Source organism: Camponotus vicinus, unplaced genomic scaffold (genome assembly GCF_025532165.1).
Source record: "Camponotus vicinus isolate PSW18456_S1 unplaced genomic scaffold, iyCamVici1.0 SCAF_7, whole genome shotgun sequence".
Taxonomy (NCBI): Eukaryota; Metazoa; Arthropoda; class Insecta; order Hymenoptera; family Formicidae; genus Camponotus; species Camponotus vicinus.
In genome coordinates, this window is record NW_028141979.1 from 12,639,292 (window position 1) to 12,783,470 (window position 144,179).

At 36.5% G+C, this 144,179-nt stretch overlaps 13 protein-coding genes, 2 long non-coding RNA genes and 2 pseudogenes across 15 annotated transcripts in view; 6 read left to right on the top strand and 11 right to left on the bottom strand.

Annotated features, from left to right (window-relative positions):
• The window catches only part of LOC145974178 (uncharacterized), a 7,981-nt gene extending 6,105 nt beyond the window's left edge, over nt 1-1,876 (bottom strand). The window contains exon 1 of the mRNA XM_083104000.1: nt 1,690-1,876. Within this exon, the coding sequence (XP_082960126.1) occupies nt 1,690-1,876 (187 nt within the window). The remainder of the gene's footprint in view (nt 1-1,689) is intronic.
• Nucleotides 1,877-37,148: 35,272 nt separating this feature from the next.
• On the bottom strand, nt 37,149-40,030 carry LOC145974179 (uncharacterized). The gene is made up of 2 exons (XM_083104001.1): nt 39,878-40,030; nt 37,149-38,528 (listed from the first exon to the last, which is right to left on the bottom strand). The coding sequence occupies exons 1-2, from the start codon at nt 40,028-40,030 to the stop codon at nt 37,149-37,151; spliced, it is 1,533 nt and encodes a 510-aa protein (XP_082960127.1).
• A 2,591-nt stretch (nt 40,031-42,621) lies between these two features.
• On the bottom strand, nt 42,622-45,929 carry LOC145974894 (uncharacterized; annotated as a pseudogene).
• Nucleotides 45,930-51,704: 5,775 nt separating this feature from the next.
• Nucleotides 51,705-53,198, top strand: LOC145974180 (uncharacterized). The gene is made up of 3 exons (XM_083104003.1): nt 51,705-51,829; nt 52,323-52,510; nt 52,953-53,198. Exons 1-3 carry the CDS (start codon nt 51,817-51,819, stop codon nt 53,196-53,198), a joined length of 447 nt encoding a protein of 148 aa, XP_082960129.1. The 5' UTR covers nt 51,705-51,816.
• A 9,837-nt stretch (nt 53,199-63,035) lies between these two features.
• Nucleotides 63,036-65,906, bottom strand: LOC145974650 (uncharacterized). The gene is made up of 2 exons (XM_083104628.1): nt 64,039-65,906; nt 63,036-63,957 (listed from the first exon to the last, which is right to left on the bottom strand). The coding sequence occupies exon 1, from the start codon at nt 65,883-65,885 to the stop codon at nt 65,052-65,054; it is 834 nt and encodes a 277-aa protein (XP_082960754.1). The 5' UTR covers nt 65,886-65,906; the 3' UTR covers nt 63,036-63,957; nt 64,039-65,051.
• A 1,710-nt stretch (nt 65,907-67,616) lies between these two features.
• LOC145974651 (uncharacterized) lies at nt 67,617-68,243 on the bottom strand. Its single transcript, XM_083104630.1, has one exon. It carries the CDS (start codon nt 68,241-68,243, stop codon nt 67,617-67,619), a length of 627 nt encoding a protein of 208 aa, XP_082960756.1.
• Nucleotides 68,244-68,955: 712 nt separating this feature from the next.
• On the top strand, nt 68,956-70,404 carry LOC145974776 (uncharacterized). Its single transcript, XM_083104787.1, has one exon. The coding sequence runs from the start codon at nt 69,303-69,305 to the stop codon at nt 70,401-70,403; it is 1,101 nt and encodes a 366-aa protein (XP_082960913.1). The 5' UTR covers nt 68,956-69,302; the 3' UTR covers nt 70,404.
• A 1,599-nt stretch (nt 70,405-72,003) lies between these two features.
• Nucleotides 72,004-73,039, bottom strand: LOC145974742 (uncharacterized). The gene has a single exon (XM_083104762.1). The coding sequence runs from the start codon at nt 73,018-73,020 to the stop codon at nt 72,337-72,339; it is 684 nt and encodes a 227-aa protein (XP_082960888.1). The 5' UTR covers nt 73,021-73,039; the 3' UTR covers nt 72,004-72,336.
• A 1,246-nt stretch (nt 73,040-74,285) lies between these two features.
• Nucleotides 74,286-76,413, bottom strand: LOC145974181 (uncharacterized). The gene is made up of 3 exons (XM_083104004.1): nt 74,980-76,413; nt 74,524-74,899; nt 74,286-74,336 (listed from the first exon to the last, which is right to left on the bottom strand). The coding sequence occupies exons 1-3, from the start codon at nt 76,101-76,103 to the stop codon at nt 74,286-74,288; spliced, it is 1,551 nt and encodes a 516-aa protein (XP_082960130.1). The 5' UTR covers nt 76,104-76,413.
• Nucleotides 76,414-88,586: 12,173 nt separating this feature from the next.
• LOC145974612 (uncharacterized) lies at nt 88,587-91,381 on the top strand. Its single transcript, XM_083104564.1, has 4 exons — nt 88,587-89,091; nt 89,888-89,938; nt 90,707-90,742; nt 91,012-91,381. The coding sequence occupies exons 1-4, from the start codon at nt 89,075-89,077 to the stop codon at nt 91,301-91,303; spliced, it is 396 nt and encodes a 131-aa protein (XP_082960690.1). The 5' UTR covers nt 88,587-89,074; the 3' UTR covers nt 91,304-91,381.
• Nucleotides 90,694-94,322, bottom strand: LOC145974613 (SNAPIN protein homolog). Its single transcript, XM_083104565.1, has 3 exons — nt 94,089-94,322; nt 93,780-94,009; nt 90,694-93,407 (listed from the first exon to the last, which is right to left on the bottom strand). The coding sequence occupies exons 2-3, from the start codon at nt 93,929-93,931 to the stop codon at nt 93,365-93,367; spliced, it is 195 nt and encodes a 64-aa protein (XP_082960691.1). The 5' UTR covers nt 93,932-94,009; nt 94,089-94,322; the 3' UTR covers nt 90,694-93,364.
• A 22,523-nt stretch (nt 94,323-116,845) lies between these two features.
• On the top strand, nt 116,846-121,130 carry LOC145974837 (uncharacterized). The gene is made up of 8 exons (XR_014439818.1): nt 116,846-116,970; nt 117,549-117,608; nt 117,705-117,938; nt 119,400-119,536; nt 120,200-120,248; nt 120,345-120,592; nt 120,676-120,838; nt 120,949-121,130. It is a non-coding gene; the product is annotated as an uncharacterized LOC145974837 (long non-coding RNA).
• A 12,405-nt stretch (nt 121,131-133,535) lies between these two features.
• On the bottom strand, nt 133,536-134,389 carry LOC145974806 (uncharacterized). Its single transcript, XR_014439805.1, has 3 exons — nt 134,336-134,389; nt 133,983-134,233; nt 133,536-133,652 (listed from the first exon to the last, which is right to left on the bottom strand). It is a non-coding gene; the product is annotated as an uncharacterized LOC145974806 (long non-coding RNA).
• A 20-nt stretch (nt 134,390-134,409) lies between these two features.
• Nucleotides 134,410-135,598, bottom strand: LOC145974182 (uncharacterized; the record flags this gene model as incomplete). Its single annotated transcript, XM_083104005.1, has 5 exons — nt 135,485-135,598; nt 135,036-135,154; nt 134,889-134,927; nt 134,662-134,806; nt 134,410-134,496 (listed from the first exon to the last, which is right to left on the bottom strand). Coding segments are annotated over exons 1-5 (504 nt in total), but the record flags the coding sequence as incomplete, so codon positions are not given.
• Nucleotides 135,095-137,918, bottom strand: LOC145974183 (uncharacterized; annotated as a pseudogene).
• A 1,854-nt stretch (nt 137,919-139,772) lies between these two features.
• LOC145974561 (uncharacterized) lies at nt 139,773-141,866 on the top strand. The gene is made up of 6 exons (XM_083104459.1): nt 139,773-139,936; nt 140,048-140,086; nt 140,169-140,313; nt 140,481-140,643; nt 140,738-140,988; nt 141,320-141,866. The coding sequence occupies exons 2-5, from the start codon at nt 140,061-140,063 to the stop codon at nt 140,836-140,838; spliced, it is 435 nt and encodes a 144-aa protein (XP_082960585.1). The 5' UTR covers nt 139,773-139,936; nt 140,048-140,060; the 3' UTR covers nt 140,839-140,988; nt 141,320-141,866.
• A 1,318-nt stretch (nt 141,867-143,184) lies between these two features.
• The window catches only part of LOC145974184 (uncharacterized), a 2,006-nt gene continuing 1,011 nt past the window's right edge, over nt 143,185-144,179 (top strand). The window contains exons 1-4 of the mRNA XM_083104006.1: nt 143,185-143,200; nt 143,317-143,550; nt 143,673-143,834; nt 143,941-144,093. Of these exons, the coding sequence (XP_082960132.1) occupies nt 143,185-143,200; nt 143,317-143,550; nt 143,673-143,834; nt 143,941-144,093 (565 nt within the window). The remainder of the gene's footprint in view (nt 143,201-143,316; nt 143,551-143,672; nt 143,835-143,940; nt 144,094-144,179) is intronic.

The following is a 144,179-nucleotide window of genomic DNA, read 5'->3' on the forward strand; positions in this document are numbered from 1 at the left end:
ACATATATATATATATATATATATATATATATATATATATAATTTATATATTATATTAATATTATTTATATTTATAATATTTACTTATAATACTATATTATATCATCTTATATATTAATAATATTATTATAATTTATTATATTGGGTGTCTCTTAAAAGTGAGCCGCTATTTTAGGAATTGCATTCTACTCATCGAAATGAGCAAAAAAGTTCATATAAACAAAAATCCAAAATTCATTTTTGCAGTCATATTTAACTTGAAACTTAAGTAAGATAATTACAAAGCGTGTTTTAATATATATATATATATATATATATATATATATATATATATATATATATACACATAGAGAGAGAAAGAGAGAGAGAGAGAGAGAGAGAGAGAGAGAGAGAGAGAGAGAGAGATTGATCATAATTTATGTACATACATCTTACGTACAGCAAAGTATATATGTATTATGTATGTGCAATGTATGTATTTAGAGATTGCATAATGTATGTACGTATAATGTACAGCAATGTATATACATCTTACGTACAGCAAAGCATATACATATTATGTATATGCAATGTATGTATTTAGAGATTGCATAATGTATGTACGTATAATGTACAGCAATGCATATACATCTTACGTACAGCAAAGCATATACATATTATGTATATGCAATGTATATATTTAGAGATTGCATAATGTATGTACGTGTAATGTACAGCAATGTATATATATCTGACGTACAACGAAATATATACATATTATGTATAGACATTTGACATACATTTAACATACATTTATTATATATACATATAAAATACATCAATGTATATACATATTATATATTGTTATGTATATCCAAATCATGTATATGAAATGTATAAACATTTTACATACAAGATATTATTTTCATATCATGGAGAAAATATGCATATTCATAGAATGTCCGATGTTATATGGGTTACTTCTGATAATAAGCATATTGGCCGAACCTTAAGGCGCTCGGGATCTATTACATCTTTCGGAATAAGAATCAACTGTGACTTCTTCCATTGTGTCGGAAAAATTCCATTTTTTAGGCATATAGTGAATCCTTTAGCCAGGTGTTCCATCATATCACCATTTATATACTTTAAATACACGGCTTTAACTCCATCGACACCTGGAGCTATATGTCGTAAGCCTTTTCTTCACTATGCGAAATATTTCCTGAGTCGTAATGTCATATTCGTTTCTCCATTGGTCTGCCATATCTATCCTTTCTTTTTCCTTCTTCTTTTTCGGGAATAGCGAGTCCATTGTATCTTCGAGAACTGTCGTGTCTAAGGACTCCGTCAATGTAGGTGAGTTACGTCGTAGCTTATCTAGTACAAGTCTGTAGGGGAGTCCCCAAGGGTCCTCCTCTATGGACTTTATAAGATCTTGTCAAGCTTCCGATTTCGCTTTGTTTATTAAATTTTTCAACTCTTTCTTGACTTTCCTAAATTCTTTTTCTTTTTCTTTTTCCAAGTCTTGTACTCTATCCCTCTTTCTTCTATATCTTTTCCATATTCTTCTTAGTCTGATACACTCTTTTCTTTTGTCACTGATTTCTTGACTCCACCAGTACATTGCTTCCGTCTTTCTGAATTTTGTTGACTGTCTCGGCATCGTAGAACCGCATGTTCTTCCAAGTATTTCGTCTATTCTCTCACTGGCTTCCTGAGGAGTATGTTGGTATTTCTCCTCAAAGTCCTCTGTAGAGCACTCCCAGACGAGAATTGATTGGAATAAATCCGGATCGAATTTGGAGAACGTCCATGCGATTCTCGTATTTCTTTTGTTTACATCTAATAATCTGCCTATTTTAATAGCGAATGTAATGTACAAATGATCTGACATTGATAACTCTTCTTTCTCTACTTTCCAATTCTGTAGTGATCAAGTCTGCTGAACACCATGTGAGATCGACAATCGATGTTCCTTGTGGTCTTATTGGACTATTACTTATGGACTATTGTTCACTAATCTCAGATCTAGGAGATTTGTTCTAGAGAATTCTATCAGTTCCTTTCCTCTTCGGTCTTCAATTGAGGCGAACCATACAGGGGATTTAGCGTTATAGTTCCCGCATACAATTACTTTATAAACTTCCTTTTTAACTATTGTTTTAATTTCATCTAGCATTTCTATGTATTCTACTTTTGAGCTATTGGGGGACGAGTAGCATGAGATGAATACGTGATCTTTATATTTGACTGCAAGTGTATGTTGACCTCTTTGGACAAGTTTACATGGAATATTGGTAATTCTCCTGTTCCAAAAGACAGCTGCTAGACCATTCTGACTTGAGAACCAATAGTCTTTATTAGAGCAGTTATATGGTTCTTGTACTGCAGCCAGTTCAATCTCCTTTTCTAATGTTCATTGATTTAACAGATCTTGGGCCACTTTTGCATGATTAAGATTTACTTGCATCATTTTAATTTCTCTAGTCTTAATCCCATTTGCATCTCTAGTCTTAGATCTAGTCCTAACTTTAATTTTAGCCTTCGTTGACTTTCCAGTCATCATCATTGTTTATCTCCATTCTTTCATTTACATTTCTAATCTTAGATATTTGTCCGTCTTCTTCTCCTTTTTTATCTTTTCTTTGATCTGTTTGAGTCCTTGAACCATTCCTATTGCTAATACATATAGCAGAGCCGACGCGATGCTTCGGCTCGTGGCCTTCTTCTTTGCATATTATATAATATGCCTCTTTATTGCACCACTTAACTTGATGTCCTGCGGCTCCGCATTTATAGCATAAGTTCGATCTATCTATTTTTGCTTTACACATATGCTTTAGGTGCCCTAGTTGCCAGCATCGGAAACACTGTGCAGGCCTAGCCTTTAGTAGTTCTATTTGGATCCTAGACCATCCTATACGTATCGTTTTAAGGTAAGCCAATTGGATGGCCAGCGTGAGTGGACATTGGGCCCACACTATGCGGAGGCCGTTCCTCATAGCCTTTATTTCACCTATCTTGATGACTTCCGTGACACATTTATCTATATCCGCCATTAGCGTCTTAACCTCTTCCTTTGTTATGAAATCATCCAGGCCAAACATTCTTAACTCTCCCTTAATTACAGGTCTGGAAATTTTTGCATCCTGGTGAAGTACATCCTGTAGCGCTTTAGCTAATTTGTCTGCTTTTTCATCCCTCTTTCCTCTCTCTCCTGTTACTTCTATGAGGATATTTCCCATTGCTGTCTTCCTCAGTCTAGTATTCTCAACACTAATTTCTTTGATCATAGGATCATCCCTCGCTCTCCTGAGGGCTTCAGCATAGGAGAAGTTCTCTTTAACTCCTTTTATCGTAATCGCTGCCGATCTTGGAAATCTTCTTCGAGTCTTCGGTGCTGTAATCCTCTCTCTTCTTTCTTGTTCCTGAATTTTCTTTACCTTCCTATCCTTTTTAATATCCTTCCTATTCCTCACCGTTTTCCGTTCTTCCTGGTTGTTTCCGACTTGTTCCTTATTCGTTTCTCCTCGTGGTGGGACTACTTGGATGTTACTAACAACTTTAATGTCCTTCCTATTAGTTCTCTGCGGCAGAGGGGGCCAAAGTAATTCCCCTTCTCCGCTATATCCTTCCTTACTTTTTCCCTGTTGTACTTCTCCCATCGTACCACGCTCCTTAATTCTTTCCCTGTTTTCTTGCATTTCTTTGATTAATGCTTCTTTCTTTTGTTTCAGGCGCTGATCATCCGTCTTGGGGGCTCTTGGACCGCGCGGACGTCGGGCATCGGCTTCTTCGGGACAACGGAACTTCGTCTCCGCAGGACGACGGAGCTCTTCAAGACGACGAAATTCGGCTTCTTCAGGTAAGTTCTTTCCAGGTACCTCTTCGGATGGGTGTATGGTAGCATCCGATTCTTCCCATGTAGTAGTAGTAGTATCCTCTTTGTTGTACACTCTTTTCCAAATCGCGTCCAAATACGCATCCCATTTCCTCTTAATCCTCTTTCTTTTTGGACTCTCTTCTTTATCCTCTTCTTCCTTATGTTTCTGTTCCAATCCTTTGATTTTCTCTTTTAAGCTTTCTATCTCCTTCTTCATGTCGTTTACTATTTGTGTAGCTGCTCGACTTCTTTTTCTCGTTTTTGCGTTTCCTTCTTTTTCTTTTTCTTTCAGTCTCATTTCCAGCTCTTTATTTGTCATTTTTAATATTTTAACTTCCCAATCTCTGTCTTTATCTGTCTCTTTTTCTTTTCCTTTTTCTTTTTTTTTTTCTTGTCTGCTTTTCTCATTAGAGCTCGTACCATCACCTTAGAGTCCTTTAGTCTCTTTTTAATGATACCGGACATGTCTCCTTTAATATTCTTACTCTTTTTTCTGATTTCTTCTATATTTTCCAGATATTCCAACACTCTAGCCCTGCCTCAGCCGGTGTCGTTGCGTTGAAGCCTTCGCTGTCACTGGAGTCCGACAACTCGTGAACATCGAGATCTGTACGCCTACTACCTTTTTTTCAATCTTTTTGGGACGGCCTCTTCCTCTCTTTACTTCTTTTCTTTTAACTCCGTCCTCCTCTTCTCCTGAATCCGCTCTTTGCCGCTCCTGAGGAAGGCCTCGTACAAGGATACAACCGACCTATAGTCTGTTGCATTCCCCCTGGAGACTGAGATGATGAGGGTATCTTGCGATCCTCCAATCGATTCTTCGGGCCCTTCTACTCTCTCTAGAGGAATGTCATCGTCTTCCATTATCCTCTGCTTACGGGTAAAGAGGTTTACCGACTGGACGTTACATTCATCTTTTTCGTCCGAATCTAAGAGCCTCTTTCGTTTTAAGTCTTCTTTTCCGACCTCCTTTTGCTCATCTGTTTTTTCTGAGCCTTCTATAAATGTGAAGCTCTTAATCTCTCTATCTTCTCTCTCCATCGTTTCGCCTCGTTCCATGTATTGGTCGCCGGTAGTCAATTCTTCAGAGGCGCCCGACGCTAACATCTCCGATAGCCCTTTGTCCGATGACGATGATAACCCAACAGGGACGATATTGGATCGATCACCGATACCTGGCGCATCCGAAGTACCTGGCATGGTACGGTTATTTTCTTTTTCGGTTGTGCTCATCATAGTGGTTAGAGATGCGTTTTTGATGTCCGGAATGACGCCTCTCCGGGGTGGTTCAGGATACCACCAACCGCCACACTTTCCCATTCACTCTCACACACATACATTGACTATAGTATAGCGAATAGCCGCTCCGGAAGAAAGAGAGGGGGAGAATTAATGATAAAGGGTAGAAAGAAGGACAGAAGATTAAGGATGGGTGGGATGCGCCAGAAGCATACATACTCACACACATTCACACACCAGGATTAGGATACGGTGGGACAAAGGGAAGGATAAACAGGAAGGGTAAGCAGGTGAGGAAGGTAAGAGATATAGAGAAGGATAAAGGAGGATAGGAGGAAGAATTGGAGGAAAAGAAGGTTCGGGTGTTTCACCATCCTTCAATGGCCCCAGATAGCCGGGTTTGAAATCAGAGTTTTCCTTCTCCTATCCGCATTAGGCCAAAGTGCTCGAAAGGAGCGGAATCCCCTCTTCCTCCCCTTCCGGGGAAGGAAGTGCAATGGGCGCGCTTAGTCAGTCCCGACACCCCTCGGCCCATCCCCACACCGAAGCGTAGAAGTGACGGGCCCGAGGTCCCATCGAGCCTCCCCCGGAGCACGCTCCAAGGGAGGCCCGATGGGACAGAGGGTGCCCGGGACCTAAGCTTCCCCACCACGACAAGGTGGCGCCCGTCGGGAAAGTTCCCGTTTAATTCTATTGATAAGACTAACGAACGACCGGCTGCAAAAAATGCAAAAATTTCGCGACGGCAAGTTTTAACGATGTACCACGGAGAATGCATGCGAATTTATGAATAAACCGTAGATATTTTGACAACGCAAACATATGTATGCTAAATGTAATTCTCTTGGCTATATTATACGTCAGTATTCGTATAATGAGATACAATACGTCTTTTTCAAAGATTTGATTTGTAAGTATACGATAAGTGTATTGTGATATAAAATAATCTCACATGTATTGATCGATTTTATACAGACTAGAAAAATGATCATAAAAATTCATACATTAGTACACGAAGATATATGTGTGTTTGTCGTACATACACATAAGGAAAAACTCGATCTAAGTATTACTGAAACCTGTTTGAAGTAAGGAAAAGATTTTTTTATATAAAGAAGATTCAACGTGTCAATCTCGACTGAAAGAGGAACTTTGACGCTTGTATTTTAGTTGGCCAAAAGGTACCGATTCTGCCAAGTGACTTTTACGTCGCAGAATGTAATAAAAATGACTTTTTTAAGGGAGAGATACTTTACGTCAGGTCGTATTTCTTTCGCTCCGAACGCGAGAGTTTTAATCGCAAACGAGAAATTCGAAAAGCTCCACGGTGCGTTATTGACGGCTCTTTACCGTATCGATCACGTCTCGATCGTCCTACTTTTCTCGTATGCCCGCCGGTCTAGACGGATAAATTGCGTTGTCGACATGCGTTTAATTGCACGTTCATCGGATCAGCGTTGGTCAAATGTAAAATCGAATCAGTGCGATGCGATTGATGAAATAACAGATTGCTTATTTTGGATGTCGTTTAATAGAATGTAAAACTAAATAGCGGATATTGGAGAAATCAATTATATCTACATTTTATTTTAGAAAATGTGATAAACTTTTTATTTTTTAGTATTTCGTCCATTTCTCAATCATATTCTTTCGCGAAAATATGCTGTCGATTTCTTTCACGTATTTGATTGTGTTTTATACAATTATTATGAATTAATGATACTGAATAGAAGGCTGGCGACAATGGATCATAAAGTAAGTTGCACTGAATAAATATAAAACAACAAAATCTTAATATATGACAATTTGTCTAAAATAAATAATGTATAATAAAAAACAAATTAAAATTGTATTTGCACGAATCATTTATTATTTTCTATTTATGCAAGAAAACGTGCAACCATTTTTTTGGCTTTTCGTATATTAGCCAATTTATCAATGATAAGTAGACGAGATAAGTAGGTGAAGTGACAATTTATGCGGCTGTCATACTCATGGAGGAAATTATTACAGAGTGTCTCTATAGTGGCACACAGGTGCATGTCTCTCGTTTCGTGTGTCATGGTGTTTCAAGAATCTTGTCGTGAGATTTTATACCTTTCCCACGTGTGTCGAGTAGTGTTTTTTAAAGAGAACAAGCTAGAGAAAAATAAACAATCATAGAATCCACGGCCGACGTTATCGATCAATTTCATGATCGCGTCTTTAATGATCTCTAAAAATCCGACTGCTAAATAAATATTGTAAGATGTCAGCACCTATCAGTATTATAGCAGACGATATTTGCGAGGGCGCAAACCGCCGATCCTGCGAACGCAGCGCTACGCGATGGCGCTGTTATACCGGATATGATGAAACATTCCTGATCCTTCGAGATCCTTCGATTTGAGGATCTTTATCCGGGAAGAAACCGGAGCTACGCACTTTTGCTCCGAACTGCGAATAAAGCACACGCATTATTTCGGTCGAGTCAAAACTATTGTATCTTGTGCTTTAAATAAAGAGTGAATAGTGTCTTGCAAATTTAATAAGACTGTCATACTGTTACTTTCCTTTATTCATTCGAAAAAACATTATAGACCATTTACAATATCAAAGAATAAAATAAGATGACTAACCAGAAGTGAATATTTACTTTCTTCGGTGTGGATCATGACCGAGACATCTTTTGACGTTTTGCTCTTTTTACTTACTTGTCGAAGCGAGGATCAAAAGGATTATTACATCTTTTTTTACGTTGTATGACGGAAGCCTTACAATATTTTATTCACAAACGCGATAAATTACTGGCGGATTCTTACACGAATTTTGAGTTATGTATTTATGGAATTGATAAATTTTTATGACACACATGTGGAATCGCAAACTTGCCAAAACTTAAGCGAAGAGGATCTAGAAATAAAAAATTCAGTAAAATCGATTCTCTGAAAATATTAACAGAAAGTAAAAATTAATATGCGATATTTGCTCTCATCGGAAACATGATCGATTATTTTCACGCCATTTCCTATGATTATCGCGTTTTTTTCCAATCACGAAATTAATCCGCAGTGCAACAGGATATACCGCTTAACAAACGTCGACGATTGCGATTCCATCCGACATACAACGGTAAATCTCTCGAATCGTCCGTACGCGCACTCCATTACAGTCTGACATCGTGGACACCGGATAAGCTCGTCAGTAGGTATATATAGGGAATTCTAATCCAGGTCCTCTCAGGGGGGGTAAGGCGCGAGGGGTACCGCAGCGCGGGGGAATGACGTCACGCGGGACGGAGGGGATTTCGGTGGCGCGGAGGCTGCGGGGCGGGGGTACGCTTGTTTCGGCGCGTGTTGGATGTTTTATCGCAAGTATAAGCAATATTATATAACATACCCGGTTGATAAACGATATAAACAGTATTACATATGCCGATGTCCGGTTTATAAACAATATAAACAGCTGCATTCCTTTGAAAGACAACGCGTGCGAGAGAGAGGGAACGATAGCACGAAGACAACGCGTGCGAGAGAGGGAACGATAGCGCGAAGAGAACGCGTGCGAGAGAGAGGGAACGATAGCGCGAGGAGAACGCGTGCGAGAGGGAGGGAACGATAGCGCGAGGAGAACGCGTGCGAGAGAGAGGGAACAATAGCGCGAGGAGAATGCGTGCGAGAGAGAGGGAACGATAGCGCGAGGAGAACGCGTGCGAGAGAGAGGGAACGATAAAGACTTATAACTTGCGCGAGAGAGATAGCGCAAAGGATGGAAATATGTGCGAAGGAATTACACCATGATTTAGTAAACTTAAAACTTTATTCTTGTTTTACATATTTTTTACGTACTATGTGGACTAAAAACTAAAGCTGCCAGCTCGCAATCGATGAGTTGATGCTTGTTGAAAGCGTCACTCGCGCGTATTACAATCGATACTTCTTTCGGATTTATTACAGTGGACGCGATATTGGAGAATTGCGTAAACTTGACGTCAACTGTTTCGATAATTTTATCCAGTCGATCAAAAGTTACATCTATGTATTGATCGAGATCGAACATACGATGTAACGTCGATTCGATCATCATCATGCATACGTTTGAAGATTCGAGACTTATGAATTTAACGTCGTTAATCGTACGAACTCTCACTGTTAGCGGTCCAACGCTTATGAAATTGTAGTCATCTTTAGAGTCGTTCCGAAGGAAATTTTGAATATTGCGACGTTGCTCGTAGAGTCCCTTCCACGTTTCGAGAGATAATATCAGTTCCTTTCCCCGATGATCTATGGCAATCTCTACGTAACTCGGTGGACCCACGTTGATACCAATTTCGAGGAATTTGAATTCCGTAGCTGTCAATGCGTATCGTCTACCTAGTATACGAACCGCACGACACTCCAACGAAATACTAGGGAAAAAATTAAAATTAAATAATAGTAATAATACAATTTGTAAAAATAGAAAAATAGAAAGAAGTTAAACGAAACTTACTCGTCACATTTGTTCTCAAACGATGGAGTTTTATCACGACTCGGTACATAATTATTCACGCGTCTTCCGACGCCGCTGCTGCTGCTGCTGCTTCTTTCGACGTAGTACATTTCTTTGGTGTTATGAAAAGTGAACCACGAGCAGTTAACGCGACACTGATCGTACAGGAATTAACTGAGTATACGTGACGCTCATCTTCCAAAAATATAATGTAGTGGGGAGATCAATGCTTCTAACGCTCTGAAATTTAGGAGAAGGGGGAGACGGCGCTCGGACAAAAAAATTCTTAGAAACGCAAGGAAAGGATTAGGGAGGGGAAATAAGAGATAACACATATTAATGTTTACATATTTTATTTTTCTTGCAATTCTTTCTGGCGTTGCGACCACCAGTTAAATATTTTGAATACATTTTGTAATGCGCAATTCTTAACATGTTTTCCACATCGCATACTATAGGTAATATCTAATTTATTTAGAGAATCAATATCTTCGTAATCTGCATCCAAGGTTTCAATAATATAGCCGTTTCCCGCATCGTCTAGTATATCGGTCAGCCATTTTCGCTTTTCAAGTCCTTTAACGTACACGACAGACGATTCTTCTTCTTCTTCTTCGTGTATCGTACCAACAACAGCTATTGTAATTACACGCTGAGCCAAGCCATACGGAAGGTTTCCGTCTTCCCATTGTAATCCATGATGATTTCTAATCACCCATGAGACTTGACATCGCTCAGATTTTGTAAGCACGGTACGGGACTTGCGAAAAAGTAATGCCAGAGAACATATCCCTTTCTCAGAACCGCAACTTCCTTCACGACAAAATTTCTCCCGACAATAAATCCTTGTAGATCCACAAACGTTGGTACGGACATGATGAGATCTCTCGTCGAGAGGAATGACGAAACTCTAAAACCAACGCCTCGCAACACTGATTTATATCCTGCACCTCTTCCCCTCTCTCTTGTGTCGATATTGTCGCGAACACTTAGGTGATTTTGCGTACAACGTTGGTCAACGGATTGTACTGGATCACGCGATCGTGTATGATGAGACAGTACGCAGTGGTATTCGTCGGCACGTTCTCCTTACACTCGAATTCCAATCTCACATCCACGGTTGCGCTCTTGACTGATTCGTTTTGTCGAGAACAATCGATAATCACGAACGGACCGTTACGTAGAAACATCGAGATGGTGAGACTCGGCTCGAGATACTCGTATCCGTATTAATTCTTGCAGAAGCGCGTGTACGTGTCGTACAGAATGGACCATCTGTTTTTATCGAAATCCAAATTCATATCGTCGTACGGATAACATTCCAAGTTCAGATAGAGTTTCACGTTGATCAATTTGCAGTCGTCGAATCGACTCGTATCCTCAGACATAACATTCTTCTGGCCTGTTTGCAGAGCGAAGACAACGTAGCGTGGTTTCTCCAGCTGAGTCATGGTCTTAATGGCCCACGAATGCTTGATTGTACGCTGCAATAGCGGATACTCGTACAGATCCCACGAGCGAAAACCCATGCTGAGATATCGTGCGCTTTCCAGAGCACGCAGCATCGACAGTTTTTTAATCTTTCTCAACAGCACGTGTGGCATTCGCCATTGTATCTTGAATATGTTGATCGCAGGCTCCAGCGTCGAATCTCCAAGCAGACAATTGTTGTCGTTGCGCGATCGTATTAAGATCAATTCGTGACGAGTGTTAATCACCACGCGTTTGTAATCCTCGCAAAATCCCAATAACATGTAGAGCGGTACGCAAAAATTGAAGTGTCTATTCGCATTGGTCGACGCATCCCAGCCGGCGTTCCTCATAATCACGCTTCTATCGGATGATACCGTTACATAGTTTTTGAGCGTAGTAGTTATTCCTACGTTTCTATTGCGATCAATCTCAACGCTATCGAGTTCGTATCGAATCTCATCGAACATGAATGCGACGCAATTATTTCCCAGTGCCACATCACCTCCTTCAGGTGGTGGTCTATTTTTCGTTAGTTCTCCCTCGATGTATAGGAAACTCTCATACGGTAACGTATACAGATCCTGTTGTTGTATGGGTATTCTTATCTCGTCACTGTATCCGAACGTTGTATTGGCGAACGGGTTGTACGTGTGAGTCTCGATCTTGACGATACGATTGTCGAAGATCGGTTCGTCGACCGATGTTGAGGATGTCGATCATCGTTCAGTTGTTTCGCATCGCGAATCCCAAAGATTGTAAAAACGCAACGTTCGATGCGCTGAGTTTCTTTTTCTTGGATGATTGGATATTAGTGAACGTCGACGTTGTTGTCGCTGGCCTCGTAAAGATTGCGTTATCTCTCACGTCTTTCGATCCGTTCAACACGAGCATCTCATACGTCGCATACGTACGTTATCGTCGTAGCCGTCGTACGTGCAATCTTACGGTAATCTCTTCTCCTCGAAAATCGAGCAATCGTTCGTTCTGGTCGACAACGCGTAACGTTAAATCCGTAATGCTCCGCGCGATGATCGGCAGGTAAATGATCTGCGCCGGTGTTTCCGATATCTTATATCCCGGTGGTACCCTCGGTGAAAATTCATGTATCGTATGAACGAGTTTGCCGTTGTTGTACGCGCCCGCGGTTACGTTACATTCTACGCGGATAATATTCACGTTGATAATGTTAATCGGCATGTTCGATTCGTACCATTTTCGCGGCTCGAGAATACGATTCGAGAATCCTAGCAGCGATCCAATGTTGTTGGGCTTGCTAAAGTTTATTCTGTATGCGCATTTGATCTCGCTCCTCATCGTATTGTAATTAGCGCGGAGCACTATCGGATATTCTCCATCTTCATAGTCACCGGCGTCAATGTGTTTCTTATCGCGATGTTTCCGTGAAATTGCATGTTTCAAAAATGCATGTATATCTCGCAACTCGTAGGATCCCTCGGGAATCGTAATTTCCGCGTCGTCTTTGCCAAAGTAAAATTTATTATTCGAGGAATTCACATTCGGTATCGTGTGATAAGTCTCAAAATCCGTTAGACCGAGCTCGTATGCATCGTCGCCCAAATCTACGGCGGGAAAGAAGTTTGCCGCGAGAACGCTACTCTTCCCAGTCAACGTGAATGTCATAGACATGTTGGCAAAACTGTTTAACGAATACTGAGTTAAATAGCGCAATATCCGTCTTTAAATTCGCATGAATCGACCGTTCGAAGAAACTGCAAGCACAATTGTCCGCAGATGCTCTGATCGTAAGTTTGAACAGGTGTGTAATTGTACTGTATCTTCGTTACGTTTCGTCCGAAATATCGCACCAATTCATTCGGTGGTCGAAGATAACCGAAACTGTCAAAATATATAACGCGATTCCCCCTCTTTGCGTACGCTACCCAATGAGTACCTGGTCCTTCGACGTTATCCAAATTTACGATGCCGCTCTCGTTTTGATATATACCACCGATCGGTAAAGAGTCGCGCATGAAAACACCTCTAAAATATGGAATGCGCATACATTTCGCCAGTTGTAGCAATTGTACGTTGGTAGTTGCGCCTTGCGGCATTTTTGGCGTCTCTTTGACGTTTTTTTTTCTCGTTGAGGCTCCTCGTCCGTATTCGTAAGGAGCGAGATATAATCCGCGACCTTCCATGGCGTGATTGTGACGTAGCATCTCTTGCAACTGACGTTGCGCGGCTTTTCCGTCGTTCACCGCCTTCGCTACACTCGCCGCTCCACCGATCAGGGAGCGCACCCAACATTGGTAGAATCGGCAATGCACCGCCGTATTTCGCTACCGGAAGTTCGCCGTTTTTTTCTTCGTCTTCGTCCTCTTCAGACCCATACCGAGCTTCGTCTTGGCTTTCATCGCTGCCCAGACAGCTGTGGCGGCGGCTCTCTCACCGAGAGTCGAATCTCTCGCACCGATGCGATTTCGCGCTTTCTCGGCAAGTATCCTATCCGCCGCGTGTCTCTCGGTGAGATCGTTGCTCCGAGAGTATGCTATATCGTGTTCACGACACGCCGCGTCCAATGGATTGATACCTCGATCGCCTCTGGCTAATCGCTTCTGCAACCGCGTGCCTGGACCGCAAAACTGATAGCCGGGAGTATGGAATTCGATCGGAAGCGCGTTAATCGCACGATATAAGAGACCGCCACCTCTTACAATTCTCGCTGACATTCGTCGCAATCTTTTATTAACGGTGGCGGACCGTCGATGTGTGTTCGCTGCCACGGCTGATTGTAATGCATGCACGAACGATATTGTTGAACCTCCGAATCAGCCTTTATATATTCTGGAAACTTGTCCCACAATCGTTCCACGTAATCACCAAAATTTTGCAGTAAAACAATCTTTGGGATATACTGCAGTTGTTCAGCGGTAAGCCGGAAAATGTCTCTTTTATCCGACAGAAGGAGAAACATTTTTGATATTGAGCGGTTTCGAGTCGAAACACCTCTATAAATAGGTCTCACTCGAATACCTCCACCGGCACTTATTTGGTCAGCGAGCGACCTTTTCAAGGATCCTCCATGGCAATCGGCATTGCATCCATCGAGCAAGATACCAACATCGCTCTGGAGTCGCATATCACTGTGTTAAAAAGCAGCATTAGGTGTGAGGTCTGGATAGCTCAGTGGTCTAGAGCAGTTGCCCGGAAAGCGAAAGACTCGGGTTCGATTCCCGATCCAGCCACTTGCGCCTCACATATTTTTTTAGTCTGCGAATATTGTTTTCTAGCAATTATTCGTTAGGCTGAAAAATGTGTGAATGCTCTCTCCACAGGATATGCGTCAATGCCGTTGCCACGGATGGATTCTGTGGCTCGTTGATCAAATGGGCGTAAAGACACGTCCGACCTCCTCCCACATACATCCCTATCTTTACTGGACCTATAAATAGGTCGTCACTCGAACGTCGACTGCTTCTATCTCTGTCAGACGTACGCGAGAATACCAAAACATCTTATACGCGACAACGCGAACCTGCTGATCTTGTTTAAACAGGACGGTACCAACTTGAAACACGTGTACAATGATCACGTGAATACCGACATGTCGTACGAGGATTTCAGTGAATTATGTCGTACTTGTTGGCAGCAAAAGTATTGATTCCTAGTGATAGACAAGGACAGCTCGCTTGCGAACGGGCGATACAGAAAAGAATTTAACGTGTTCGTGATACCGCAAAACGATTAGTCGCTGCCGACATTCTGTCGAGAGGAGTGAAACGCTCGACACTCTGTTGACATGGCTGGAAGCGATAATATTCGCGAGCGTGAAAAGATTGCGAGGGAGATTGAGAAAACGAGCGAATCGAACCGCAAGAAACATCGCGCTTTGAAGACCGGTAAGATCGACGAAGATATCGCGGTCAAGACCCATTTTGAGCCTATTATCGAGACACTACAAAAGATCGCCGACAACTCTAGCTCAATCGCGGTTAAAAACGAGCCGGAGAGTAACGCTTTACTAGATGAACCGCCGATAACCTCTACACCGTCAGCGACAACGAGAATCATACAATCCACGATACCCGAATCACTCGCAATCGAAAATGTTTTCGAAACCACGGGCAACCCGCTCGAAACATCTGTTCGAAACATGTTACAAACGTCGGAAGGTCAAGAAGTGTTACGATAGCACTTGGGGCCACTGGGACAAAAGTACAGCGCTCTCCTTAGTGGCGACGAAAAAAATGAGACCGATCACGTGTACGGTGTCTATTTCAACGAGAATGAAATGCGTCTCGGTAACAAACGATTCGACATTGATAAAGATGACTCTATAATCATAGACAAACTGAGTGCATTGGTACACCTGGATTATACGAGTTAATCTTCAAGAGAATTCCCGATGACGTCATATACACTGAGGACGATATGCAAAAATATAAGAGCATATTAATGGCGACGAGTGCGCATAAACGCAAATATGATGCGCAAGGTCGATTAAATAGCAACAAGGGATACAAGTATAAACAAATAATCGCACCGCTGATGTCGATCGAATCGAAAAAGAATAAATCCGGAACGGAAGTATTCATGCCTCTCGCGATGACGCTAACCGACAATAAGATCGATTACGTGCACTGAGACGACCCCAACGAGCTAGTGGATCGCCTACGATTGCTCGACGCTTCGCGCCAAGCTGGCCACAACGCTCACGACAACGAGATCCTGTCGATTATAGAGGAACTTCGCGAAGTCGGCCTTATTATAAATTAAACGGTGTCTCGACAAAACTAATCAGTCGATCGATGTCACTCGCATCGAAAAAAATGCCTACCAACAAATTTGGATTATTCGAACGGAGAAATGGAGAAATCAGCACAAGCGATCATTGGGGTAAATTGGTGACGAGTTACTTGCGTCAAAACGCTCTGTGTCGCGTCGCTACGGACTATGACACGAGATCGCGCAAGATTCGCCGTGTAACGCAACCTGAGGCTGATACCGATGCAGTCAACAAACTGTACGTGGAACAATGCGTTAAAACGTTGAAGAATCAACAGAAAGAATCAGACGAGAAGCTGACTGCGTTTGAGAAGGATATGCGAGCTTTGCAGACTGCGATAAATGAGCTTCGGCGTGCGATTAACACTAATTCAGAAATGGCTATCAACCTGTAATGAGCTTTAGTGAACGGCTTAGGAGCGGCTATTGTACAATTATTGAACATCTACAAAGGCTTATAGAACATCTACGAAGGGTTATCGAACGGCTATGAATAATTATCGAACGACTACAAACGGTTATCGAACGGCTATCAAACTACAATGAGTGGCAGTGATTGAAGAGGAAACGGCCGCGAACGAGGCTACGAACAATTCAAGAACAGCTGCGAACGAGGCTACCGATACCTCAGGAACGGCTGCGAACAAGGCTATGAACACGTCAGGAGCGGCTACATACGAGGCGGCATACAACTCTGGAACGGCTACGAACGGGTCAGAAACGATTGCCAACGTGGTTACGAACGGGTCAGAAACGACTGTGAACGAGGCTACGGACTACTTAGAAGCGACTACCAACAGGGTCAATCACGGCAACAAACGGGTCAAGAACGGCAACAAACGGGTGAAAAACGGCAGTGAACGGCTCAGAAACGACTATCGAACGTCAACGAACGGGCCAGGAACGTCTATCGAACGTCTATCGAACGTCAACGAACGGGCTAGGAACGTCTATCGAACGTCTATCGAACGCCAACGAACGCCAACGAACGGACCAGGAACGTTTATCGAACGTCTATTGAACGCCAACGAACGGCTACGAACGGGCCTGGAATGTCTATCGAACGCCAACGAACGGCTACGAACGGGATAGGAACGTCTATCGAACGACTATCGAACGTCAACGAACGCCGATGAATGATAAAACGTACGGTGATACTCGGGGCATATATCATTTGATCGACGAATCGAAACAACGATGGATCGGCGATCGGGAATAACCGAGGAAACGAAGAAACAACATAGTTTAGAGAAACGGCAGCTGGTGAACGAACTGTACGCACCGGCGAGAAAAAATTTTCCCCGAAGACACGTCATAGTGTGGGGATACGATGACCTGTGGCAAACTGACATCGTCGAGATGCGTCCGTACTCTCGTTTCAACAGAGGTTACCACTACATACTCACTGTCATCGATGTGTTGAGCAAGCACGTGTTGGCCGTACCATTCAAGAGTAAAGGCGGAAGCGAGACAGCTGACACTATCGCCGAGATAATTCGAGATAGCAAGAGGTGTCCGAGAAACATACAGAGTGATAAGAGGAAGGAATTTTACAACGCCGACGTGCAACGACTCATGCGGAAACATAACATCAATCACTATTCTACATATTCGGTATTGAAGGCATCGATCGTTGAGCGATTCAATCGCACGCTGAAAAACGACATGTGGAAGATGTTTACGCTAAACGGATCTTACAAGTGGATCAACGCGTTGCCGCGACTCGTATCGGATTACAACGCGCGCAAGCATCGAACGATCGGTATGCGACCCGTCGACGTTACCCCCGCGATCGCTGAAAGACTCTTGACTACGGTGTACAACCGTGTAAATATCGCGGGTCCGGCGAAATTCAAAGTAGGTGACTCGATACGCGTTAGCAAGTACAAGGCACTTTTCGAGAAAGGTTACACGCCAAATTGGACAACCGAGGTGTTTAAAATTGTAAAGGTGCAGCATACTAATCCCATAATCTATCTACTTGAGGATTATCGTAAAAAATCTATCGCCGAAGCGTTCTACGAGCACGAGTTGCATCGCGCGAATTATCCGGACGTATATCTCGTGGAGAAAGTACTGCGCAGAAGGGGTGACGAGGTTTACGTGAAATGGCTGGGATTTGACAATTCACACAACTCTTGGATACATAAGGACAATGTGATTTAATTCATAGTGTTTATTTTTCATTTTCAAAAAGAAATATATGTGTACAACATAATATTTGATAAGTGAAAATATACATAAAATCTTTATTAATATTTCTTTCAATAGTATATGTATTTATTCTTAATATAAATGTGTAAGATATGCATTACATAAAAAAATATATGAAATATAAATGTGTAAGATATGCATTACATAAAAATATATGAAATATAAATGTGTAAGGTATGCATTACATAAAAATATATGAAATATAAAAATACAAAAATCTTTATTAATATTTCTTTTAATAGTATAATACACACACACACACATTTTACATTTTATAAAGTTATCCTATAATGTCCCCATGGCAGTGTATCGGTGGTTTCGGGTACGATATATCGCTTGTCATCGTACGGACTCAGAGCAGTTTTCGTCTCGCGGACGGTATATACTTCGTGCAATTTAGATCTTATACAGGACTGCTGTCGCGTCATTTCAATTTCATCGTGCAAACACCGCGAGTAATCATCGAACGTTATATTACGCGCTACGACATTACTTTGACGCCATTTGCCTTCTTCGTGTCCTTCCTACCGTACACTTTCACCGCGTACATTTTTGCTCTAAGCCCGACGAATTCGGTCATTATCGCGCCATTGTTTTCATCCTTCATCAAGCCCGGTACTTTTTTGTTCGCGAGCAGTATACCATACGCATTGCCTACAGCATAATCGCTCGTATCGAATCTAGCGATATCGCGCTTCATGTTTTCATACACATCGACGCACTCGACGTGATATATTAGACTATCTGTGTCGGTGTACATTACCCGGCATTTGTCGCGATACAGAGGAAACATGTACTCGTGGTGAAATTCGTACAGACACTCTTTCGATATGTCGAGTACATACTGACGTGTGTAGATTGGTTTATAAAATTTTACTTCCAGTTTGCGCAATTTTACGGCGATTAAATTTTCCGAAAAGACGCTTCGACTATGGAAATTTGGTTTGGCGATCATCGCTTCTGCGCCGTATCGTCCGTCCCACTTTGTCAATAATTTTACATCGACACGATTACGCACATTTTCCATCCTTTTGCCAAATACCGCATTGTTCATTAATTTGTATAAATTTTTTTTAAAATCATTTTTCGCGAGTGTTCTAAACTGTGTATTTAATTCGATATAACTGCGAAGCCACGGAGATTGTGTAAATTGTAATACGCGATATATTTTTGTTACACGAAGACCGTGTCGCGTACATTGCTGTAGGTTACGGTAGTGTATCACGTAACGCTTCTTATCGTATAACGGCTTGTCGCGTGTCGGGCAAAACGGTAGGTCAGTGTGCGTATCGTGAAGATGTTGCGGGATCGACTTCGAGGATATAACCCGTAGGCGAATCTAACGCGATAGATGCTACGTCAAAATTCGACACGTCATCGACCCATCGAAAATCGGCGTAAGGCAACACAACAGGCCGGTTGACACATTGCTCATCCGTATAAATTATTAACGTCAAAATACATCAAGTATGATGGTTTCGATGGATCGTACGATTGCATGTACTTGTTATTAGCGCGAGCGTATCTGTTGGAACATTCTCAGACCACCGCGTATACCGCGTTCGATAAACATAACCATATCGATGTCGGTAAGCAATTCGAACGTAATCTTGGTATGCTTCAACATGGCATCCCACGTGTATCCGGGAAGAGTATAATAATACGCGGGGTCGAGTCCGTAACTTTCGATGCAACTATCGCGAAAGTTTTCAAAAATATCGGCTAATAACAAGACGTCGATTTTCAGGTACAAATCGTTATATTCGCCTAGCGTTCGAATGAGAATCGCGTCCAGATATTCTCGGCGTGCGCGTAATCGCTCTCGGATATAGTTTCACCGGTCAAAGAACTGTAAAACGATTCGCGCGGTTGTAAACACGTATCTTGCAACCTATCTACAGAGTCGACGTATTCGTACGGAAAGACGCCTTTCCATGTTAATAAATTGAAATTTTCTGCAAATAAATTTTGAAATTTAGAATGTAAAATTTTGAGTTTATCTTTCTCTAAAAAAGATGTCAATTTGTCGAGACTTGCCGTAAGAAATTTGTATGAATCGATGAAGCGTAATTTTACATGATTTTTCCAATTGTCTTCCTTAAGGTTAACATTTTTCGTAAACGAAATATATTTTTCCTTGGTTATCGGAAGTAAATCGATTTTCTCTTCGAACGCTGTGGCTATATCCTTGATAATGAAATGCTCATCATAACCGGATAAATTGTGAAAGGCTATGGGAATGCAAAAAGATTCTTTGTAATTTAGATTGCAATTTGAGTGCGCGGGACCTCTGTACCGTCCGGTTAAATGACAATGATCGCGCACGCGTGTATCATCTTTTTGCGTAAACGGTTTTTCACATATATGACAATGCGTTGCGCTGTGAAATTTTTCCCACTCGTCCGATGTTAAATTTACCATGGGGACATTTGTCGTTAAAATAGTCTTAACGCGAATTGCTAAATTTTGAAGTTCTTCGACGAACCACGAAAACGCAATCGGTACTGCAACGAAAATGGTACGCGGATAACGATTCGTCGTACGAGCAATGTACATAATACGCTATACTAAATACCCGATGGTGTTGGTACAAATTTTGCTGTTCTTCCTCCATCTTGGCCAAAACGCATTCCAAGTCGGCGTATACGATGAATGGAAGCCGCTCTTTCCTGTTGTAGTTGTTGAACTCGAGCCACTTGTCTTTATCGCTCGGTAACCGGATAGCGCAGTCGTTCATCTTTCCACAGTCGACCGTATGTGACTGCAGCTTGTCGTTCGAACTAAAATAGTGCAAGCATCTGTAAATTACAATTTTATTATAAGATTTTTTATTTTATATAAATTATTTGATATAATTAGATTACGGGAAAGAATAGAAAGACTAGAAATAGGAGAAGATATTGACTCGGATCATCACCCAGTAATTTGTTGGATAAGGGAAGAAGGTAAATGGGAAAAGGGAAAGAGTACGAGACAAGGGGGCAAAAGGGGGATATGGGACGAGGAAGTGAGAGAGAAATTTAGGAGGGAAATAGGAGGGATAGATATAGGAGGGAACGAAAGAGAGGTGGGAGAAGAGATAGAGAAAATGAATGAAAGAATAAAGAAAGCTTTAGAAGAGTGTGGGAAAGGAGATAATAGGAGGGAGAGAAGAAGACAGGGGTGGTGAGATAAGGAATGTGTAAGGGAAAAGAAAAAAGTGAGACAGGAGTTGAGAAGATGGAGGAAAGTGGAAGAAGGGGGAGAAAGATATAGAGAAGAAAAGAGAAAGTATAGGGAGATGTGTAAAAGGAAAAAGAAGGAGGAGGGAGAAAGATTAATAAGGGAGGCAGGAGAAGCGAGAATAGAAAGCAAGGTATGGGAGATAGTAAATAGGGAGAGGAGGAAAACGAAAGGAGTAGATGAAGGGATGAAGATGAAGGAATGGAAGGAACATTTTATGGAACTGTTAGGAGGGGTGGAAGAGAGAGTTCTTAAAGGAAAAGAGAAAGGAAATAGAAGAGTGCAGGAGAGAGACATAAAATGGGAGGAAGTCAACAAAGTTATGAATAAATTAAGGTTAAATAAGGCAGTAGGTTTAGACGGCATACCAAATGAGGTATGGAGATATGGAGGAGAAGAAATAAGAAAATGGGTTTCGAAGATTTGTAATAGAGTATGGAGGGGAGAGGGGTGGCCGGAGGGATGGAAGGAAGGGATAATCGCGCCGATAGTGAAAAAAGGGGAAGGAGATAAGGTTACGGATTACAGGGCAGTTACACTCATGCCGACGCTGTATAAGATTTACACGTCGATTCTGATGGAAAGGTTAAGGGAAGAAATAGAAGAAAAGGGTATAATACCGGAAAATCAGAGGATTTAGAAAGGGAAAGGGGGTAACGCATATGTAATGAATTATTTAGCGCAAAGGCAGATTCACAGGGAGAAAAAGAAGCTGATAAGCGTGTTTATAGATCTAAGAGCGGCCTTCGACTCGGTAGACAGGGAGGTGTTGACAAGAGCTCTAAGGGAGAGAGGGGTTAGAGAGGGGTTGGTAGAGAGAATAGAGGAGATATTAAGGGAGACAAAGAGTAGAGTGAGGATAGAAGAAGAGATAAGTGAGGAATTTTGGACGGGGAGAGGTGTAAGACAGGGATGTCCGCTAAGTCCGCTGTTATTTAATATTGTGATTGCAGACTTGGAAGAGGATATGGCTAGGGGGAGATGGGGAGGGATTAAGCTGGGAGAGGGGAAGATATACTCGATGGCATATGCGGACGATATGGTACTGGTGGCGGAAGAGAAAGATGAGATGAAGGCAATGCTAGCAAGAATGGAAAGATATATTGATAAAAAGAGGTGAATGTGATGAAAACTAAGATAATGATATTTAGAAAGGGAGGAGGTAGGAGAAAAAGAGTTAAGTGGATGTGGAAGGGGAAGGAGATAGAGGAGGTTAAAGAGATAAAATACTTAGGATATGTCTTTCAATCGAATGGCAGACAAGAGGGACACATAAAAGTCAGAGTAAGAAAGGCAATGGGAATTATGGGACAAGTGTGGAGCATAGGGAAAAGGAAATTTGGGAAGGACGTAAGAAAAAGAATATGGCTGTTTGATGCGTTGGTCTGGACGGTGTTAAGCTACGGAGCCGAGATTTAGGGATGGAAGGAAAGGGAAAAAATGGAAAGAGTGGAAGAAAGATTTTTAAAATGGATACTAGGAGTAGATAGGAGGACACCAACATATATGGTAAGGAAAGAACTAGAAAGAGAAACTTAGAGGTAGAGCAGCAAGAAGGGTGTGGAACTTCGAGAAAAGATTAGAGGAAGGAAAAGGAGGTAAATTAGCGAAAGATTGCTTGGAAGAAATTAAGAAAAGGTTAGAGAAGGGTAGAAGGGTATCAAACTGGGAAAAGGAGAGAGAGGAATTTTTCAAAGGAAAAGGTTTAGAAGAATTAGCGTGGAAAAGGGAAGGAGAGGAAGGAATGATAGGGTATGAAGCAGTAGAAAGGAAAGAGAAGGAGGAGCAGAGAGAGGAAAGGATGGAAAAAATAGAAGTGTCGAGATTTAATAAATGGTATAAGAGAATAAGGAGTGAGGGAATACCAGAGTACCTAAAGAAGGGTTGGTCGGAGGTGAGATAGGAAAGGGTGGCAAGATTCAGGTTAGGCAATGAAATAAGAGAAAGTAGGTATTGGGAAAGTGAAGAGAAAAAGGAATGTAGAATGTGTGGCAGAGAGAGAGAGAGAGACATGGGAACATGTATGGGAAGAATGCGGGAGAGGAGAGGGGGGAAGAGGCAAGTTGGCAAGAGGCAGTGGAAAGAGTATTAGGAGAGGAGGGGAAAGGTGAGGATTAGATGAAAGAAGTGTTAAGGAGAAGGGGGAGGAATAGAGGAGAGAGGGAGAGGGGGAGAGAGAGAGAGAGGAAGAGAGAGGAGTGGAAGAGCAGAGAAAAGAAGAGAAACGGAAAGAGCTCGAGCAAAAACCGGAAGCGGAGGTCCAAACTAGGCTAAGTAGAGCAGGGTTTTAGCGTGTGTGTGTGTGTATATGCAGGATTAAGAAAGGAGTAGAATAAGTTAATATAAGTTAGAATGTAAGTTAGAATAAGTAGAATAAGTAAGAAATGTAGGATAAGAAAGAAATAAATGTACGCTAAGGGATGTATTTAATTGTAACCCCTTTGGGGAATCAATAAAGACATATCTAAAAAATCTAAAAAAAAATCTAAATCTATTTGATATAATTATTTTATATTAAATATATTTACATACCGATCGCAGATATATCTTTGACCATTGTGTTTGCTCAGTTGCGAGCTCACGAGTCGGGATAAATTTTTGATCCAAGCGAAATACCCGACGTTGTTGCCGTCTTTCACGTACAACAAGTTGACGTGTTTATCCCGTTTCTGCTCCGTAAGACGTATCGGGACAATGTTGTTCTCTTTCTCGATGCTGTACACGTTGATTGAGATATTGTTTGCAAGTTCAAATTTTTTAATCTGATTTACAGTCACTGGAAACTCAATGTCCCGGAGATTCAACACTGTTGCGTAATGTGGGTACGATGATTCCCATTCCGTATGATTTTCAGCGGGATATAGAGCGGCGACCACTGCCCACGCGAAACACGCATTGTCTTTAGATTGCACGTTAATCACCGCTCTCTTCGCCGTAATCTCTCGCGACAATTTAATGTGACATCCCGCGCGCATAAGATTATATTTATTTACATTAACAGTCAAATTGAGTATTCGCGACAGTGTCCACCCGCTATCACGTTCCTGAAATTCTTCCAACGATGCTAGGGTGGGTTCGATAACGCGCCGTTCGTACCACTCGCGTAAATCAGACGTGCGAAAGAGTTCACAGTTTCTCGTTGATACTTTTATTCGCACGCTTATCACCCGACACAAATTCACCGTTGAATATAGTATTCACTTTTATACAATTGTGTCTTTTTATAACGTCTTGCACTTGCTCGAGCACGATGTCTGTGGCATCCTCGAGAAATTGACGAGGTTCGATATAGTTTGTGTTAATCACAGCACCGGTCAGAATACGGCTATCGAACGCGGTATCGATCTCTCGCCAAACGAGTCTTTCCGCGTTATTGTCGCCACTGTAATCACCATCACTGGGTATAAACCGTCTCTGCAATCGAGTCTTTGCACCTTCGAGTCGCGCGATTTTAGCTACTAGAGATTGTCTATTTTCGATCGAGAGTCGCGGACGCTTGACACGACTGCGTTCTTCGAGCTCTTTAATAAATTCCTCGCAACGCTGCAGCCATGCAAAATACTCGCCCAAGGTTGCAATTTGGTGAGATCGCTCCACCAAATCGTGTTCAGTCTGCTCGTTGTTTTCCATTTTTCCTGTCTTTTTCACACTACGTCACAGTTTTCTACGGAGCACTTACACGTGACTTTTGCACACGATAAGCAATACCGTTCGCTATCTTGAACGTGATAGAGCTTACTAAATAATTATAACGTTTATAGACACTTGGATGCATACATCGCCAAATTTTCATATCATTATCGTCACAATTTTTTTGGATCATCGCTACGTGTCTAGGATCTTTCCAACTCTTATACTGCGAAGTACGCAAATTGTTTATCATCACCAATTCTACGCACTTCTTAATATCTATATAAATATTAATGCACAGAGCTTTGCCTAAACGATAGACCTTCCGCATAATTCTCCACGTCTAGTATAAGTTCTCCACGTCTATACGTTCTCCACGTATAGTCGTAATAGTCCTTTTTATAGCCAAATTCTTCTTCTTCTTCTTCTTTCTTACAATCATCGAACATTCGTCTATTTTCCCTCTTGCAGAGTAAGGCTAATCAAAAGGAGGTTCAAGGTGGACACAGACCCTTTGTCCTATGACATGTTTACTAGTTCGTGATACGCGTAAACCGAGTTCGCGATCGCGTAGAAAATGCACCGATGATATTCGTTGCACATTCATAAAATTTTTTTTACCCTCCAGAGCATCGACGATATCATCTTTATAATAATCAAAATATTCAGAATCAAAATGTTTATCATCGTCCACAGTATAATTATAATCACAATTATAACGGTACATATTGAAATTAATTTTTTCTCATGTTGCTCGTACACTTTATACAGTCTTATTCAATGTTTTTTCACAATGTGCAAATTGGGCACATATTGCACGGAAATGTTAGATACAACGGATTCCTACAATTTGAACAGTATCGGCCATCCATCGCATCAAGTGTCTCAATTATATGTTTTCTAATAGCATACATGTTTTGACTATCCACGCCTTGCAATGCAATCATACACGAAGGACATACAGCTAAAGCACCACCCGTGGAATAATAAAAGTATATGGTACAAAATTTTGTACGTCCGTTTAGAGCATTAATTTCCGCAACAGACACTATTTTGTTGATATATTCCGTGGAATTCTCACTGCAGTCACTAATGCAATCACTGTCAGCCGACAACGCGTGATCTTCGTTTACTTCCATTTTTATACATTAATCGCGCAAAATCTTTCTAACAGAACACCGCTATACTTTTACAACCGACGTGTCGATGGGCGTTCAAATCACGTACTATGATTTGATGCGCTTCAATCCTCCTTATATATTTCGTCTAAACCTTTCTTATCTTTGTGTTTAATACATAAGTATGATGTATCAATCATTTATTTACATCTCAGAAAGAATTCGTGCGTATCACCTTTGCTTATATGAACGGAGGAAGCAAGGGCGCAAAGCAGCCGAACATCGGCGCTGATACGTTGCAATTCTTCCTACAAAAAATGTGTAAGATGATTCTGGAACGCCATTTGTTTATATTGTTTATAAATTCACGCGACGCGTAATTCAATGAGAGAGATAAGGTTACGTCGAACGAAAAAAATCTAGAATTACTTATATTTGGGAGAGGGAGTGTACCGCGAGAGCACAAAGCAGCCGAACATTGGCGCTGATATATGAGCGGGGGAAGCAAGGGTACAAAGCAGCCGAACATCGGCGCTGATACGTTGCAATTTTTCCTAGAAAAAGTGTGTAAGATGATTCTGGAACGCCATTTGTTTATATTGTTTATAAATTCACGCGACGCGTAATTCAATGAGAGAGATAAGGATACGTCGAACGGAAAAAATCTAGAATTACTTATATTTGGGAGAGGGAGTGTACCGCGAGAGCACAAAGCAGCCGAACATCGGCGCTGATATATGAGCGGGGGAAGCAAGGGTACAAAACAGCCGAACATCGGCGCTGATACGTTGCAATTCTTCCTAGAAAAAATGTGTAAGATGATTCTGGAACGCCATTTGTTTATATTGTTTATAAATTCACGCGACGCGTAATTCAATGAGAGAGATAAGAATACGTCGAACGGAAAAAATCTAGAATTACTTATATTGGGGAGAGGGGGTGTACCGCGAGAGCACAAAGCAACCGAACATCGGCGCTGATATATGAGCGGGGGAAGCAAGGGTACAAAGCAGCTATCTTTGTGTTTAATACATAAGCATGATGTATCAATCATTTATTTACATCTCAGAAAGAATTCGTGCGTATCACCTTTGCTTATATGAACGGAGAAAAACAAAGGCGCAAAGCAGCCGAACATCGGCGTTGATTCGTTGCAATTCTTCCTAGGAAAGAATGTGGAAGATGATTCTGGGGTGTTTATATATTGTCAAGTACCGGAGTACCATAAACACTCGAGTGGTCCATTTGTCTATACCGAGCATAGAGAAAGACCTAGAAGGGATCAAGAATGGTTAACGTATGTCGTTGTGCAAGCGCTGTGGCAACTAGTGTGGCCCTTCGATGCACAGAGAAAAACCAAGGATCACTGAGTCGTCTCCGAGTTTTGTCTGAGAGAAGAACTACGCGAGTTAAATCGCATTTCTTCTTTTTCAAGTGTGTGTGTACGGTGATTATATTGCTAATTTTCATTGGATTATCATGGATCGTATTATTGAATATTATTCGCTATGGAAGAGGAGTTTCATAGACCTCTTATTTTTTGTAATATTAAAAGTGGCATTCGTATGGAAGGTAGGTAGTGTTTTTGTGAAAAATTGTTCGTATGTGTATGTGTATGTGTATTTTTTAATACATTATTTTATAGTTCCAGGACGAAGTTCAAATTCCAGGATTTATAAATATAGAACATCGCCAGTGGGTGCGCATGGTGCGGCGGCAAGCGCGGGAGGACTTTTTAGATATGTGGGGCGACATCCCGGAGAGTCGTCAAGATAACGAGGTAAACGGATGGAGATATCTTGACATTTTTGACCTGCGGCTGTTCTTCGGGATGGAGCCCCTATATGATGAAATATGTGATATATCGATTGCACGATATGAAGAGAGAAGAATACTGGAAGAGGATAGAGGACGGTTAGAGGTCTGGCAGAACTTAGTAGCCCCAGGGAGCTAAGGTACATATCTCTTTTTTTATTATTATTATTAATTATTAACATAAAATAAGTCTTTTCTGTTTCTGTTTCAGGTGCGGTTTATTTGATATCTATATTTCATATTTTTATATTTCATATTTTTATATTTTTATATTTTTATATTAATTTTCTATATTTTTATATTTTTATATTAATTTTTATATTTTTATATTTTTAAAAAATTTTTTAAATTTTAATTAAACACACAAATGTATAATAACATACACACACTTTAATAAATTTTATATATTATATCTTAAAAATTGCAATTATTTACGCGCCTTTCCCTTGCGTTCCCATCCTTCGTGCTATCTCTCTCGCGCTAGTTATAAGTCTTTATCGTTCTCTCTTTCGTACGCGTTGTCTTCGCGCTATCGTTCCCTCTCTCTCGCACGCGATCATCTCGACCTATTGTTCCCTCTCTCTCGCACGCGTTCTCCTCGCGCTATCGTTCCCTCTCTCTCGCACACGTTCTCCTCGCGCTATCGTTCCCTCTCTCTCGCACGCATTCTCCTCGCGCTATCGTTCCCTCCCTCTCGCACGCGTTCTCCTCGCGCTATCGTTTCCTCTCTCTCGCACGCGTTCTCCTCGCGCTATCGTTCCCTCTCTCTCGCACGCGTTCTCCTCGCGCTATCGTTTCCTCTCTCTCGCACGCGTTCTCCTCGCGCTATCGTTCCCTCTCTCTCACACCCGTTGTCTTTCAAAGGAATGCAGCTGTTTATATTGTTTATAAACCGGATATCGGCATATGTAATACTGTTTATATCGTTTATCAACCGGGTATGTAATATAATATTGCTTATACTTGCGATAAAACATCCAACATGCGCCGAAACAAGCGTACCCCCGCCCCGCAGCCCCCGCGCCTCCGAAATCCCCTCCGTCCCGCGTGACGTCATTCCCCCGCGCCGCGGTTCCCCTCGCGCCTCACCCCCCCTGAGAGGACCAGTATTAGAACTCCCTATATATACCTACTCTCGTCGATCCTCGCCTAGACAGCAAACACGAGCCGCATTGACGGATGCATTTAGGTAGCTCGCGAGTTCGCCCGATTTTTCGGACGCATCGTAGAACGATATGAGAACGAGCCGACCGCGCGTCGTATCACGATGGAGAATGGTGGTCAATAAAATAACACTGCAGTCCATACCACGTAACAATATCCAAATATATATACGTATGTATATCTATAGGATACCCCGTATAATTTTCTTTTATTTACGGATTTCTCGACCAATTTAGAGTTGATCTCTTCAAGAATGTCAAAATATCGTTAATGAAGTTTCAGTTATCGAAAATGTATTATCATGCATCGTGCAAATAAATAAGAAAGCACTTATTCTTCGTTCACTCTTGAGAATTTCAGTTTGAAATTTAAAAGCTAAAAGAAAAATATTAAAAGAAAATAGATCGACTTCGAAAATTGGCAAAGAAATCCAATGAGACAGGGAAGTGCGAAGTATCCGGCGTACCCTGTATACATGCGTAGAAATAGACGGATGAATATATAATATAAATATATGTAAATATATAATATCACGTGACCAATCCCGAATAGTAGACCGTTGCCTTGGTCATCAGCGTCACCTCGTAGTTCCCATCGGCGCTGGAATCACCGAAGAAACGAGCCGAGTGTGATCACGATGGGCTCGGAGAGGTCTCCGGATGCTGCCTCTTTTTCAAATTTCTCTCTCTCTCTCTTCCTCTCCACTCTCTCTTTCTCACTCTTCTGTATCTTTTGATATTTACGAATCATGTATATCGGACGCATTCACACGATTATCATGGTACATTTACCGCTTCGACCAAAACGACTTTCCGATCGGAGATTTCGAAATGGAAAACCGATACCTCGATCAACTCGCGAAGACCCGATAGTTTTAAAAATTTATACAGATTTCAGTTTTTTTCTCATCTTCAGAGTTATATAATATAATAATGGAACGGTTATGCTTTTACTAAAGTTAGAGAATCACTTGATGTTTCTTTCGAGGCAAGATTTTGATCAGAATGATTATTTATAATAACGTTGATTTCTCTATTATTTTAAAAGAATATTCGATTATACATGTAGAAACCGACACTTTCTCTCAATTTACAATGACTCATTGTCCATGACAGCGTTATGTTGGGGGCTATATGGCAGCATCCCGAGTAGAAAAATTTCTGGGAAAAACTTGTCACTATCCAGAAATTGACCAGTTTTTACTGGCTAAGATTAATTAGATAGTAACTGTTCAAAAACTAGCCAGAAATATCTGACTATTGTTTTATAGCCAGTTACTGTCCTAAAACTAGGCAAGAAATAATGGTAGGTAAATACTGGATAGTTTCTGTTCAGCGAAATCTCCGAAAATACTGACTATAATTTTTTAACTCATTCTTGGTCAGTAACTGGGCAAGAAAAAATCGCAAGTAAATGCTGAACAATCTTTGTTCAGCGAAAACTCTGAAAATACTGGCTATGGTTTCTTGACTCATTCTTGGTCAGAAACTAGTAAAAAAAATGGTAAGTAAATATTGGGCAGTTTCTGTTCATCGAAAACTCTGAAAATACTGGCTATGGTTTCTTAATTCATTCTTGGTTAAAAACTAATAAAAAAATGGTAAGTAAATACTGGGCAGTTTTTGTTCAGCGTAAATTTTGGAAATATTGGCTATGGTTTCCTGACTCATTCTTGGTCAGAAACTGGGCAAGAAAAAATGATAAGTAAATACTGGGCAGTTTCCATTCAATGAAAATCCTGAAAATACTAGCTATAGTTTCTTGACTCACTTTTGGTTAGAAACTGGGCAAGAAAAAATAATAAGTAAATACTGAGTAGTTTCTATTCAACGAAAACTATGAAAATATTGGCTAGTTTCTTAACTCATTCTTGATCAGAAAATAAGCAAGAAAAAATAATAAGTAAATACTGCATAGTTTCTGTTCAGCGAAAATTCTGAAAATACTGGCTATGGTTTTTTAACTCAATCTTTGTCAGAAAAACTTGGAATATAAAAGTTGAATAGAGGAAATAGAGTCTATAGAGGAAATGTAAAATAAAAACATTAAATATAAAATTAATAATGTTTTTTAATTATAGATGACATTAATTTTGAAAAAAAAAATTATACAACTTAGAATATTGCATTATAGAAATATAATAAGGAAATAAATAACAAATTAATGCAATATTAACAGCAATACCAATACTCTAAATAAAAATGTACTTGATAATGATTTTAAATTATTTAATTTTTTTAATTTTTATTTTTAGATTATTTAATTTTTTAAATTTTTATTTTTTAAACATTACATAACTTAACAAAAATATTTTTTTTTTAGTATTTTTTTTATTTCTTAATTTTGATTAAGTCTCCACTTTCCATTATTTCTTCTATGTGATCCGTATTCTATGTGATCGATTATCATTTCCTTCATTACTTTCTTTATCGTTTTCTTCATGTACCATATCAGGTACTTTTAATTTTGCTTTTCTTCCTAAATTCCAATCTTTAGCATTGCTAATAACATTTCCGAGAACTTTGTGAAAAAAGTTTTCTGTTATATTGATGTTTGCGCGGTTAAATATATCTAAAAATAAAATTGAATGAAATTGAAAATGCAATATATATATTTACGAATTAAATATTAATCAATAAAATCATTAATGTTGATTATTTACCAAATAATTCTTTGCAGAAATATATTTTAATAAAAATATGTTTGTCTTTGGTCTTTTTCACAGTAAATTGCATTATTACATCCTTTGTGAAATATTTTCGTAATATAATTACGACATTCCTCGATATGCTTAAATTATTGTTGATTAAGATATTAATTGATTTTGCCTGAAGATAAATATATAACAAAATATTTATATTGATATATTATTATATATTATATATATATATATATATATATATATATAATATATAATATATATAATAATATATATATATACAGGGTGATCCAGAGCAAACGTTTGTCTTTAAAAAAATAAATTGTCGAGTCTATTTTAAGACGATTTTCCCTTTACCAAAATTGTCTACGAGGCTTAGTTTTTAAATTATTAAATAAAATAGTTTGCGAATTACGGAACGAGTACAAGAGGTAGACAGGGACGGCGCAACTCACCGTCCGATACAGGCGATCATGTGGGGCGCTCGACGCGATCAGCTGATTGCTGCACACGATGAGTGTAACAATCAGTGTGTGTGTGTGTGTGTGTGTGTGTGTGTGTGTGTGGTGTATTTATGCACGCGTATCCACACATGCACCGTACTCTCTCTCTTTCTCTCTCTCTCTCCCTCTTTCTCTCTCACTCTCTCACTCACTCACTCACTCACTTATTCTTACCTTAATAATGAGATTCTTCATACTGCTGATAAATAGCAGTGCCCAGTGTGTTGCACGATAATAATCGTCGTCGACGAGACGTCGTTTCTTCAACACGCAGTCTGACACATCGTCAAATAAGCGAAGTCTTTTCTTTCATCACTTTCGACACTTTTACAAATTTACTCGCGCACTTAATCACTCACGATTGATAAAAGGAGGAATTTACCAACGGTTACAGTACGAATTTAATAAGCGATTAACGCATTTAATTATTAATTACACACTCGATTAAAGAAATGCGTTAACAGAACGCGATACTCGATGCAAAGCGCGCGACGCGACGACCGACGACAAGCAGGTCAGGTTAGTACTAGCGCGTAATGCTACACGATTATGTTTGGCAGCGCTAGAGGCAATTTTCAAAAAAGATATGCATATCTTATACAGTGCATGTAAGCATATTTTAACATTTAATTTTTAATTTGTAACATTTATATGAAAAGATCAATCAAAGATAAGAAAAAAAAATAGAACAGAAATTCTACGATTAAGTAAGGTTAAGTAATTCTACAGTATAGTAAGTGTTTTTGTAATATTTATATTGAAAATTACTTTGAATAAAATCAAAAATTAAAAAACGTTTAATAAACAAAATGGTTGCATTAACAATTAATAATGTTTTATATATAAGTTATCATACTAAACTATAATTAAAATATTTCTATACATTATAATTCATTATGATATTTCTTTCTTTTCTAGTACAAAGCAAACATTCAAAGTATAATGGAAAGCTATAAAGAATATAGAAAAAAAGGACCAAATAGAGAACAGGACCGTCATCAATTATTAATACACAATGAGGATTGCAATATTATCTCTCAGCCCCAAGAAATTTATGAACGCAATTATTATGTTCCACTAGACAACAATACTAATTTAAATGAAGAACTTGGCAAAATAGATATAGATATTTCTGATTCGAACATTGACATAAATTATCTGCATGTACAACAAAAAGACGAAAGTGAATATCATAAAGCGGAACAAGTAAAAAATAATGAAGACTATAACGTAAAAGATATTAACGACATACGTAAGCTGTAAAATGTAACATAAATCAAAATAATTTAGAAGAACTTTTAAATATTTTACGTCGTAATAGTTACCCTAATTTGTCCGTCGTAATAGTTACCCTAAATGTGCAGACATTTTTATTTACTAATGAAGTTTCTTACAACATACGACCCTGGTAGAAATTAAATGCAGTTTTTGATTGGTTATTGAGCAGTTATGCTGACTTTTCTCCAATAATTGAACAGCAAAACTGTTTAGTATCCCAATCAAAATGTAACGCTTTTCGTGCAATTACTACATAGAAAAAGTGTACAAAATCTGATTTCAGTTATTTCACAGTAAATGAACAGTAAATAGAGAAGAATCTATATAATTTAAATGACATAGCCAGTGATAAATTTACTTAAATTTAATGTATTATTTAAAATTTTGATATATGTAACAAAAACTTTAATTATATATAAATTTATTTTTATTTTATCTTCATATTATTATAAGAATACATATGATATAATATGTTTATACTATTTGTTATCGTATCGCTGAGTTTTTTCTCGAAAGAGAAACGGTTTTCGGACCAAATGATCTCACATGAATTGAACGTAGTTTCATAAATTGTATTTTTAGCAATTTATTAACTCGAAAAAGAAAGAGTTTCACAATAGTTTTGTCGTATACTGAGTAATATCAGTCTAATCGTTAATCGTGGTTATGAACGTACGGCGCTCCGGAATGTGCTCCGAAATCCGTGACACTTTTGTACCAGCTTGAAGGACTCTATTTTACAACTTGATTCATTGACTGTTGTATCAGCCGATAATTGATTCAAATAAGTAATTAGTATGACCACTATCACGAGATATACTGCTCGGCACGACCGTACTCTTCGAACCTCAGAACACTCTGCTATCCCTTCCTTCCCTTCCTTGCTACTCGGAGCACATTCCTTACGGGCCTTTATATCTTCCTGATTGATGGAGCCATCGATCGGTTTCTGGTTCCGTTTCAAATTAATCCGCGGATTTCAAATGTCGAAACATACCGCCCGCCTCGGATATTTTATCCGAATTAAAACGGCTTGCCGCCCGCCATGGCTTGGAAATTTATCTTACATTTTAAATGACGCTTAAAGTAATACAAGTAACGCACAATAATACATAATGGCACTGGCTATAGAATTATATTATATAAATTCTATTGTGCTCGTAAACGCAAACAAATAATGTCACATTGCGGAAACATATAATTGAGAAATTAGTATGCTGGCATTACTGGTGCGAGTATGTTATAACTTTTCCTTCGGTGCGGATTGAGTTTGATCATTATTTATGTCGACTGGTAAAAAACACAGCTTTCGGATCGATCGTTTATATGTTGACCCCGCTGTTTTAACGGTAACGACGCGGATCAATCCGTCGCGGCCGGGGTGACAATCTGTGATTCTACCTAATTCCCAATGACTTGGAGGAGTTATCGGGTTTTGCAAAAGAACAATACGCCCTTTTTTGCTAGTCCTTGTATGTTTCGCCATTTCGGACGCTGTTGTAGGGTATGTAAATAGTCGTTTGACCAGGCCTTCCAGAATCCATCGCGTATTTGATTTAATAATTGCCATCGAGTTAAACGATTTTCTTTCTCTTCGAGAAGCGAAGGTTGTGGGATTGATTCAATCGCGGATCCAATCAGGAAATGCCCGGGCGTTAATGCGGAGTAGTCATCATAATTGTCAGATTGCTGTATAAGGGGGCGTGAATTTAAACAAGCCTCGATTTTGCAAAGGAGCGTGTTTAATTCTTCGAACGTTAGCGTGTGAGTCCCGATTACTCGTTGCATGTGATATTTGACCCTTTTCACATTTGCTTCCCAGAGCCCTCCGAAATGAGGAGAGGCAGGAGGAATAAAATTCCACGTAATTCCTTGGCTAGCTAATCGATTTTTAATATTTGGATCGTGAATAGCGATGTGCCAAGCGATTGACAATTCGCTTTGCGCTCCTCGAAAATTAGTAGCATTATCTGAGTAGAGTTGAGTCAGAAGGCCGCGTCGCGCACAAAAACGATCGAAAGCGGCAAGGAACGCGTGTGTCGTTAGATCGCTACGAGTTCGAGATGCAACGCTTTCACGGTCATACATACAAAGAGCGCTATATACGCCTTTTTTGTTTTATAACCGCGCCCTGGGTTCGCTTTGATTTGAATGGGTCCCGCATAATCGAGCCCACAATGGATGAAAGCGCGGCTTGATGGCCGAACTCGGAAATCCGGAAGATCTCCCATTAATCCGGTGTTCATTTTAGCTCGCTCGCGAGTGCACACAACACATCGATAAAGAGTAGCTCGGATCGTTTGTCGAGCTCGCAATATCCAACATTCTTGACGCAAGATCGATAAGGTGAGCTGAGGCCCAGCATGTAACGCTTGCAAGTGTGTGGATTGGATAAGTAACGACACGATAGGATGTGCTCCTAAGACTACCGGATGTTTTGAGTTGTCAGGGAGATCCGCGTTTCTTAGTCGTCCACGGATCCGTATTAGTCCGGATTCATCTAAATAAGGATTCAACGTGTTGAGGTTGCTAGTCCTTGGGACATTTGGTTGACTTTGTAGTAAGTGATATTCTTTCGGGAATAATTGTTGTTGTATAAATTTTAACCAGAAATCGCGTGCTGCTCTGATTTCGGTGGAAAGCAAGAAGGGAATCGTATTTTCCATTCCTTTATGGATTTCTTTTCTAGGTTGAGATAACGTACGTGATTTAAAAGACCGAATGAATTTTAGGATATATGCTGTTACTCGAATTAATTTAATCCAGAACGAAAATTTGGTTGATAGTTCCCAGTCGGTTTTGTATTGAACTATTTGTACCGAGACGTCCTTGCGTTCTTCTAGGAGCTGTTCGGATTGCGATTTGGTCGTGTGCGGCCACTGATCGGGATGTAACTTGAGCCATGTAGGGCCATTCCACCATAAGGAATTATTAGTTAGATTAGGAGGGCTGACTCCTCGGGAAACTAAATCGGCTGGATTTTCTTTAGAAGGCACGTGATGCCATGTTGCTTCTGGCACGTGCGTTTGTATCGAATGAACACGGTTCGCAACGAAGATTTTCCATCTTGAGGATGGGTTTTTCAACCACGTTAATGTCACCGTGGAATCTGTCCAGCCATGGTAGACAACGTTTTTTAGATCTAGATTGTTTTTGATAAAGGAAATGACGCGAGCTAGCAGAACGGCTGCACACAATTCCAGTTCGCGGTATGCTCATAGGTTTGAGGGGCGCGACTTTCGATTTTGCGATTAGTAGCGTGACGTCCACTGATCCATCAACCTTAATTGTTTTTAAATATACAACTGCTCCGTAGGCCGAATTAGACGCGTCCGCGAAGCCATGTAACTCGATGGACATTGTGTCGGAACCGTATCCTGTCCATCTCGGGAAAGAAATTTCGCGTAAGCTTTCTAATTGGTGATAATATTGTTGCCATTTTGTGAATAATTCATCACAGAGGATATCATCCCATGCATAACTTTTCAGCCAGAGTTTTTGTAAGAGAATTTTTGTTGACACAATGACAACCACCCCAGCAGGTCAAAAAATTTTGCAATTGTGGAAAGGATCGACCGTTTGGTATTCGGAACGGAATCAGAAAGAATTACTTCAAATTGAAAGATATCAGTGTGAGGGTTCCATTTAATGCCCAATATCTTTACATTCTCGTCACTTTGAAGAGACTTTGAATGAGCTAAACCGTGGTCAGAAGGATCAATGCCGTTTAAAAGTTTTGGCGAATTACTTGCCTATTTTTTAAATTGGAAACCGGCTTTACTGAGTAAAGCAATTAAGTGTTCTTTGGTGCGCAAAGCTAATGGAATGTCGTCAGTTCCAAATACGCAGTCATCAACGTACGTATTTTGACGTAGAACTGGAACTGCCAACAGAAACTCGGAACCTTCGTCAGTGGCGAGTTGTTGTAGGACTCGAAGGGCTAAATATGGAGCACTGACCGTGCCATATGTGACAGTCGTTAATCTATAATCTTGTACCGTGGTTTTATTTGGCGGACGCCACAGAATTCTTTGATAATCTGTGTCTTGTTTGTCGACCAAAATCTGTCTATACATTTTAGCTATATCGGCAATATAAACGTAGCGAAATAGACGCCATCGTAACAATATTGCCGAAAGATCTATTTGCAATTTGGGACCTGTCATAAGATGGTCATTTAACGATAGACCGTTTGAAGTGGGATACGATCCATTAAAGACTACTCTTAGATGGGTGGTGATACTCCCTTCCCGAATTACCGCGTGATGGGGAAGATAGATTGTTTGACTTTCGGAATTTTCTGATGTGCAAACCTTAGACATGTGGCCTAAGCATTCGTATTCCTCAAGGAAGTCGTTATACTCCTTTTTCATTGTGAGTTGCGAGTCTAAGCGAGCTTCTAATTTTTGATGCAAAGTGAGAACTAAGGGCCTCGATTTTCCTATACTCAAAGGGGGGTTGGTTTTAAAAGGCAAATGAACCACATATTGACCGTTAACATTTCGATAATGAGTCGATAAAAAGTGGTCTTCACATTGTTTTTCTTCCGGCGATAAGAACGAGTGCGTAGGGATTTCTTCAATCTCCCAGAAGCCTTTTAACAGTGAATCTAGATTCTCTTGAATATTACAGTGATAATTGTGAATCGACCTGATCAAATTGGATGATTGAGAAGGGGTTGGTCCTGATAAGAGCCAACCAAAAATGGATTGTTGAGCAAAGGGTTCATTTTTTGATGGTGGACGAACTCCAGGTAATAATATCGAACCGTATAAGTCCGCTCCGATAATAATATCAATTGGATCTGAACTTGTAGGATCCGGATCTGCTAATTCAATTTTGCGGAGAGATGTTAGATTGTGCAAAAGATTTGACCTGATTGGAGCATAATTTGTAAGCGAAGGTAGTATTAATGCGTTGACTGACAGAGTCGGACGGAAGGAGTCGGACTCTATTCGATTCGCGGCTATATGTATTTGCGCTGTGTGTCGAGCTTGCGATTGAGTATTACCGATTCCGACAATCGACACGGATACCTTTTTTCGCGAGAGTCGCAATTGCTGTGCTAATCGTTCGGTTATAATAGTAGTTACGGATCCTTGATCCAGCAACGCTCGCGCTATAGTATTTCGCTATAGTTTTTTTAAAGCTAGAATCGCGATTTTGGCCTTGTCGTTGAGAACTGTTAATGATCCAGCGGAATCAGAACTCGCTTGCGGAAGATTAATTAAGATATGTATATGTTCCTGTACTAATCTACGTTTATTATTGTACCGCGCATTGAGCAGACTCCACGCAATTTCAAAGTTCGCGTCGGTTAAAGCTAAGTTCTTAATGACGTTGCTCGCTTCGCTTTTCACGCAAGAATTTAAGTATTGTAAACGATTGACTCCTACTAAGTTGGAATTATTAATAATTAAAGATGTAAATTGATCCCGAAAGGATTCCCATTCGCATACGTCGCCGGAAAATTTTGGGAGGTTGATCCGGGGTAGTCGGAAGGTCGACCTTGTTATGAAGCTCTGATCCGTCGGATGCTCTACTGAAATCTTTGGATTGCTTCCTACTTGCGTGTCTAACTTATTCTGCTATTCAGCCATAAAATCCGTGGTCGTCAAGTATGCTTCTTCACACATCCGATAACGATCCTGGGTGAAGTACGTGTTTCGTGTACGTTAGTTTCGCGGACTTCCTTCGTTGCTAAGGCGAGAATTTTGCCATGAAGCATTTCGCAGCGAGAAAAAGCTTCTGTCACTTGGTGTAATCGATTGCGTACTATACTAGCCGTTAAATTATTTTTTCCTATTTTTTTGAAATTGTCCAGTGCCCTCTCGACAGAGTGCATAACAACACTCTGTTGAAATATTAATTCTTCCATGGTGTTGCTGTCTTAACTGCGATGGAAACAACTAGCAGATTTAATTTGAATTTTGTAAGAGAGTTTATGCAATTTTAGATTGTTAATTAAAGTGTTCAATTGTAGCTTGATACAGGCCTTAAATGTCGAAGAGTCGCTGTCGATATTTGTGTTTAAGTGAGCATTGCTTCGTTTTCCCTTTATTGACCGAAGACCAGGATGAGTGTCACTGCTTTAGGACGTCCTTTCGTATTTGCGTCTGAGTTGATCGGATCCTCGAGATGAGCGTCGCTGAGTTGGGGGATCCTTATGATAAGAATCAATGTCTTCCCAGCTTATCGATGTTTGTGTCCTTGAGATCACCGATCCGGCTCGAAGGACCAGAAAAAATGTTATCGTATCGCTGAGTTCTTTCTCGAAAGAGAAACGGTTTTCGGACCAAATGATCTCACATGAATTGAACGTAGTTTCATAAATTGTATTTTTAGCAATTTATTAACTCGAAAAAGAAAGAGTTTCACAATAGTTTTGTCGTATACTGAGTAGTATCAGTCTAATCGTTAATCGTGGCTATGAACGTACGGCGCTCCGGAATGTGCTCCGAAATCCGTGACACTTTTGTACCAGCTTGAAGGACTCTATTTTACAACTTGATTCACTGACTGTTGTATCAGCCGATAATTGATTCAAATAAGTAATTAGTATGACCACTATCACGAGAGAGATATACTGCTCGGCACGACCGTACTCTTCGAACCTCAGAACACTTTCTGCCATCCCTTCCTTCCCTTCCTTGCTACTCGGAGCACATTCCTTACGGGCCTTTATATCTTCCTGATTGATGGAGCCATCGATCGGTTTCTGGTTCCGTTTCAAATTAATCCGCGGATTTCAAATGTCGAAACACTATTTATAATATATAATATTTAAACAGGAACATATTATCTATTTAACTGTGAATAATATCGTTATAATATCGTTATAATTGTTCACATTAGTAAATTGTATTAATAGATTGTAAATTTTTAACCATTATTATTTTTGTCCATTTTTTATTTAAATTTATATTATTGTTAAAACATTTATATTATTATTGTTTGATATTATATAATGTCAAACAATAATGATATAATTATTTTAACCATAATATAAATTTAAACAAAAAATTTTCTTGAAATATAATGGCTTATTCTTCCGAATTATCAGATTCTGAATCATGCAATTCATTTAATTTCTCCACTTGACTTTTAGTCCTTACAAATTCTATTTGATCGTTTGTATTAACAAAGAAAAATGTATTCATTTCTTTTTGAGAATCAGATGTAGAAGGAGCAGATGATGTTGAAATACTTTTAATTTTTTTTCTTCCACCATGCCAATCCCGCATTTGATAACACTTTTCCTAAAGTGCTCAAGATTTCCTTTTCAGATAAACATTTATCCACAGTACTTTTATCTAGTAATATAATATCTATAATATTAAAAATTAAATGAAATACAATATATTTTATTTTAATACATAAAAAAATATGAAAGAAAAATATGAAAAATATATTAACTTTTCATGCAATGATAAAAAATCATATTGCACATAATAAACTTATCATTAACTTTTTTAGACCCAGTAAACTTCATTGCGATCTCTGCTGTCATAAACTTTTTTAACATATTTACTAATGATTTACTTACAACTTGATCTTTATCTATACATGTTTTAAGAATGTTATTCTAAAAATAATATTTGAAAATATAATTTTTCAATTACACTTATTATAATACAATTCAATTAAAATCAAAATTGCAAATTGAATCAATAAAAAATTACAAATAAATATATATTATAATTTAAGAGGATGCCGGAGTCGCAGCCGAACTCCGACGGGTAGGCGCCCTCATTTTAACATAACTAAAAGTGTCAGTACATTACCAACACTTATAGTTATGTTACCGACAGTATTGTCTAGAATAAGGCATGCGTATTTTAGAAAGAGCAAAATGAAAGCTTTTCTTTAAATTGTGTTTATTGGAATAAAAAATATGTTGCATTTTCACAGCTCTATCATCTTGCACAAGCAACGATTTTAGAGCATAGATCTATCTTTATTGCATACATATTGCACAATTCTACTATTGCTCTCATTAGTTATGTCTTTATATATATATTATAATAAAAATATAATTATATATATATATATGTATATATATATATATATATATATATGAAAATATATAAAATATGTAAAAATATATGAAAAATATAAAAAATATATATATATATATATATATATATATTGTCAAAATACTGATATATATAAAATTATATTGTGATATATTTATAAATATTATTTGTAAATTTTACAAATATACAATATTGCTTGAAATAACTTATACAATACATTTAATATTATTAGCTTTTGATTATATCGATTAGTAAACGAGTGCATAATTTGTAATTTGTTAAAAAGTTATACGCAAATATCCTTTTTATTGTATATACAGAATGTCATAGCGCATTATAAATAAGCGCTTGTAGAGCGCAGTAAATTGAACAACAGTCCCATATCATTTTGCCCGATTGTCGAAATAATAACAAAAATGTTGAATAAAATCGGACGAATGTGTGTGTGTGTGTGTGTGTGTATGAGAGAGAGAGAGAGAGAGAGAGAGAGAGAGAGAGAGAGAGAAACGTTCAGCCGCTCGTGCTACAATACGGGCCAGACATTTTGTCGGCACGCGGCAAGGGGAAAGTCAGCGCGGCGCGGCGATAGCGGTGTAAGCTCCCCCCTTCGCGCGTGCCGACAAAATGTCTGGCCCATGCTGTAGCACGAACGGCCGAACGTCTCTCTCTCTCTCTCTCTCTCTCTCTCTCTCTCTCTCTCTTTCTCTCTCTCTCATACACACACACACACACATTCGTCCGATTTTATTCAATATTTTTGTTATTATTGCGACAATCGCGCAAAATGATATGGGACTGTTGTTCAATTTACTGCGCTCTACAAGCGCTTATTTATAATGCGCTGCGACATTCTGTATATACAATAAAAAGGATATTTGCGTATAACTTTTTTAACAGATTACAAATTATGCACGGCTCGTTTACTAATCGATATAATCAAAAGCTAATAATAATGTATTGTGCAAGTTATTTGAAGTAATATATTGTATATTTGTAAAACTTACAAATATTATTTACAAATATTCACAATACATTTGTTGCCTCGAAATAATATATTCATATCGAGAATAGAATGGACCCCTCCATCGCCCATTCCCGTGAGACGCAACCATTAATATATGTATTTTTTTCGTCTCTCCGATATATGCAAACGAGATATTTGTATTGAGACGTCTTTTTCCAACGATATTCATTTTGGAAAAGGCGACAGTCTATTTTCTGCTACAATTTTAAAAAAATGTTGCCTCATATATTTCACATTAGTGGAATATTTCTCCTTACAAGGATTTCCTCCTAAGGCTATAGTTGTAGCGAAAGCTGCAGCATAAATTCCACAGGATATACTATCAGGTTGTGCTTGAACCTTTTCAAATATTATATTATTTTTATTTATTTGTGGATAACGGCGATGAATATAATTTTTTTCTTTAGGCACCAATTTATCGTATGTACAACCAGGTAAACTATCGTACACTCGAAGTTTGGTGCCGTCAAAAAAAATACATCGCCAATGATGACTACAATTTCCTCCAATAATTTGTAAGCTTTTGTCGCTACGACTTGCTACAATTATATGAGGATATTCCAAATATAGCACACTTTGTGTTTCAAAATGAGAATCATCTCTTATAACGCGTAAAAGTAGGTCTAATGATTCGTCATTTATTTTGCTATCTATAGGTAAAACATTATCCTTTACTATATATAAAGGAGCAACTGAATTATCTAAAAATTCTCGTTGCTTTTCTACATCGTTTTCAGTTAGTTCTCTGTTTTTGGAGTAACTAACAACGATGCAATCGTCATCTTGTTCTGCACTCGGAGCAGTAACAATAGTTGCTTCCATTGTTAAAATATTCGAAACATTTATTTGAGATTCGAAACATTCATCTTTTTGGATAATGTTTTCGTCTTCTGAATTACATTGTTGAAGACTTTTTCGATTAATAATTTTTTTCGCTGCTTCTTGTTGAGCTTCAATTATGTATCTTGGATTTCTAATTGGCATATGCCTATTATGCCGACTATCCACGATTTCTGGAAGCATGCAATCATAATAGAAACGTGTTAAAAAGGGCAGCATTTTATTATTCCAAAATACATTGTCCCTATTAACACGTACTATTTTCATGCTTTTTGGCGTCCATACAGCGAAAATACAATAATCTCGCTGCGTTATATTTAACTGCCCTTGAATTTGATAGAAAAATCGATGATTCTGATTCATGTTATTTGAATTTTTCTTATCAAAGATGCCTTTTAGTTGAGGCAGCGTTTTTATGGCATCTTCCGCTGTTAATGCTCAGCTGACAGAGGACATTTTATTTCTACCAGACCATCTTTATCAATGAGTCCATCAGGAGAAGCACCTAAGCATGGATTTTCAATGTCAATGAATAATCCGCAAGTTTTAATCTCCTTTTTTAATGTTATGGTCAATTCTGTTTTCGCAATATTTTCTTTCTCGCGACCATATTTCATTGCCGCGGTATCCATTGAAGGAGGAAATAAAATATTTTTTACAATTGCGGCGCAAGACGTTGTCGATCTCATGCGACATACGATTCCAAAATTAGACGCCGTCAACATTTCCTGCCTCAATGAGTGCCACAAATCAGATTCACTTTGCTCCACTGTATCACGTTCAATTTGTCTCCAATTTTTGGCATTTTCAATCAACTTTTCCAAATGATTTTGTCGAAGTTGCTCAAAAACATCAAGTGACAGATCCGGTTTTTGTGATTGCGGGCCATAATGACAATCTGTTCCTGATTCCCGCTTAAACTTTTTTTGCCTTCCATTCATTTCTCGAGATTCTCTGGCAACTTTTGCTTGTCGTCGCTTTTCCAAAGTCTCGATAATAGGAGGAACACTTTTACATATATTTTGATGCACTTGCGTGAGAACTTGTTGTGTATTATATTGCACAACCGCCCCCGCAATTCTAGCATTATAGGAGCCTCGATTACCAAAATTGATGCGTTTTCCACCAATTTCTTTGCAGATTATCGAGTTGAACGATTCTGCAGGATTATTGGTTAATTTCAGCAACAAGCTATCAGAATAAGCGCTTAAATATATCATAGCACTCTCTACTTTTTGATAAAGACCGTGCAACTTGAGAAACGGTACATAATTTTTCTTCATTTCGTCAGCACAGTCACAAATACGACCGCGTTCTTTACAACGTTTATGTTCACCAAATATATGACTAGGAATATTTAATATATCTTTTTGCAATTCCATAGCCTTATAATGATCAGGCTGCTCTTCTTTTCCTCGTAAATCGATTGCTTTTATCACTTCTTTTCGTATCTTCAAAATATTGTTTTTTATAACATTTCGTAGAGAAACGAAACCACGCTTTCTTTGCATTTTTTGCTGAGTTGTTTCTGCTACAATCCTCAACTTTTTGCACAGATTGCGAAGCAAATGATTTGTACATTCAATTTTTTTCACGGTAACCATTTGTTCGCGATATGGTCTGCTATCAACGATGGTCTGATATACGCTGCTATCACCATCGGCAATAATTGTTCTATAGATCATTCCATGCATTTCCAGGCTACTTTTAAAGCCTTCTACTATGGCGTCGCTCTCCATACTTGTGGAGCTTGCGTTACGATCGAAATTTTTGTAACATTTATGGTGTCTTGGTTCGATTCTATTTCTTTCCGCCATATCACATATCGTGCAAAATTTATTGCGGACACTGACAAAAAGAATCTTTTTTGTGCGGTAACCAATTATTGCACCAACGCCGGAAAGAGAATCGTAGGCGTTGCCGTACGATCTCTTCATCCAACTACCATCCGCTATAACAGTTATATACGGCATACCGTTTATTGTTTCTTTTCTTTCGAGAGCGAGTTGCTTTTCAACTTCGCCAGCTATTTCCATATTTTCTATAGCTGTTTTCTCAAAATCATTAATTACCTTTTCTCGATATTTGATATAAGTTTTATCGGTCATACATGGAATGTTTATAGCTGCACACAGCTCTTCCAATTGGGCAAAACCAATTCCAACTGTGATAGTTCCTGCTACAGCAGCCGTATTAACGTCCAATGTTTCCGGCTCTGTGGGTTCTGACCAGATATTGGCTTCATAATTGCACATTTGGCATTTGAAGAACAATTGCGTCATTAATCCATTACGACGAGAATTTATGAGTTTCCAATCTTTAAATTGGCACTCTATTCCTCGCGCATGATTATCAAATGTTCTGTGGATTTCATTCCACATAAAAGAGATGTCGACAATGCGACGGCCTTCGGGCATGTTTTCCTGAATACGATTTGTATCCAGAGGACCATTATCGATAAGAAAATTATCTTCGCAAAGTTGTACATTTTGATACCTATACATACCTGTATCTGAAGTTGACTCCAGGCATTGCATTGTTTGGGTACTAACTTTTGAATCCATCATATCGGGAAGAGATTCTACCGACTTCTCAAAATCGATGGATTTATCGCTAGTACCCTTCATGCTCCTGGAGTCATTTGTCTCTTTAATCTGTTTCAATAACTGTCGCCTGTAAAAAAAGAAATGGATTAATATTTTGTATAATATTGTTATTATATAAAAAATAAGATGTCATTTACTTTATCACTTTATGTAATCCTGAACAAAAATAAAAAATTAAAAATAATCTCTGAAAAATAAGTACAGTCCTTAGCTTATACAATTATTACTGAAAATTATAACTATGACACGATAGATTATGTTTAGACAACATACAAATCATTTTATTGAAAAAACCAAAGCGTACATGCAAACCGTATTACATTTTTTTTAATAACCAGCACACGAATAGTCCGCCTCTGGATATATTTTTATAACCAGCACACGAATAGTTCGCCTCTGGATATATTTTTTTAAATAACCAGCACACGAATAGTTCGCCTGTGGATATATTTTTATAACCAGCACACGAATAGTTCGCCTCTGGATATATTTTTTTTAAATAACCAGCACACGAATAGTTCGCCTGTGGATATATTTTTATAACCAGCACACGAATAGTTCGCCTCTGGATATATTTTTTTTAAATAACCAGCACACGAATAGTTCGCCTCTGGATATATTTTTTTAAATAACCAGCACACGAACAGACCGCCTCTGGATATATTTTTTAAATAACCAGCACACGAATAGTTCGCCTCTGGATATATTTTTTTAAATAACCAGCACACGAACAGACCGCCTCTGGATATATTTTTATAACCAGCACACGAATAGTTCGCCTCTGGATATATTTTTTTTAAATAACCAGCACACGAATAGTTCGCCTCTGGATATATTTTTTTAAATAACCAGCACACGAACAGACCGCCTCTGGCTTTAAATAATAGAAAAATATGCCAGCCCACGAGTAGACCGCCTCTGGCTTTAAATAATAGGAAAATATGCCAGCCCACGAGTAGACCGCCTCTGGCTTTAAATAATAGGAAAATATGCCAGCCCATGAGTAGACCGCCTCTGGCTTATAAAATGTGTTGAAGAAGCAAAGGACTGTATTCTTATTTTCCAGGTTTTGTTACTTTCATGACTAAATATATATTAATAAACTAAATTAATATTTAAATATATAAAAGAAAATATTACCATTTCATTATTTATTTTCGAAAAAAATTAAATGTATTTTATTTATGGGCAATAAAATAATTTTTTAAATTTTAAATAATAATAGAATAATAGAATCTCTTATTTTTTCGTTAATGATTATTTTGTAATTTTATATAATAATAAAATAATAAAATCTTTTATTTCTTTTTTAATGTATAAAAATATATAAATTGTAAAAATAAATAATTTTTTATAATTAACTCCTGAATCTAGAAATTTTCAAACTGATAAATTAAATAAATGTATCAAAATCATGATCAACAAAGCAAGTAAATAGAAAATATGCCAATATATGGTCGAACTACATCTTTTTATGCCTAATAATATTTCTCGTATACATTTTTCTTTTTTCAAATTACGCGCTGTTATTGTTGTTTGTGAAACCTTATATATGTGAACTTAAAGCTACGAGTATAATCATAAAATAATAATTTGATAATCAATTTAATAATATCGATACTATCTTACATATCTTTAAAATCACTGCAATGAATATGTTGTGAAAAAATCTTCGTTAGTGATTTTAAAAATATGTATAGTATTAGTATCGGTATTATTATTGATCATCAATTATGTGACTGTACTATTTTAATTTCAACTTCAGATTATATTTCGAAACCGATAGTAACGGCACATAGTTTGCGAAAAAGGTGATAATTATACATTAATTTACATAAACAATTATAGGAATAACAAAATCTATCTAATATATCCTTCCCGACCAGATATTAGTATATTATCTATTTACTTGAAGTATACAATATAAGTGATACTGAATTATTTGTTCAAATAAATTTTTATTCGTTCAAAGAAAATGCAACATACAGGGTTTGTCAAAAGTGTGGAAACCCCTAAATATCTCACAAACGGTGCATTTTAGAAAAAAATGTTTCAGGCAAAAGTTGTTTGGTTTCAAAGGGGCCATAAGACGGTACCATTGGTTTGACCTTGAAGAGTCATTTGAAGGTCACGTGAAGGTCACTTCAATTTTTTTAAATGGAACATATATATATTTGCACACTCTTGTAGCTTATCTCGAGAGCTTTCCAAAACTCTATAATTAAGTACCTTTTCGTTAAGTACTTTTTGAGATATGAGGCTTGAAATAATTTCTTAATTTTATATAAACCGTAAAATATCTTGTAAAATATTCATTTTTCAATTATCTTACCTTAATACTTTTATGTACAAAATAATGAGAGGAATCAATTGGTGTAAAGAAAACACATAGTTGTTTTTAAGAAAAAATATGGAATTGTTAATTGCAAATTACATATTTTTTCTTCAAAACAACTATGTGTTTTCTTTACACCAATTGATTCCTCTCATTATTTTGTACGTAAAAGTATTAAGGTAAGATAATCGAAAAATGAATATTTTACAAGATATTTTACGGTTTATGTAAAATTAAGAAATTATTTCAAGCCTCATAACTCAAAAAGTACTTAACGAAAATGTACTTAATTATAGTGTTTTGGAAAGCTCTCGAGATAAGCTACAAGAGTGTGCAAAAATATATAGGGTGTTCCATTTAAAAAAATTGAAGTGACCTTCACGTGACCTTCAAATGACTCTTCAAGGTCAAACCAATGATACCGTCTTATGGCCCCTTTGAAACCAAACAACTTTTGCCTGAAACATTTTTTTCTAAAATGCACCGTTTGTGAGATATTTAGGGGTTTCCACACTTTTGACAAACCCTGTATAATAAGATTTATTAAAATATTAATTTATACAATTTGAATTAACTTACATAATGTAGTCGTTTAGATTATAAAAAAAATTAATATAAAAGGAATTCTTTAATATTTTTCCATTTCATTGTCTTCTGTAAATTATCTTGTATTACTACGGAAATATATTTATGGAAAAGTTGTTCTGCAAATTTCAGTATCTTTTGGTTTTATTATTATAACAGTTCTGATACTGATTGAAACTGTTATAATAATAAAACCAAAAATGATAATGAAATTTGCAGAACAACTTTTACATAAATATATTTCCGTAGTAATACAAGATAATTTACAGAAGACAATTTAATGGAAAAATATATAAAGAATTATTAACTTTTAATGCTTTTCAGGATTATCACTTTTATATTAATTTTTTTTATAATTAAATAATATAATTTTTATAATTAAATTGTATAAATTGATAATAATAATAATAAATTTTATTTATATATGTTGCATTTTGTATTAACGAATAAAAATTTGTACAAATTATATATATATATATATATATATATATATATATATATATATATATACAGGGTGACCCATTTTAACTTAGGCAGCCAAATAACTCGAAAAATAAGCAAGATAGAGAAAAATGTTTTAGACAAAAGTTGTATGGTTTCGAGGGGGCCATAAGATGGTATCATTGGTTTGACCTTGAAGAGTCATTTGAAGGTCACGTGAAGGTCACTTCAATTTTTTTAAATGGAATACCCTATATATTTTTATACATTCTTGTAGCTTATTTCGAGAGCTTTCCAAAACACTATAATTAAGTACCTTTCCGGTAAGTACTTTTTGAGTTATGATGCTTGAAATAATTTCTTAATTTTACATAAACCGTAAAATATCTTGTAAAATATTCATTTTTCGATTATCTTACCTTAATACTTTTATGTACAAAATAATGAGAGGAATCAATTGGTGTAAAGAAAACACATAGTTGTTTTTAAGAAAAAATATGGAATTGTTAATTGCAAATTACATATTTTTTCTTCGAAACAACTATGTGTTTTCTTTACACCAATTGATTCCTCTCATTATTTTGTACATAAAACTATTAAGGTAAGGTAATCGAAAAATGAATATTTTACAAGATATTTTACGGTTTATGTAAAATTAAGAAATTATTTCAAGCCTCATAACTCAAAAAGTACTTAACGAAAATGTACTTAATTATAGTGTTTTGGAAAGCTCTCGAGATAAGCTACAAGAATGTATAAAAATATATAGGATGTTCCATTTAAAAAAATTGAAGTGACCTTCACGTGACCTTCAAATGACTCTTCAAGGTCAAACCAATGATACCATCTTATGGCCCCCTCGAAACCATACAACTTTTGTTTAAAACATTTTTCTCTATCTTGCTTATTTTTCGAATTATTTGGCTGCCTAAGTTAAAATGGGTCACCCTGTATATGTACACACATATATATATATATATATATATATATATATACACACATATATGTAGAATTATTTTAATGTCGTAACATAATAAATGCAAACAGTGATTGCTATTGTCAATTTTTAGACTTCATAAACAAGATAAAATTAAATATCAAATCAACAGACATTAAAACAATTCCTTTCAATTTAAATAAATAAACCAACCTTTGTATGTGACTTTTCTTCCTGGACAATCTGTATCGAAACAGAGGAAAATGCTTGGCATCATATTTCTTCCCCATTGTAAAAGAATCACCAGAATATCACTTATATTTCACTGACAAATGAACACTTCAAAATATATAAAACACTTAAAAAAATACTAGATACCACTATAAAAATGTAGAATTATATTATCTTATAGTATTATATTACAATATAATACAAAAATACACGCAATAGCTTATGCAGCTTCGCGTGGACAATGACCTATCTCAATCTGACAATGAGAGATATCGAATCGCACGTGAAACAGCAAGTACACAGCGTGTACAGAGATAACGCACACAAGCGAAGCCGCGTACATGTGAGCTCGGCTCAACTAGCTTTATAGAAAAAGATAAATATATGTTTTTCTGTTTCCTTTCTACCAAGCTAAAAGCGACGGGTGACGGGCAACACGCGACGCTGCTCGCTTCTTGATACGATGATATGACGACGTTATGTGTTTGTCAGCTTTTTTACATAATATTTTTTTACAGTGATAAATATATAGGAGAAATATATAATACATTTAGCAATTGTATAAGAAAATATTTTTTTCACATTAATTTATAATTACATTTCGCAATAATATTAAATGTCTCACACATAAAATACTTTTTAATAATCAGCTTCATATTTTTTTATACGTAAAATGAATAAAAGGAATAGTTTATAGTGCATATTTTTAGTATTTTATGCTACATTACATTAAATAAATGTAGCATTAAAAAGTAAAAATATGCACTATAAACTATTACTTTTATTGATTTTAAAAATATCAAGTTACGATTATTAAAAAATATTATGTGTTGGACATTTCATATTATTGCGGAATGTAATTATAAATTTATGTGGACAAAATATTTTCTTATACAATTGGTAAATGTATTTTATATTTATCATTGTAAAAAAATATGATATAAAAAGACTGAAAACATAACGTCGTCATATGTATCAAAAAGCGAGCAGCGTCGCGTGTCGCCCATCGTCCGTCGCTTGTAGCTTGGTAGAAAAGAGACAGAAAAACATATATCTATCCTCTTCTATGGCTGCGGTCGGGAAGACGCTTTGGATGCTTTGTAACATCATTCTATCTTTATTCTCATGGAATGTAGAACAAAGATAGAATGATGTTTCAAAGCATCCAGAGTGTCTTCTCGACCGCAGCCTATAAAGCTAGTTGAGCTGAGCTCACATGTACGCGGCTTCGCGCATGTGTGTGCTTGCGTACGCTCCTTTAGCAACGTGGCAACGTGTACAATCTGGCATCATTGCTCGCTACTGCCTCGTGCCTCGTGCCTCGTGCTCGCATTCTTTTGTCGCCTTCGTTGTGCAGCCCGTTTATCTATTCTACGCCGCAATATATGATGCGTAAATGTAAGTAAATAATATCTCTCATATTATTCTTTTTATACTCTTTGGCTGATGGCAGAGAACGAGAGTTAGCGCTTACGTCTGTCGTAATCATGGACGTAAAGTAAGACAGAGAAAAACGTATACATAAGTAACATATATATTTTTCTCTGCCTTATTTTACGTCTATCACTATGACAGACATAAGCGCTAACTCTCGTTCTCTGCCATCAGCCAAAGAGTATAAAAAGAATAATATGAGAGATATTATTTACTTACATTTACGCATCATATATTGCGGCGTAGAAGGTTACATATAACACTACTCTCATATATATGTATATATATATATATATATACATATATATATATATATGAGAGTAGTGTTATATGTAAATATATATATATATATATATATATATATATATTTACATACAACACTACTCTCATTGCCAGTTTATTACTTTATTTAAATTTAATCATTACAATCTTCATAATTTTTATATTTCTTTTTCAGCACGAAGTGAAGGTGCCTCGCGTTCCCAGACGCAAAATAATGCATCGTCTCAGACATCATCACCCCAGATTACTGGAGTGATGATGTCTAAGACGATGCAAGAAGGACCGGCACCTTCTGAGAGCCAGGAACAAGTATCGCACACTGCCTCACCCCATATACTACGTGAGAGCGACCGATTTAATAAGGTAAATCCTAAATTTTTTTTGTGCACATGCTTCTATACACAGAGACAGAAAAACGTCCGTAGACGCGGTTATAGATATGCATGTGTGAGTATAATAATTTAAAGTTATACGTATATATACGAATCATGCATTATGTACGTGTAAGGAAGAAATCACAGCGAAAGAGAAAATTGCAGGAGATATTTCGATATTATAGCATTATTATAATGATATATACTAATATATTGTTATAATAATGTTACAATATCGAAATATTTCCTACAATTTTCTCTTTTGCTGTATAATTTCTTCGTTACACATACGTAATGCATATTTCGTATATATATTATAACTTTAAGTTATTGTACTCACACATGCATATCTATAACCGCGCCGCCAACGGACATCACTCCTGCCTAGTGTGTGTTCATGAAAAATATATATAAAGTTATGTTTGTTTCAGCGTATCAACGAAGCAGTGCGGCGGGCAGTTAATAAGGAGCGGCGGAAGAGGCATGGCCGTCCATACTTCACTACCGGACCGGCATCAACGCCACCGGCTTATATAATGCCGCCGTCGTCACATCCTTATGTGATGCCGACACCACCGGCGGTATACGTAATGCCGACTTCAACGCCGACCTACTCCGTGGCGCCGGGATACGCAGCACCAGGATACGCAGCACCAGGATACGCGCCATTGGGATAAGCGCCATCGGGATACGCGCCACCGGGATACGCGCCACCGGGATACGCGCCATCGGGATACGCGCCATCGGGATACGCGCCACCGGGATACGCGCCACTGGGATACGCGCCACCAAGACTCTAAATTCCATTTATATATATATATATATGTACACATATATACATTATATAAGATATATAATATATATGACCAATTTTTAATAATTAATTTAAGTTTCAGTGAAGTTTTGACATTATACATACGTCACACTATTAAATTGTTGCAGCAATCTCGAAAGATAATACATATAATAGATTGGAAATTCTTTTTATTTTTACTTAATTTAATTTTTCGTTTTCCTTTGCAGATTGTTGTTACAATTTAATAGTGTGACATAGATATAATGTGAAAACCTTACTTTAATTCAAATGAATTATTAAAAATTGTTTATATGTATTATGTATATTATATAATGTATATATATGTATATGTATATATATATATACATATATACATTATATAATATATACAGGGTGACCCATTTTAACTTAGGCAGCCAAATAACTCGAAAAATAAGCAAGATAGAGAAAAATGTTTTAGACAAAAGTTGTATGGTTTCGAGGGGGCCATAAGATGGTATCATTGGTTTGACCTTGAAGAGTCATTTGAAGGTCACGTGAAGGTCACTTCAATTTTTTTAAATGGAACATCCTATATATTTTTGTACATTCTTGTAGCTCATCTCGAGAGCTTTCCAAAACACTATAATTAAGTACATTTTCGTTAAGTACTTTTTGAGTTATGAGGCTTGAAATAATTTCTTAATTTTACATAAACCGTAAAATATCTTGTAAAATATTCATTTTTCGATTACCTTACCTTAATAGTTTTATGTACAAAATAATGAGAGGAATCAATTGGTGTAAAGAAAACACATAGTTGTTTCGAAGAAAAAATATGTAATTTGCAATTAACAATTCCATATTTTTTCTTAAAAACAACTATGTGTTTTCTTTACACCAATTGATTCCTCTCATTATTTTGTACATAAAAGTATTAAGGTAAGATAATCGAAAAATGAATATTTTACAAGATATTTTACGGTTTATGTAAAATTAAGAAATTATTTCACGCATCATAACTCAAAAAGTACTTAACGGAAAGGTACTTAATTATAGTGTTTTGGAAAGCTCTCGAAATAAGCTACAAGAATGTACAAAAATATATAGGGTATTCCATTTAAAAAAATTGAAGTGACCTTCACGTGACCTTCAAATGACTCTTCAAGGTCAAACCAATGATACCATCTTATGGCCCCCTCGAAACCATACAACTTTTGTCTAAAACATTTTTCTCTATCTTGCTTATTTTTCGAGTTATTTGGCTGCCTAAGTTAAAATGGGTCACCCTGTATAATATATATGACCAATTTTTAATAATTAAGTTAATTTAAGTTAATTTAAGTTTCAGTGAAGTTTTGACATTATATATATGTCACACTATTAAATTGTTGCAGCAATCTCGAAAGATAATATATTGTATTGGAATAATAGCACATAAATTGTATTTTTTCAAATTTGTACACTGTGCTAATGTATGTTTTTATAAGGATAACAAATAAATGTTATCGTATTAAGTATACACAATTTTAAATTTATCAGACCCTTCTTCATACTTTCTCATTCCCTTTTTGCATTAATTGGATTTCCCATCATATTTAGTATAGATTAATTCCTCACTTTTGTTCTTTTTCTATCGTTATCAATAGTACTTCAATCTTTGAGTTAATATCATTTTATAACCCATGTAATAAAATTTTAATAAAATATCGTTTAAAAAAGAATTCTCATTCTTGTTTGACATACAGTCGAAAAACTCATTACTTGGTTTAATCCATCACTCTCTTAATCTTTATTTGTTAATTATGTCTATATAATTCAGCTGTACATCAAGTAAAATATATAAGTATGGTAAATAAAATATAATTGCACTTCTCTCGTAATAGGAAATATTTTATGAATAATTTCTGTACTATTAGAATGCAAGAAGTGGGAGGGACGTGTCTTTATATATATTGATTGATAGTTTATTGTCGCCCCTTGGAGATTACAAGGCGCTTTTACAAGGAGCGTTCCCGAACCTTTAACAAAACTATACCACTTCTCCCCCCCGACCTGGCCATTTTGCGACCATTACAGACTACAATACCCTCACCCACCCTACGCATCCTCCCCCTCCTTGATCTCCCTCCCTCGTCCCCCCTATCATCCGCCTGGCTCCAGACCCTCCTTCTCCCGCCTCTGTTTCCTTCTCGTGGTTGACTGCTTCCTCTGCACCTCTCCCTCTTCTCTCTTTTCTTCTGTCCCTTGTTTCCTCCGTCCAGCCTCTCTTCCTCCCTCGTACTTTTCCTTTCGTTCTTATCCTCTCCTTCCTTTTCCTTCCGGCATCAGATATGGCTGTTCAGACTAGACCGAACCAAAATTAATCCAACATACAAAAAACAGAGGCTATCAACTCCTCCCCTCTACACCCTCCCTTTCCACCCTTTCCCTTCAGCCTTCCCTCCTATCCCTCCCTACCCTTCTTCTTCCGCCCCTATACTCTTCTCCCTATCCCTACTCATCCCCCCTTCCTCCTCCTACCCTTCCCTTTCTCCACTTCCTACCTTCCTCACCCTCTTTCCCTTCCTCCCCTTCTTTCTACTCATCGCTTTCATCCTCTGTTTCCTCCATCTCCTCATGCCACCTATCTTTCTCCACATCCCATCCCCAAGCCCTCCCATCTATCCATATCCTTCTATTCCTTTGTGACTACCACCACCCTCCCCCTCGCCCTCTCTGTCCTTGCCCTCTCCACCAGCTTCCACCTTACCCTCCTCTCCTCCAACGTCAAGTCCTCGTCTACCCCCACCCCCCAATTCCTCCTTATCTCCCATCCCCTTTCTAGCAATTCCTTCTTCTCTTCCGTCCTCCTCATCCTCACAATTAATACTATACCTACGTTCCCCCTTCTTTCACTAACCTCCCCAATTTCCACCCTTCTCCCCAATTCCTCTATCATGATCCCTTCTATCACCCTCTTCCTTTCCTCCGCGCTGCCTCCCTCTACTCCTCTCCACACCACATTCCTCCTTCTTTCTCTCCTCTTCTCCTTCTCTCCTTCTCTCATTCTCTCCCTCCTCTCCAACTCCCTTCTCTCTCTCTCCTTTCTCACTCTCTCCCTCCTCTCCTCAAACTTTCTCCACACTTTCCCTCCTGTTGTCCCCCTGCCTTCCTCTCCTAAATCCTCTCCTTTCCTCTGTCCTTCTCCCCCCTCATCCTTCCTCTTCTTCCTTCCTTCCTCCCGTTCCTCTTCCACTATCCTCCACTCCTCTTCCTTTTCCTCCTCTTCTATACTCTCTTCTCCTCCACTCTCTCTTTCCCTCTCTACCCCCCGTCCCTTCTTTTCCCTACCTACGTCTTCCCCCCGCTTCCCTTCTTTCCCCTTTTCCTCCTTCACCTTCTTCTTTTTCTCCACCACCTCTACTCCACTGTCGTCCACTCTACCACTCCACCTGCCCCTCCTCTCCCCATCTATCTCCCCCTTTCCTTCCTCCTTCTTCTCTCTTGTCCCCTTCCTCCCTTCTGTTTTATTTCCCTTTCCTTCCCCTATCTCCTCCATCTTCCTATCCTTCCCTCGTCCTTCCACTTTCCCGCCTATCCCTTCCATCCGCTTCTTCACCCCCTGCTTCCTTTCTCTCCCTTCTCTATCCCCTGCCTTCTCCTTTTCTTCCTCCTCATCTACTCCTCTTCTGCCTTCCTCCCCCTTACTCCACTTGCTCTTCCTCTCTCCACCCTCCACCCTTTCCCCTTCCTCCTTCTTCTCTCTCGTCTCCTTCCTCCCCACTATTGCATTCCCCTTCCTTAACTTTAACTCCTTCACCTTCCAACCTTCTTCTCTTCTACCCCCATCTTCCTTTTCTCTCCTTTCATCCTCTTCTTTGCCCTCCTCTCCTGCACCTTCCTTCTTCTTTCTAACCTCCGCTCCTTCACTTTCCCTATCGACCTCCCCTCTCTTCTCTAATCCCCTTACCAATCTCCTCATCACCAGTACCAACTCCACCATCACCTTCTTCAGCTCCTTGACCTCTTCCACCAGCTCTCCGCACTCCATTCTGCTGTCCGTTCTTTACTTTTCCTTCCCTGCCGGCACTCCCAAAATTCTTCGTCACCACAATCGATCTGCGCATCGATTCCCCGTCTCTCTATCCCTCGCTTCCTTCAACGCACCCCTGGCGCCATCCATCTGTCACTTGCCTCCTTACTCCAGCCTCTGGCGCCCTCTCCACTCTCCACCTTACTGTATCTCTCTCTCCTTCCTTCTGCCTCCCGCGCCATCTTCACTTCCTTCTCCATCACTCTTCACGCCTCTCCCTCCATCTCCCGTTTCCCAACTCAGCACTTTTCCATATATTTTCTCACTCAAAAAACTCTTTAACCCTTCTTTCTCCAACTCCGCCTCCACCTCCATCCGCTCCCCCGGTCTACCTCCTCCTCTTCCCCCGCTCCCAGCTCTCAACTCTTCCTCCAACCATCCTTTTTTCCTTCTCCTATCGGCCCACACCTCCACACCTGTCACCTCAATACACGTTCGCGGCCGATCATCTCTATATATATATATATATATATATATATATATATATATAAATCTACACAAACATATACATACACACACGCACGTACGCACACATATACATACACGCACATACGCATGAACGTATAAATCATTGCATTATCTCTCTCTGATGCACGATTTTCCCTTCTCGTCTAATAAAAAAATTCCAGCACTCTCTATCGTGATGCTTGCGAACTAAATTTGCTGCTTTTTCCACTTTATTTTACCGACATCTCGAGCACTTGTGGACTGAAATTTTCGGAAGAATGCCATTTATTAATTAGGCAACTAAATTCAGTTTTTATAATTCTACAATGTTCTACGGTACAGTACACAATTGGGGAAACTACTGTTTTATGCATAAAAGCTATAAAACTTTTATAAGAAGCTAATATTTGTACAAGTTGACAGCTCTGACGCCATGTTGCTTTAACGCCATGTCGATAAATAAAAATGTTATTTTATACTTATTTTCTTTCTCAATATAAAATCTCGTACTATATAGAGTTTTCCCGTGTCCGTTTGCGTGTATACTTCAATTCTGGAGAAGGATTTTTAATTCTATACAGGCAATAAAAAATGGCATACTTCCGAAAATTACGGTGTTTTCGTCGATATTACAGGCGACTCCGGCATCCTCTTAAAATTAATAAATATTTTGATTTTGCTCACTACATTTGCACATAGTTTTTCATCATCTTTGAGTCTCTCATTAAATTTTATAAATTCAGTCAAATTGTTGATTGGAAGAGTGAGATTATGATATTGAGAAAATTGATCAGCGTTGTAAATTGAAATTTCTTTTCTTTGCATTAACAAGTTAGTGATGTTTATTATTTTTCTTTCAATGAATTGGACATCGCACTTTTAACTTACTTTTTATGATTTTACTACCTATTTTATGTACAGCCATCTTTTTTTTAAATCATTGGCTAAATTTTTTAATTTATTTTGCTTAATAGTGGTCTCTTTTTTTTCAGTTAAAGTAGCATCATTATCAGATTCTAATGTAAATATATGTTCTCCTTTTTCTAAGCGTGCAAGTTTGTCTACTGCCTCTTCATATGTCTCTATTAAAAGTTTATTGTATATATTTATTTGAAAATATGTATTTATTTTATATATGTATAATACAAACCTGGATTATAACAAAAATAATACTTACTGGCACGCCCTTTTAAAATTACAGAATAAACAGGCCATTCTTCCAATGGATATTCAAGATTTTTTATTAAATCATGTAAATTATACACATTTTCCAATGTATATGGTAGACTTAAAAATCATGTGAAACATTTCTTAGTTTGAGAATTATCATCTATCCAAAAAATAGAAACAATATCAATTTTTTTAATTAAAGGCCTTTTACCTCTTCAAAATAACCCTATTGTCCGTGAAATGACACACTCTTGAGTCAATTCTAAGACGATTTTTCCTTTGGCAAAATTTCGTCCGACGCTTAGCTTTTGAATTATTAAAGGAAGTAATTAACTTATAACGGGTCGGATACAAGAGGCAGGCAAGGGTGGCGCGATTCACCGTCAGATGCGGGTGCTTACGCGGGGCGCCTGCTGCGATCATCTGATCGCTACATACACACACATGCGAATACATACATTCTCATTCTCCCTCTCCCTCTCTCTCTCTCTGCCTCTCTCTCTCCCTCCCTCACTCTCTCTCTCTCATTTGCTTACTCACTTGAAGTTATTATTACTCTTACTTAAATTATTATTTACTTTTTATTATTATACATTTTCACTTTAATTATTATTATTATTTTATATTGTACTGTTTTTTTTTTCTTTAACGAGAGAGGGGAAAATGCATTTTATGCATACTCACAGGCCGATCCGGTGAGTTATGTGGGACTCGAGTAGAAGTCCCAAGTCGAATTATCAACTCGATACTCCCTACCCACTAAAAACCTCTCTCTTTCGCGAATTTTCTCTAACACTGTTTATTTGACATCCCGAAATCTGTTTTCACACAACACCAAAGAATAGTTATTATTACCTTGTTCGATGCATTACTGTAATTTCTTGAGAAATGAATTTTCCGACAAATCGTACTTTCATTCAAATTGAACGTAGATATCACGTTCTAAGGGACAGAGATCCACTCTAAATAATTAATCGAAAGTTCTTTTTTCTTTTATAAACTGTATTCTTTTATAAACTTCAACATAATCACATTCATTCACTCACTCGATAAGATGAGAAATTTACCAATGACTCTATCACTAATCACTATCAATCACTGTCGAATAACTGTTGGCAATTAAAAACCACTCGATTAAAGAAACACACGCGCACATACGTTATTACACGCGATGACGCGACAACGCGACGATATTTACCCGGCGACAGCAAATAGTTTTTGGTTAGGTTTCAAAATTTCATGAAAAAAACGGTTACGTCCGGTGGACTCCACGATTCTTTTCTTTCCTCGAAACGATTTCGTGGAAGAAGGAAATCAAGGATCGACTTGCATTCGGAATGCAAAGCGATTCTTCTTAGAAATAAAGATAGCACTTAGAAGAACGCAACCTCACCCGCGGGTATCGTCATTAAACTTTAACAAATCTAATACTGAGAATGGCCAGTCGAGATAGCGTCAACGAAACTCTAAATAAATTTACGAGTTATATGATGAAAAGTTGTTATGAGAAATTCTAACTGTCCCGTATCTATGGGTACGGCTTTATGTTCCAAGCCTCTCTATCCAAAGAATTTTCAAAATAAAGATCTGGTCCTCGGAAGAGTGACAAATAATAAACGTAAGACAAAACCTTTCGAAATTGATAGTGCACGTGCGCTCGTTCGACAGGCCACCCTCAAGCGTTCTCCGAATCGCCAAATCATCAAGCGATAAGATAATCAGCTCACTCCCACTCTCTACTGGATGGAGCTAAGTCTCGAGCCAAAGGGCTTAACCAATTAAAATCTTAAGAGACCCCTCTCCTTTTAAAAAATCAAGCTCCTTGACCTTAGGAAGGGAGTAATAGAAATCATTTCATTCGCCTAAAAAGATTCCCCACCATCCAGAAGGGAGGAGGAGTAAAATCCTTAAAACTCGCGAGCCGAAGACGCGGACTCACTTCAGTTCACAGTTCATAGTACACAGTTCATTCTTTAAAAATTATCACGCCAGCTCTTCCGTGCAAGTTCAGAGTCTTTACTCACGGTCTTACTAGAAAGATTCTCTCGCCGGTTATACTTTTTTCCAGTTCACATACAATAAAACAAAGAATATATATATATATATATATATATATATATATTCTAAAAGTGCGATCTCTAAACAAACTGTTCACGTGCGGCTGAATCTCACAATAAATTAAGTGAAGTGAGTGAGGTACACTGCGGATTAACCGAGCCCTTCCTCACCAGCTGCCAGCAATTGGACACTTGCGGCTCCAAGCCCGGCCGAGCTGAATTTTGTTTACATATTTCAACGCTCGCTATAATTAGTAAGTCTAATTTAATTTTATTGTCTTCCCCCTCTCGTGTTAACTTTGTAACTGGTTGTCGTTGGGAATGATCCTAGACCGATAGGTAAACGAAAGAAATATTCTACATCCAGCTTTGAGAAATAAGTTTTTTTTTTAGTCAATAATCATTTTTACTTTTCCTTGTCCCACTCGCCTTTCTAATCCACCCATCATAATCCCTCGTTCGCCGGGAATCTCCGCAAGGCGATTCGCGAACAATCCCTCGTTCGCCGGGAATCTCCGCAAGGCGATTCGCGAACAGTAGTTAGCACTAGGAGAATTCTAACGCAGGGATCTCAGGGGGGTGAGGGGCGAGGGGATCTCAGCGGCGCGGGGGAATGACGTCACGCAGGATGGAGGGGGGATGACGTCACGTGGGACGGTGGGAATTTCGGAGGCGCGGGGGCTGCGGGGCGGGGGACGCACGTATAAACAAAAATGGCGGTATTCCTATGAAGAAGATTTTGGGTCTCTCTCTATTCCTCCCTCTCTCTCGCTCTCTCTTTATCCCTTTATATTTCTATCCCTCTCTCTCTCCCTCTCCATCCCTCTATCCCTCTATCTATCTCTTTATCCCTTTTATCTCTCTTTCTCTCTGTATTATCGCAAGTATACAATATTAGTCATAAACTTATATTTTGAGATATTTCGTGGTCCGACGTTTTCGAGCAATCTGTGAATCATAGCGAGATAACAACACATTTTTGAGATATTATACAATATTACCAGTTAACAAACAATATAAATAGAAGTATTCTTTGAAGGATTGGGTGGATGGAAATGTGTGCGAAGAAAAATTACGTCATGATTTTGTTACAATTAAAAATATATATATAATTTATTTAAATGTGTGTTAATAAAAAGTATACAATATAAAAAAATAATAATAATAATATATAAAATAGACCGTCGGGCTATGTTGGGGAAGCCGTTTCTGAAAACAGAAGAAAACATACGCATTTCATTAGTTTAAATTATTTTAATAATTTATTTTAAAATACTTTTGATATATAATAAATTAAGATACTTACAATGTTATCCATCATCTATTTTAATTTGTGCAAATAGGGCACATGTTGCAGGCCAATATTTGATTCAAAGATCTTCTGCACTCTTTGCATGACATATTTTCCAAATGTTCATAATATGTGCATCTATGTTCCCGAACAATACCAGCTTCTAAGAACAGGAATGATAATCTGTAGAAGCACTCGGTACAATATTTGGACTCATCTTTTACATAGTAGTAAGGTATACAACATATCTTCGTGTGATCCAATGCCATTATTTCAGTCAAGTCTAAATTTCGATGTTTAGTGTGTATTAGTTCATCACTACTATCACTCTCATAATCACTGTCTGCTATGGGTTCTATTTCTATTTCCTCGTCTGATTCATAGAGATTATCATCTTCCATCTCTCTCCTCTCTCTCTCCTCTCTCTCTATCTCCATCCTCTCCGCCACAACTGGATCCATCCAATCGTAATCATCATCATCAGTATCGTCGTCGATGATAATTATGTTTTCTTCAGCCATTGCACAAAACCACCGAAACACAGAAGAGCAACGAAAGAAATGATACTCTAGTGCAGCAGACTACCGAAACACAGAAGAGCAACGAAAGAAATGATACTCTAGTGCAGCAGAGTCCTCTTCATTATATTTTTTTTTAACATACACAATATAAATAGAAGTATTCTTTGGAGAATTGGGCGGATGGAAGTACGTAGATAACAACACATTTTTTGAAATATTTCGGGGTCCGACGTTTTCGAGCAATCTATGAATCATAGCGAGATAACAACACATTTTCAACCCTAGGTTCAGTTACAAAAGAATTTTTCTTTTGTGCCTCCAACAATCTCTGAATATCCCTCTCTCTTTCTCTCTTTATCCCTTTTATCTCTCTCTGTCATCTCTGTATTATCGCAAGTATACAATATTACCAGTTAACAAACAATATAAATAGAAATATTCTTTGAAGGATTGGGTGGATGGAAATGCGTGCGAAGAAATTACGTCATGATTTTGACTTAAAACTCTTTATTTATATTTTATATATTTTTCTTACGTACTATGGACTAAAAACTAAAGCTGCCAGTTCGCAATCGACGAGTTGATGCTTGTTGAAAGCAGCACTCGCGCGTATTACATTTGATATTTCTTTCGGATTTATTACAGTGGACGCGATATTGGAGAATTGCGTAAACTTGACATCAACTGTTTGGATAATTTTATCCAATCGATCAAAAGTTACATCTATGCAGTGATCGAGATCGAACATGCGATGTAACGTCGATTCGACCATCATCAAGCATACGTTTGAAGATTCGAGACTTATGAGTTTGACGTCGTTAATCGTACGAACTCTCACTGTTAGCGGTCCAACGCTTATGAAATTGAAGTCATCTTTAGAGTCGTTCCGAAGGAAATTTTGAATATTACGACGTTGCTCGTAGAGTCCCTTCCACGTTTCGAGAGATAATATCAGTTCCTTTCCTCGATGATCTCCTATGGCAATCTCCACGTAACTCGGTGGACCCACGTTGATACCAATGTCGAGGAATTTGAATCCCGTAGCTGTCAATGCGTATCGTCTACCTAGTATACGAACCGCACGACGTTCCAACGAAATGCTACAGAAAAATTAAAATTAAATAATAGTAATACAATTTGTAAAAATATAAAAATAGAAAGAAGTTAAACGAAAAACTTACTCGTCACATTTGTTCTCAAACGATCGAGTTTTATCACGACTCGATACGTAATTATTCACGCGTCTTCCGACGCCGCTGCCGCTGCTGCTTCTTTCGACGTAGTACATTTCTCTGGGAGTTATGAAAAGTGAACCACGAGAGCGGTGTTAACGCGACACTGATCGTATAAGAAATAACCGAGTATAGATGACGCTCATCTTCCAAAAGTATAATGTGGTGGAGGGATTAATACTTCTAACGTTTTGAGTTTTAGGAGAAGGGGAGATAACGCTCAGACAAAAAATTCTTAGAAACGCATGGAAAGGTTTAGGGAGGGGAAATAAGAGATAAAACATATTAATGTTTACATATTTTATTTTCTTGCAATTCTTTCAGGCGTTGCGACCACCAGTTAAATATTTTAAATACATTTTGTAATGCACAATTCTTAACATGTTTTCCACATCGCATACTATTGGTAATATCTAATTTATTTAGAGAATCAATATCTTCATAGTCAGCATCTAAAGTTTCAATAATATAGCCGTTTCCCACATCGCCTAGTATATCGGTCAACCATTTTCGCTTTTCAAGTCCTTTAACGTACACGACAGACGATTCTTCTTCTTCTTCTTCGTGTATCATACCAACGATAGCTGTTGTAATTACACGCTGAGCCAAGCCATACGGAACGTTTCCGTCTTCCCATTGTAATCCGTGATGATTTCTAATCACCCATGAGACTTGACATCGCTCAGATTTTGTTAGCACGCTCCACGGTACAGGACTTGCGAAAAAATAATGCGAGAGAACATATCCCTTCCTCAGGACTGCCGCTTCTTTCACGACAAAATTTCTCCCGACAATAAATCCTTGCAGATCCACAAACGTTGGTATAGACATGACGAGATCTCTCTCTTTCTCTCTTCGATACGTCAGTCGAGAGGAATGGCAAACTCTAAAATCATCTCGCAGCACTTTGATTTATATCCTCCTCCTCCTCCTCCTCCCCTCTCTTGTGTCGATGTTATCGCTTAGGTGATTTTGCGTACAACGTTGGTCAACGGATTGTACTGGATCACACGATCGTGTATGATGAGACAGTACGCAGTAGTATTCGCCGGTACGTTCTCCTTACATTCGAATTCCAATCTCACATCCACCGTTGCGCTCTTGACCGATTCGTTTTGTCGAGAACAATCGATAATCACGAACGGACCGAGTTCTTGAAACGTATAGACGGAGAGACTCGGCTCGAGATACTCGTATCCGTAATAGTTCTTGCAGAAGCGCGCGTACGTGTCGTACAGAATGGACCATCTGTTTTTATCGAAATCCAGGTTCATATCGTCGTACGGATAACATTCCGAGTTCAGATAGAGTTTCACATTGATCAATTTGCAGTCGTCGAATTGAGATACATTCTTAGACAAGGCATTCTTCCGGCCTGTTTGCAGGGCGAAGACAACGTAGCGTGGTTTCTCCAGCTGAGTCGAGGTCTTAATGGCCCACGAATGCTTCGTTGTAAGCTGCAATAGCGGATACTCGTACAGATCCCACGAGCGAAAACCCATGCTGAGATATCGTCCGCTTTCCAGAGCACGCAGCATCGACAGTTTTTCGATCTCGCTCAACAGCACGTGAGGCATTCGCCATTGTATCTTGAATATGGTCATCACAGGCTCCAGCGTTGAACTTCCAACCAGACAATTATTATCGTTGCGCGATCGTATTAAGATCAATTCGTGACGAGCGTTAATCACCACTCGTTTATAATCCTCGCAAAATCCCAATAACATGTGGAGCGGTACGCAAAAATTGAAATGACCATGCGAATAGGTCGGCGGCTCCCAGCCGGCGTTTTTCATAATCACAATTCTATCGGATGATACCGTTACATAATTTTTGAGCGTAGTAGTTATTCCTACGTTTCTATTGCGATCAATCTCAACGCCATCGAGTTCGTATCGAATCTCATCGAACATGAATGCGACGCAATTATGTCCCAGTATCACATCACTTTCTCCTTCAACTGTTGTTCTGTTTTTCGTTAGTTGTCCCTCGATGTATAGGAAACTCTCGTACGGCAGCGTATACAGATCCTGTTGTTGTATGGGTATTCTTATCTCGTCACTGTGTCCGAACGTTGTATTGGCGAACGGGTTATACGTGTGAGTCTCGATCTTGACGATACGGTTGTCAAAGATCGGTTCATCACCGATGTTGAGAATGTCGGTCATCGTTCAGCTGTTTCGCACCGCAAATCCCAAAGATTGTAAAAACGCAACGTTCGATGCGCTGAGTTTCTTTTTCTTGGATGATTTGATATTAGCAAACGTCGACGTTGTTGTTGTTGTTGTTGTTGGTGGTGGTGTTGCTGGTCTCGTAAAGATTGCGTTATCTCTCACGTCTTTCGATCCGTTCAATACGAGCATCTCATACGTCGCATACGTACATGCAATCTTACGGTGATCTCTTCTCCTCGAAAATCGAGCAATCGTCCGTTCTGGTCGACAACGCGTAACGTTAAATCCGTAATGCTCCGCGCGATGATCGGCAGGTAAATGATCTGTGCAGGCGTTTCCGATATCTTATATCCCGGTGGTACCCTCGGTGAAAATTCATGTATCGTATGAACGAGTATGCCGTTGTTGTACGCACCCGCGGTCACGTTACACTCTATACGGATAATATTCACGTTGAGAATGTTAATCGGCAGGTTTGATTCGTACCATTTTCGCGGCTCGAGAATACGATTCGAGAATCCTAGCAGCGATCCAATGTTGACGGGTTTGGTAAAGTTTATTCTGTAGGCACATTTGATCTCGCTCCTCATTGTATTGTAATTAGCGCGGAGCACTATCGGATATTCATCATCATCTTCATAGTCATCGCCGTCAATGTGTTTCTCATCGCGATGTTTCCGTGAAATTGCATGTTTCAAAAATTCATGTATATTTTGCAACTCATACGATCCCTCGGGAATCGTAATTTCTTCGTCGTCTTTGCCAAAGTAAAATTTATTATTCGAGGAATTCACATTCGGTATCGTGTGATAAGTCTCAAAATCCGTTAGACCGAGCTCGTATTCGCCGTCGCTCAAATCTACGGTGGGAAAGAAGTTTGCCGTGAGAACGCTACTCTTCCCAGTCAACGTGAATGTCATAGACATGTCGACGAAACTGTTTAACGAATACTGAGTTAAATAGCGCAATATCTGTCTTTAAATTCACATGCATCGACCGTTCGAAGAAACTGCAAGCACAATTGTCCGCAGATGCTCTGATCGTAAGTTTGAACAGGTGTGTAATTGTACTGTATCTTCGTTACGTTTCGTCCGAGATATCGCACCAATTCATTCGGCGGTCGAAGATTGCCGAAACTGTCGAAATATATAGCGCGATTCCCCCTCTTTGCATACGCTACCCAATGAGTACCTGGTCCTTCGACGCTATCCAAATTTACGATGCCGCTCTCGTTTCGATATATACCACCGATCGGTAAAGAGTCGCGCATGAAAACACCTCTAAAATATGGAATGCGCATACGTTTTGCCAATTGTAGCAATTGTACGTTGGTAGTTGCGCCCTGCGGCATTTTTAGCGTCTCTTTGACGTTTTTTTTTTTCTCCTTGTTGAGGCTCCTCGTCCGTATTTGTAAGGAGCGAGATATAATCCGTGACCTTCCATGGCGCGATTGTGACGTAGCATCTCTTGCAACTGACGTTGCGCGGCTTTTCCGTCGTTCACCACTTTCGCTACACCAGCCGCTCCACCGATCAGGGATCCGAGCGCACCCAACATTGGTAGAATCGGCAATACACCGCCGCATTTCGCTACCGGAAGTATCCGTTTCTTCACCGTTCTTTTCTTCGTCTTCGTCTTCAGACCCATACCGAGCTTCGTCTTGGCTTTCATCGCTGCCCAGACAGTTGTGGCGGCGGCTCTCTCACCGAGAGTCGAATCTTTCGCAACGATGCGATTCCGCGCTTTCTCAGCGAGTATCCTATCCGCCGCGTGTCTCTCGGTGAGATCGTTGCTCCGAGAGTATGCTATATCGTGTTCGCGACACGCCGCGTCCAATGGGTTGACACCTCGATCGCCTCTGACTAATCGCTTTTGCAACCGCGTGCCTGGTCCGCAAAACTGATAGCCGGGAATATGGAATTCGATCGGAAGTGCGTTTATCGCGTGATTTAATAGGCCTCTACCTATTTTCGTTGACATTCGCCGCAATTCTTTATCAACGGCGCCGGACCGTCGATGTGCGTTTCCTGACACGGCTGATTGTAGTGTTCGTAACAGCGACGATACGTCTGAACCTCCGGATCCGCTTTTATGTGTTCCGGAAGTTTGTCCCACACGTAGTGGACGTAATCACCGCACGTTCTCAATAGAACTGCTTTCGACACAAATTGTAGCTGTTCGACGCTCAAATCGCGAATATCGGAAGGATTTGTTAGCAGGATGAACATTTTTTCTCTACTGAGCGACTCGTGATTTCGCGCACCTATAAATAGGCAGGCGTTCGATCCAATCAGCAGTGTTGAAAAAATGAGATTCGTACGACAACCTTTGACGATATGCGTGACAAATTGCGACGACAGATTACGATCAATGGAGGACAACGCGGAGATGCGCAGGCATGGTACGATGCTACCGACTACTATACGCGCGATCGTTTGCGGCCCCTCGAATTGTGGTAAAACCAACGTTCTGATAAGTCTACTGGAAAGTCCGCATGGTGTACGTTTCGAGAACGTGTACGTGTACTCGAAGTCGCTGCAACAGCCGAAATATCGATATCTGGAGAATTTGTTGACGCCGATTGACGAAATCGGTTATTTTACGTTCTCCAATAACAGTGACGTCATTCCACCGAGCGAGGCACGTCCAAACTTGATTTTCGTCTTCGATGACGTGGCGTGCGACAAGCAAAATACGATAAGAGAGTACTTCTCAATGGGTCGTCACTCGAACGTCGACTGCTTCTATCTCTGTCAGACGTACGCGAGAATACCAAAACATCTTATACGCGACAACGCGAACCTGCTGATCTTGTTTAAACAGGACGGTACCAACTTGAAACACGTGTACAACGATCACGTGAATACCGACATGTCGTACGGGGATTTCAGTGAATTATGTCGTACTTGTTGGCAACAAAAGTATGGATTCCTAGTGATAGATAAGGACAGCTCATTTACGAACGGGCGATACAGAAAAGGATTTAACGTGTTCGCGATACCGCAAAACGATTAGTCGCTGCCGACACACTCTGTCGACATGGCTGAAAACGATAATATTCGCGAGCGTGAAAAGATTGCGAGGGAGATTGAGAAAACGAGCGAATCGATCCGCAAGAAACATCGCGCTTTGAAGACCGGTAAGATCGACGACGATATCGCGGTCAAGACCCATTTTAGGCCTATTATCGAGCCACTACAAAAAATCGTCGACAACTCTAGCTTAATCGCGGTGAAAAACGAGCCGGAGAGTAACGCTGACGCTATAATTAAAACGTTACCCATCAAGCGGTACAAGGAGGAAGAGGAAGAGGAGGAGGATACGACACCGAAAAAGAGACAACGATTGAAGGCGAATCGTTTATCGACACCGCATACATCGGATGAACCGCTGATAACCTCCACACCGTCCGCGACAACGAGAATCGTACAACCCACGATACCCGAATCACTCGCAATCGAAAATGTTTTCGAAACCACGGGCAACCCGCTCGAATCACCATCTGTTCGAAACATGTTACAAACGTTGGAAGGTCAAAAAATGTTACGAGAGCACTTCGGGCCACTGGCACAAAAGTACATGGGCGCTCTCCTTAGTGGCGATAAAAAAAACCAGATCGATCACGTGTACGGTGTCTATTTCGACGAGAATGAAATGTGGCTCGGTAACAAACGATTCGACATCGGCGCAGATGACTCTATAATCATAGACAAAGTGAGGTACATTGGTACACCTGGATTATACGAGTTGATCTTCAAGAGAATTCCCGATGATGACATATACACTGAGGACGATATGCAAAAATATAAGAGCATATTAATGGCGACGAGTGCGCATAAACGTCAATATGATGCGCAAGGTCAATTAAAGAGCAACAGGGGATACAAGTATAAACACATAATTGCACCGTTGATGTCGATCGAATTGAAAAAGAAAAAATGCGGTACGGGAGTATTCATGCCTCGCGCGATGACGCTAACCGACAATAAGATCGATTACGTGCACTGGGACGATCCCAACGAGCTAGTGGATCGTCTACGATTGCTCGACGCTTCGCGCCGAGCTGGCCACAACGCTCACGACAACGAGATCCTGTCGATTATAGAGGAACTTCGCGAAGTCGGCCTTATTATAAATTAAACGGTGTCTCGACGAAACTAATCAGTCGATCGACGTCACTCGCATCGAGAAAAAAATGCCCATCAACAAATTTGGATTATTCGAACAGAGAAATGAAGCAATTAGAACTAGCGATCATTGGGGTAAATCGGTGACAAGTTACTTGCGTCAAAACGCTCTGTGTCGCGTCGCTACGTACTATGACGCGAGGTCGCGCAAGATTCGCCGTGTAGCGCAACCTGAGGCTGATACCGATGCAGTCAACAAACTGTACGTGGAACAATGCGTTAAAACGTTGAAGAATCAGCAGAAAGAATCAGACGAGAAGCTGACTGCGTTCGAGAAGGATGTGCGAGCTTTGCAGACTGCGATAAACGAGCTTCGGCGTGCGATTAACACTAATTCAGAAACGGCTATCAACCTGTAATGAGCGGCTGTAGTGAACGGTTTAGGAACGGCTATTGTACAATTATTAAACATCTACAAAGGTTTATCGAACGGGTTGGGAACGGCTATCGAACAGCTAGAACGGTTATCGAACAGCTATGAGCATCTACAAAGGTTTATCGAACGGGTTGGGAACGGCTATCGAACAGCTATGAATGGCTATCGAACAGCTATGAACGGCTATCGAACGGCTATGAACGGCTATCGAACAGCTTTGAACGGCTATCGAACGGGCCAGGAACGTCTAGCAACGAATGATAAAACGCACGGTGATACTCGAGGCACACATCGTTTGATCGACGAATCGAAACAACGATGGATCGGCGATCGGGAATAACCGAGGAAGTGAAGAAACAACATAGTTTAGAGAAACGGCAGTTGGTGAACGAATTGCACGCGCCGGCGAGAAAAAATTTTCCCCGAAGACACGTCATAGTGCGGGGATACGATGACCTGTGGCAAGCTGACATTGTCGAGATGCGTCCGTACTCTCGTTTCAACAGAGGTTACCACTACATACTCACAGTCATAGATGCGTTGAGCAAGCACGCGTGGGCCATACCACTCAAGAGTAAAGGTGGAAGCGAGACAGCTGACGCTATCGCCGAGATAATTCGAGATAGCAAAAGATGTCCGAAAAACTTACAGACTGATATGGGGAAGGAATTTTATAACGCTGACGTGCAACGGCTCATGCGGAAACATGACATCAATCACTATTCTACATATTCAGTATTGAAGGCATCGATCGTTGAGCGATTCAATCGCACGCTGAAAAACGACATGTGGAAGATGTTTACGCTGAACGGATCTTACAAGTGGATCAGCGCGTTGCCGCGACTCGTATCGGATTACAACGCGCGCAAGCATCGAACAATCGGTATGCGACCCGTCGACGTTACTCCCGCGATCGCTGAAAGACTCTTGGCTACTGTGTACAACCATGTAAATATCGCGGGTCCGGCGAAATTCAAAGTAAGTGACTCGGTACGCGTTAGCAAGTACAAGACAGTTTTCGAGAAAGGTTACACGCCAAATTGGACAACCGAAGTGTTTAAAATTGCAAAAGTACAACATACTAATCCCGTAAGTTATCTACTGGAGGATTATCGCAAAAAATCTATTGCTGGAGCGTTCTACGAGTACGAGTTGCATCACGCGAATTATCCGGACGTGTATCTCGTGGAGAAAATACTGCGTAGGAGGGGTAACGAGGTTTACGTGAAATGGTTGGGATTTGACAATTCGCACAATTCTTGGATACATAAGGACAATGTGATTTAATTCATACAAATTGTATTTATTTTTAAATTTAAGAAAAAATATGTACAACATATAAAAAATATACATGAAATATATAAAAATACAAAAATCTTTATTAATACATCCTTTCCAATAATCGTATATAATACAATATATGAAATACATATACATATGAGATACATATACAAAAATAATATCTGACATTATATCACATACTATATTACATTACATTATATATATTATATTATAAGGGTATCCTATAATGTCCCCATGGTAATGTGTCGGTCGAATCAGGTACGATATACCGCTTGTCATCGTACGGACTCAGAGCAATTTTCGTCTCGCGGACGGTATACACTTTGTGCAATTTCGATCTTATGCAAGATTGCTGTCGTGTCATTTCTATTTCGTCATTCAGACACCGCGTGTAATCGTCGAATGTTATCGTTCTCGCAACAACGTTACTTTTGACACCTTTAACCTTCTTCGTATCCTTTTTCCCGTCCACTCTCATCGCATACATTTTTGCTCTAAGCCCGACGAATTCGGTCATTATCGCGCCGTTATTTTCATCTTTCATTAAACCCGGTACTTTTTTATTCACGAGCGGTATACCGTACGCGTTATCAATTGGATAATCGCTCGTATCGAAACTAGCGATATCATGTTTCATATTTTCATAGACATCTTCGCACTCAATGTGGTATATAAGACTGTCTGTGTCGGTGTACATTACCCGGCATTTATCACGATATAGCGGTGACATGTACTCATGATGAAATTCGTACAAGCACGTTTTAGAAATGTCGAGTATGCACATGCCGACATAGATTGGTTTATAAAATTTCACTTCAAGTTTGCGTAATTCTATGGCAACCAAATTTTCCGAAAAGACGCTTCTACTATGAAAATTTGGTTTCGCTATCATTGCTTCTGCTCCGTATCGTCCGTCCCACTTTGTCAATAATTTTACATCGACACGATTACGCACATTTTCCATCGTCTTACCAAATACCGCGTTATTCATCAGTTTATATAAATTTTTTTCAAAATCATTTTTCGCGAGTGTTCTAAACTGTGTATTTAATTCGATATAACTGCGAAGCCACGGAGATTGTGTAAATTGTAATATGCGATGTATTTTTGTAACGCGAAGGTCGTGTCGCGTACATTGCTGTAGGTTACGGTAGTGTATCACGTAACGCTTCTTATCGTATAGCGTTGCGAGGAGTTTGTCTTGCCGCTTGCCGGGCGGCTTGTCGCGTGTCGGGCAAAACGGTAGGTCAATGTGCGTATCGTGAAGATGTTGCGGATACTCGAGATCGACTTCGAGGATATAACTCGTAGGCGAATCTAACGCGATCGATGCTACGTCAAAATTCGACACGTCGTCGACCCATCGAAAATCGGCATAGGGCAACGGTTGACACATTGCCCATCCGTACAAATTATTTACATCGAAATACATCAAGTACGACGATGGTTTCGATGGATCGTACGATTGTTGCATGTACTTGTTATTAGCGCGCGCGTATCTGTTGGAACACTGACTCAGACCACCGCGTATACCGCGTTCGATAAACATGACCATGTCGATGTCGGTAAGCAATTCGAATGTAATCTTTGTATGCTTTAACATGGCATCCCACGTGTATCCGGGAAGAGTATAATAATACGCGGGGTCGAGTCCGTAACTTTTGATGCAACTATCGCGAAAGTTTTCAAAAATATCGGCTAATAACAAGACGTCGATTTTCAGGTACAAATCGCTATACTCGTCTAGCGTTCGAATGGAGAATCGCGTCCAGATGTTCTCGGCGTGCGCGTAATCGCTCTCGGATATAGTTTCACCGGTCAAAGAACTGTAAAACGATTCGCGCGGTGGTAAACACGTATCTTGCAACCTATCTACAGAGTCGACGTATTCGTACGGAAAGACGCCTTTCCGTGTTAATAAACTGAAATTTTCTGCAGATAAATTTTGAAATTCTGATTTTAAAATTTTGAATTTGTCTTTGTCTAGATAAGATGCCAATTTGTCGAGACTTGCCGTAAGAAATTTGTACGAATCGATAAAACTTAATTTTATATAATTTTTCCAATTGTCTTGTGCAACTTTAACAATTTTTGTAAACGATATATATTTTTCCTTGGTTATTGGAAGTAATTCGATTTCCCCTTCGAACGCTGTGGCTATATCCTCGATAATGAAATGCGCGTCGTAACCTGATAAATTGTGGAAGACTATCGGAATATATAATGATTCTTTGTAATTTAGATTGCAATTTGAGTGCGCGGGACCCCTATATCGTCCGGTCAAATGACAATGATCGCGTACGCGTGTATCGTCTTCTTGCGTAAACGGTTTTTCGCAAATATGGCAATGCGTTGCGCTGTGAAATTTTTCCCACTCGTCCGATGTTAAATTTACCATGAAGACATTTGTAGTCATTAAAATAGTCTTTACACGTAACGCTAAATTTTTAAGTTCTTCGGCGAACCACGCGATACAATCAATACTGCGGCGAGAATGGTACGCGGATAACGAGTCGTCGAACGAACAATGCATATAATACGCTATACTAAATACCTTATGATGCTGATAATTTTTTTCTTCGTCAGTCTTTGTCAACGTACATTCCAAATCGGCATAGATCACAAATGGAAGCCGCTCTTTCCTCGTGTAGTTGTTGAACTCGAGCCACTTGTCCTTATCGCTCGGCAATCGGATAGCGCAGTCGTTTATTTTTCCGCAGTCTACCGTATGTGACTGCAACTTGTCCTCCGATCCGAAATAGTGCAAGCATCTGTAAAAGAATATTTAAATTAAAGATTTATGCAATGCATTATATTTTATAATTACATAAATTATTCAAATTATACATACCGATCACAGATATATCTTCGGCCGTTGTGTTTGCTCAGTTGCGAGCTCACGAGCCGGGATAAGTTCTTGATCCATGCGAAATGTCCGACGCTGTTACCGTCTTCCACATACAACAGGTTGACGTGTTTATCCCGTTTCTGCTCCGAAAGACGTATCGGGACAATGCTGTTTTCTTTCTCGATGCTGTACACGTTGATGGAGATATTGTTTATATGTTCAAACTTTTTTAGTTGGTTCAACGTCATCGGAAACTCAATATTTTGTACATTTAACACCGTCGTATAGTGGGGATATGAAGATTCCCGATTTGTGTCTCTTTCAGCGGGGTATAGAGCGGCCACCACTGCCCACGCGAAACACGCATTGTCTCTAGATTGTACATTAATTACAGCTCTCTTCATCATAATTTCTCGCGGCAATTTAATATAACATCCCGCGCGCATAGGATTATACTTATTTATATTTACAGTTAAATTCTGTATTCGCGACAATGCCCAGCCACTATCGCGTTCCTGAAATTCTTCTAGCAATGCTAGAGTGGGCTCGATAACGCTGCGCTCGTACCACTCGTGTAAATCAGACGTGCGAAAGAGTTCACAGTTTCTCGTATTGATACTTTTATTCGCACGCTTATCACCCGACACAAATTCACCGTTGAATATAGTGTTCAATTTTACACTGTTGTATCTTCTTATAACGTCTTGCACTTGCTCGAGCACGATGTCTTTGGCGTCCTCGAGAAATTGACGAGGTTCGATATGGTTTGCGTTAATCACAGCACCGGTTAGAATACGGTTATCGAACGCGGTATCAATCTCGCGCCACACAAGTTCATTTTGATGCGCGCTACATCCGGCACCCGCGTTATTGTCGCCACTGTAATTACCACCACTGGGCATAAACTGTCTCTGCAATCGAGTCTTTGCACCTTCGAGTCGCGCGATTCGAGCAATCAGCGATTGTCGATTCCCGATCGATAATCGCGGTCGTTTGATCCGACTTTGCTCTTCCAGCGACTCGATGTACTCGTTGCATCGTTGTAGCCATGCAAAATATTCGCCCAAGGTGGCAATTTGGCGGGACCGCTCCACCAGGTCGCATTCAGTCTGCTCGACGTTTTCCATTTCTTCACAGAGTGCAAATTGGGCACATATTGCACGGAAATCTTATATACAACGGCTCGCTACAACTTGAACAGAATCGGCCATCCATCGCATCAAGTGTCTCAATTTTATGCTTTCGAACAGCATACATCATTTGGCTATCCACGCCTTGCAATGCAATCATACACGAAGGACATACAGCTAAAGCACCACCCGTGGAATAATAAAAGTATATGATACAAAATTTTGTACTACGTGCGTTTAAAGCATTAATTTCCGCAACAGACACTATTTTCTCTCTGAATTCCGTGGAGTTCTCACTGCAGTCACTAATGCAATCACTGTCAGATGACAATGCGTGATCTTCGTCTTCCATTTTTATATTATCACACAACACTGACAGAACATTACTTTCTGACAGAACACTATAATTTTTGACTATACTTTTGCTATACCGTCGTGTCGATGCGCTTTCAAATCACGTACTATGATCTGATGCGCTTCGATCCTTCTTATATTCAACCAACAAACTTTCAGAGATTGTTGAAGGCACAAAAGAAAAAAATTTTTGTAACTGAACCTAGGGTTGAAAATGTGTTGTTATCTCGCTATGATTCACAGATTGCTCGAAAACGTCGGACCCCGAAATATCTCAAAAATGTGTTGTTATCTATGTATTTCCATCCGCCCAATCCTTCAAAGAATACTTCTATTTATATTGTGTATGTTAAAAAAATATAATGAAGAGGACTCTGCTGCACTAGAGTATCATTTCTTTCGTTGCTCTTCTGTGTTTCGGTGGTCTGCTGCACTAGAGTATCATTTCTTTCGTTGCTCTTCTGTGTTTCGTTAGTCTTGTGCAATGGCTGAAGAAAACGTAATTATCATCGACGACGATACGGATGATGATTACGATTATTGGATGGATCCAGTTGTGGCGGAGCGGATGGAGATAGAGAGAGAGGAGAGAGAGAGGAGAGAGATGGAAGATGATGGATCTGATATAGAACCCTTGGCGAAGGACAGTGATTATGATAGTGACAATAGTGTCGATATTCTTGATGAACGGTTACAAAAGAAACAGCGAGATTTAAGCATATCTGAAATAATGACATACAATCAAGCAACAAAGATATGTTGCATTTCATATTACTACATGGAAAATGGATTAAAATTTTGTATCGAATGCTTTCTAGAAGCACCGGATCAGTATGAAGAAACTAGTGCTGTTCGAGAACATAGAACCATAGCTTATGTTCATTTGGAAAATATGTCATGCAAAGAGTGCAGAAGATCTTTGAATCAAATATTGGCCTGCAACATGTGCCCTATTTGCACAAATTAAAATAGATGATGGATAACATTGTAAGTATCTTAATTTATTATATATCAAAAATATTTTAAAATAAATTATTAAAATAATTTAAACTAATGAAATGCGTATGTTTTCTTCTGTTTTCAGAAACGGCTTCCCCAACATAGCCCGACGGTCTATTTTATATATTATTATTATTATTTTTTTATATTGTATACTTTTTATTAAACACACACATTTAAATAAATTATATATATATTTTTAATTGTAACAAAATCATGACGTAATTTCTTCGCACGCATTTCCATCCACCCAATCCTTCAAAGAATACTTCTATTTATATTGTTTGTTAACTGGTAATATTGTATAATATCTCAAAAATGTGTTGTTATCTCGCTATGATTCACAGATTGCTCGAAAACGTCGGACCCCGAAATATCTCAAAATATAAGTTTATGACTAATATTGTATACTTGCGATAATACAGAGAGAAAGAGAGATAAAAGGGATAAAGAGATAGATAGAGGGATAGAGGGATGGAGAGGGAGAGAGAGAGAGAGGGATAGAAATATAAAGGGATAAAGAGAGAGCGAGAGAGAGGGAGGAATAGAGAGAGACCCAAAATCTTCTTCATAGGAATACCGCCATTTTTGTTTATACGTGCGTCCCCCGCCCCGCAGCCCCCGCGCCTCCGAAATTCCCACCGTCCCACGTGACGTCATCCCCCCTCCATCCTGCGTGACGTCATTCCCCCGCGCCGCTGAGATCCCCTCGCCCCTCACCCCCCTGAGATCCCTGCGTTAGAATTCTCCTAGTGCTAACTACTGCGAACAATTCCTCGTTCGCCGGGAATCTCCGCAAGGCGATTCGCGAACAATTCCTCGTTCGCCGGGAATCTCCGCAAGGCGATTCGCGAACAATTCCTCGTTCGCCGGGAATCTCCGCAAGGCGATTCGCGAACAATTCCTCGTTCGCCGGGAATCTCCGCAAGGCGATTCGCGAACAATTCCTCGTTCGCCGGGAATCTCCGCAAGGCGATTCGCGAACAATTCCTCGTTCGCCGGGAATCTCCGCAAGGCGATTCGCGAACAATCCCTCGTTCCCCGGGAATCTCCGCAAGGCGATTCGCGAACAATTCCTCGTTCGCCGGGAATCTCCGCAAGGCGATTCGCGAACAATTCCTCGTTCGCCGGGAATCTCCGCAAGGCGATTCGCGAACAATTCCCTGTTCGCCGGGAATCTCCGCAAGGCGATTCGCGAACAATTCCCTGTTCGCCGGGAATCTCCGCAAGGCGATTCGCGAACAATTCCCTGTTCGCCGGGAATCTCCGCAAGGCGATTCGCGAACAATTCCTCGTTCGCCGGGAATCTCCGCAAGGCGATTCGCGAACAATTCCCTGTTCGCCGGGAATCTCCGCAAGGCGATTCGCGAACAATTCCTCGTTCGCCGGGAATCTCCGCAAGGCGATTCGCGAACAATTCCTCGTTCGCCGGGAATCTCCGCAAGGCGATTCGCGAACAATTCCCTGTTCGCCGGGAATCTCCGCAAGGCGATTCGCGAACAATTCCCTGTTCGCCGGGAATCTCCGCAAGGCGATTCGCGAACAATTCCCCGTTCGCCGGGAATCTCCGCAAGGCGATTCGCGAACAATCCTAATCCGAATTTCTCCTAAATTTCAAACCTTTATTTGAAACCATTTTCGATTCATTTCCTCCTATTTATTACTTAACTATCTCTTTATTTGTATGACCAATTTAAACTTAAGAGTAAAATCTTTCGGAACGAATTATCATTTTGCCTAAGGCTTATCCATCTTTTCCCAATGACAACAGTGATATATTTTATAATAGCTAATCTAACATCAAATCAGTAAGATATTCAGCGTCAAAATTATTATTAGTGCCTCCCACCGGTAAACGGCGGGCAGCGTTGCGGTGGCGGAATCGGCTGAACAGACGGATACAGGCTCAATCTTTACCTAAACCTATTAATGGCGATACCTTAGATAATATTGACGCGCCCGTTAGCAGTAATAAACTCGACACTAACACACACACACCTAACCCCTCTTCCTCACCCCGTATTCCGAATTATTCTCCAATCTCATCCCCAGGGCATTCCTCGACCTCCCCCGGTACACCTGTTCCAGGCCCCGCGCCGTCGTCTGGTTCACCCCCCAGATCTCCTAGCCCTACCCCACCTGAATTTTCTCCTTCCCCAGCTACTTCATCAACCCTTGTATTCGAACCCTCTCCTTTGCCTTCTCCCGAACCCCCTCGTTCCCCCTCACCTCCTGTCCGGGAGCGTACCCCTCCCATACCTGTCATCACCCTCGACTCAGACCCTCCTTCCCCTTCCACCTCCTCGGAGTTTTCTGAATTCAGCGAGGCTCTGGAAGATTTCGCGAGAGATCTTCCCGACCTTGAACAAGATTCCCCCGATTTCGACTTCCCTCCAGATTCCCCGTCGGAACATCCCGACACCCCTGAAACTCCCGAACCTCTCCCTCCTCACCCTCTAAGTTATTTCCTATCACAGTTTCCCCTCATCGACTTCCCCATTCCCGAAGGAACTTCCCGTGTGGGCCCCGGTCCTGTTGATCACGAGGAGTTCCTTCACTACCTTACCACTGCCCCTCCCGATGCTATAATTGCTTGGCATCTCCCTGGCTCCCACCTTCCATTAGGAGTTCCTATACAAGCCCTGTGGAAGAAATTCCCTCCGTCCACTATCCAATTTGAAAATCCTTGACCTTTTGTGCTCCCCCCCCTTTCTTTTCTTCCCCACCTATAGTATACCTGTTTAGATAGCAAATTTTAAATTAAAAGAAACAAATCGTAATAATCTCCAGCCAGGGTTAATACTTAAGATTAGATTTACCACTTTTATTCCTGGCTGACGTCCTCCGAACCAATGTAACACCCGCGGAAATTCCCTCACACATACAAACAACACACATATAAAATTTTCTACTATATTTTGTATTTTTAGAAAAGATCTTTATGTAAACATATTTCATATCGCTCAAATGACTAATTATTGAATAAATGATAATTTATAATAAAATCTTCATTTAATTTTGCTACCCGTTCTCATTCCTTGAAGTCCGAAATCGCACAGGGTCCCGTCCCGAGTAAAAGAGATTCGATTCTCTTACCGAAAAGGGACCGACGAGCGTAACGGCCTAGGACACTCACAGAGTTAAAGGGACCATTCTGGTCACTGACCTGTGCCAGGCCCCTGACAGTGCGCTCGACCCAATCTATACACACGCCCGAAAAGTGTGTCACCGGGTAAGTAGGTTGCGTCCTTCCAGACGGCCCGATCTTTTAAGGGACTGGACGTAACAAAACCTTTCTTATATTATTGACATCCTTCTTGAAAATGATTATCCTATCCATTTCATAGATAGAATTATTTTCCGCAGACTTAAATTTCTTATTTCTAATAGCAACTGTAGCTTACCTCCCACTTCCCCTCCATCCCATAATCCACGTTTTTTGTCATTCCATTCATTAAAGGCATCCCTAGAAGGTTTTATACGACTTTACACAAAAGCGGTCTTAAACTAGCGTATTCAATTAATAATAAATTAAATGAGCTTATTACACAAAGATCCACTGCCTAAATTTAATCAATCTAACGTTATTTATAAGATTGCCTGTAATGACTGTGACGCATCGTATGTAGGGCAGACGGGTAGGCGTTTAATTACCAGATTAAAAGAACACCGTTTGAATATTAACAAATCGTCTGATAATCTTACAGTAGTTTCGATGCATAGGTTGTTGAGGCATAATTTTAACTGGGAGGATACGACAATATTAGACCAAGAACCTTCTTACAAAAAATGGCTTGTTTCTGAGATGTTGCATATTTGCCAACAAGAAAATGGTTTAAACATCCAAAGTGATACTTCTTTGTTGGATGATTCCTATCAGTGTTGTGTAGTACCTAGGTACTTGTACCTAGGTACTGTAACTAGGTACAAATTTACGTACCTAGTTACTGTACCGAGGTACTTCTTTTCTTCGGTACCTATACCTATACCTAGATACAATTTCTTGTGTACCGGTACCTAAAACGTAGTATTATTTTAGTTATTTTTTGGATGATATATTTTTATGGAATTAATTGGTTACTGCGTCGCCGTGTGGCGCGGCAAGCATTTCCGCATCCCGCGCCGGCTGCGTGCCACGTCCAGTGTGTACGTGCACGAGTGCTGTAGTCAAGAATCCTAAAACTTGCATCATTCCAAGTTGATTATTTCTTGACGATAAAATATAAAGTATGAGTGTGACGTGCAACATGTGTGATGATACAGTCGATGCAGATGATCCACCTGTACCAAATAAAATACTTTCGACAAATAATAACAATAATAATGTTGACGCAGATTCAACTGTGAACGTTATTGGTCGTTTACCAACTTACTTGTCTAATTATTTTAAAATTAAAGAAGTCAAAGGGACTTCGTTAATCGTGGAATGCACACAATGCATTTGTTCAAAAACACTTTCTACGCCCTTAAACAGTACTGGAAATTTATACAAACATTTAAGGGTGAGTATTTTTGCATGTTATTTGAATTTGAGGTTATTAAAGATTTTTTTCTCTTCATCTCTTGTTGCACAATTATTCTTCAACTATTCTTTGACCATCAATTATTATTCAAACTACTTCTGATAATTATTATTTATTTATATATTTACAGCGACTACATCCAGCTATCCAAAAATCAATAAAACAAGTAAGAGACAAATCCCTGAGCGAAAATAATTCTCAATTAGAGAACAACAAACTTCAAAACAAAAAATTTCTATGGACTGCAAATATAAAAAATGAAGAAAAAAATAAAAAAAAAGAAAAGGTTTGCCTAAACATTCTAATATTTATATACTTATTTATAATTTATAAAGACATGTATATATATTTATATATTTATATATAGTCTGTATAATGAAATATAAAATTAAAATTCTAATTTATATAATCCTTATGTACAATTAATATTTTTTACTTTTATGGATTAATATTATATTATTGATTTTCAGGTGAATAAATTAATTGAGCAATTTATTATTCAAAAAATGCAACCGATATCTTTGGTGGAAGATCCATATTTCATAGAATTAATTGAAGGGATATCTGGTATAAAACCAATATGTAGACGGACCCTTCAAAATCATTTGTTGAGTAAGATGATGTCTATAAAATCCAATATGATAGCTACTTTTGAAAAATAACCTTGGTTTTGCACTACAGCAGATATCTGGAGCGCCAATAATAAATCGTACATGGGTGTAACCTGCCATTTTATTGATGAAAATTATCAGAGGAAATCATACATGTTATCTTGTAAGCGAATTATGTTTGCGCATACCCACTTTGTGATTGCGAATGCTCTGTATGAAATACACAAAGAATATAATTTGAAATCAAAAATTGTTGGTATTATAACAGATAACGCAGCTAATTTCGTAAAAGCTTTTAAAGTATTTCATACAGAACAATCGGTATCACTGCTGGATGTATTAGATGATCCTGAAGTAGATACCTTAACAATCGATTTTAAAAGTGGTCTAGATGATGGTGATGAATCTGAAATTAATCTTCCTAAGCAATTTCGGTGTATTGCTCATACATTAAATTTACTCGCATCTCGTGATTCATTGAAAGCTCAGAATGATCAGTCGTATTGTAAAATATACACGTCAACTTTTCGAAAGACAACCGATATTTGGAATTTAGTCAGTCGACAAAAGCAGCCGATATATTTTACGAGATTTGTAAATGTCGCTTAAAAATACCTTGTAAAACAAGGTGGAACAGTTATTATGATAGCATTAAAGCTTTATTAAACGTAAAAAATAAATTAGAAGATGTTTGTGAAAAATTAGAAAAGCCCAAATTTACAGATAGTCAAATCTCTTTTATGGAAGAATATATAAAGGTTATGGAACCTATTGCTTCTGCGCTTGACTTTCTGCAAGGTGATAAGTATTCTTGTTTTGGTCATGTGTTGCCTGTTCTCTTCCAAATGAAACAACAATTAGAAAAATTGGGACATTTACATTTTTGTAAAATTTTACGCGACACTTTAGTGACAGCTCTGGACAAAAGATTCGGAAATATAATTGATTTGACGAATACAAACAGTCAATATTATATATTAGCAACTGTTACTATTCCAAAATTTAAATTAAAATAGCTTGCAATGTCCGACTGTCCAAATTCAAAAGAATTGTGCGAAAATGTGTTATTAGAAGAAGCACACTCTTTTTGTAAAGACGTAAATAATGTAGAAAAGTCTTCTTCAGAATCAAAGGAGGATACTTTCTTCTGTTTTCTACACGATAAAAATATTAATAAAACAAATAGTGATATTGATATTACAATATCAGATGCTACCAAACCATTGGATGTAAAAGTGCAATGTTTAACATATTTGTCTGACAAGTCAAAAGATTTGAATTCTTTGGATAAATATCCTATTATAAAAAAAATGTATATAAAATATAATACACTTTTACCAAGCTCTGCGCCTGTTGAGCGTATATTTAGTGCAGGGCAACAAATTTTAACGCTGCGACGAAATAACTTATCTGACGAAAACTTTGAATGTTTAATGTTTTTGAAACATAATGCATAAACACACACAAATGTGAAACAATATAATGAATAAATTAAATAAATTGAGAGTACTAACTTAAGACTACTAACTTTATAAGAGTTACTTTATTTTTTTGACCAACAATTCCAATATGTTAAATTAACAAGAAATATTTATGTATATCCTATTCAAAAGAAGGCATGTACATATAAAAACACGTATAATAATATTAATAACTGTCTAAAAATGAATCAATGTATATACTGTTTCATTTAAAAAATACTAAATACTAAATATTATTTATAAATACATGAAATCATAAATGCCTACTCTAAAATTTTGTTGATAAATAAAAATACCTGTAACTAGGTATTTTATAGGTACATATGAAGTACCTCTACCTCGGTACATTTTTTCCAGAGTACCTGTACCTGTACCTCGGTACATTTTTTCCAGAGTACCTGTACCTGTACCTAGGTACTGAAAATAAAGTACCTTGCACAACACTGATTCCTATCTCTCTATCGTTAATAAATGTCTTTCTGTTTCAAAATCTCCCGCTCCCCTGCCATCTTCTTCCTAATTTTACGTCATCTTTCCTTCCCCTCCCCCTTTTTTGTTCCTTTTTGGGTTTCCTTCCCGACTCCTTTCCTTCGCTACTTTCTTCTGCCACATCCAGTCTTGTCTCGACCTCCCTCGTTTTCACATCTTTTCATTATTTTTGTCTTGCCTTTCTCGACCTGATTTTTGCTTACAGGCCTGTACGTATTTCTACTGCGTTTGACAATTTTCTTTGAATTATTATTTATTTCAATTGCAGTGTTAAAAACTTTTTAAATTGTTGATAAGTTTTGTGTTATTTTTGGCATAAAGTGTTGTCTCGATTGTGCTTGCTCTTTGTTCTCTTTCTTTTTACAGGCTGCCACCTCGTTATCCGTTACTTTCAAATTTATTTCGTTGACGCGCCTTGACAGATTGGATTTTAGTGAGACTTATCACTGGACTATATCTTTCAATTTTATCACTACTTTTATTTTTTGGACATCGTTTAATTTTTTATTTTCGGACGGATTCATCGAGGGAAGTTAAAAACCAGACGTCTTCTCTCTCCGATCTCATTTATAGCGTTTTGAAGTTTGATAGCGAGGTGAGCTGTGCTCTTTTCACAGCATTTTATAGCCATTCATTTTTTTACATTTTATTAATATATGCGTTTTTCACCGAGTGTAATATCGATCGTTATTTTTTGCGTTTTTTAAACTGTTGTTAAGATCCTTCTGACTTTCTTTGTTTTAAGCTACAGCGCTTACCTTTGTAATTTTGTACGACATTGAAAAGGATCTGTAGAAGATTGAAACGTGCGTTTGTCTATTAATTGTTTTTAAATAATATTTTCTCTGACAGACATTTTTCCTTATTAAATTTACTTTTTAACATTCGTGGTTCTGTCTTAGAATTATTAATTTTTTGAATTGTCATTCCGTACCACCACCCTACGCCATGGTCCTAAGGCTTTTCTTGTTTTAATTTGAATTAATAATTAATGAAAAAAAATTTAAATTAAAAATTCACAATTTTATCTGTAATACACCAGCACGAAAATTTGTAAAATCTATTATAAGCCATAATGGATACGGTGCTTGTGAACGAAGCGAAATATATGGTATTAGTGTTTCTGGAAAAAAAAGAATTCTAAAAAGGTAGTATATCCACGCGATAAATATTGTAAGAAAAGAACAGATGTATCATTTCGTAAATCCAACGTCAATCATGTCATCATACAGGACAGTCACCATTACTAAACATTGATCCACCAATAGACATGATAAAATTCTTTCCGCTTGAATACATGCATTTGGCTTGCTTCTTCTTGTTCGGCCCGTGTTCGGGCATCATGGCAGCATCTATGGTGAACAGTTTTTAATTGTGCCCCTCCCTATGGAGGGTCCCTATTCATGGCGTTGTGTGCGCACTCATATATAGTGGAACCAGTTAGCTTCTTTATCTGATCGATATATCTGGAAGGAAATCGGCCTCTCGGCCTTTTGCCCTCGATTGCACCCTGGACGACTAGTCTGTTAAGGGTATTGTTGCCTCGTCGCATGATGTAGCCGAAGTATTTTAATATGGATTTGTTAATAGATGTACTCAGTCTTTCCCCAATGTTAAGTTCAGCCAGGATTGAAGTATTCGTACGTTTTTCAGTCCATGATACTCTCAACATCCTCCGTCAGCAGGACACAACGCGTCAATACGTCGTCGATCCGCTGTCTTGATGGTTCAGCTTTCTGAGGCGTACGTCATTATAGGGAAGACCAGGGATCGAATGAGTCGCGTCTTGGTGTATTTCGATATTCCTCTATCTCTCCATATGCGCGTTAGTTTGGCCATCGCTGTCTTAGCGAGTACAATTCTGCGTCGGATTTCACCTTCGCAGTCACCGGTGTTAGTTATTCGAGCGCCGAGATATATTAGGTTTTTCACGGTCTCAATTCTACTGATTCTCCTGTAGTTGGGATGGATTTGCTTTGTCGATAATCAGCATTTTGCTCTTTGACGCATTTATTTTGAGACCATATTTTTCGCTCGTCTTATCCACTCTTTTCAGTAGCTCCACCATTTCATCCTCAGTGGCCGCCAGCAACGTCGTATCGTCTGCATATCTCACAAGGGGAGGGCGCGACCTTGGAAACACCGATTTGAAAAAAATTTTAAGTGCGTGTAGTACTCGACCAAAGAAGTTTTTGAGGAAAGTGAGAGGACGCAACGCTCAGCCGTTTTTGAAAAAAACCAAGTGAAAAATATGCCGTATCTTGTATACCGATGAGTTTAGATTGATCGTCAAGTAAGCGGCGTAGCTCGGGCGGTAAAGCCAGAGACTACTACGCTGCTGGTCACAGGTTCGATCTCGACCTGTGGTAGTTTCTTTTTTCATTTTTTTTTCATTTTTTTTTTACGCGAAACCTGCAATATTTTTTTAAAATGAAGTAAATTTAATCCCTAAAAAAATTACCCTTTTAAAAAAAAGGTAAAAAAAGGTGCTAAGTCCGCGTAAAAAACAGTATATGTATTTGCAAAATAGTGTATTATTAACTGTAAAAAACTATTGTAAAAAACCTGTCTCCAAAATAGTGTTATTTTAAAACTGTAAAAAACTACTGTAAAAAACCTATCTTCAAAATAGGATTATTTTAATCTACAAAATAGTTATTTTAATCTGCACAAAATAGTGTTATTTTAAACCGTAAAAAATTGTTCTACAAATTATTTTAATTTTGTGTAAAATTGTATATCCTACAAAAATAATGATATCAAAAAAATTGCGCTAAGTGAAAATAAAAACTTATAAAAATATTTTAACCAAAAGAAGTTATATAAAATGTTGTTTTAATTTTCTACATTATATCCTAGAAAAATGATGATATCCAAAAATTACGCTAATTGAAAATAAAAACTTAAAATATTTTAACTAAAAAAAATTGTACAAAATAATTGTTTTAATTTCCTACAAATAATATTAAAAAGTTGCGCCAACTGAATAAAAATTTTCACTATAAAATATACATTTCTTTTTTATTTCCAATATTAAAAGAAAAATGATATTAAATGAATTGTAATATATCTATTATAAAAAATCGTTGAAAATATGAACAATCATATACATTGCAATAATCATATGCATATATCCTGAAAAGTTTAATTGAAAAAAAAAAAGGAAATGATAATACAAAATACAAAATTAAAAATTATTAAAAAAATTAAAAATTAGAAATTAATAAAAAAAAAATAAAAATTTATATAAAAATTAAAAATTAATACATATAAAAAAATTTTAGTTAAAAAACTTAGCGCTGCTAATTTCATTAGCACATTATTCAACGTAGCAGCGCTAAGTTTTTTAACTAAAATTTGTTTATATGTATTAATTTTTAATTTTTATATAAATTTTTATTTTTTTTTTATTAATTTCTAATTTTTAATTTTTTTAATAATTTTTAATTTTGTATTTTGTATTATCATTTCCTTTTTTTTTTTCAATTAAACTTTTCAGGATATATGCATATGATTATTGCAATGTATATGATTGTTCATATTTTCAACGATTTTTTATAATAGATATATTACAATTCATTTAATATCATTTTTCTTTTAATATTGGAAATAAAAAAGAAATGTATATTTTATAGTGAAAATTTTTATTCAGTTGGCGCAACTTTTTAATATTATTTGTAGGAAATTAAAACAATTATTTTGTACAATTTTTTTTAGTTAAAATATTTTAAGTTTTTATTTTCAATTAGCGTAATTTTTGGATATCATCATTTTTCTAGGATATAATGTAGAAAATTAAAACAACATTTTATATAACTTCTTTTGGTTAAAATATTTTTATAAGTTTTTATTTTCACTTAGCGCAATTTTTTTGATATCATTATTTTTGTAGGATATACAATTTTACACAAAATTAAAATAATTTGTAGAACAATTTTTTACGGTTTAAAATAACACTATTTTGTGCAGATTAAAATAACTATTTTGTAGATTAAAATAATCCTATTTTGAAGATAGGTTTTTTACAGTAGTTTTTTACAGTTTTAAAATAACACTATTTTGGAGACAGGTTTTTTACAATAGTTTTTTACAGTTAATAATACACTATTTTGCAAATACATATACTGTTTTTTACGCGGACTTAGCACCTTTTTTTACCTTTTTTTTAAAAGGGTAATTTTTTTAGGGATATCACTCTTTTTTGTACTATATGTTAAAAATCTTTAAATAAATGAGCAAAGAACCCGCCACCACCCCCGTCATATTTCATTAAAATTCGACGGTCCTCTTTGCTTACTATATAGATATTCAGATCCTTCAAACTTCTTTGCTATTCTTATTGCAAAAATAACGGATAATTACAAATCAATATGTCATTAGAAATCTACATTTATTATTCACAATTAATACTTATAAATCCATTAATGAATAATCGTTGCTTTGCTTATCTAATTTATCATTGAATATATAAATGGAACGGAGAAAAAGTGAGTTATTTTCCACTTTTTACAATGGCTAATCGCAAAAGGTAAGCATGAATATAAATACATTATATATATATATATATATATATATATATATATATATAAATTTTATTAATATACAAATAATAGATAATATTGGTTAACCTTTATTTTAATCTTTTATCGTAATACACACATTATATGTTGCACGCGTGATACATATTATAAGAAAATATTAAAATAAAGATAAACCAAAACGTTATCTATCATTTTTATAAAAATATTTTATAATTTATATTATATATTTTCACTTCCAATAAAAGATAAAAACAAAAATTAATCACTTATCTATCATTTCTATAAAGATATTTTATAATTTATTATTTTATTATTCTATTATCTTAATCTTTTATTATAATGCATATGTATTGCATGCACAATACTTGGCTAATCTTTATTTTAACCCTTTATTATAATACATAAAATATATGTTATACGCAGAAATACATATAGTTATTCATCGCAATAATTAATGATTATTTTAATCCTTTATTATAATACATTTGTATTGTGCACGCAACATATAGCAATATAAATGCATTACAATAAAAGTTAACTAAATATTGTGCACGCAACAAATATGCACAATAAAAGATTAAAAATATATAAAATAATAAAATATTATAAAAGATCTTTATAGAAATGAAATAGTTTATCTTTATTTTAATTCGTTATTGTAATATGTATATGTTGTGCATGCAATACATATGTATTACAATAAAAGAATAAAATAAAGATAAACCAATACGTTTTCTATCATTTTTATACAAATATTTTATAACTTATATTATACATTTACAGTTCCAGAAACGAAAAAGAACCAGCAATTAATGATAATGAAACTCACAAAAGGTAAGCAATGATTATTAATAATATCTATAAAGATATTTTATAATATAATTTATTATTTTATATATTTTATTTCAATCTTTTATTATAATCTTCTATTATATATGTTTCACGCATGATACTGTTTAACTTTTATTTAAATGTCTTATAATTCATATATGTATTATACATACAAATACATATAATTACTCATCGCAATAACTAATGATTGTTATAATACATATATATTACTATATGTTGCATGCGCAATACAAATACATTATAATAAAAGATTAAAATAGACCATTAAAATTAAAACTAACCATTAGTTGTTGCGATACGTAACTATATGTACTTCTGCGTATAACACATATATATGTATTACAATAAAAGACTAAAATAAAGGTTAACCAAGTATTGTGTGTGCAACTCATATGCATTACAATAAAGATTAAAATAATAAAATATATAAAATAATAAAATATTATAAAATTTTTTATAGAAATGATAGATAACAATCTATTATTTCATTATAAAAATGTTTTATAATCTATTTTAATATTTTATTATCTTAATCTTTTATTATAATGCATATGTATTGCACACACAATACTTGGTTAACTTTTATTTTAACACTTTATTGTAATACATATTGTAATACATATATATAATAAAAATATAGAAATATATAATAAAAATAGATGACAAAGAATTAATTTTTATTTTAATCTTTTATTGTAATACAAAAATATTTTATATTGTACAATATATTTTATACATTTCTATTTTTAGATCTAACGAAAAGGAAAATGAAGAAAATCCTAAAAAGTAAGTGTAACACATTATATTATTAATACATATGCGTAAGAAATGATAGATAACAAGGGAATAAAAATTTATTTTACTATTTTTATTGTAATTCACTTATTGTAATTACTTATTTTTTATTGTAATTCATATTTGTGTTGCACACACAATACATATATGCATTACAATAAAAGATTAAAATGAAGATTAATCAGTTATTATCTATCATTTCTACTATCATTTCTAAACATATTTTATAATATATATTTTATATGTTTCCATTCTTTCAGAACCTACAATATGGAAGAAATGGAGCCAGAAATTGAATTGTCGTCCTTTTTACGTGTTGAGGCTGAAGCGGCTTTAAAAGAAAATATAATACTTAAAAAAAAAAATACAAAAATTAATGGAAACACAAAAATTAATGGAAACACAAAAAGAATCGCCGCCACCAACGATGGCATCACTACCACCGCCACTGCCGCCGTCAACGTCGTCACCGCTGCCATCGCCGTCAGCGTCGTCACCGCTGCCACCGCCGCCGTCGTCACCGATAACGACAGCGGGGCAAGTAAGAGGTAAATAATTTTGAATTATATAATTGGCACGTTAATTATAAAGGAATCAGCTAAATGAATCAGCTATGTTAAAAGTTAATAAATCTATTACATTTTCAGATTTATGAATTTAACATTGCCCAAAGTATTTTTAGCCTTCTATAGAATTAAAATTTGTATTTTCATGAATTTTTGTGTCGTATAAATTATATTTTACAAAAGAAATTTTTAATTCACAAATAATTATTTTTATATTTTAAAAGGCTAAAAGTATTTTGCGTAATGTTAAATTCATGAATCTGAATGTACATATATTAAAATTAGATTTATTAACTTTCAATATAGTTAATCCGTGCAGTTCTTCTTTAAATATTATATTCAAATAAAATAACATTAAAATATTTCTTTTATTGTAGAACAACCGCGTGCACGATGGGCTAGAGCGGGTCGGTCGAGAGGACGAGCCCGAGGCCGAAGTTCCAATCCAAGAACCTCAGCCCGTTATAGAAATAATATTTTTAATTTTTATTAATATTTAAATGTGTATGCGTGTGCGTGTGTGTGTGTGTGTGTATCATCATAACATAGAATATTTTTTATAAATGTGTCTTTTTGTTTTTTCTTTCTATGCTTTGCACAAACTACTTTTTATTTTTCATTTCCTTTTGCAAAGCATAAGCTATTTTTAATTTTAAAAATTTAAATATTCTACGTTATGATGATATAAAAATATGTTTGTATATGTGTACATGCGTGTGCGTGTGTGTATGTAATATCATCATAGCATAGAGTATTTATTTTTTCTTTCTATGCTTTTGCATAAACTACTTTTCATTTTTAATTTTCTTTCGCAAAGCATAAGTTATTTTTAATTTTGAAATTTTGAATTTCAATACTCTATGTTATGATGATATAAAAATATGTTTGTGTGTGTGTGTGCGTGTGTATATGTGTGTGTGTGTGTGTACATCATCATACATAGAATATTTTTTTTTATAAATGTGTTTTTTCGTTTTTTCTTTCTATGCTTTGCATAAACTACTTTTTATTTTTAATTTTCTTTTGCAAAGCATAAGCTACTTTTAATTTTGAAATTTAAAAATTCTATGTTATGATGATTTCTTTTAAAATCGCTTCAGCCTCAACATGTAACGATGACGATAATTCAATTACTGACTCCATTACTTCTTCCATGATTAGTTTGTGCGTGTGCGTTTGTGCGTGTGTGTGTGTGTGTATCATCATAACATAGAATATTTTTTATAAATGTGTCTTTGTTTTTTCTTTCTATGCTTTGCATAAACTACTTTTTATTTTTCATTTCCTTTTGCAAAGCATAAGCTATTTTTAATTTTGAAAATTTAAATATTCTACGTTATGATGATATAAAAATATGTTTGTATATGTGTACATGCGTGTGCGTGTGTGTATGTAATATCATCATAGCATAGAGTATTTATTTTTTCTTTCTATGCTTTTGCATAAACTACTTTTCATTTTTAATTTTCTTTCGCAAAGCATAAATTATTTTTAATTTTGAAATTTTGAATTTCAATATTCTATGTTATGATGATTTTTTCTTTCTATGCTTTTGCATAAACTACTTTTCATTTTTAATTTTCTTTCGCAAAGCATAAATTATTTTTAATTTTGAAATTTTGAATTTCAATATTCTATGTTATAATGATTTTTTCTTTCTATGCTTTTGCATAAACTATTTTTAATTTTTAATTTTCTTTCGCAAAGCATAAATTATTTTTAATTTTGAAATTTTGAATTTCAATATTCTATGTTATAATGATTATATCAATTGCAATAAAATGAGCATTATATTTTTTCAATGCCATTGCTAGAGCTGTGATGACTATACCAGAACCACTACCTATTTCTAAACAAATCACAGGTTTCATCGCATGCAGAATGTCTAAATCTTCTTCCAAATCATCTATTAAAAGATACGAATCCTCAGAAGGATCATAAACTGTCTTAAGTTCTTCATCTGATAAATTAACTACTGGAGTTTCCATAAAATTTACGGTGAAAATTGTAAGAAATTTCTTTTATAAAACTTGCAAAGTAATCAATGTTAAGTAATAACAATCCGCTGCTTCAGCTCTATTTGACATATCCTATAACAAAGAGAATAGTTATGCATAAAAAATAATACTCTTCGCAACTTTTGTACGCAACTTGTAGTACATGATAGAAGCACAATTTTTTATAACATTCCAATAATTATATATGAAAATTGAAAATGATTTTCAAAATGCTCAAGAATTCTTGTAAAATAGGTAACAATAAGATATATATGTCGCTTGTGTAAGTAAATCGCAATTTTTTATCGTTACAATTCGATGAATAAACATATATTTTGCAATAAATAGTACATACTGTGAAAGAAATATAAGAATAATAAATATACGTAAATTTGCAAGAAGAAACGCGAAAAATAAATGTTACTATTATTGCATGCGCGCTGAAAACAGAAAACTTGACGTCACCTTGTGGCGCGAATTCTCTCGTCCAGTTGATCCACCGTAAGTTTCAAGAGACTCATAAGACCTTCCGTTAATGCATCCCGCGTCGGATTTTCGCAAAAGTCATCTATCTTGTCGTCGATAGATGTATTGTCACTCGCTGTGTCCACGTCCATGTTATAGCTGTAGTGAAGTAGACACTACCGTGTCTCTTGATATATATATATATATATATATATATATATATATATAATCTGAAATAATAATATAGATACAATCTAATCTAAATATATAAATGTTATATGTATATTATTAATTATTTTATATAATTACCTGAAGTGACACACTTAACCTTTTACAACATATTTATAAGCACCGTTAACGCCACAGAGCGCTACTAATGCTGCGTCGCGTGAATCACTGCTAGCGCATTCTTGTGGCAGACGTTGGAAACGTATTTCTGTATTTTCTTTGTTACGTTAAGAGGAGTTGATGACGACCATGACGACGTTTCTTAATCGAAATTTTCACATTTCAGACTTTGCATCATGATATCTCCGTTTACAGAGCACGTAACGCAAAAATAAAAACACTTTTATTATTTAATTTAAACCCAAGCTATCGATTAATTCTACTAAGAACTCGATCCGTTGAGCGGTTATATGAGAAATAAAAATATCGAGTTATACTCTCAATCCGACTCGCGTAATAATACACGGAGTGCATTTTTTGCTTACGCTGGGACTTAGCAAAGACACTACCGTGTCTCTTGATAAATAATTTTATTTTTTGCTTTTATTTTCCATTACGAAAGACAATTTAATTTATTTACGATATGTCGTTAATTTATATTCAATTTCATCAAACTTTACAATTCTATATATTCTACTCGATATTGACCAAAAAAATATATTAAATAATTACGCCTATTTAAATATAATTATAATTTAATGTAAAATTGCGAAAAACTTTTATGTTAAAATTTTTATTCACTATCATCATCATGTACATCTTGTGCAGATAGGTTACAATAGTTCGGACGATATTTATCATAGAAACATATGAAACAAAGATTTTTTTCACACCATGCACATTTTGCAAAAGATACATTTCGGCACGCACAAGTGTCAACCGTCACCGTTAGTAGTTCACTTTGAACTGATGGCTCTGGTTAAAGTCTGGCTAGGATCGAACAGGATTTCAAATGTTGTTGTTTAGGTATATACATAACACAATAGAAAAGGCAGGAAGGGACTAAAAACCGTTACCTGATGAAAACAGATATACAAGTTACGGTTGGAGCAGTAGCGAAGTTGACAATGAGTTTAAAAATTATGTACCGAATATTTTTATTATTAAATTATAATTAATTAATAAGTGGCGTAATTATTTAATATATTTTTTTGGTTAATATCGAGTAGAATATATAGAATTGTAAGAATTGGTTTTATGAAATAGAATTGGTTTTATGAAATTGAATATAAATTAACGACATATCGTAAATAAATTAAATTGCCTTTCGTAATAGAAAATAAAAACAAAAAAATAAAATTATTTATTAAATTTACTTTATTTTAAAAAAATATTGCAGGTTTCGCGTAAAAAAAAATGAAAAAAAATGAAAAAAGAAACTACCACAGGTCAGGATCGAACCTATGACCAGCAGCGTAGTAGTCTCGGGCTTTACCGCCCAAGCTACGCCGCGTACTTGACGACCAATCTAAACTCACCGGTATACAAGATACGGCATATTTTTCACTTGATTTTTTTCAAAAACGGCTGAGCGTTGCGTCCTCCCACTTTCCTTAAAAACTTCTTTGGTCGAGTACTACACGCACTTAAAATTTTTTTCAAATTGGTGTTCCCAAGGTCGCGCCCTCCCCTTGTCAGATTGTAGATCTTTCTTCCGTTTATAGAGATTCTTCCGCTCCATCCCTCCGTAGTCACACGTATTATCCATTTTCCATAGATGTTGAACAAAATCGGTAATATGATGCAGCTTTGCCTCACACCTTTTCCAACCTTAAAGGCTCCTGTTAGCTGGTCGTTCACTCTGATCCTGGCTTCATTGGATGAGTAGAGGTTGTGAATTAAATTAATGAGATGTGAAGGGACTCCAAGTGTTGCCATGATGTTCCAGAGTTTCTCCCACTTAACGCAGTCAAAAGCATTCTGGTAATCCAGGAAGCAGAGATATCCGGGTGTGTTAAATTCTCTCAGTTTCTCAATTATTTGATGGACGTTTAAAATTTGTTCTCTTGTGCCTTTACCAGGCATGAATCTAGCCTGTTCTTCTGGTATTTGTGGGTGTATGTATGTTTTTAGCCTTTCGTTGATAATCCACAGCAGTATTTTACTCGTGTATGAGATCAAGGCAATTGTTCTATAGTTGCTACAATTAGACTTTGCTCCTTTCTTGTGGATTGGTACGAATATAGATTTCACGCAGTCATCTGGCCATATTCCTGAGTACCATACCTTATTGTATATGACATGTAAGATATCGACACCTTGGTGTCCAGTAGCTTTTATCATTTCTGAGACAATTTCATCAAATCCAGGTGCCTTGTTGCCTTTGAATGCCCTAATGGCAGCACTTATCTCTGTTTTAAGAATGTCTGGTTCCTGTTCGATATTTCCTGTGTTATCATTATCGTTTTGGACATTTGTTTCCCCGCTCATAAGATCTTCGCAGTACTGCTTCCAGCGTTGCAGGATGTCCTCAAACGTGGTTACTGGCTGGCCATTCTCATTGTCCACCGTTAGCGTCTTAGGCCTGAACTCCCGAATAATCAGGCGTATTTTCTGGATAGATCTTTGGTTTCATTTCTGTTCGAATGTGTTTCTATCTCTTTGCAGATGTTGTTGAGATAGTGCTCTTTATCTCTACGGCACTCCTTTTTGATGAGTTTGCCGTATTCATTATAGTTCTCATTATTAGCTCGAGTTAGGCCTTGTACTTCTTTTCCTTGATGATTTCCCAGATTGCATCCGATATCCATGGTTTACGTCTATCCAGCCTCGGATCACACATGTCCGTCTCTTTTGTGGTCGAATTCAGCTCCTTCTTCAGTCTCTCCCATAGGCCGTTGGCGTCGAGATTGTCTCGATATATATTTGTTATAGTTTCGAGGGATCTCTGTACTCGCTCTCTGTATTTTTCGTCATTAAGCAGGTGCCAGCGATTTCTCTGGAAGGTTTGGGGCGGGGGGCGCTTCAGCTTGAGACGAAATTCGGCTACCAGCAGTTGATGGTCAGTTCCACAATCAGCTCCCGGGTAGATTTTCACGTTTCTCAAGGAACTTCTCCATCTCGGTCTGATCAAGATATAATCGATCTGATTTCGGAATCTTTGGCTTGCTTAGGAATCATGAAAAAATTATATTTGGATACTTGGCACTTTGATCACACAGATACAAAATTCAAACCATCTTATCGTCGTGTATTAGATGAAAGAATTGACTGTATATAACAATGGACACCATGTGAATTCCAACACAAGCCTCGTAAACCAATTGCACAATTAAAAGCATCCGAATTAAGATTTATTTTGTTATATATTGGCCCCGTCTTATTCAAGAAAATTCTCAATACTCAGATATATAAACATTATTGCTTATTACATGCTGCTTTCAGAATACTATGCAGTGTGTCACATTTTCTTCATTTATTTATTAATGAAGCTTGAAAATATTTAGATAGCTTCTTTAACATAATGCCACTTATTTATGATAATACATCTCTCAGCATTAATGTACATAATTTAATTCATATTGTTAATGATGTTGAATATTTTAATTGCACACTAGATAATATATCAGCCTTTCTTTATGAAAGTATGTTAGGTAAAATAAGAAAAATGATCCGAACAGGTAATCAACCTTTACCACAAGTGTGCCGACGCATTTATGAAACTAATAAAATTCAAAAACCATGTCCAACTTTCACACAAACATCAATTTTAAAACAGAAAAATGATTGCAATGATAAACCTATTATACTTTGTAACGATCGTATTTTCGGGCGTTTTTCGCAGCTACGGATAGATCGCCGGTGCAAGGTCCTTTAAAGAAAATACGCGATGTGTGTAAGTGGATGTCTTTATTGGTATTTGAATAAATGTACAGAGTGTATGTGTGTGTGTGTGTGTGTGTGTGTGTGTGTGTGTAGTGTGCGTGTGTGTTGTGTGTGTTGTGCGGATATTAATTGCACTAAATTATAATTGACGCGATGACAAATCAACGTGGTAATCACAGTTTCGAGAGTGTCGAAATACGGTCTTCATTTCAAACACCTGTTCGTGTTTATAACACGCGAATCGAGGTCAGTGTACTGCACGCGTTTTTACGACGCTTTTTCCGCGAAGAATCCCGGCGTTCCGAGAATCCCCGGTTTCGCGCGATCGACGGTCGCTTTCTTGGAAATATTAGTTTCCCAGATGTTTCGATTTAAAGTACGCGTCCGATTTTATTTAGACGGCGTTCGTTAACGACGGCGGCGGAGGCCGCGATAAACGAATGCGCGGTGCGCTCGGTGGTATTTGCGATGCGCGAGACGGGATCGCGTCGCGAAGGATGGAATTCGCGTTGCAACTGGGTCGAGAACACTCGACTCGGGGCGGCTCTGAGCTCCACCTTCCGGGATGGCCCAGCTGCAGGATTAGGCGGATGTACTCGTACTTTTGAATCGAGATCACTCGGCTAAGACGGAGCTCGCTCCACCTTTCGTCCGTGGTAGTTGTGCTCGGTAGAATTTCTCTGGATGTTCTCTGAGGCTTACTGCCTAGAGCGGATTTGGAGAAGTGGTGATTAGACTCCGAAATGGGCCCTTTTTATACCGGCTAATTACCCGCGTCGGCGCGCGGCGGTATCACCCCCTTCCGAACGGGTTTATCGGAAACGGTGCGGTCGGGCCCGCTCGGAGGGGTTCGGGTTGCGCGCCGAACGCGGGTTTTCGCCGGTCGGCGGTTCGGGCCATGTCGGCTACGATCGGCGGTGTTCGGTCGTTTTAAGCCCTTAACGGCTCCGGGCCGTGTTTACGACGATTAAAAAGGTGGGCGCACCACGCCCCTGCCTCTGCCCGGCGGGTGTTCTGCCGGGCGGCAGCTTCTGGCGGGTGTTATGCCGGGAATCGTAACGATGCACCGGGATGCATCGTTACAACTTAAAATATATTATAAAGGATTAAATTAAGTACCAGAAAACCTAATAATATTGTATTATTAAAAATGATTTTATAGTACAAATAACTGACATTCTGTGTGATTCATTACAAAATGATTTTTACACAATTAAGAGGATGCCGGAGTCGCCTTTTTTATCGACAAAAACACCGTAATTTTTGGAAGTGTACCATTTTTTATTGCCTGTATAAAATTAAAAATCCTTTTCCAGAATTGAAGTATACACGCAAACAGACACGTGAAAACTATATAGTATGAGATTTTATATTGAGAAAAAAAATAAGTATAAAATTACATTTTTATTTATGATTTCTTAAATCAACATGGCGTCAGAGCTGTCAACTTGTACAAATATTAGCTTCTTATAAAAGTTTTATAGTTTTTATGCATAAAACAGTAGTTTTCACGATTATGTACTGCATCGTAGAACATTGTCGAACTATAAAAACTGAATTTAATTGCCTAATTAATAAATGGCATTCTTTCGAAAATTTCAGTCCGTATGTATCTAAAATATCGGTAAAGTAGAGTGGAAAAAGCAGTGCATCTTCTTTATAATTATATCTTCTATAAATAACGTGATAGAGAGAGATACGGGATGAGGATTAGATAAGGGCGCTGTAATCGTGTAAGAGTTCGCCATTCAGTTCGAGAGGATATGTTTGAAAAAAAATGAAATGTATGTATACATATCCATTGTTATCAAATAATTTACAAGAGTGGAAATTAGCAACAAATGTATCTTCTACTATAATTTCTTGCAATCTGAATGACATTTATAGTAAAATTGTTATAATTCCATTACTTCATGAAGAAGGTGACAAAGAAAGCATAGAATTTTATGCTTCAGCATTATTACATGCCGAAGAATATTAATTATAAAATTCAAACAGATAAATACATTTGCATCATTTAGAAAAGAAACCTGCAAAACACCTGCAAAAACAGATAAAATACAGATATATTACAAACAAAATGTTGTCTGTAAAAGACATCACACCAATAACCAAAATGTCTATGTATCTAATATTTTCTTAACTCTTTGAATTTAATATTTAATATTTAATATTAAATATTTAATTCAAAGGGATAAGAAATATTAATTAATTAATTAATTTTTTATTTAATATTTTTGTTACACGTCAAAAAACGCGATCATATAATGTCGGTGAACAACAAAATATTAATTTTATTACATATTTATATTTTTTATATTATATAGATCGCAAGAGACAAGGATGAGGGCGTTATTCAAGAGTACGTTGTCCTAATGAGGATATGCAGTACGGGGAATAAGAAGAAGACAGTCCAAATATAATAAAATATAAAAATATTAAATATAACTATTATATAGAAGTGTGTTCAAATATTATACATATACTAAAAAGCAAAATAAAAATTAAAATTAAAATAAAATAAAATAAAAAGGTTAAATATTGTAATTTTAATATAAATTATTGCTTAGAAAATTAAATAGAACTAATCAGAAACTGGTTAGAAAGCGGTAAAAAAAATTGGTTATAAATTGATTAAAAACTGTTCAAAAACTGCTCAGAAAACTGCTTAGAAACTGATCATAAACTGTTTAAAAACTACTTACAAAATGGCCAATGATTGAGAAACTGGATAGAGACTGATTAAAAAACTGATTAAAAAATTATCAGAAACTAGTTAGATACTGGTCAAAATCTTGTACTCAGAAACTGGTCAGGAACTGACTAATTTTACTGTCCAGTTATTGACGAAGCAAGCGTCTCCCAAACCTGTCAGTTTCTGGTTAGTTAAATCGCCAAACTAGCTAGTAACTAGGATTCCTGGCCAGTTACTAACTAAAAAATGATTGAATTTTTACTCGGGATCCGTCTTCCGGGATGATTTCCAGTTCTCCCTCTCGATCGATCGGAGATCCACGCGGCAAGCCGATCGTCTGTGATCTAATCTACGCTTAAGATCTACAGCTAAGTACCCGGAAACGCATCTCGCAGGCCCAGATCACGATGATTTATATATGACGGGCGGCTTCCACTCGACCAATCCTTGATGGTAGATCGTGGCCTTCGTGACCAAGGTCATCTCGAAGTTACCGTCCGTGCTGCGAGCGAGCACATTAGTGGTTCTGGGCGCTGCAACGGTCGAATTTACTTTGTACTTCCGATTCGATACCAAGCCGTCCTTTTTTCTTTTTCTTTTAATTTATTTCTGTGTCGTGTATACGTGTGTGTATGCGCTTTGCGAGTGCGATTACGGCATCGTAAGTAGAGGCAGACAGAGATCTTACGTGTCGGAACTTAGCGAATCTGATAGTTTCTTGTCCGATCAACAATTGAAGGGAAAATAAATGCGCATAAACAATATTTGATCTTTTCACCGAATCGAGACATAAATGAAAATGATTTTTCCGCAACTTTAATCCGGAATTATTTCACTCGCTTTAAATCGGATTAGATTATCGCATTATTATGCGGCAGGCTTTTATTTCGATTCACTCAATGGCTGAGATATATCGATAATCCGGCTTTAACTGACTAAAAGTGATTTTCGTTATTTCTTTTTTGATTTTTTATGTTATTCATAATTTAGATAAAATAAAAAAAATTACTATCTACATATATCTGTTTCTTTAATTTATATTTTCTATAATATCGATTAATGAACATTCTATAAAAAAATAAGTTTTCTTTTTCAATTTATAACTGATGCGATTTACGAAGAAATAATTCTAATGAAAGAATTTTAGTGAAAAATATCGGTACCAATATTAAAGGATTATATCCATCATCGAACTATTCTATCTAACGCCAATTCTATACTTCTGACATGGGCTAACGTAACAACGTTTCTAAGCTGGAGAAACCTGCTAACGGATGTTAGATCATTAGATAGCAAATATAGATAGCCAATAGAGTTCTGTCGATTATCGAGGGTCGAGGGGTTGTAAAGTGAACTAAGCGCAATGGTCAAGTTTCCCAAAGTCGGAAAGAGAATTCGGAGGTACTAGTCATCGTAGATGATTGCGGTATTTTGGGATTATTTTGTTATCAGTTCCCTTTCCTCCTTCGCGGACTATCTTTCGATCCGAAATTTACGATTAAGACAGGAAATATAGCTTACCAGCAGCAGTTGATTAGAGAGTTGCAGCGAATTATTGAAAATGCAATTTTGCGCTAACTTAATTGAGAAAATGCTAATTCCGTCAGTTGTCTTATCCAATTATACTCATCGAGCGATTGTTATCTTCATTTAATATCTACTTACAGTTTGTTGAAAATGATGTGATAAATTTATCTAACGTAAATACGCCTTAAAAAAATAAAATTTCTTACAATTTCTCCAAAATAATATTATACCATTAATTGCTTTATATCTGTGATGGTTCCCTTTGAAAATAAATTAACGAAAGGTATTATCGTATAATGCAAGTTATTAATATATTTCATTAATGTAAATATAATAAATGATATGATACGCAAACAAAACATTTATTTTTTTAAAGTTCGATGTAATGAAAATGTTGTTTTCATGTATTTTTTAAATTTCATTGGATTTTATCATTTTTATAGATATAACAATGCATGATGATAAATTGTATCGTTTTTATGCAGCTCAACTTTCCAGTGACTTCGCGTAAAGGTAGCCCCGATTGCATTGACCATATCGGTGGAATATTTCTCCGTCCCGAGTGTGTCGCCAAGCTTTCCAGCGTATAACGCTTTCGAAAAATAACCTGCATTAATAATCCGGCCTGCCATGTCGAACAGTTTATTCTGCCAACTTATTCAATGTGCGCGCATGCAACTTTGTTGAGTATTTGATGTAAATAAATAAAAGCATTGTTTATCCGTACAAAGTAAATGAATATATTCGAATTGCGTTCCCCTTTACGTTTGTTCGTCATGGTCCGGATATTCCAATTTTTTTTACGGACACACACATGCTCATTTCATAAATATTAGCCGAGCTAGTAGCGGTGATGACAAGATTGTTATAAAGAGAATCCGAAATTTTGACTGAGATGAGAGGAGAATTCAGTGCGCGATAAATGCTGAAAGTTTTATAAGTGACAAATCAATGTCCGAATCGATTTTACCTATTCTATTAATTATCAAGTATTATTTTATGCATTTTTATTAGACATTCATATGTAATTTAAATTTAAATTTAGTTCAATATTTTATGAAAGAGACTAGTTGCCACTGCAACAATAGCGCGTGATACTTTTCAGATTGTTTTTTGTTGCGGGAAAAATGCACCTTGTCTGCGCGCGAGAATATATTTTCCTTCTCTCATCCTCTTTGTAGATAGCATCGCAGATCCGTGTAAATGCACAGATGCTTCCTGTTCTACGTATCTTCTTCTACGTAGGTATCTTGAATTTCGATTGGAAGGCACAGCTGGACTATCTCGGCTTTGTGCGACACGTGATCCGGAATGGCAACGTGTCGAGGGAGAGATCGAAAGGCTCGTAAAGATTCCACGTAAGAATTCCTAATCGGGGTAACCCATCTTTTGTACAATAGCTCGATTATCGAGACGAACATTGATTCTCGCGTGAACATGAGTCTTTGAGAGATAAAGGGCCAATCATCAGACACGATCTAACAAGATTACATCATTTCGCAGAATATCGAAGTATGATAACCCGTGTGAAGTTGGCTCCCAATATTAAAAAATTTAAAATTTTCTTTTTGCAAACGTTTGCCCATCGTTTGCCCATTAATGCCCTGTTGGAATTCTTGTTTGCCCCCTTTTAATTTAAAAATTATAAGCAACTCAATTTTGGGGGGGCCCTACTTCACGTTAGCCCCCCAATATTACAAAATTCAAAATTTTCTTTTCGCAAACGTTTGCCCATTGTTTGCCCACAAATGCCCCGTTGAAATTTTTATTTGCCTCCTTTTAATTCAAAAATTATAAGCAAATCAATATTGGAAAATTCAAAATTTTCTTTTTGGAAACATTTGCCCACGAATACCCCGTTGGAATTTCCTCCCTCCAGTTAAAAAAATCAAACGCAATTAAATTTCAGAAAGGTATTATTTTCACTCGTTTATTCGTTTAGAATAAAATTTTTGTATGTCACAAGTTGTCAAAATTTATAATACCGGCATTAGCTTTACCCAAGGTGTACAACGTGGATGTTGCTCGGTCGGATTTACACCTCTTGTGTTTGTGTGTGCGTATGTGTGTAGGTGTGTAGGTATGGGTGTTTATGTGTTGTGTGTGTTTGTGCATTTTTTTTTATTTTTTATTTATTTTTTAATTTTTATTTATTTTTTATTTTTTATTATTCTTTTTTAAATTTTTTATTTATTTGACTTATATATTTAGTGTGAGATTATTAAGTATCAAAAAATATAAAAATTAAAAATTCTAGGGCCAATAATACGAGCTAATTACTAAGGTCTAAATAACATAAATACAAATAATCATAAATTCGTTCAATTGAATAATAACAAAAACGTTTCGACTTTACTTAGTCTTCTTCAGTAAGAAATATAACAAAATCAGCAAAGTGAAATGATCCGTATTCATTGACAAATGTTTTTCGTATGTCGCATAGAAAGAAAGAAATCATAAGTATAAATTTAATCAAAATGTAAAATGAGAAAAAAAAACAATCGTTAGAGCGCTATAAATAAATAAAAAGAAGCCAATAAAAACCCTTGTAATAGAACATGTTTCGGCAGCACAACAAATGACTGACCCGGAGTGACAATTGGCCTCCCATTCAATCACAACTTTTTCGCTGGGAAGCGAGAAGCTCCTGGTTTGAAACTGGCCATAACAGCTGTGTCCGAGTCTATCACTTTCATGCTGTAATTGTATTATTTAAATTCAAAAATTGTTATTGAATATTAATTGAGATTAATTGAGAAAATGAATTAAATTAATAAATATTAATGAATTAATAAGCAATAAAATACTACATATTATTCATGATAAATGAAAAACTGATGAAAACGGTCAAAAAAAGTTAAAACTGCTTACATAATTTGTCATAAACATGTCTCTATAAGGCTCAAGATATTCCTAAAGGCTTCCTATCATTTCAGAGTCAAGAATACGACTAATAATAAATGTCATGATCACAGTAAATATCAATAATATGTAGGTAACACGATGAGAACAAAGTAACAATTATCCGTTGGACAACTCGTTTAAAATATCATAATATGCGCTATCGAGTAATTCGGTGTCTGTATTATAATTAATTCCATGTTTTTGTTCTTTAATATGTATCATTTCAGAGATAAGTCTCTTCCTGTAATTAGACTCTATGTCCAATATTTTAACATTTTCCCAATCCATGGTATGTTGTGTATTGAGAATATGTTCTGAGACCACTGAATGCCTCGCAGATTCTAACATAATATTCTTTACGTGCTCCCTAAGTCTAGTTCCTAATTGTCTTTTTGTTTGGCCCACATATGAGGCTTCGCAGCTTTTGCAATTAATTCTATAAATAACATTGGATTTAGATGAATGCTTATTCTTGTCTTTTTGGACTTTAATAATTCTATCCAGTCTGTTGAGACAACGATACCCAACTATAAAATCCGACCTTTTAATGTTGGATGCAACCAAATCTGAAATGCTATTAATGTAAGGAATGACAAAATAATTGTTATTGTTCTCATTATCCGTGGTGTTAATTGTCTGAGTTAATTTTTTGTTGTAAATCGTTTTTATTCTGCGATTAACCGTAAATCGTTTTTATTCTGCTAATCACATGTTTGGTGTGTGTACTACCAAGTTTATATTGCATCACTTCAGAGAGAAACTGGAGGGTTTGCTATTTAAATTCAGAAATGGAATTTTAAATATTGAAATTGGGGACTTATGCAGACTAATTGATTCCTTACAAAGAAAACTCCTAGATAGTATAAGAATCTTATCCTGTAGTCTTCCTAATTACATATGGAGAGAAATTTTGAAACATCATTTTATCTCTTTTAAGAATTTTCAAAAAAAGCTATATTATACCCATAAAAACAAATTTTTATGGTTACTTCAAAAAAAGGAAGATGACTACATGAACAATATTGAGCCGATTAGGCTTTGTCAGCCCATTAAGGACAATAACACGCCACAATTCTTAATATTCACGAATAACAAACAATTCACAGATTCAAATAGCACTAACACTAATAATTTCATATTTCCCAATCATATTCAAACAAATCCATCTAATCCGTTAAACTGCACAAATAACAAATGGTTCATCAATCTAACAAACACTGAGATACCAACTAACGTATCTAATTTATTACAACTGGGGAGCAAATTTAGCCTTCCTATTAATAAAAATAAAAAGTTGGCCATTCACGAATTTATTAAAGACTTAGAAGGTAACTCGAAACGGTCGAATATCAAGAATTTAATGACAGTGCGCAACATTATAGTTCCACAATTTTCCCGTTTCCTACACAATAGAAAGAAATTGGACTGGACACAAGAAAAACTTTTTAAATTGCATAAATTCACAAATAAGCTTTGTCAAGACAATCCAAATATCCTTTTCACAAGGGCTGACAAAGGTAATGTCACCGTTGCAATGACCAAGGAGTACTACATTAACAAGGTGGAGAATCTATTAAAAGATAGCAATACATACTCCATTATCAAAAAAAATCCATCCTTAAAGATAGAAAGGGAATTAAATAATACCCTTAAGAGGTGGTTAAAAAAGGATTACATCTCTAAAAAAGATTACTACTTTTTAAGATCCAGCGACTCTCTCCTCCATAAAGCGTATGGCCTTCCGAAAATTTATAAAGAAAATATTCCTTTCAGAATTATTGTTTCCTCTGTTAACACCGCATTATATTCCATTGCCACTTATGTACACAAAACTCTATCAATTAGTATTCCTCAAGCCAAAAGTAATGTAAATAATAGTTTTGAATTATATGGCACACTTTCTGGTAAAACAATAGAAGCGTCGAGTGTATTGATATCGTTAGATGTGGTATCGCTATTTACTAACATTCCTGCAAATCTTGCAATTGACAGTATTAACAACAGGTGGAATTTTATTGAAATACACACGACAATTCCAAAAAGCGAGTTTATTTCGATGGTTACGTTCATTTTGTCTTCCACATATTTTACTTTTAATGACAATATTTATAAACAATCTCATGGGACTCCTATGAGCTCGCCACTATCTCCTATTATAGCAAATATAGTTATGCAAGATTTGGAGGAATCGATACTCAGCACATTGGATGTTAGTATTCCAATTTACCACCGCTATGTTGATGACATTATTTTAGTTGCACCCGTTAGTGAAGTCACCAACATATTGAACAAATTTAACGGTTATCGCGAAAGATTACAATTTACAGTGGAGTATGAGGTGGAACGCAGCATTAGTTTTCTGGATTTAAATATTAAGATTTTCAACAACACCATTTACATTGACTGGTTCCATAAAAAAACTTTTTCAGGGAGATTATTATCTTTCTTTTCTAACCATCCTAATTGCCATAAAATTGGAACGATCTATAACCTTGTTGATTGAGCAATACTGCTTTTTCACCCCGTATTCCATAGGAAAAATATAGAGATATGTATATATATTCTGTTGAGCAACGGTTATCCTATACATTTAATTTTTAATGAAATTAATCGCAGAATAAAAACGATTTACAACAAAAAATTAACTCAGACAATTAACACCACGGATAATGAGAACAATAACAATTATTTTGTCATTCCTTACATTAATAGCATTTCAGATTTGGTTGCATCCAACATTAAAAGGTCGGATTTTATAGTTGGGTATCGTTGTCTCAACAGACTGGATAGAATTATTAAAGTCCAAAAAGACAAGAATAAGCATTCATCTAAATCCAATGTTATTTATAGAATTAATTGCAAAAGCTGCGAAGCCTCATATGTGGGCCAAACAAAAAGACAATTAGGAACTAGACTTAGGGAGCACGTAAAGAATATTATGTTAGAATCTGCGAGGCATTCGGTGGTCTCAGAACATATTCTCAATACACAACATACCATGGATTGGGAAAATGTTAAAATATTGGACATAGAGTCTAATTACAGGAAGAGACTTATCTCTGAAATGATACATATTAAAGAACAAAAACATGGAATTAATTATAATACAGACACCGAATTACTCGATAGCGCATATTATGATATTTTAAACGAGTTGTCCGGATAATTGTTACTTTGTTCTTATCGTGTTACCTACATATTATTGACATTTACTGTGATCATGACATTTATTATTAGTCGTATTCTTGACTCTGAAATGATAGGAAGCCTTTAGGAATATCTTGAGCCTTATAGAGACATGTTTATGTATGACAAATTATGTAAGCAGTTTTAACTTTTTTTGACCGTTTTCATCAGTTTTTCATTTATCATGAATAATATGTAGTATTTTATTGCTTATTAATTCATTAATATTTATTAATTTAATTCATTTTCTCAATTAATCTCAATTAATATTCAATAACAATTTTTGAATTTAAATAATACAATTACAGCATGAAAGTGATAGACTCGGACACAGCTGTTATGGCCAGTTTCAAACCAGGAGCTTCTCGCTTCCCAGCGAAAAAGTTGTGATTGAATGGGAGGCCAATTGTCACTCCGGGTCAGTCATTTGTTGTGCTGCCGAAACATGTTCTATTACAAGGGTTTTTATTGGCTTCTTTTTATTTATTTATAGCGCTCTAACGATTGTTTTTTTTTCTCATTTTACATTTTGATTAAATTTATACTTATGATTTCTTTCTTTCTATGCGACATACGAAAAACATTTGTCAATGAATACGGATCATTTCACTTTGCTGATTTTGTTATATTTCTTACTGAAGAAGACTAAGTAAAGTCGAAACGTTTTTGTTATTATTCAATTAAACGAATTTATGATTATTTGTATTTATGTTATTTAGACCTTAGTAATTAGCTCGTATTATTGGCCCTAGAATTTTTAATTTTTATATTTTTTTATTATTGCTTTGCAACACACGAGCAGATTTAGTATTATTATTGTTTAATTTTCGTTTTATTATTAAGTATCTCTTTCATTTTAATTTGATACTTTAACATACCCTATAATTGCTGGTCGAACTAGCGTGTTTGATAGGGATCCATTTGGAATTATATCTGCTTTAAATTTTAGATCATTATGTTGTTTCCATGATCCACCAATGATTACTGTTTTGCAAAAAGCAGTGTAATGACCAATGCCATTTTCGATTTCAGGTGGAATAAAATGTACGATACCTATTAAAACATATTTAACATTTTTTATCATAATGGAGTGTGGTATTTCAGATAGAGGTATTTCAGATGAAAATCCGAGATCTATTTCAAGCATACTGATAAAAGGATGTTCTGTATCAATTAACAGATGTGGGCCCGGCTCTCTAGATTCATATCCGTAACTCTTGCAGGAATCACAATAAACTTTCTTGTTTGTTATTGAAAAATATTTATTAAGACTTTTTTCTCTAAACCAATTTTTAATTCTTCAGTTAATATCGGCTGTGAGTCTATTTGCAGCACTGGTTCAATAATTTTAGAACTAATTTTACATTTTTTACAGTTGAACTCATTAATTGTACTTGGTACATCATGTAATAACTTTAAAATTAAATTCGATATATTATATGAACAATCCAGTGTGTTTGTCAGAGGTTTATCAAGAGCTTTAGACAAGTAAAGTGCTCTTTTAATGTACCATTTGCTTGTAGTTTTATTTAGTGCATAGTCAGTAACTAAATGAAAAAATTCAGAATCGGAAAATTCTGCTTTCACACATCTTTGATATACAATATAATCCGAGTATCCATTAACTATTTCAATAAATGAATCGAATGAGCAGGTATTCATAACTTGAACTTTTACTTTTTCTATTTTTACAGGAGCAAGTAAATTGTCATTTTGTATTATCATATCCTTCCGTTTGCGTGAAGGACGATTATGCATTAAAGTAACATTTGGACAAGCCTGTAAATACTTTCCTCTTTTAGACGGAATCATTTTGTCATGCTCACTAGGCTTCCTTATATTCTGTCCGCGCCAGTTTTCTTCTTCTTGTAAATGTTGCTCTGAAAGTTCTGAAACATCATTCATATTTTCTGATAATTCGACTACTTTTGTCGTAAAAGTAGAACAATCTAAACTTTCGGTGGCTTTGGATATTTCTGATGAAACTTCATGTATCTTTAAAACCGCATTATAAGCAACACGTTCAATTTTACATGTGGCTATAATTGAACGAATATGCTTTATGATAAATTTATCAATCCTAAGAGGTTTACTGTCGTCGCACAGTATAATGTTTTTTATTTCATTGAAATATGATTCAGATCTCGTTGAACTTGCTATAGCATAATTTGTCTTGCTGCATTCAGACATTACGTTTGTCCACAAAACATAATAACGACACAATCGCATAAAATGTTTTGCGAATTCTGGAGCGTAATAGGGATTGGGTCGCATTAATGTACGTGTTTTTTCAGCTATCAATTTAGCGTTATCGTATATTTTTATTAATTGTGGACAATCAAACTCTTCATTGAGATCTGCTAATTCAGTGGGTTCTGTAGAGGCATTTACATCATCGTTGTTTTCTTCATCCAATTCTATTGAAAATGTTTGAATTGTGTTTAAAAGGAAAGTTTCTTGTTTTTCACAATTAGTCCCACTGTCATCACATTCACTTAAACAAACTATAAGAACGGCTGATATCATTTTTTCAAAATCTGAACTATATTTGCAAGTTGTCATAAGACCAATCCACCGAATATAGAAATTTTTAATACGTGGAACTTTGTATTTTCATTGAAACACGTCCACTTCGTGATCATTTTTATTATATGAGCTACATCTACACGAATGTAGCACTTTATTGCGGTCTGAATACTTTTGCCAGAAAGATGATGTAGACAGTAGTCCATATATGTTTTCAAACTACATTCATTAAAAACTAAGGAAATACCGTTTAATAAAGCAAATGAAAAATCAGACAGTTTCATATGGCGCAGGAGCGCCGGATCGTAGCCATTCTTTTATAAAATAAGATATAGTATTTGCATCATGCTTCTCTGAAAGAGTCTAAAAAACAGGAAATATTCCTTTTGAAGATAGGACAATAGCCTGGTATAAGAAAATTGCACTGGATTGATCATTAGGTCTTTTTAATTCGTGGACTATTGATCCAGTGGCGTCGATTGATAAAGGTACTTTAGTTTTTATAATATCTTTATATAAATCAAGCTGCATCGGCGACCAGTACATGCAATAAAATTTGTCCAGTGCTATTTCTCGTATTATACTTGCAAATTCTACATTATATTTCATTTTTTGTAATGACATAAGAGGATCGGGAATCTTATATAATCCTAAATCTTTATCTTTTGCTTCTTGACGGGCTTTTCTGAGAACACTGCTACTATATAAATGGCTAGGTTCTGGATCTCCATATGCCATAACATTTGTTGCTTTATAACGCCAATTAGCAGCCTTTATAGAAAGCAATTCTTCTCCAACTTTTTGTCTTTCTAATCCTTTAAGCATATGTTTGCTAACGTGGGAAATTCCTCGAGTATCTGTCGTTTTCACAGAAATTTTAATACCGTGACCAGGAATGGGCTTTTTTAAACAATGTCCTTTAAAAGTTGCGCCGCATTCTTTGCATTTGCCAACTATTTCTAGATATACGCGATTTTCACGATCAAAAATCTTTGCTCTCTTAAAAGAATATGCACAAGGTAATTTACTTTTTTCCCAGCAAGCTTTTTGTATAACCGTCCAACCCTGTTTTAATACGGTATAACGACGCTTGTTACTATATCGACCATTCTCCTTGTAAATAACAGAAAATGGCGCAATACTATTCCATGAAGCATCATCTATATTTAAGTCAAATAATAAATCTGGACAATTATAATTATCTTTGCAGATTCCGCTAACACTGCTACTTGTACTTTCAATAGATCGATCATCTGAATCATCTTTCGATCTATTTACACTTATTTCATTTACATCTGTTATATTCATTTGTTGTTTTATTTTACTTAGTACGCCATTTCTGTCCTTTTGTACATGCAAGAATAAAGTATCACGTTCAATTTTATTTTCTAATAATGCGCAAAGATCATCCCAAACTTGGTTGGAGCGCGGCTTAAGTGTCCTTTTTGTGTCTTGAAAAATCAGCTTTTGCGAGAGCATCAATAATCTCGTTTGTGGAAACAGCGGCTGCTCGCGGCATTTTTAAATACAAGAAATCAAAAGCAATTGTTGCTTAACTTAGACAAACAAATCATAAAATCAAATAGCAAAGACAACAAGTTAAAATAAATTAGCTTTTATAATGTCAAAGAAACTATTTTATTATTGCAAGACATATGGGAAGAAAAAAGAAGTTTGTTATGTAACCAACTCAGTTATGCGGTTTGTTCAGAGAGCTCCGTCAGTCGACGAATGTCGCTAAAGCGTAAATTACGTAAAGACGATACGCGCTGTAAGATAACGACTTATCGGGTGCGGCGGTGCCAGATTGCAAATGCAACAGCGCGCGCTTAAAGCATATGGAGAGGCTATGGAAGGGACATGCGCATTAAGGCAGGTGCGTCTATATCTGTGTGCGTACGTCGCTCGGCCAATTGGTCAGCTTTGTTATCAACTGATGGAAATCTATGAGACCGTATAGTGTGGATCAGAACAAAGATTTCTCGCTCAAATTCACTTGCGTATAATTTTTAAACTAAAGAGGAACAAACAAAAATGTCCGAGTAGAATTAATACTTTTGTTTGTTCCTCTAGTGAATTTGAGGGAGAAAAAAAATTTTGAATTTTCCAATATTGATTTACCTATAACTTTTGAATTAAAAAGACAAAAAAAATTTCCATGGGGCATTTGTGGGCAAACAATGGGCAAACGTTTACAAAAAAAAAATTTTGAATTTTGTAATATTGGGGGGCTAACGTGAAGTTGGCCTCCCCCAAATTGATTTGCTTATAATTTTTAAATTAAAAGGGAACAAACAAAAATTCTAATGGGGCATTGGTGGGCAAACGATGAGCAAACGTTTGCAAAAAGAAAATTTTGAATTTTGTAATATTGGGGGGCTAACGTGAAGTAGGGCCCCCCCAAAATTGAGTTGCTTATAATTTTTAAATTAAAAGGGGGCAAACAAAAATTCCAACAGGGCATTAATGGGCAAACGATGGGCAAACGTTTGCAAAAAGAAAATTTAAAATTTTTTAATATTGGGGGGCAATGTGTAGCCTTTGTTGTGCGAACCCTCCCCTTGTCGAAATCAATTTATAGCTTGATGAAGAGATTCTCTCTCTCTCTCTCTCTCTCTCTCTCTCTTTCTCTTTCATATACAGAGCTATCGATTTGTCTGATGGCAAGTTTGAGATACGTTGAAACGGCATCATTGAGATTGATTGCCAGATACTACTTGTCTTTCCTCATGATGTCGATTGTAAGCTTTTCATATATTGCTTGATTTTATATCGATTTTAATATTAAACATGATGTAATTAAAATTAATTAAAATTGCGAGATAAACTAATAAAATAGAAGAGTTTCTAGAAACAATAGCAATAATTATATATCTCTTATTTAAGCACCAATACCCGTGCAGAAATTTGTTAGGGACGTCCTTACATAACATGAGGCCCCGATCATTATTTATTAGGGATACCTTAAAAAAGATTTCCTTATTTTAACCTGATGAGATTCCGATCATTATTTATTATGGATACCATAAAAAAGGATTATTTATTATGGATACCATTTCCTTATTTCTTTCTGATGGGGCCCTTATCAGGATTTGATAAGGATGTTTTGACTTTATAAATACTTATTTATTAGGGTTAACTTATAAGGGCCAGGAAAGAATTTATGAAGGATATATCACATAAGAAAAATAAAGGTTTCCTTATTTTTGTCTAATGAGGCCCTTATCAGGATTTGATAAGGATGCTGTGACTTTATAAATACTTATTTATTAGGGTTAACTTATAAGGGCCAGAAAAGGATTTATGAAGGATATATCACATAAGAAAAATAAAGGTTTTCTTATTTTTGTCTAATGAGGCCCTTATCAGGATTTGATAAGGATGTTTTGGAAAAGATTTATGAAGGATATCACATAAGAAAAATAAGGATTCAATAAGGCCTACTTTGTAGGGCATGATAAGGCCTTTTTATTTAAATTTTATTTATTTTATAATAAGGTTTACTTACTAATTATAAGCTTAGGATTATTTTCTATTATGTGTGATTAAGATTGTAAATGGAGTATGGGCATAACAAAGAAAGTATTCTTTTTCTGTAATTCAATAGGAAATTGTAAACGAAGTAATTTGTAAGATACATACGTTAAAGGGTATTTAGCAATACCATCAGATTTCATAGAAAGTTGCCATGTTTTAAGTATCTTTGACTTACAAGGGAATTTATATAATAATTTTTTTTTCTTCCATATTTCCCCTTCAATAGTTAAATTCAAAAGCGAGCCATCGTCTTTATCAAAATGCATAGATTTTATTTCCATGATTATACCATTATTTAATAGTACCATATTATCTTTTTTTTTCGTTGTTATCGTCATAAAATTCCATTGAATCTTTTTTATATAAACATTATTATTTTCAACTTCTTTTTAGATATTTTATTAGAAATGATGGATAGCTTTTTACTCGTAACTGTATTTTTCTCGTACAATCTGCGGCATATTTGCGACAAAGGTTTATTAGGAGTACTTTCAAAAGAAAAGCAACTTATTCTGCTTAAAGAGCAATTAAAATTTATTACATCATCAGCCACGTGTAACAAGTTATGTATATTCATAACTTGGGATTGTGGTTCAGACAGATGTGGTAATAAGAGAACAAATTTTTGAAGATACTTTTGTGCTGTGCTATTATGTGTTAGTGCAAGTTCTTCACTGCAGAGAATTCTGCATGCGACATGCAGTAATAAAAAATGATCATATAATTTTTATGGAAGTATATTTTTTAAGACAACAGGGCCACAGTACAATAAGAAGAATCGGAATTCAGTTGCTTTCCATTTTAAATAATCAAATATTGCTCTTGGCTTCCGTTGGAATTCAACAGGCATCTGTACGTTAAAAGACAAAAGTCTTCGTGAAATCTCTGTTTTTTGCCGTGAACTCAATCTGATTTTTAATGAGCCTTTCATCCAAAAATTAATTAATTTTTTCATCACCCCGTTAAAAAATAAATGCATATGATCTAATACAAATATTTTTGTTAAATCTATTTCAGGAATTATGTTGAGTAAAGGTGAAATACCAATATGATGTTCAGAATCTGCTTGCGTATTAAATGATTGTTTTGTACGAATTATATGTTCTACACCCGGATAAATTATTTTAGAACTTTTGCCTTATTCTAAGCAGTTCACCTGGAATTGTACAACGTTTGCAAGCACTATAACCGCCGTGACCTTTAGTACATTTTAAAAACGCCCGAGCTGGTGTATCACAAATAAATGCCATTAATTGAACTTTATGTCATTTTTCCAATTACAATTCCATTCCACAGCGTGTAATTCATTAATTTCATTTATGAACGGATCAAGAAATTTTTCAACAAATTTAGGTTTACTTTTTCCGCAATAGATACAGACAATAAAGGGTTTGTACACGTTCAAATGATAATAAATCTTACAAAGAATTGCCAGAAAGATGTGCTTTCAGACCCAGATAAAGGCATATAAAGGCATATAAAGGCATATAAAGGTATATAAAGGCATACCATCTACGTTGATCAAAAGTCTAATCACATCATATTGATAGAATTCGCTGTCTATAATTTCTTGCAATTTTGTCCTTATACCAAAATATACAAATTGTCCATTTTGATGTACATTGTCATTATCTTTCATATCTACAATTTCATATTCAGCTTCAGATGTCCGTAAGAATGTTGTGGATGAATGTGGTAAAGCAGTTATTAAATTCTTTCGTATAGCCAAAAGTTTATCCAGATGATTATGCTGAATGTTACATTCTATGGCCCAAGAACGTAGTTCGTCAATCTCAGAATTTTGTGGTTCGTTAATCTCAGAATTTTGTGGTTCGTCAGTCTCAGAATTTTGTGATTCTAGTGAACTTGTTCCTGTGTTCGCGCACACTGGCTCTAATATTTCGGAATAAGTCTCCGGATTATCATGTATAATTGTATTTTCGTGCCGGAAACTTCTTTGGTTATTTTCCAATGTTGCAATAACAGAATTGCTTATTTCTGAAATAATTTTATTTGTTACATTTACGTAAATTCCAATGTTTTATTTAGATTAAATAATTTATGCTATATATGAATAAAAAGAAACATGTTATGTCCTGTGTACATATAAGAAAATACCAATAGACATTTATCATTTTAATTTCTTTCTGAGTTCGACAGATAATCTTCTAAGTTACTTGATCTGGCAGTTATTTCATTAACATATTTAATTTCTTTTTTCCGCGCCGTTTGCAGTGCTCGATGTTTTCGAACACGGTATTGAGAGTTCTTACTCATTGTTTATCTTTCTTCTTTTGATTGTGATATTATTATTCAAGTAATCTCAATAAAAAAAATATTACATGGATTATCACACATGAAGAGAATGTAAAACTGTAATAGATATGTTTTTTAAAATGTTTTCCGCACTTATCGTATGCGCCTCAGCAATAAGGTGCTGTAGCACTTAATTGGTTACGTTTTATTGGCTGCGTTCGTTTCGACGCTTTCAGCGCTATAAGCATCAGTCTGTCTTCGTTTAATATCAAATATCAAACGAAGATACAGCGACGCTTTCAGTGTTGAAAGCGTCAAACGCAGCCTTCATTTGGCGGGAAACAAACATGTAGTGAAAAACAAAATAACGCTCGACGCGTCCTCAAGTCACATAACCAATGCATTATTGCATTGTGGCTATCGTGGCTATCCATGCATGTTAGCCGAGTAGATGATAGTACTATTTTGAAATGAAATACTCGTAAGAAAGTAACGTTGGAAACAATAGTAAGTACCATTTTTTCCTTCAATGTGTGTTATAAATATTAAGAACTGTTAAGAATAATAGGAAAATGTGTGCAGAATAATAACCTATAAATATGAACTTATATGTACGACGTCTTTTTTGTTACAACTGTTTAATATAAAAGTGCGTCCAAATTATCGAGCAAAATTGCGAGCCGAACCTCGGCCGTGTTCCGAAATTGCTGCCAGTTTACTGCCAGCACTGAAAATATATAATATACGTAACGTGTACTATAGAATTTGCAGTACTGGCAGTAATTTTGGAACACGGCCCTCGTTGCGAGCTTCGAGCCGAATTTCTTCAAAGGAGCTGAAAGGGCGATGGAGATTTGGCTCGATAATGTACATGCTCGCGACGAGATTCGGCTCGCGATTTTGCTCGATAATCTGGACGCACCGTAACAGTACTTCAATTTTTTTGTCTTTTACACGTTTTCCTATTGATTATGTTCCGTCAAAATGGTTGACATATGATGAAAAATTGCATACATGCGTAGCGAAGTTTATGCTTCCTCCTTATAATAAAAAAACAAAAGCCAAGTTGAACAATTTTATTACAGCAAAATATAATGCACCAGAAGACTAGCTTTGCTATCCAGTATATTTAAGAGGTCACGCAGGTAAATACACACATTATTGTAATACTAAGAAATGTTTTTTTTTAAATAAAACAAAATAATTCAAACAATATATTAATATTATTATATTAATTCCAGACACATCCACAGAAGCGCAAAAGAAAATATCAAAAATTCTTAAAAATAAAAAATCATATGCTTATTCTACAGAAAATGAAACACATGCAAAAGAGATATCAGCTCATAACACTAAATACTTCCAAGAAAAATCAGAGAAAAACATGAGGATATCATTGAAAAAATATTATATGAAAAAGAAACTGAAAATATACACGGTTTCCGATTTTGCAAATGACAATTCTTCAGAGTTGGGTAAGTTAATATTTTTGGTAAATGTTTACTTTAGCTTACACAGCTCGAAAAATTTTTATTTTCACATATGTTGTAGAGGATATATTCCTAAGTAATACACCGTTTGAATTTTGTGGCGCTCTCTCTTCGTTCCTGAGATATGCAATTTTGAAATTTTATACTTACTTGTATTATCTTTTCATTATTTTCTAAATATGTTTATATTTTTCTGTTTACATTTCCCGAGGTCATCTTTCTGAATAACTTTCAGAAGGTTTTAGCCGCTTATTGTTATTTATTAAATAGTTATTAACAAAAAAAATTTCAAGAATACAATATAATTTTATCACATTATGTATGTTTAAGAAGAAATATAGGCACACACACACACATACACGCGGGGGTGCAAGGGGGGCCTTCGGCCCCCCCTCCCGCAACCACCCCGCCGGTAGGGGACGCATTGGGAAGAGTTCAATTACAATGGATATATGCTGTAAGTTGTAAAGCGAAGTCCACCTTGACTACCGGCGGGGTGGTTGCGGGAGGGGGGGCCGAAGGCTCCCCTTACACCCCCCGCGTGTGTGTGTGTACACATACATTTGTGATATTTCTATAGCTTAGCGACATGGAAGTCACAAACGTAAACAAAAAAATATAAACACACAAGGAAAATATAATATGAAACCGTGATGAACAAATGTAAAAAAAAAATGTAAATATGTAAATAGGATATAACGAAAAGATGATATAAAAGTGTGAAACTTTAAAAGTGCATATCTCAGGAACGAAGAGAGAGCGCCGCAAAATTCAAACAGTGTATTACTTAGGAATGTATCCTCTACAACATATGTGAAAATAAAAATTTTTCGAGCTGTGTAAGTTAAAGTAAACATTTACCATATTTTTTCTTTTAAAGTTAGATTACTCAAAATAATTATAATATGAATCATCAAATAAATTTAATATTTTATTTGTAAATTAAGTTTACATGAAATAACAAAGAAATATTGTTTTTTATGCATTTCTTCTTTCATAATCTTTTTTCTTTCAGACACACACACACATAAATTTTTAACTTAGGAAAAAAGTTAACAAGTTAAAGTTTGTGTCTTAAAAATAACTGGTTGAAATTAAAAGTAACTCATTTAAAATTAACTAAGTTAAGTTAAAAGTTATTAACTTTTTAATTTTATTAATAACTTAATTTTTTAACTAGTTATTATTATTACCCAACTTTGCATTTTTTCATATGTACAGTCGTAGTCAGACTGATCAGTGAGGTTGCGACACTTTTTTTTCCCCTAACGAGTTTATATAGAATGTGTAACATATCTTACATAAATTCGCTAGGGGAAAAAAAAGTGTCGCAACCTTACTGACCACGACTATACATTAATCAATATGGTGTTTTAATTTCATTACAATTTATTAATATTTTTCACATATTTTTGTACATTTTATTTATTTTTTACTTTGTTGCAGCTAATAATGAAGATTAATTTATAAGTGATAAATGTATCGAAATAAAAGAAAAAGAAATCAGACAAAGAAAATCAGACAAAAAGAAGAAATATTGTAAGGAACACAGACACACACAACGTGCTCAACTGGATACTAATGTAAGTATATACTTATCAAATCCAGTACAAAATGTACATCAAGTTTACGTGTTCAGACTCAAATACATTTTATTGTTAAAATAACTTTAACATCATACTTCTTGTGTTTTTAATAGTTACATTTATTTAAGTTTTATTTTTTTATAAACTTGAAGGTTTCTGTATAATTTTTCCTGTAGATTATTCGCAAACACCTTTTTAGTGATAAAAATCCATAATGCATTAGCAAGCACTACTGCGTAATCATTGCGCATCATTTGTCGACGATGTTTACATCATATTATCGCTGATATTGACTGGTTTTTTATTTTTGTACAAATTTAAATCATTGTGTGTACACTGTGGACAATTTATCTTATTTTAATTGAATTACAATTGTTTAAAAAAAGAAAAAGTTAAAAAAAGATATGCGAATAATCTCCAAAAAATTATACAGAAATTCAAGCTTATAAAAAATATAAAACTTAAATAAATGTGACTGTTAAAAACGCCAGAAGCATGGTTTTAAAATTATTTTAACAATAAATATGTTTGATTCTAATTATAATCTGAACACGTCTGTATAAGCGTTGATATTATTTCTAAATTAAACTTTTTTCATTCTTCAAACTGTAATTAAAATATTCATTTATAAAGATTGTATTTTTACATGTTATTTTTCAGTCTACAGGAAACAAGGATACAAATAACAAAAACAATCATTTTTCGAAAGGTTGGTTAATATTTTTTACATTCAAAAAATATTTAATTTAATATTTATTGTATTGATAATACATATGGATGCATACACTTACAAACTTTTTTGCAGACATTTTGTTGCTCCATACAGCAATAAAATCTTTAGAAGTAGAAGTAAAATTGCAAAGTGAGCAAATAATGCTAATGCGTAATGCTATGGAACACTCTTCAACCTAAAATTGGGAGTATGACTGTCCAAAAATTTACTGAAAAAAATATACTGAAAAACATAATGTAACTCTCAAATTGCAAAACATACAAGAATTCAATAATTTTGAGCAGAGACTAATTGAGGATGAACAGTTTCGTGCTGATTTTGTTAGTTTTTAAATTTCAGTGATTTCAGCTATATTTATATGTGCAGTTTTGAAAAATATAATAAAATATATTTTATTTTGTAGAAGGCATCGCTAAAACATCTAACAGAAAGAAGTATTCACAAGACAATTGTGACGATATTAAAAAAATTTTTGAGTCGACATTTAGTCATGCAACTCACAGCAGTGCGTCAATCTAAAGATAAATACGTTATTAAAGAAACAGTTTTTTATAAAACTCTTTTCGGTTAGTACATAATTTTTTTTACATCAATATTATATCCTAATATATAAAATAATAAATATATTTATAATTTGTATTTTGTATTAAAAACTTGTCTTGTGACAATTGCACAGGTGAAAATGGTGAAACCGTAACAGAAAAGAATTTTAATAAAACATTAGGAAGTGTTTTTAATAATTCTAAAGATTGGGACGGGCAACGAAACGTACGACGACTATTGGCCAATGCTCATCAAATAAACAATGAAGAAGATAATGCAGCATATGAACACGATGCTATGTAATTCTTATTAAGTCTCAGCCAAAAATATTATATATCATACATTCTTAATCTTATCGTTTCACATTTATTAAACAATACTGATATTGATTATGCTGCGCGTTTAAGGCTCCTGAACCCTTGTTGATTATGTTGGAAATCGTAACGTCAGAGGCGAGAAATGACACGATGAGAATAATTACGTGCCACTTCCAAATAAATAAAGATATTTGAATTAAATAACACTTCAGATCGCTTTAACAAACTTCTAAAATTTTCCGAAAACTAACCTTTTCCCTTGACAGTTAATAAGAAGCCATAAAATAAATGTGACGAAACCTCATGTCATGCAGGTTTATGAGCAGACGCATAACTAAACTTCACCTTCATTTTATGACTGTTTATTAACTGTCGCACGCACGCACGCACGCACGCACGCACGCACGCACTTTTGGAACATTCTGGAAGTGCTAAAGCGATCAAAAGTGTTGTTTTATCTAAATTTTTTTATTTAAAAATGGCACGCAATTATTTTCATCATGTCATCTCTTGCTTCTAAAATCACAATCCAATATAGCCGCGATGAGTAGCCTTAATAGTTAATTATATTCTAAATAACACGAGTATTTAAAACAAATGTTGGACTTCTCAAAAAAATAGAGCGTCTTTTAAATATTTTTAAAACCTTTTTAAAACACTCGTGTTATTTAGGATTATGCTATATTTTATTTTTATTTATATATTTTATGACGCGTAATTTTATTGTGTAATTTTAATAATTTTGTATTGTTTATGTAAACTTCGAAATAACATTTTTAACATGAAACAAACATATAATTTTTTGTTATATTTATTAAAATTTTAATATGGACTTAATAAAATTTCTTCTGAAAGACCATATTAAGCATTAATTGGGTAATTCTAGTCAAAATAAGGCCTTTTTATCAGGGCCCGAAAAACTTTCCTTATAAGGACCCGAAAAACTTTTCTTATAAGGGCCTGAAAAACTTTCCTTATGAGGGCCTTGTAAACAATTTGTTACATGCCACATGAGGGCCTTATTATTTTACCCTATGAGGCCCCGATTTATATTAAGGTCAAATAATCGGGCCCTTATTAGAATCTTATCAACATTTCTACACGGGTAGAAATCATTAAACACTTTATATTTTTACTTTCCTGCTTAAAATTGCGAAAATAATCACTTGAAATTAATCTTAATTCACTTAAATCACTTGAAAGCGATACGGTGTATAGTCATTTACACAATTGATTCGATAAATTAAGAATGATAGATTTCGATTTTTTTTGTTAATTCGGATCAAGTACCGCGGCGCATTTTAATTTCGAGTCTATACAAGCTCCATCTCGCAGTGTATCGAAATTTGCATATACCCGCACCCGCCCTCGTTTATTTCCAGGTATAAACGCGAAATCCCAATTTCCTGCGAGAGCTTCTCCAATAATTCTCGATGAAGATTTACCGCAAAATGTGCGTCACGCGATAAAAGCCTTTTTGGACACGTATTCGCATGAAAATGAAGGTTTTCGTGTTACTTATCAGCGACAAAGTGATATAATATATTATATGTGTAACATATTCTATACTGAGTGTCCTAGATGTTTTCCCTTTTAAAATGGTAAATGTTTAAGGCTGAAATGAGAAAGGTAAAAGATTGTCGTTTTAGCATAAAATTATTTCAAATTTGTACTTTTAATTTTAAAAATGTAGATTAATATAAATAAAATTATATATATATATATATATATATATATATATATATATATATATATTAATAATTATTATTTTAGCTAAAATTGAATAAATTTAATAAATGTGATAATTTATTCAAAATTTAAATAATTTTTAGTAGAAATTTGTATATGTTCTTTAATTATTACAATTTTTAATAATGGAAAAATTATAAAATTGAAAAAGAAAATGATATCACTAAATTTCGAAAAAAAGAAAAGAAATTATTTTTCATTTGTCGAAGGATATGTCGCTCAATGAATTAAAATTGCAATTATTGTAGATGATCAAAAGTATCGCATGAATAAAGTTGTTCATCTCTTTTGATATTGTGGGATATTCGCAGAGTTAGCGTTGGCTGTGAAAATCGCTTGCATTAAAACGCTTTCGCGGTGTATAAATCGGTGTATGAATCGCCATCATTTTCCGATGCACCAGATACGCATCAAAAAAACTCGCGCAGTGAACACGGAAAATAATTGACAAATCGAAATGTATCGGGATAAAGAGAGATGATATAACAGAGAGAGAGAGGGGATGTCGAGAGCAAAATGAAAAATCGCTTTTACTAGGGCAGTCTGTCGAAGTGTCCATTATCACCAGGAAAGGTGCAGGGACCAATATTTCATGGAATTAACCGGCGACGACTAGATACAGCGGCTCTGACGCCACTGAAAAATAGTCTTGCTTTTACCGTTTCCGTCGGAAACGGTACCATTGCCGAGAGAATTCTATCAAGAACTGTCGAACGGAATTCCACTATTGTGTAATCCCGAGTAGAAGTATACCCGATGTACCATAAGGCCCTGATAAGGTTTTCTTCTATCCCAGTAGGGTTGGCCTGATTCGGATATGATCGGGACCGAATAAACTTTTTTTTATTATTTAGTAATGAGGTCATTTTGGTCGGGATTTGATAAGGACCCTCTCAGGAATGCTTTAATGTGAATATGTAAAATAAAAGTTCAATGAGGCCACGATCGTACATATCCTCATCAGGACCCGATCACTAAAATGTAAGGTTGGCCTGATTCCTTTAACGCCAGGCTCTCATGCAAACTTCATATCATTGCAACATGTTTTCGCATTTGGCCGCACGACAGCGCTTGTGTGTAGTGCAAATATACAGGAATTTCTAACCTTTTATTATTATAATTATTAGTTATAGTTATTATTATAGTTCTCGAGTTTGGTAAATTCGAGTGGTAGATTGTAAAGTTTTATTTAATGTCTTATTGTGTAGTGATATTTAATTGTGCGTGATTAGTTCTTGATTCTAAGATTAGTGATATATGTGATATTAATGAAATAACTTTTATTAATGTGTTAAATAAATGTAATCATGGACACTTTGAATCCACGAGTGTTGAGAATTCGTGAACTCACTCGTTTACGAGTTCAGAGACTCCGAGCAACCCGTAAAAATTCTCAACAATGTAACAATCGAGTTAGATGTATGTCAGTTGAACGGGAAACATTATTTGTTGACGATACTTCTAGAGCTATTGTTTCTGACTGGGAAGCATCATTAATTGAAGATGCTTCTGGAAATATTGTTTCAGAAGCAGAAAATAGCATCAACATAATGTCTAGATCATTTGAAAACAATAATGATGAAGATAGTAGACAAGTAAAGTCAGATAATGGAGAAGTCAATGAGTCGGAAGAAGAATTAATGATCAATGATGATGAAAGTGAGCAGTTTGATGAAGTTGAAGAAATCAGACAATGGGCTTTATTAACTCCAGCTATTCCCCATAATCGCTTAGATGGGCTTTTACAAATTTTACGACGGCGTTCACTTCCTGATTTACCTAAGACTTCAAAAACATTCCTACAAACTGAGATGGCGAATTATGAAATTGAACGTTTCGGTATAAATAGTGAATTTGTGTATTTTGGCATTGAGAAATACCTTCGACAAATTATTAATGTAAATGTGCACGAAGACAATATTATTTATTTAATATTCAATATTGATGGAATACCATTATATCACTCAAGCTCAAAACAATTTTGGCCAATCTTAGGTAAAATTTTTCATCATCGTGACATTTATAAACCATTTCCTATAGCTATTTATTCAGGTTATGAGAAGCCTGATAATTTAGAAAATTATTTAAAACGTTTTATCGATGAGTTAAATCAATTGCAACAAAATGGAATTTGTATTGATGATCAATTATTTACTATTAGAATAAAAGCTTTTATATGCGACAAACCAGCTCGGGCCTTCTTGAAGTGCATTAAAGGCCATGGAGCATATTGGGGATGTGAACGATGTACCGTAAAGGGCAAAAGAGTTGACGGTCGAACTATTTATCCCTTAGAGGGTGAAGAAAGAAATAATTATTCATTCCGGCAACAAAGTAATCCAGAGCATCATCGGGGAATTACGCCTTTAATAAACATTAATCCGTCCATCGATATGATACAAAATTTTGTTCTTGACTCTATGCATCTATTGTATTTGGGTATAATGAAGAAACTCTTAGATTATTGGCTAATTAAAAATTCAATTTGTCGATTGAGTCAAAATATTAAAAATCAACTTTCTCTTCTTATGATAAAATTACAACCTCAAATTCCCAAAGAATTTCAACGCACTACTAGATCTATGACTCAAATAGAGAATTTTAAAGCTACTGAGCTTCAATTTTTATTGCTGTATGCTGGACCGGTAATCTTCAAAAAAATATTAGCAGAAGATGTTTATAACCATTTTTTGCTACTTCATGTAGCTTGCCGTTTATTAAATTCAAAGGATCAAGCTGTTATGTATCTTGACAATGCAAAATTACTTATGAGAGATTTTGTTCGATTGGCACCTTCAATTTATGGAGAGTCATGTCTTATAGGCACTTTTCATAATTTAGTTCATCTCCCAGATGATGTTGCCTATATGGGATGTCCTTTATCTAAAATATCAGCATTTCCTTTTGAAAATACTTTAGGAAAATTAAAAAATATGATTCGAAGCGGAAACAAACCTTTGGCGCAAATATGTCGACGTTTACATGAGACTTTTTTTATTAACACAGAGAAGGTAACTGTGCCACCTACAATCCAAGTATTGCGGAAATTAAAGGAAGACGCTTTTGGAAACGTTTTAATAAAAATAGTAAAGTACAAAGAATCAATTTTGACTACTAAATCACCCAATAATACAGTGTTATTACGAAATAATAAAATATTACAAATTGATAAGATTTACGCAAATATCAATAGTCAATGCATCAAAATACATGGCACTGTTTTAAAGAAAAAATATTCCATGTTCACTTATCCGTGCGATTCAAAAATTCTAAAAATGTGGGCGGTGACAAAAAAAAGAAATATTCTTTTAACATGTAAACTAAATTGTGTTTGTGCTAAAATGGTGGTTTTGGATATTAGTAGTGAAATTAAAGAAAGGATATATGTGATGCCACTTCTCCACATGTAACATATGTTTTCATATTATCTAAAAAAAAAGAATTGAGTAACCGCGTAATTGTCCACCCATCATTTGTTAAACAGTGAGTGTCATTTGTTTGTGCGTTGTTATACATCAAAGAAAGAGAGAGAGTGAGAGATAGCGCAGCACGCGCGTGTGTCAGTCGTCTAATATTTCTGGCATCATTGTATCATGAGTGAGCATAAACTTCGTCAACAAATAGGTTTATTCGACAAATCTCAACAAAGTGATTAATTATCACGATTTATGTGATATAATAACGACACATCGTAAAGGTTGGTAAAACTTCTTTTTTATATAGTTGCTTTCCATTTCTATCAAAACTTAAATAATTAATTAATTAAGTAATGACGTCATTGTCTGAGTATAAAATACATAATTTTAGACTCAATATCACTTGTGTGAAAATAGAAAGCAACTTAAATTTGTATATTTTTCTGTTTATTGTCACTGGACGTTTAATTCTGTCAAATTGTTAATTAATAAATATAATAAATTTTATGCGAATACTTTGTCATTATTTTCAGATGGAAAAGGAATATTTATATAAATTAGTTGTCTTCTTAGATAACAAATCATCGGTTTCAAGTGTTGATAGTGTTACATCCCTGGTTCGAGTCGCGATCGAGTCCGTCGTGGAAAGAGAAGAAGTCCGTCGTCAAGAGGTTGTTGACAGCGGCGGCTGTCATTTGAGTCTGGAGCCAGCTGTCAGGCTGTGTGGACGCGTTTCTCTTACGAGCCGATCCGTGTTATTAATATTGTGTATTTACGTTCTAAGTTACCGTTTGTGTTGTAATTGTGCAGTGCATTAAAGTTCATTAGTTTCTTTAAGTGCTTGTTTATTTAGCGCGTCCCGCGAGCGGCCGATCTCTTTACCGCGTGACTTCGATATTTATCGAAGTCCCCGCCCCGGGCGTAACATTTTGGGGGCTCGTCCGGGATAGACGGGATACTGAAGGATCAACCGGAACGTGATTTTGCCAACTTTGTGAGGACTCTGAATTTAGAATGTCGATGACAAACATCGGGCAACAGGATCCAGCCACGGGCGTCTCTACACGAAAGAGAATACGAGCCGCGACTCCCAGCCCGTCGGCAGAGACGATCACGCTTCAGGCGGCGATGCGAGAGATCCGGGAGCTGCGAGAGGAACGCTTGCAGATGCGAGCCGAATTTGAGGCGCAGCTCCGGGAGCGAGACAGCGAGCTCCGACGTCTGGAGGGGAGATTACGACAGGATCAACAGCTAAGTCCTTCTTATAATAGTCCGCGATTAGAAAATTCGAATCCCGGCTTGGGCCTAAAATTAAAAACCGATAATTATGACGGGAGCGTCCCCTTGCGTGAGTTTCTCACTCAATTCGTTTTGATAGCGCGGGCTAATAACTGGAGCGATTCACAGAAAACCGTGGCCTTGGCTGCTTGTTTGAGGGGAAAGGCACGTTCGATTTTGGATGGGATTTTTGAAATAGAGAATCTGAAATTCGACGAGCTGAAATCGAAGTTAGAGTTGCGTTTCGGGGAGGGGCATTTGGCCCAGACTTACTATACCCAGTTTACTAACAGAAAACAAAAGAGTTCGGAAGATTTGGCTACTTTGGGAGCAGATCTGGAGAGGCTTTCGCGTCTTGCTTACCCTGAGTGTTCTCACGAAGTGAGGGATAAGATCGCTTGTGCCCAGTTTATAGCTGCGCTATCGGACGGTTTCCTAAGAAGAACCCTTCAGTTAGAAAATATCACTTCTTTAAAAATCGCGGTAGAAAGAGCGATGGCTGTAAAGGTCATTCAAGAGAATAGTTTTACGAGGAATAAATTTAATCAATTTAATCAAAGTAACGAAAACAATAAATTTAACAATAAACTTAACAAAATTAACAAATTTAACAAAAATAATAAATTTAATGGGCAGAGTGAGGAAAATAAAAAGAAAGAAGGGGAAGGAAATAAAGAAAGGTTTTCAAATTATAAAGACAAAAAGAGTAAATTCCATCTTCAGAAGAAAGAGTGTTGGCAATGTGGCGCGGAGGGACACTTCCGGTCAGAATGCCCGTCTTTGACGGAAAACAAGGTTTAGTCGAACTTTATGGGGCAGGTTCGACTAAAATGGCCGATGCCCCAGAAATTGAACAATGTTTTAGGATAAGCAGACCTAAGAAATGCTCTTTTGTTTACAAAGGTTTTCTTGATTGGAAGATTTGCTTATTTCAAATAGACACGGGCTCCGACGTTTCTGTTGCAAGTGAGAGAGTGATTAAGGGGCCGAAGCGTCGTTTTGAGGTCAAAAATTGTTTCCTTAAATATCCGACTGGAGAGACCATTCCAGTCAAATATAAGGTTAATGTTGAGATCGAATTAGGGAAGTATCGTTTGGAAATTCCGATGTTAGTGGCAAACATTTCTGACGAATGTATATTAGGGTCGGATTTTCTTGAGAAGTTGGGACTAGATAGGGTCTTCGAGTCAGAATTCGGGAAACCCCAGAAAAGGGATGAAATGGAATTTCCTTGTTTCCGAATTTCAGAAGGAAAAGTACCCCTTTCTCTGCAAATGTTTTTCGAAGAAAACTCTAAAAATCTGTCTTGTTTTCAGAAAGATATTTTCGCCGATTTCCTAGTGGAGTTTCAGGGTGTGTTCTCAGAAAATTTAATCGCAGGGAATTGTGAGATTTTGGAGCATTCGATTAACGTGAGAGATTCGGAACCTATAAAGCAGGCTCCTCGAAGAATCCCGTTACACCTTAGGGAGGAGGTCGAGCGTATCATCCAAGAGATGAGGCAACAGGGAGTCATTGAAGAATCTCGGAGTCCATGGGTGTCCCCTGTAGTCTTGGTGAGAAAGAAGGATGGCTCGCTTAGATTCTGCGTAGATTACAGGAAACTGAATGCGGTTACGGTAAAAGACTCATATCCTTTGCCTCATATTGAAGATATTCTAGATCAATTATCAGGGAATTCTTGGTTCTCCACTCTTGATTTAAAGAATGGGTATTGGCAAACGAAGGTAAGCCCGGAGGACAAGAAAAAGACGGCTTTTTCTGTAGGTAATGGGTTGTGGCAGTTTAGGGTCATGCCTTTCGGCCTTTGCAATGCTTCAGCAACTTTTGAGCGGCTGATGGAGAAAGTTTTACGAGATCTCCTATCGAAAGTTTGTTTGGTTTATCTAGATGATGTTATTGTTTTTGGCAGGACATTTGAAGAAGGGATGTCTAATCTTAGAAAGGTTTTTCTTCGCTTGCGTACGGCAAATTTGAAAATTAATCCCCAAAAATGTTTGGAAGGGAAGTGAAATATTTGGGACATATCGTCTCTGAGCAAGGAGTTTCCACGGATCCTGAGAAAATCTCCGCTGTAAAGGATTGGCCGATTCCTCAGAATAGGAAGCAGCTTCATAGTTTTCTTGGGTTTTGTTCCTATTACAGGAAGTTTATTAAAGGTTTCTCGTTAATGGCTAAACCTTTGTTTTCCCTTACGGAGCATCAGGTAAAATTCGAATGGTCTTCTTCTTGCCAAAAAGCATTTCAAGAGTTGAAGCAGAAATTGATTTCTTCACCGATTTTATCCTTTCCCAAGGAGCAAGGACAATTTATCTTAGATACGGATGCTTCCAATCACGGTATAGGGGCGGTCCTGTCACAAGTCCAAGATGGCACAGAAAAGGTTATTGCTTACTATAGTCGAGTGTTAAATAAAGCTGAAAGGAATTATTGTATTACACGACGAGAATTGTTGGCTATTGTGGCCTCTTTAAAATCTTTCCACCATTATTTGTATGGGAGAAAATTCAAGATTCGGACGGATCATATTTCTCTTAAATGGTTGATGTCTTTCAGAGATTTGGAAGAGCAACTAGCTCGGTGGTTAGAAAGATTACAGCAATACGAATTTGAGATAGTCCATCGTAAGGGTCATCTTCACCAGAATGCTGATGGATTGTCAAGGCGCCCTTGTTCTGTATTCGGTTGTTCGTATTGCGCGAAGGTGGAATTGAAGGAAAATTCTTTTGCTCGAATAATTTTGGGAGACGAGGATCTTGAGGAGTGGCGGAGAAGGCAAGAAGGGGATCCTACTATTGTTTTGTTTTTGCGAGGAAAAGAACTTAGGGTACGTCCCAGTTGGCAGGAGGTAAAACATGACGTTTCTGCGAAAATTTATTGGACTTATTGGGATGCGTTAATTTTAAGGAAGGGAGTCTTATTCAAGAAATGGGAGTCTCCGAATTTCAAATCTGAGATTTTTCAGATAGTCGTTCCCAGGAATTTCATCAAACAGATTATGGAGGAGGCTCATGATTCTGTTTCTGGAGGCCATTTTGGAGTGAACAAAACATTGGGGAAAATCCGAAGACGGTTTTATTGGGCTACTTGTAAGAATGATGTGGAAGATTGGTGTCATTCCTGCAAAGTCTGCGTGGCGAAGAAGGGTCCATCGGGTAAGGGGAGATCTCCTATGCAAGTTTACGATTCGGGTTCTCCTTTCGAGAGAGATCCTTTCAGATGGATATACTGGGCCCTCTTCCGATGACTACAACAGGAAATCGCTATTTATTACTGGTCATCGATTGTTTCACTAAATGGGTTGAAGCCTTCCCATTGAAAAATATTAAAGCTACTACAATAGCGGATGTTTTTGTGAAGCAGTTTATTTCCCGCCACGGAGTCCCCTTAGAAGTCCACACAGATCAAGGGAAAAATTTCGAATCGAATATTTTTCAGGGAATAATGCACCTTTTGGGAATTAAGAAAACTAGGACGACTGCTTTACATCCACAGTCAGATGGTCAGATCGAGCGTCATCATCAAACAATTTTGAATTATTTGGCTAAATTTGTTGCGGAGGATCAGAAGGACTGGGATAGTTGGGTTCCCATGTATTTATTAGCTTATCGTTCTGATCTCTGAGCCTCTCCTGCGGAACTTTGTTTCGCACGCGATTTACGGTTGCCTTTGGATTTATTACAGGGAAGCCCTCCAGAGAGAGGGGAGGAAGATTCTTCTGAAGGCTATGTTCAAAGACTGAAGAAGAGATTAAATAACGTACATAGTGAAGCTAGGCGGCATTTGAATCTTCAATCTCTTCGTTCCAAAATTCGTTATGATCAAAGGGCTAGGAAAATTAATTTTAATATTGGTCAAAAAATTTGGTTCTATAATCCTCGTAGGGTAAGGGGAAAATCTCCTAAATTGCAAAGTAATTGGGAGGAACCTTATGAAATAGTTAAAAAGCTTAGTGATGTTGTCTTCGGAATAAGGAAGTCGAATAGACACAGATGTAAGGTGATTCATTCCGATAGGTTGGCCCCTTTTCACGAACGAAGTTTTGGGAGGAGTTTTCCGGAGCCCGCTATTTAATAAGAATTAATTTTAGAAAAGCTAAGTTTTCTGCTCCTTTTTAAAAATTCTTTCAGAAGCTCGACAAAGAAGGTGAAATAAGAATGATAGTTGAAGAAACTGAAGTTTGAGCGGAACCGAAAGGGATCTAAGCTGCCTCACCCACGGTTTTTGACCCGTGGTTTTCCCGTGGGTCTTCGGGCGAATGCCGAGGCAGGGGCCTGAGGAGTTCTCTTGGGAGAACGGAGGGTCCACGGGGAGATACCCCCCCCTCTTGCCTGAAGATTTTTCTCTAAGGAGAAAATCAGTGAAGTTGTTGGAATCTGTGAAGTCGTTTGTTCCCAAGAAGATTTGTGGTTCGGAAACCTGCAACAGCAGTTCAGGGAGAACATGGAAACACGTCGGGAGCTGAAATACGACGAGATTCCTTTGAAGACTTACCACAACGTGATTGTCGGGACGACAATCTTTCGAGAGGAGAGCAAGTGTTACATCCCTGGTTCGAGTCGCGGTCGAGTCCGTCGTGGAAAGAGAAGAAGTCCGTCGTCAAGAGGTTGTTGACAGCGGCGGCTGTCATTTGAGTATGGAGCCAGCTATCAGGCTGTGTGGACGCGTTTCTCTTACGAGCCGATCCGTGTTATTAATATTCCCAGATAGCAAAATGCTAGCAATATGCGCGCAGATTGGCAGCAAATTTGATCAGAAACCCAAACCAAAACCATAGCCATCTGTGTCCGCAATAAGCTCGTATTCTGTCGACAGAATCTGCTGACAAGCAATGTGAGCAGACTGGCAGCAGAAATCGCGCAGAATTGCGCACATAACCTGGTAGCAGATTGACGGCAGAAATGCGACAAAATCTGCTGACAAGCAATGTGAGCAGATTGGCACCAAAAACCGCGCAGAGTCTGCGCACATATTTGACAGCAGATTGACGGCAGAAACCGAGTAGAGCCTGCGCACATAACTTGGTAACAGATTGACGGCAGAAACCGAGCAGATCCTGCGCACAGAACTTGGCAACAGATTGACAGCAGAAATCGAGCAGATTCTATACATAACCAACTCTTTAAATAGACGTGCATTTAAATTTTAAATGTGAATAATATAGGTCTTTTCAACTCAACTGATTACTATAGATAAAAGTTTAATTCTTTCCTTCTAATGTGGAATAAAAAAGATAATTCATGAGTTTATCTTTTTTATTCCACATTAGAATAAGGAAAAAAATAAACTTTGAACTCGTGCAGTCAGTTCAGCTGAAAAAAACAGATTCATTATCAAAACGTGACTTTATTTTGAAGTATGGGAATGCAAATATAATTATTAAAATATAATAAGAAAACAGTATTTTATTTATACACACACACACACACACTCACACACACATAATATACAATAATATATAAGATATATATTTTACACATTCGCACATATATCACATTTAATCATATATAATAGATGTGTTTCTTCATCCCGACGTCATCTTCAGAAACGAAGAATAATGCTATTCTTTTCCACACCCACTTCCTTGTCCTTCGATGCAAGTTTACCTAAACATAAAATTACAACATAAAATAGGCGCAAGGACATACCTTTCAATTAAAATGCCGCTGAAAAGTGCCGATTTTTTATTACGTATAAAAGATACGTTTCAACGTTTTATCATTAAAAATAGCACTGAAAAGTGCTGATTCATCTGTCTGAAACAGACAGAGACCAAGATATCGATTGTGTAACTTTTTCTAAAGTGAAAACGTGAAAAGAGAAAAAAGAAAAATTTCCGCCACTCACGCATTGATTTTAAACTGAAATCAATGTGTGATTGGAAGAAATTTTTCACTTTTTACGTTTTCACGTTAGAAAAAGTCACACAATCGATATCCAAACCACAGCTCTCTCTCCTTCTCCTCTTCCCCACACCCTCCTTTCCCTCATCCTGTCTTTTCGCTCTTCTTTCTTCATTTCTTCTTTGTCACCCATTGGTCCTTTGCCACGTTCTTCATATTATCCTGTAAATAAATCTGCAAAAAAAACTTACAAGTTAATTTTAAAAAAGAGATGAAAGCTATTAAGATAAAAATATCAATGTCTCAAGTGTATTTAAATTTGGATGCTGATCATTTTTTATGTTTAATATGAATATTTCTTAATTTTTAACAAATGTATACATATATATTTTGATTCATATTCTAATTCATATTCTAATACATTTTTAATTCTAATATTTCTACTTGCAACATAAAATATGTATTCACATGATGTGTGCATACATATATTAAATTTAAAGTAGAAATATTAGAATTCAAAGGTAAAAGCAATACGAATGTCCAGTCGTAAATCGAGATGTTTACCTTATGCAAATAATAAGTTATTCATCATCTACTTCTTCAGGATCTTCTTCTCCTCCTCTCTCTTCTTCTCTGCCTCTCTCTTCTTCTTCCTCCCAAAAATCCCGGTTAACTCTTGGTGCTCCGACTCTCCGTGCACGTGGACCACGCATCCTACTGCGATATCTTTCCTTCGCAACGCGCAGAGTGTCCCGCATCTGCGTCTGAAATTCTGCTCGCGTTGGTCTTTGGAAATGTCGATTCCTGCAAATAGCCTTTGAAAAAAGGAACATTATATATATATATATATATATTTACATATGTATATATAAAATATAATATTAATATCTTTTAAGTAAAAGCGGAAAATTTTGTACCATAAATGGCCATGATGAAACGAGCGTTGTATAAAGGTCGCTGTCCTTCTTCTCGGCCCCACCAAGAAAGATCGCGTCAATTGGTCTGCAAAGCCTTCCTTAAAACATAGATTTACGGCTTCCTTTAAGTGAAAGCCGCCGATATATTGGAAGTAATTAACCTGAAAAGATATATTAATTGAAAAAAATATAAAATATAATAATATATATATATATAAGTATATGTGTGTGTAATAAATCAATACTTATATATATTAAAGAAGTTAAAATGTTCTCTTTCCTCCACCTCCTCTCTCTCTCTCACACACATACAAACGAACACTTACAACATCGGAATATCCATTGTCATCAATATTTTGAAATGCGTGCATTTGGTCCAACGTTGAAATTGGAAGTATAGCTGGCTTCTGTGCAATGGAATTGCGATTTTGAACGCATTTCAAAATTTTCTCCAGGAGGCCATTCATTCTTCTGGAAATGAAAGGATTAATCAATAATTTTGAAAGAAAAAAAAGAACTTTTAATATTTAATTACAATACATTTCATAGTTACTTCAATTCTGACTCCACGCGATTCATTTGTTCTTCTTTCCTGTAATTATATATAAACATTTTCAAGTACATTTTTTTCACACTCATATTTTTTTATTTACTTTACAAATAAGTAAAATACTGTACAAATAAGTAAAAATGAGGGTACCTCTTCTCGTTAAATTGTTTTTGGTATGGGATTCCCTGTGAATGATAACCAACATATTCATCACGGGGATGGTGACGTGATGAATCTTGCTGCTGCCTGGACCAGGTTTCTGCAGATGTCTGAAACTCGGATAAGGTATTATTAATATAATGCGATTTATCAGAACCCCCCCACCTGTGACAAGTGTAAATCTGTTTGTGCATTGCGTGTGTGTTGCTGTATGGTAGATGTCTGTGCATGTGTATTTTCGTATTTTGCCCGTGTTTCTGGTGTGTATCTTGTGTGAATTGAAATGTTTGAGTGTTTGTATGTTTGTGTTTGTCCATTGTGGTGTATATTGTTGTTCTGTATATTGTTGTGTATGTGGTTGTGTCAAGTATGTATTAATAATAGAAGTTATAGGACTCTGATTTACTTCCCTATTGATCGGCGATATCTTTGTTGATTACGTCTGGTCCTGTGATGGTAGCTTCTGCTGTGCTTCTCCTTCGCTTCCTTGGACTTTCATCCAAAGACGTTTGATACCACACAGGTTTAGCAACCACACACTTTGACCCATCCATATCGCTGTAAGTATATAAAAACACATAATATATATATAAATTTTTTGTACATTATAAATATGTCTGTTTTTTTCATTTCTACAACATGCATATATACATTAATAATATGCAACTTATATATTTAATAATTTGCTAGAAATGTTTGATACATTATAAGAATAATGGTATGATAAAAGAATACATCACACACTTTCTATCTATTCCGTGTGTATCATAGCTGCGACGATGTATTTTGATGATTCCATCTCGTCTTCATCACTGTCACTGTCATCCAGTGATCTATTTTCCCATAAAGGCATTCTATAGCATTTTGCGTTCACTTCATTATAATTAATTGTAATACACTCTCTGCTAATGTTGCCACATTTATATATCTGAAAGGCTGAGGACTCTATGCCAATGTTATAAAAATTATCTACTTCTAAAAATCGTTTAACAATCAAATTATATGAATTATTATTTTCAACAATATTTATGACGATACAGATTGATCCGTCTAGCAAAATGCAGCAATTATCTCGCAAGTCAGTACTTAAATATATTCCATTAAATTGTATTTTAGTATAATGAGGATTATTTTTATCAGTATTATGTGACATTGATACGCGAATGGATGACTCAATATTGAGATTTTGACATAGCCCGTGTTGTCGTATTTCCATCATTCTATTGAAAAATTGTTGAAGAGGTTGATTTGGTTTCCTGCAATACTTTCTAAAAATCGACATATTACTTTCGTATGGAAAAGCAGAGGAAAGAAAATGAATCTAAATTACCAAGACGTTTAACATCATCGGTGAGATGAAGAAGACCATGAACATTGTAGCTATTGAAATTTGGACCATAAAGAGAATTACAACGAAGTACAAATTTGTGCAACGCGAGTTCTGCAAATTTTAATTGTTTTCTCGAGGGACACTTTGAAACTAAGACTCTTATGAAACTAAGACTCACCATGTAAGAGTAAAAAGTGCTTGTACAAATGTTCGTTCAATATACTATACATCACAACTGGCCCTATATAAAGAAGAAATTGGCGAAATTCTGTCGCTTTGTACTTAGAATATACATCTAAAGATCTAGGACGTCTTGCAAATTCCGTAGGACAATATTTTTTTAAAATATTTAAACGATCACTAATTCTAGAAATATCTCTTCCCGAAAGCTTTGATATTCGTGAATATTTACCTTGTATCCACGCAGATAACAATTTTTTCATAACACCTAAGCATACAAGATGCATATATTCAAAAGGGACTTGAGAAACCATTCCTATTGGTAGTAATGACAATGGACTTGTGCCCTCTTTGTGATGATCTTCATCTATACATAAAACATATTCTTCATCAGTGCGAAGAGGATGATTCATACCGTTGAAGACATAGTGACCATCGCTTAGTATACCAGAAACTTTACACTTTGAACAGGGATAACGAGACATATGACCACGATGATTTAAAATAAAAGCACGAGCTGGTGCATCAGCTATAAAACATCTTAATTTTATTGGTATTTTGCTGCCACGAAAATTTATACCTCCATTAGCCATAATTGCTCTAACATCGACAACAAATTTTTCAAAGAAAATGTTAGGATCATGTGGCTTTTGTGGACCTTTATAAATTCCTACAACTATTGATTTAATATTTTTCACATTCGACACTTTACATTGAATCGGCCAGAGATGAATACTACTTGATTTGTCCAACGAACATCCATCTGTACTAAAATCGAGTTCTAATTCTCTAACAACAGCTATAAATGAAGCATTCAAAAGACTTTCAATAATTTCTGTTTCAAGATTGAAATAAATGTATTGCCCTGGTTCAACATTACATATAATAACACGTTGTCGTGGTGTATTTAGAAGAGATCTAACATCTGTGGGCAAATTATTAGAGAAACAAGTATGTTTCTTCAGAACTGACAAGATACTGTTACCTTGCGAATGCGTTATATTATTTTCAACAAAACAAGATGCTAAATGTTCACGAAAAGATGGTTCTTCAGAAGTAGAAAATGAAGATGTTTGAGAATCATGTGAAATGGAAGAAGAACAAGATGCCGTATCATCCTCATTGACATTTATGCAAATGTCTCTATTATTCTGTAAAGTATCAAGATTAGAAGAACTACATTCTACAACCGATGAAGTAGAAATATTTTGCAATGAGGAATTATTCAATTGTGCAACGTTACACGTGTGAGAATTTTTCAAGCGCAAGTTCTCTCTTACTTGACTCATAACCCTACTTCGTTGTCTTATGGACAATTTATGAAGTGATTTTCGCGAAGTAGATAATTTAATCTGAGGTTTCATATTTATATATACGTATCTTTTTTCTGTTAGAGGCACAGGAAACTGCAGGCACAAGAAAAATGTGGTATCTTCGCAGTACAAATCACAAATTCGTCGAGTTTAACTCACTGTCTTAACAGTTTAACTCGGAATAACCGGTATTAGGTGTTACGTGTAACCGTAGCATACCGCGAAACTCAAGGTTTGTTCGCGTCGCATGCCCCAACATGCTCCTACTCGCTCCAACGCACTTCAATTGGTTGGCGTCATCGGAATGAGCAAATCAAAGTGCGTTGGAGTGAGTAGGAGCATATTGGGGCATGCGACGCAAACAAACCTTCAATATCCAATCACGAGTTTCTTCAATATGGCTCCATCAATCTGAGATCTCCTTTTTGGCGCCTAACCGATAATACCGCAACCACGTGCGTAAACGACGAAATAGGCTAAATTACAGTAGCGGTTAGGTGCCAAAAGAGAAATCTCAGATTGGTAGAGCCATATTGAAGAAACTCATGATGGATATTGAGTTTCGCGGTATGCTACGGCTATACGTAACACCTAATACCGGTCATTCCGAGTTCAACTATTAAGACAGTGAGTTGGACTCGACGAATTTGCGAATTGTTCTGCGAAGAAACCATATTTTTTCCGTATCTGCAACAGGAAAAACACGTAAATATGAAACTCATTCTTATTTTAAATTATTATCCACTTATTTATAAATAATTATCCATGCTGAAGTCGCATTATAGTTTATATATAATAGACAACGAAATAAAGAGTTTTAGGATTTAAGAAGAAAGATAATTCTTGAAAAATATATTAGTTTTGTTAGATATTCACGCAGCTATAATAGTAATGAAAATCTATAACACACATATAGATTTTCATATAACTGGCAATTTTCAGAACCCTGCCTCATTGTTGTCACACATTGAAATAAAAATTTTGCATTATATGCAGGGTGTTTCATCTGTTGCAGAATATAGTTATTCGAGTAATATCAATAGCTTCAATTATATTTAGCTGCTAACGATTTTTTTAAAGATATATAAAAAATTTTAAAAATTGCAACAATTCTCAGACTTTCAAGTATATATCTACAAATGTATATGTGTCAGTGTAAGAGAGATGAGAGAGATCATCATTTTCAATTCAATGAAGTGAATGCAAAATGCTTTTGTGGAAAAATATAGATCACTTGATAATGGAATCATCGAAATACATTGTCGCAGTTATATATGATACGCATACAGATAATAGATAGAAAGTGTGCTACGTATTCTTTTATCACACCATTATATTTTTATAATGTATCTAAATTTCTAGCAAATTATTAATATATATGTTGCATATTATAAATAATGTATATATATATGCATATTGTAGAAATGACAAAAACAGACATATTTGAGATGTACAAAAAATTTATATATATATTATGTGTTTTTATATACTTACAGCGATATGGATCGGCCAAAGCGCGTGGTTCCTAAACCTGTGCGGTACCAAACAACATCGTCTGATGAAAGTCCAAGAAAGCAAAGGAGGACCACAGCAGAAGCTACCATCACAGGACCAGATGTAATCAACGAAGATATCGCCGACATCAACAGGGAATTAAATAATCAGAGTCCTACAAATTCTATTACTAATACATGCTTGAGACAACCACATACACAACAATATACAAAACAACAATATACATCACAATGCACGAACACAAACATACAAACACACTCAAACATTTCAACTCATACAAGATATACACCAGAAACACGGGCATATGAAAATACACATGCACATACATCTACCATACAGCAACACCCACACAATGCACAAACAGATTTTACACTTGTCACAGGTGGGGGTTCTGATAAATCGTATTATATTAATAATACCTTATCCGAGTTTCAGACATCTGCAGAAACCTGGTCCAGGCAGCAGCAAAATTCATCACGTCACCATCCCCGTGATGAATATGTTGGCTATTATTCACAAGGAATCCCATACCAAAAACAATTTAAGGAGAAGAGGTACCCTCATTTGTACTTATTTGTACAGTATTTTACTTTTATTTGTAAAGTAAATAAAAAAATATGAGCGTGAAAAAAAATGTACTTGAAAATGTTTATATATAATTACAGGAAAGAAGAACAAATGGATCGCGTGGAGGCAGAATTGAAGTAAGTATGAAATGTATTGTATTTAAATATTAAAAGTCCTTTTTTTTCTTTCAAAATTATTGATTAATCCTTTCATTTCCAGAAGAATGAATGGCCTCCTGGAGAAAATTTTGAAATGCGTTCAAAATCGCAATTCCATTGCACAGAAGCCAGCTATACTTCCAATTTCAACGTTGGACCAAATGGACGCATTTCAAAATATTGATGACAATGGATATTCCGATGTTGTAAGTGTTCGTTTGTATGTGTGTGAGAGAGAGAGAGGAGGTGGAGGAAAGAGAACATTTTAACTTCTTTAATATATATAAGTATTGATTTATTACACACACATATACTTATATATATATATATATTATTATATTTTATATTTTTTTCAATTAATATATCTTTTCAGGTTAATTACTTCCAATATATCGGCGGCTTTCACTTAAAGGAAGCCGTAAATCTATGTTTTAAGGAAGGCTTTGCAGACCAATTGACGCGATCTTTCACTTGGTGGGGCCGAGAAGAAGGACAGCGACCTTTATACAACGCTCGTTTCATCATGGCCATTTATGGTACAAAATTTTCCGCTTTTACTTAAAAGATATTAATATTATATTTTATATATACATATGTAAATATATATATATAATGTTCCTTTTTTCATAGGCTATTTGCAGGAATCGACATTTCCAAAGACCAACGCGAGCAGAATTTCAGACGCAGATGCGGGACACTCTGCGCGTTGCGAAGGAAAGATATCGCAGTAGGATGCGTGGTCCACGTGCACGGAGAGTCGGAGCACCAAGAGTTAACCGGGATTTTTGGGAGGAAGAAGAAGAGAGAGGCAGAGAAGAAGAGAGAGGAGGAGAAGAAGATCCTGAAGAAGTAGATGATGAATAACTTATTATTTGCATAAGGTAAACATCTCGATTTACGACTGGACATTCGTATTGCTTTTACCTTTGAATTCTAATATTTCTACTTTAAATTTAATATATGTATGCACACATCATGTGAATACATATTTTATGTTGCAAGTAGAAATATTAGAATTAAAAATGTATTAGAATATGAATTAGAATATGAATCAAAATATATATGTATACATTTGTTAAAAATTAAGAAATATTCATATTAAACATAAAAAATGATCAGCATCCAAATTTAAATACACTTGAGATATTGATATTTTTATCTTAATAGCTTTTATCTCTTTTTTAAAATTAACTTGTACGTTTTTTTTTGCAGATTTATTTACAGAATAATATGAAGAACGTGCCAAAGGACCAATGAAAGAGAAGACAAGAAAGAGAGGACAAAGAAGAAATGAAGAAAGAAGAGCGAAAAGACAGGATGAGGGAAAGGAGGGTGTGGGGAAGAGGAGAAGGAGAGAGACCTGTGGTTTGGATATCGATTGTGTGACTTTTTCTAACATGAAAACGTAAAAAGTGAAAAATTTCTTCCAATCACACATTGATTTCATTTTAAAATCAATGCGTGAGTGGCGGATTTTTCTTTTTTCTCTTTTCACGTTTTCACTTTAGAAAAAGTTACACAATCGATATCTTGGTCTCTGTCTGTTTCAGACAGATGAATCAGCACTTTTCAGTGCTATTTTTAATGATAAAACGTTGAAACGTATCTTTTATACGTAATAAAAAATCGGCACTTTTCAGCGCCATTTTAATTGAAAGGTATGTCCTTGCGCCTATTTTATGTTGTGATTTTATGTTTAGGTAAACTTGCATCGAAGGACAAGGAAGTGGGTGTGGAAAAGAATAGCATTATTCTTCGTTTCTGAAGATGATGTCGGGATGAAGAAACAAATCTATTATATATGATTAAATGTGATATATGTGCGAATGTGTAAAATATATATCTTATATATTATTGTATATTATGTGTGTGTGAGTGTGTGTGTGTGTGTGTGTGTGTGTATAAATAAAATACTGTTTTCTTATTATATTTTAATAATTATATTTGCATTCCCATACTTCAAAAATAAAAAGTCACGTTTCGATAATGAATCTGTTCTTTTCAGCTGAACTAGCTGCACGAGTTTGGAGTTTATTTCTGTCCTTATTCTAATGTGGAATAAAAAAGAAATTGTCATGAATTCTTTTTTACTCCATATTAGAAGGAAAGAGATAACCTTTTAACTAATATAGTAGTCAGTTCAATTAAAAGACCTATTATTCAGATTTAAAATTTAAATGCGCGTCTATTCAACCGCTGGTTATGTACAGAGTCTGCTCGATTTCTGCTATCAATCTGTTGCCAAGTTATGTGCGCAGGATCTGCTCGGTTTCTGCCGTCAATTTGCTGTCAGATATGTGCGCAGACTCTGAGCGGTTTTTGCTGCCAGTCTGCTCACATAGCCTGTCAGCAGGCTCTGTCGCATTTCTGCCGTCAGTCTGCTATTGGGTTATGTGTGCAGGCTCTGCGCGAGTTCTGCTGTCAGTCTGCTGTCATGTAGGTGCAGACTCTGCGCGATTTCTGCTGTCAGTCTGCTCACATAGCCTGTCAGCAGGCTCTGTCGCATTTCTGCTGTCAATCTGCTATCAGGTTTTGTGCGCAGGCTCTGCGCGATTTCTGCTGCCAGTCTGCTGTCAGGTATGTGCAGACTCTACGCGGTTTTTGCTGCCAGTCTGCTCACATTGCCTAACAGCAAGCTCTGTCGCATTTCTGACACCAATTTGACAACCGCGTTTAATAGAGCAACTTCTGTATCAAATTTTGTTCTCTCTCTGACAGCATAAATTGACTGCAGGTTCTGCTTAAATCTGTTCGCGCATATTTGGCTATCTGGGATTGTGTATTTACGTTCTGAGTTACCGTTTGTGTTGTAATTGTGCAGTGCATTAAAGTTCATTAGTTTCTTTAAGCGCTTGTTTATTTAGCGCGTCCCGCGAGCGGCCGATCTCTTTACCGCGTGACTTCGATATTTATCGAAGTCCCCGCCCCGGGCGTAACAATATTGTGCCGTCATCGTGGATTTATTGGGATGAGACCCAAAATTCCCTCGTCACCAAATTCATGTCTCCCCCTTATACGGCCGCCAAAAGACTAAAATTGCAAGATTTAATTATAGCAGGTGAACCTCCAATTAAAACATGGCCAACATTTCGGGTAGAAACACGAGGCAGAGCAAGTAATGTAACTTTTACAATTTAATTAAATATTTTTTTGCATGCAAATATTAAAATTATAATTATATAATTATAATTTTGACAATATTGTCATAGAAACGTATTCGGAAGCTGAGGCGCGTTTAGAACTATTAAAAAAACAAGAGTATGTATTCACTGAGGAAAGTGAAATTGATGGTAGATCGCAATCTGTTATGGACACTGAAACTTATAAACTAATATCTAAAGAATCTAAAGAAACATTTTTAAGAAAAGAACTAGATTCTGCTTTCCAAAATTTAAACAAAAACAAAGAAAAATATAAACGAAAATTATATCATAAAATTACATGTAAGTTTATTTTTTATGCATTTATTGTTTTAAAAACATGTAAAAATTGTTTTAGTTAGATGAAATTATTGTAATTATCAAATTCAGAAAATCTATTTCTTATTATGTATCTGTTCAAATAGCTTCATCAGAAGATTCACTGCAGGATTCAGATGAATCAGAAATAGCCACTCCATCAAAAAAAATACCAAAATTAAATCCCAAAAAATTAACAGAATCTATGTCACACACAATCGGGGAATCTAGCTTTGCTAAACAAAAACCAGAGAATAGAATCACAAAATGTAAGTTTGATTTTTTTTTCTTTATTTTTTATAATTTTTTCATATCTTCTAAAATTTTCACTATGATTACTTATAATAATTCTATAAATTTTACCTATATAAACAGCTTCATCCGAAGAGCCATTGACTATTTCTCATTCAGTGATGAGTGAATCTACTTCTACTGCAAGTTACATGAAATCATTTAGATCTCATCAAGCTTCGAAAAAGCAGACGTTAAATTCTCTATCTACTATTGATATGGATATTGAAAATGAAGGTAAATAAATATATTTTTTGCGTAAATAATAGTAACAAATCTTAATTAATGAACAATACAATTTTCATTTATTTTATTTTCATACT

Bases quoted from the DNA above. Each gene is read 5' to 3' on its own strand.
- LOC145974561 (XM_083104459.1), top strand. From the start codon at position 140,061: ATGGATCGCGTGGAGGCAGAATTGAA. The intron at 140,087-140,168 runs GTAAGTATGAAA...TTTCATTTCCAG, and splicing joins CGCGTGGAGGCAGAATTGAA to AAGAATGAATGGCCTCCTGG. The intron at 140,314-140,480 runs GTAAGTGTTCGT...ATATCTTTTCAG, and splicing joins ACAATGGATATTCCGATGTT to GTTAATTACTTCCAATATAT.
- LOC145974651 (XM_083104630.1), bottom strand. From the start codon at position 68,243: ATGTCAACGAAAATAGGTAGAGGCCTATTAAATCACGCGATAAACGCA.
- LOC145974181 (XM_083104004.1), bottom strand. From the start codon at position 76,103: ATGGAAAACGTCGAGCAGACTGAATGCGACCTGGTGGAGCGGTCCCGC. The intron at 74,900-74,979 runs GTATGTATAATT...ATTCTTTTACAG, and splicing joins CGAAGATATATCTGTGATCG to ATGCTTGCACTATTTCGGAT. The intron at 74,337-74,523 runs GTAAATTTAACA...ATATTCCGATAG, and splicing joins TGACTACAAATGTCTTCATG to TCTTCCACAATTTATCAGGT.
- LOC145974180 (XM_083104003.1), top strand. The intron at 52,511-52,952 runs GTAAATCCTAAA...TGTTTGTTTCAG, and splicing joins AGAGCGACCGATTTAATAAG to CGTATCAACGAAGCAGTGCG.
- LOC145974179 (XM_083104001.1), bottom strand. From the start codon at position 40,030: ATGGCAGAAAGTGTTCTGAGGTTCGAAGAGTACGGTCGTGCCGAGCAG. The intron at 38,529-39,877 runs GTACAAAAGTGT...AAAAAACTATAG, and splicing joins AAATAGAGTCCTTCAAGCTG to CGAAATACTATAGCGCGAGC.
- LOC145974612 (XM_083104564.1), top strand. The intron at 89,939-90,706 runs GTAAGCAATGAT...TTCTATTTTTAG, and splicing joins GATAATGAAACTCACAAAAG to ATCTAACGAAAAGGAAAATG. The intron at 90,743-91,011 runs GTAAGTGTAACA...CCATTCTTTCAG, and splicing joins AATGAAGAAAATCCTAAAAA to AACCTACAATATGGAAGAAA.
- LOC145974742 (XM_083104762.1), bottom strand. From the start codon at position 73,020: ATGATAGCGAAACCAAATTTTCATAGTAGAAGCGTCTTTTCGGAAAAT.
- LOC145974613 (XM_083104565.1), bottom strand. From the start codon at position 93,931: ATGGACGTGGACACAGCGAGTGACAATACATCTATCGACGACAAGATA. The intron at 93,408-93,779 runs GTGACGTCAAGT...TCTTTGTTATAG, and splicing joins GAGAGAATTCGCGCCACAAG to GATATGTCAAATAGAGCTGA.
- LOC145974650 (XM_083104628.1), bottom strand. From the start codon at position 65,885: ATGAAAAACGCCGGCTGGGAGCCGCCGACCTATTCGCATGGTCATTTC.
- LOC145974776 (XM_083104787.1), top strand. From the start codon at position 69,303: ATGGCTGAAAACGATAATATTCGCGAGCGTGAAAAGATTGCGAGGGAG.